Source organism: Trachurus trachurus (assembly GCF_905171665.1).
Source record: "Trachurus trachurus genome assembly, chromosome: 10".
NCBI lineage: Eukaryota > Metazoa > Chordata > Actinopteri > Carangiformes > Carangidae > Trachurus > Trachurus trachurus.
Window position 1 is genome coordinate 14,985,166 of NC_139894.1, and position 104,113 is coordinate 15,089,278.

General features: G+C 41.4%; 7 protein-coding genes across 10 annotated transcripts; 3 read left to right on the forward strand and 4 right to left on the reverse strand.

Annotated features, from left to right (window-relative positions):
* Window positions 1-2,966: 2,966 nt before the first annotated feature.
* Window positions 2,967-13,716, reverse strand: LOC310992982 (uncharacterized protein; the record flags this gene model as incomplete). Its single annotated transcript, XM_083981209.1, has 8 exons — window positions 2,967-3,757; window positions 4,456-4,597; window positions 5,338-5,969; window positions 10,004-10,145; window positions 10,693-10,869; window positions 11,698-11,886; window positions 12,255-12,434; window positions 13,621-13,716. The coding sequence occupies 8 exons, from the start codon at window positions 13,714-13,716 to the stop codon at window positions 2,967-2,969; spliced, it is 2,349 nt and encodes a 782-aa protein (XP_083837335.1).
* Window positions 13,717-14,596: 880 nt separating this feature from the next.
* On the reverse strand, window positions 14,597-22,491 carry taf7 (TAF7 RNA polymerase II, TATA box binding protein (TBP)-associated factor). Its single transcript, XM_083980599.1, has 12 exons — window positions 22,254-22,491; window positions 21,410-21,486; window positions 21,238-21,316; window positions 20,710-20,843; window positions 20,304-20,424; window positions 20,112-20,170; window positions 19,474-19,546; window positions 18,673-18,786; window positions 17,735-17,929; window positions 15,989-16,101; window positions 15,383-15,442; window positions 14,597-14,986 (listed from the first exon to the last, which is right to left on the reverse strand). The coding sequence occupies exons 1-12, from the start codon at window positions 22,270-22,272 to the stop codon at window positions 14,942-14,944; spliced, it is 1,089 nt and encodes a 362-aa protein (XP_083836725.1). The 5' UTR covers window positions 22,273-22,491; the 3' UTR covers window positions 14,597-14,941.
* Window positions 22,492-23,201: 710 nt separating this feature from the next.
* On the forward strand, window positions 23,202-34,636 carry slc9a6a (solute carrier family 9 member A6a). The gene is made up of 16 exons (XM_083980507.1): window positions 23,202-23,572; window positions 25,003-25,202; window positions 25,770-25,847; window positions 25,995-26,071; window positions 26,277-26,389; window positions 26,854-26,959; window positions 28,679-28,834; window positions 29,087-29,187; window positions 29,469-29,557; window positions 30,467-30,580; window positions 30,857-30,968; window positions 31,138-31,291; window positions 31,666-31,696; window positions 31,803-31,891; window positions 32,570-32,675; window positions 32,999-34,636. The coding sequence occupies exons 1-16, from the start codon at window positions 23,278-23,280 to the stop codon at window positions 33,266-33,268; spliced, it is 2,091 nt and encodes a 696-aa protein (XP_083836633.1). The 5' UTR covers window positions 23,202-23,277; the 3' UTR covers window positions 33,269-34,636.
* A 6,257-nt stretch (window positions 34,637-40,893) lies between these two features.
* fhl1a (four and a half LIM domains 1a) lies at window positions 40,894-53,873 on the forward strand. Of its 2 annotated transcripts, none has more exons than XM_083981344.1 (6): window positions 40,894-41,033; window positions 50,317-50,498; window positions 51,387-51,564; window positions 52,498-52,667; window positions 52,848-53,034; window positions 53,184-53,873. In XM_083981344.1, the coding sequence occupies exons 2-6, from the start codon at window positions 50,343-50,345 to the stop codon at window positions 53,336-53,338; spliced, it is 846 nt and encodes a 281-aa protein (XP_083837470.1). In that variant the 5' UTR covers window positions 40,894-41,033; window positions 50,317-50,342; the 3' UTR covers window positions 53,339-53,873. The 2 variants fall into 2 exon arrangements, with proteins under 2 accessions (XP_083837470.1, XP_083837469.1); XM_083981343.1 differs by lacking the exon at window positions 40,894-41,033 and adding an exon at window positions 47,472-47,580.
* A 105-nt stretch (window positions 53,874-53,978) lies between these two features.
* Window positions 53,979-80,266, reverse strand: map7d3 (MAP7 domain containing 3). Of its 3 annotated transcripts, XM_083980725.1 has the most exons (20): window positions 80,162-80,266; window positions 73,458-73,562; window positions 73,025-73,105; window positions 72,573-72,736; window positions 72,026-72,137; window positions 71,310-71,393; window positions 70,452-70,559; window positions 69,572-69,673; window positions 69,023-69,124; window positions 66,934-67,059; window positions 64,970-65,109; window positions 61,990-62,117; window positions 61,656-61,876; window positions 59,837-59,966; window positions 59,276-59,561; window positions 59,092-59,145; window positions 58,930-58,993; window positions 58,551-58,728; window positions 57,060-57,352; window positions 53,979-56,975 (listed from the first exon to the last, which is right to left on the reverse strand). In XM_083980725.1, the coding sequence occupies exons 1-20, from the start codon at window positions 80,205-80,207 to the stop codon at window positions 56,968-56,970; spliced, it is 2,532 nt and encodes an 843-aa protein (XP_083836851.1). In that variant the 5' UTR covers window positions 80,208-80,266; the 3' UTR covers window positions 53,979-56,967. The 3 variants fall into 3 exon arrangements, with proteins under 3 accessions (XP_083836851.1, XP_083836852.1, XP_083836853.1); XM_083980726.1 differs by lacking the exon at window positions 71,310-71,393 and having other exon boundaries at window positions 53,979-57,352; XM_083980727.1 differs by lacking the exon at window positions 66,934-67,059 and having other exon boundaries at window positions 53,979-57,352; window positions 64,970-65,085.
* A 1,734-nt stretch (window positions 80,267-82,000) lies between these two features.
* On the reverse strand, window positions 82,001-85,401 carry LOC310992983 (uncharacterized protein; the record flags this gene model as incomplete). Its single annotated transcript, XM_083981210.1, has 10 exons — window positions 82,001-82,284; window positions 82,412-82,451; window positions 83,000-83,144; window positions 83,220-83,367; window positions 83,476-83,586; window positions 83,679-83,729; window positions 83,849-83,964; window positions 84,037-84,215; window positions 84,330-84,428; window positions 85,339-85,401. 10 exons carry the CDS (start codon window positions 85,399-85,401, stop codon window positions 82,001-82,003), a joined length of 1,236 nt encoding a protein of 411 aa, XP_083837336.1.
* Window positions 85,402-87,738: 2,337 nt separating this feature from the next.
* adgrg4a (adhesion G protein-coupled receptor G4a) lies at window positions 87,739-97,389 on the forward strand (the record flags this gene model as incomplete). The annotated part of the gene is made up of 15 exons (XM_083981211.1): window positions 87,739-87,991; window positions 88,660-88,714; window positions 88,948-89,096; window positions 90,891-91,020; window positions 91,889-91,995; window positions 92,147-92,363; window positions 92,455-92,620; window positions 93,890-93,935; window positions 94,174-94,277; window positions 94,651-94,772; window positions 95,013-95,281; window positions 96,084-96,189; window positions 96,436-96,716; window positions 97,003-97,104; window positions 97,238-97,389. 15 exons carry the CDS (start codon window positions 87,739-87,741, stop codon window positions 97,387-97,389), a joined length of 2,259 nt encoding a protein of 752 aa, XP_083837337.1.
* Window positions 97,390-104,113: the final 6,724 nt, after the last annotated feature.

The window sequence follows — 104,113 nt, forward strand, 5'->3', positions numbered from 1 at the left end:
TAATCCTCTCAAACTGCTTGTCGCTCTCATTGCTCGCTCCCTCTATGCGAGCCCTCTATGCTCATGCGCGCGCACACATACACACACATCGTATGCTGCTACATCCATGCTTTCAATTTATAGTACACTTTCCCCTCATCATGAGCAAACGCTTCCCTGCATGCCCAATAATAGAAAGAAGAGCCATTTCTTCTCCTCGCGGGATTCAGACAAGCTCTCAGTTTTGAGCCAATTCGTACTGTCACTGAAATTTGGGTTTGTTAAGGAAATTCCTTCAGATAAACATCAGCATGCAGGTGTCTGCTCTGAGATCTTAACCTTCTCCTGTTGTGTGCAGAGAAAGAGAAGGAAAGAGCTTCAGGTATTGTTCTGCCAGGATGAATCTCTCTCTCTCTCTCTGTTTCTTGCTCCCTCTCTCTCAAGGCCAATTGCAGACACTACAGGGGGCTGCAAGGCACACCACCGTAGCACAATCCCACACTGACTTCATGCATAATAATCCCTCCCATCCATGTCAATGTATAAAGAACAGTAGCTATCGACTGTACATGCCTCATTTTCCCTCCCTAATGCCAACTTAATTGCTTTCAGATTTACAAAAAAAAGACCAATGCTTGAAATGGCTTTGCCCTCATCATATCAGGGTCATAGGGTGCGTTCTGTTCTAAACATAGCACAGTCATGTAATGCCTTAAATACAAACTGAATCCATATAAAACAAGAGTTAGTTTCTCTGGACTTTTTCTTTTCTTTTTATTATGTTTGTCTTTGTGTTTTTACATTCAGGGAAGGGAGGTTGTGTCAGGAGTGCACCAGTGTCTGTCAGTCCCTGGATAGGCCTGTGGTTGATTTCTAGTAACAGGGAAGCATAGAAAAGTGTGGATGGATTAAAACCAGTTAAATGGGGCTTTTGTAAGTGAAACCCATGATGCCCGGGGGGTTCTTGGAGGGACCAAAGATCTGAAAAACAAGAGGAAAGGTGGAAAAAAAACAAAAAACAGTTCATTTATCGCTCAAGGGCTGGTGAGAGAGATCCACTTTGATGTGCCTGCCACAGGAAAAAATCTCCACAAGCAGGACAAGAGGTTGCCTGAAACAAATAAGCTCTGGCTGGTTCTCGGCAACCGTATACCGCCGCATGCGCACGCAGAAAAGGCAGAGATACACACAGTCGAGATTTTATTCTAAACCTTAAAACGGCGCTCTGACCTCAACATATGTGCTGCGCTCGTGGGCCCCCACCCCCCCACCCCCACCACCTCTGCCCCCCAACCCCCGCAAGGCAAATAACCCTCGAATTTGACACTGTCCTCCTCAGCATTCACACTTGATGCTGTTGCTAGGGAACTGTCCCCAAGTAAGCAGTTCCACAGGTTTGGCGAGTCGGAAAGGTGACGTGCCGTTCATAATACAAATGCTAATAGCCTTAAGGGAAGCAAGAGAGAGCATCTTGTTTCCCAAATGCAGGTCTCCTCCTCTTCACCACTTCCACCTCCACCGAAGCCTGCCATTGTTTAGCTGCTGGAAATAGTCATTGTCATTCATTCGAATCCATCTCCGCACCAGCAGGGCTTAACAATTTGTTTTGTTAAAGCTCTCAAGAGTCAGAACAAAGAGCAGCAGCTCAGCTTGCAGAAGAGAAAAAAAAATCCTTGACAAGCTATTGTTTACTCATAGACATTTATTTATTGGTATTCACACATCTCATTACACATTGATGATCACCCAGTGTCCTCACACTCACGTCTCCCTACTTTTGTGTGTTGGTAGGCAAAATGATGTAACACTGACAGCGTGTGAAAAAAACGAGAGGGAGTATTTCCCACAGGGCTGTGTGTCAATATTTGTTGGTTTTATTTTTAGAGGAGGCAGAATGAGACAAACACACCACTAGGTGGTTTTAATGACAGCGAGTTGCATTGCTATTACCGTACAACACTTTGTCCCCCATGCTTCACTCTGCTGCTGCTGCTGCTGCGTCTAAACTGACTTTCATAGTCATCCAGCTGCATCTCAGTCTGACTGTGTGATCATGGGATCTGTGTACGAACTTGACACACACACACACACACATAGACACATACACACATAGCCTACACCGTGTTCCCTGTGGCGTGACTGAAGCTTTGTGATTGAAGAAAAAGGCTCTCCACAGAGGCACGAGTCACCCCAGAGGACACTGCTATCGTTCTCCACACTCCTGTAACGGCATGTAGTCAGCCAAGAAGCTAACAAGCCACATCATTACTCTTCTTGCCTTTACGTCCGACCCACCACTCTGTGTTTTTGCTATCATGCATCTGAGCTTCTAACAAGGACACGTGTGCTTGTATGTCACCTCCCACATGACAGGGCACTGAATCACCTAACCTCAAACAAGGAAATTGAGAACACTAACACGTATACATGTACACACACTCATACATTACTGGTGAACTGAGGTGTTATGTTGTTGTTTTTTTCTGTTAAAAAAAAATCACCATTAATATACCTCATTAATCATTTAAATATTTATTGTTTAATGGTTTTTGATTTTATGTTATTGTCCAGCACTCAAACACTTCTTGCTCTTTTCTCTGGAGTTTTTAATCTGTATAAAAAGTTTTCTGAAGAAAGGCTTTTTACTGTAATAACATGTGGGTTACTGGCTGCTTTCTACTCTTTGTGTACAGAAATAAAAACTTTGTATTTGGCAAACTCCCTGTCTGCCCGTGCTTCTTTTATGTGCTTGCAGTTTATCCCTCCGAGGATTGAATAATGAAACTTAACTCAGAACTGTGCCAAATACAGGCTGTTTACACGAGTTTTTTTCTTCTTGTGTTTATATTTGGATTTGTATGTGGCAGAATCAATATTTCCTGTTGAGAGTTGAGGCCTGGCTGTTTATCACGTTACTCTTTCTTACTTTTTCACCTTCTGCGTCCATTTTGGGTTTTTTTTTGTTGTTTTTTCACTCAGTTTTAGATCTATTCATCTCTCCACCCTTGCTCTTCCCCTGCGGCCTTTGGCTCTGCACAAGACAATTTCAGCCCACTGTTCTGTTCTGATTGAGTGCCACCATTTCCTGTCTTATCACTGGTGGCTTTGTTCCCTTGGCTTGTTTTGCTTGGGCCTGGTGCAGCACTTGATTGGCATTTGACCTTCTTCCTGCCCTTATCACACGCTGATCTCTTGCTCGCTACATTATCTTTGCCTGTGCTGGTGGGCACCAGATCACTATCTTTATCTGTTGCTCGATTATCTGGTGCACCCGGCCCGCACTCATGAACCACAACACTCTCTATATTTTCATTATCTAACCCCTCTTCACCCGCTCTCCCACTCTCTAGCTCTTTATTACTCTGCTCTGCCTTCACATCTGGACTTTTCGCCGTCTCTCCGTCATCCACTCCCTCTGTCTCAGGGGCAGGTTTCTCTGAGCTTTTCCTCTCTTCAGTCTTACTCTCTTCTGTCTTCTTATCTGCTTCAGCTTTTCCCTCTGTGGCTGTCTGTGTTCTGTGTGTCGTCTTCTTCTGTGCAGCTCCCTTGGTCTTGGTTCCATCGGGCCCCCACTTCTCCAGCGTTGTATCCCTATATGTTTTTTTCTGGCTGGAGTGCATGAGGCGGACACGCTCACCCAGCTTTTTCAGCTCCTGGCGGACGAAAGGTTTAAACTTTGGATCCAACTTCTCCACCAGCGCAAAGTCTCGCCGAGCCTTCTCTTCATTGCACAAAGCAGCATGTGCAAGTGCCCGCTGGTACACTGCTTTAAAGTTACCTATAGAGTACAAATGAAGACAGTAGAGGGCTATAAATGGGGAGACCCAAGACGCAACATGGGGTCAAGCAAGAATAACACTCGATAGCAACATAAGTAAAAGTTAAATTTAAAATGTAGGTAGAGGTAGGATGAAATATCTGCACTGAGCACCAGTGGTGAGACAGGACACAAAGTGCACAGGAAAGTTGGGAAACTGAAGCAAATGAAGGGAAAAGGAAAGCATAAGAACAACCATTTCACATCAGCCTCTACTATAAATAATTCAGTCATTGCAGAAACAAAAAGAAAACAGTGAATTCATTTTTGACTGTGATGTCCATGAGTGGGTGCCGGGGGAACGAAAGAGACTCAGCAATGTGGTTGTGAATGTTTGGTTTCTTTCCATGGTAAACACAGAGATCAAGGCTTTCTGCAGTGTGAAGGCAGACATTTGCTGAGGGCCAGGCATTTGTACCGGCAAGAGATCTTGATATTTTTTAAGCCAAAAAAATAAAGGTGAGTAAGGGAAAAAACTAAACCCAAGTATGTTTATATATATATATATATATATATATATATATATATATATATATATATATATATATATATATATATATATATATATACTTATATACTGATGTACATATTTCTATATCAAAATACGATTTTGTTTCACTCTCAACTTACAACTCCAGCTTCACATTTACATAAATTACCTTTGTGCTTCTTCAGCAGCTTGGTGGTGAGCTCCACCACTTTCTCGTACCGCTGCAGCTCCAACATGCACTGGCTGAGGTTCAGGGTCAGCGGAAGACAGACTTTCACCAGTGACTCCCAGTCGTCGCTCTGTTGATCCACCTGCCGAGTCCACAGAGAAGACGAGATGGGTGGGAGATGGTGGTGATGGATGGCAGAGGAAATATTGAAAAGATGAAACGAGTGTGTTTCTGTGAGGAGTATGTCAACAGAAAGGGGAGATGAAAAAATAAAGGGGCTGAGAGGGGGGCTGAGAGGAAATGTTGAAAAAGATTGTATCCTGACAAGCAGAGGAAGGGTTGGGGTAGAGGAATGTAACAACGGGGGGGGGGGGGGGGGGGGGGGGGGGGGGGATTGAAGATGGAAGAGGATTGTGTTGACAAGAAGTGGGAGTTTATTGTGTGTGAAAGGTGTGAAGGGGTTCGACAGGGAGGTGTGGCAGAAGAGAGGGAGTTTAAGAAAAGAGAAAAGAAGCCGAGGCGAGTGCTGTCACAGTGATATCTCTGTGGATAGCTCTTATTTTTAGCGCTCTTTCTCTGCTCTTCACTTTGCCAGCGTACCTACAATGCAACAGCTGCTCCTCAGTAAAATGGCAACAATGACAGATGATTACAGTTTGCGAGCAACAAATCCTTTTGTAAGTCTACTTTCTGGCGGGTCTGACCATTCATCACGCTGAATGCAGTCAACTGGTGGCTTTTAATATGGTGAGAATCAACCCTGCCGTCCATCTGGAGGGTTGTCATCACAACAAAAGCTTTTTTATATTACTCTTTTTCTTTTCTGAAAATGCCAGACTTTGTGCTGTCACTAAACTTCCACTTGAAAGCTGTTACATTTACCTTAGTTTGAAGGGTGTCCACGTACTCTATGGCCTCCTTAAACTTTGCAGAAGCCTCTTCAAAATGGTTTTCTTTAATGAGGAAGTTTCCTTCGTTCTGCAGCAACATGACCAGTCGTAACATCTGCTGCCAGTCCTTCTCCTCAGTTTTATGCAAAGCATCTGGATTAATCTCAGAGGAACTCGCTTCCTCTCTATTACCTGCTTCCTCAGCCGGTGTAACCTTTACTGGGTCTTCTTTATCTCCACCAAGTTCATCTTTGGATGGAAATCCTTCTTTACCCTTTTCTTCCCCTGCTTCATCTTTTCCCTCTCTGGTAACACTTTCATTATCTTTATCTTCTTCTTTTCCTTTGTCCTCTCTCTTTTCTTCCTCCTCCTCCTCCTCCTCATCGTCACATCCCTCTTCCACCTCCTCTTGTTTCTCATTGGTCTCCAGCATGTTCCAGTACTGCTCCTTCTCCTCCCAGTATTTGGCCTTCAGGCGATCAGACAGGTTCCTCAGCTCTCTCTGGACAAGGGAAGCCAGAGTGACGTCGAGGTTGACCACCATGTTGAAGTCTCTCCGGGCCTCCTTTTCATTCCACACGGCAGCGTGGGCCTTGGCTCTCTTGTAGTAGCCCTTCACGCAGTCTGAAGCAGAGAAAATCAACACAGAAATAAGAAAAAGGTATGAATAACAAGTCGCTGTTGTCTAAACTAGAGATATTCAATAATAAACCCACTCTGACTGCTGATACTGAGGTGGCAATTTGTCTGCATTTGTGACAGTGTGCAGTGCGTACTCTCACTATATGTGTGTTCCCCCCTGAGCGCTGCATCTTACTTTTCACAAGAGCCTCATATTGTAACAATGTATTGTAAAATGATCAATGTCATTTTGGGATATATGTGTCTTTGCTTTCTTAGCTGAGAGAATGGATACTACTGTTATGTCTCTTAAATATGAAGCTACAGTCGACTGCTGCTTAGCAAAATAACTAAATGTGTGCACCACCTTCAAAACACTGTAATAAACACATATTCTCTTGTTTAGTCCATTTGAGAGCTGAAGTGTACAAAAAGTGGTTTTTCCCCCGGTGTTTTGAAAAAAAATTTTTTCACTCAAAGTGTGACAAGCTGTTTCTCTCGTTTCTAGTCTCTCTGCCAAGTTAAGCCAACTGGCTGCTGGCTAATATCAAACAGACTGACAATATTCTCATCTAAACCCTGCATCAGAAAGTAAAAAATGAGAATTTCACCCCCCCAAAAATGACAAATTAATCATTTAAAACTCACAAATGGTCACAAACATATGCACACACTCATACACACACTCTGAAATGCCTCTGGTTCTGCAGAATCGGCCCATGTGTTTGGTTTAGATACCCACTAATAGTTCCATTTTTCTGTTCCTCTGCATTTAATTTCCCTCTACGCTAAATCTTCATTCAGCCAACATTTAAACAGATTTCTTTGTGGCCTCTGGCAAAAGCAGAGACACTGCTGCAGAGAGCCATCACTGGGCGCTTTTCTAACTGGGTTGAAGGGATGAAACAGTGGCAGAGAGCCTGACTTGAACTGATACAGACAACATAATAGCGATGACAAGGGAAACAACAACAGTGAAAAGAATAAGAGTCAAATAGAGAAGAAAAGGAGGCAAATGTGTGAAAAGAGGCAAAGAGAAGCTAAATTAACGGCTAGGAAAGAGCAATAACAAGATGTCGAAACGCTATAGACGGGAAGGTGGAGTGATGCTGATGTGAGATAAGCCTTATGAAGAGGGCTGCAGCTTTGCGACGGCAGCTGGAACTGGGCCAGTGGAGCTCAGAAAACTCCTGCCTTTTCACAATACCATGTCCCTCTCATGCTCACTCACAAGCTAGTTCACACCCTTCATCCTCCTGCCACACAAGCGTGAGCGCACACATCATGCAGACACACACACACTGACAACTGTACACACGCTCCTTCCTCCTGCCACACAAAGACAAATATAAAACTGTGGAAACAGACTGAGGGACAGAGAGTAAAATAGGGACTGCCTCAGTGGATCCTGTCTCTGGGTGAGGGGCATAATTCATAAGGCTCTGAAGTGGAGACTGTGCCAGTATGTGAGCTCCTCTAGGATTATATGAGTAGCCATGGGTATGACAGCACAATTCCCAGGGCTGCTCCAACCGTAAAACCTGCAGTAATGTCAGCCCAACCCTCCTACACACACTCTCTGAATACACAGCTACAACATGCAACAGCCGCTGCAATAAACCCAGCCCAGACACCAAACCCTGAAATATCTGCTCCATACAACATTTTGAAATAACAGTTTGTCACAGTGTTTATATCCAGGGAGAAACTGTGTACACACACCTTTATTTTATTCACTACTGAGCTGCATTTCTTGCACCTTATTCCTTCCAACAGTTCAATAAGGAAATGACTGCAACACTCACTCCTGTTACATACAACAAGAGCTTCGTAGCTTCATATTCAATAGACAGATGGACACATCTAATAGTATTAATCTACAGATACGACTTGGTTAGTTTGACCTTTATCTTATCTTGGCAAAAAAAAGCCTTAAACACTATGTGGCCGTGTCCAACCTCCTGTAGCTTTAGAGGTGTTGGTTATCAAATTCTTACATTTGGAAAGAGCTATCTTACTATCATGCAATCTATTTCCACTTGCAGTCTTTACGCTCAAGGTAAGTATCTCGGCTTTGCTTAATATTTAATGGACAGACTGCTGTGCTATGATCTACCTCTTGGCAAAGACATAAATAAGCATATTTCACAAAATGTCAAAATTTTCTCTTATCTAAATTACAGATGAAGATCTGTACTGTAGCTACATATAAACACAGCATTACAGCGAAGCTGCCCTTTATGATGATATGAAGGCACATTCTAGAGGATATTGCACTAATATTTGCTCCGCGTCTGTTTTTAGTCTTAAAGCTGAGTTTCATAAAGCATTTCTTATTGGGAAGCCAACCCTGTTCTTCAGATCATATGAGTGCAAGTGCCAGGGGTGGACTGGGACAAAAATTTGGCCCTGGACTTTTTGGTCCAGACCGGCCCACTATCTGCGATATTTTGCTCTTAATAACACCACTAACTAAACGATATACACAACAAAGTAGAGGAATAGTGTGGAATAAGTTAAGTTTGGACAATATAACATGCACATAATGAGTCTGCATGCAATCAGAACTTTGGCTAGTTGGCTAAAGTATGGAAAACAATAGTACAATTATCTGAAAAATGGACAAAGACTAATTTTTATCTTAGAACGACAGTACAGCTCAACATAATGTATAGACAATGAAGCATGACAAGAAATAGGCTACTTGTAATTTGTGTACTGCATCATGAGTAATATGTATGCAGAATGATGTTTTACTGTAACAGTAGTTAATCTGTGTTTTATTAATTTTAACTGTATAATGTTAAACTGTTGAAAGGACAATAAACCATAAACACTGACTGAAAAAATATGGAAAGCATAGCCTACATATTTGTTAAGTTGTTAGCTCAATGTCCTTCATGACCAAATGTGAGTGAGGGCACTTTAACACGGTTATCACTAACTCCTTCACATGGTGCAGAGTCTTCTCAACACTTATTTTTTCAGCCTCCCCCTGCACCATAAGGGCAGTGGTATTGGGAGCCTCACTGTCCTGAGACTCACGTGAAGGGCCGGATCGGTGCTTCTCGCCCTGGCCAGGCCAGGCGGCCCCTGCAGCAAACATCTGCGTAATTGTTGTACTTTTAGCAGTCTGTGCTGCTAGAGCGCCGCCTTTGCGGGGTTTTTTTTTAACTTTTCTTTTCCGTTTTCGTGCGCTGGTGTTGTTTTTTTCTCTCTCTCGCTCTCTCTCTCTCTCATCATGACTCCTCATCAATAAAAGGGATTGGACGAGGGGGGGTCTAGAACATGCGTGGGTGGGACTCCTGGGCCTCTGTAGCCTCTCATAGGGCCATTGGGCCAGGTAGACAAGCCACTAGGCCAATCGTCACGGCCGGGAGAGTTACAATAGCAGGCAAGGCGAGGCATGGCGAAAAAAAAAAGTTAAATAAATAAAAAACGGCCGCCTATCGGCCCATTAGTGACCGGCCCACCGGGAAAACTCCCGGTACTCTCTATGGCCAATCCACCCCTGGCAAGTGCAAACCTATAGGTATTATACATAACCATAACCTCTCTCTTTTTTTAGCAGACTTTAATTTTGATATGATTGATATTGTTTCAAAGACCTGCAAATATTTTAAATAGCAATGACGTACCATGTATATAAAGTTGTATAAGCACAGCAAACAAATACTATTTATGGCAAAATTGTGATTTTTCTCTTTCAGAATTTAGGCACAGCAACAGCTACAAAGATACAACATGTGAATACAGAGTATATTTGGTGGTTCAAATACCAAGTGGAAAATACAAGTGAATGGCATCCTGCACTGTTGAACTGAATCTGTTAACCTTGGTAGCTCCTGTGAAGCTGCTCAACTCAGGCATTTCAGAGACAGAGTGCTGCAAAGGAGGCTGAGTGACATTCAGAGAGAAACGTGCACTTTGTCAACTCTGCCTCGAAAATGTAAATTAAATGTAGCTCAGTGTCTAAAATGATGATTAATTAGTAAACAGAAGACGTCCTTATAATTCCATCCCAGCATGTCTTTTACCTTTGTGTTTGTCCAGCAGTTCGGTGGTGTGCTCTATGACCTCATAATACTCCTCCAGCTCCATCATACACTGGCAGTAGTTCAACTCCAGAGGGATAATCATTCGACCCAAGTTAATGTAGTCTATATCACCAGGCATTTCCTAAACAGACACATGCACAGATGGAGGAAGAAGGAGAACATGATCAGGGTTGTTGTGCTGCATGGCATTTCCTACACATATTTTAATCATTTATATGGAACCAACAGATTTAAATATTTTCACAAGGAAACAGCTGTTTGCACGAAGACCAACTGTCTGTAAGTTTTCAATACGGTATACTGTATATCTAAAGCTACCAAATCACTCTCATTTACAAAAGAATCCAGCATGCTTTCTTCATGAAAACATCTCACACACATCTTGTTCTCCCACAAGTATTGCTCCACCCCCCCCTCTCTCATCCTAGACAGTCCTTCACAGCTGTCTCTCTCCCCTCTTTCTTTTGCCATCCCTCCCACTCTATTGCCTGTAATCAAGGACATAGTGAAGCAGAGCAAAACAGGAGAACAGGGATCTCCCGCTGGAGAAGAGTTGCAGCTCCATGTCCCAAAAACCTATAATCCTGAGAAAATGTCAGAATCCACAAGCCTTCACATCAGTAATTTCCTCTTTCAATGCAATCGTTTTCGCCCCATCCTTCACTCACTCTCGACTGGACTGCTTTCAGCAGCAGGACGGCCTCTTTGTATTTGCTCGCGGCCTCTCTGAAATCTCTCCGCTTGACCAACTCATTGCCCTGCATGTGGAGAATTGGCACCGTCTTCATCTTCTCATCCTTTTCCATCATCCAGGACTCTCTGTGGTAGGTCATGGGGTCTCCAACCTGGAAGCAGCAGGGGCAGGGGGAGAGCATAACAGAAGAAGAAACATTTAAATGGAGGAAAAACTCCACTGAGCGAAACAGAGGTGAACACTAATGCAGTGGTGGGAATAGTATAGTTGTTGAAATACTGTACCTAAATACACCGTTGAAGTACTTTAAGTTTATCATTTCCGATGTACTGCACTTTGTATTTCAGTTCCACTACATTTATTTCATAGCTAAAGTTACTCTTTGTTTGATATAGATGATACATTAACGGCCCTGTACACTCATACAAAATATTATCTGGTGTACACAGAGTTTTAAAAAATCTAGGTGCTGCAGGGTTTAACACTCTTAAAGTTTATATATTATAATGAGTACTTCTACTTAATTATATTTTGCTGGTATAACTCCTGTGTTAGCTAACCAACTTAAATAAATTAATAATAATACAACTGAATACTTCAGCCACACTTGAGTAGTTGTCATCCTAAGCACAGAAGAATATTGTGAAACTATCTGAAACAGGGAGGATTGTTAATTTACTGCTGCTGCTGCTGAACCCCCTGCTGTGTTTCAGGCTTGTTCTGGATAGCATATTATTTCAAACCTGAATGTTTCAGGAAGAGGAAGAGACTTGAGTTTTGTCATTTCTGTCAGTGGATTGTAGAAAAATCATGTGAGGATGTGAAGGTTGGATAAATAGGTAAAAGAAAAAAAAATCTGTCAGGCTATGTTTACAGATGCTAAGATCTGATGACTGACAAAAAGAGATAAGACAGCTGATTCTTTCACACAGTCTTTTCCTTGTGTTATCCATTTTGACATACAGTATTTGGCTCTTACCTGCACCAGCTCCATGATAAATATAAGTGGTTGAGGAGTTCTCATTATCTCATCCAGCTCTGGGAAGCCAGTGGAGTGATAGTAGAACATGTTTCCCATGCCACATGTGTGTGTCTGGCCCTCAAGGGGGTCTTTCCCTTGAGCGATCAGCCTCATTCCCTTGGACACAATGGCATACAACCCTGTGTGCTGCAAAATGAACACATGCACAAGAACATAAACAAAAGGTCTGCAATAAGGCACAGAAGCACTTAGTCACGACAACCCCCTGGTGCTGCCAGCCTGTGCCAATCAGTCCTCCAAAAAATAGCAAGAAGTATCCTCAATTTTACTTGCAGATTACATTTTCCCCAGAAGAAAAAACACAAAAATTTGCACAAAAAGATTTCTCTGTTTGTGTTTATGATACTGAGCACGGAGGAGGCTACAGACGGTCGAATCATGGGCATCGTAATGAGGAGCAAGAGCTTCCCTCGCTCATGAACACTCATTAAGACCTTTGTCAGGGTGCTATTATCCAAGTGTGTGTATGAATGAAAGTCCGTAGTTCCACTCACAACAGCATCACACCAGAACTCAGCCACCTCTCCGACCCTCATGGATGTCAGCAGAGTCTCCCAGACTTCCATCTTGAACATCTTTCCGACAAAGATCTCAGCGGGCCTGCCGGCCAGTCGACTGTCATCGATGACCGTCCGCTCAAAGTTGTCCAACAGCGTCTGGAAGTGGAACACCAGCTTGGACCGGAGGAGGAGGGAGGGAGGGAGAGATGGAGGGAGTCAAGGGACAGGAAGATTTAGAGAGTGCAGATTAATGATTAATGATTTTGTTAAAAGTACATCAAAAATCTAATATAAAATACTTTCCAGGAAGTTCATGATTTATCTTCACATCTGTTCTTCCCTTTTATTGCCAATGTTTAGTTTCTCCACTGACAGTGAACTTGAAAAACCTTTTAACCACTGACTCAGAGATGATTTTAGTTAGTGGGTTTCTCAAAAATACAGCAATAGTATGTTTGACATATCATCCTCATTTCACTTCTAAAGTTATATACAGTGGAAATTTGTTGTAATATCAGTTATTTATGTATATTTCTGTGAATATGAGCACAATATATATATATATATATATATATATATTTTTTTTTTTTTTTTTGCGTTTTTTAAGATTCAGATGTGCATTATTTTCCTTTTCATTTTTATCTGAATGTTATTCCTATCTTTGTTTAATTATTATGCACAACATGGACTTCTGCACTGTAATCTGTCATGATGCATTTAAAGCCTAACACAGACATGCTGGTTGTCATCATGTGTTCTGTCTGTGAGCATGAAAAAAACGTACAAAGCCTCAACATCACCATGACAGTGGAATCGTATTGGCTCTGTGTAATCTTCTATTTATAGCTTAACATATTGTGTATAATGGTCATGATAACTGTGTGAGTCACCGGGAATCACCTCATCAGGGAGTTAACACGCACACATTGTGATATAGACACACAGGTAAATGGAAATTCATGCTGGCATCATCATGGAAAATGTTTGTCACTGTGTCCAGGCTCGGTGCCATATGGCTGGATGTGACTCGGAGGGAAAAAAGTTGGCTACTAGCAGATCAGTGGATGAACAGAAACACTGCCAGACACTGTGCCAAAAAACATGTTGCAATTTGGTTGACCAAATGTTTGCTCTGTGTGAAAGAGCCAGATACAGAATAAATTTCCTCACTTCATGAATAATTCAACAGAATCTAATTGAAGTGGGCAATGCAACACACAGCTAAAAAGTAGACATTTTGCTTAGGAACATTAATTACATCACAATAGTGATTATGCACAGAATTATCTATTCTCTTCCAACAAATTGGATTTAAATCTAGTTTTATTTAGGTCATCAGGTTTATAATGACTTTAACTACCTTGGTCCCAGTTTGGAAGTGTGGCATCGGCCCTCTGCCTCCAGCAAGAATCTTCTTCCTCACACCAGGATGGTTGATAAGGTACGTCGCCTCCATTGTCACTCTGCTTTGACCAGTACCAGACAGAAAAGTATATGTGTGTCGGAGATTTCTCTTTTTTTCCCCCTCTCCAAGTCTGTGTTCTTCTGGCTTTCTACTTAGCCTGTGGTGAATGTCTTGGCCGGTTAGCTGCTCTCTGACAGATGGCAGGATTAGGGAGGGTTTGGAGATGGCCACTTTAATCTGAGGAGCTAATCCGTCGCCTACCCCTGCCATTGGTGCGGCAATCCCTGCAGGAAGGAGCGGGACAGGCTGGGATGACCACGAGAAAGGTCCAGATCTCTCTCGAACAAGTAAAGATCATTCTGCAGGGAGAGTAATCTGCTGACGTAACAATGGTTTAGTGATGCAGATGTCTGGTTGTGGTGAGCAGCAGAGCAGCAGAGTGGACAGGAAGTAGCCTTTACATGGTCATTTACAGAGCAACTTCACACCTTTCTGTCTGTGCTTTGCTGCTCTCTTGGTGGAAAGTCTAAAAGCTTGCGCTTCATTTCACCTGTGACGTCCTGTAGTAGGTTACACACAGCACAGCAGGAAGATGAACAATTTAAGCACAACAGGTCTGCAAATATTTTCAGGTGTTGTTAAGTTACTCTTTGAAGTGAACAACACAAAAAAAGGTGTGAGGGTAGTACGTAGCCAGATTCCCTGTTTTATCAATAGATAAAATAATAGTTAATGTTGTATTCCTGTACAAGTATAATGGTCCCCATGTTAACCTATTCTTTTTGGCAGAAAGTGTTAATGCTTTTAAAGTTGGGAAACAGGAAACGTTGCAGTGATGTAGTGAAAACTTAAAGGAAGGTTCATCAAACTGCCCACATGTGTGAATAAGCGCCCAAATAACAAAGACAGTTGAGAGTTTTATGGCTCATGTGTATCACAGAAGTTTATTCTTGATTAAAGAAACAAAATACAAATGTTTATCTGAACTAAAACCAAAACAGACATGTAACGCACCCTGCTATCTCTTACAGCCACACACTTTTCATACGTTTTAAGGAACAGCAAAATCTGTCAGGCTAATAAAACTTACTGACTTTTAACAGAGAAACCAGTTTTATGTATGTGTACTGTATGACAATGACAAACTGAAAGGAATGACACAGCAAGTTGGCTAATAAAAACTCCCTCCTCCCTGGATGAAGACTCCTCTCCTCCTCTTCGTGGTGTGTGTGTGTATGCGTGTGGCCGAAGATGACGTGAGGCTGCCCCCTGGTGGTCACTTCTCTATCAGTGAGTCCAGCTGCTCCTGCAGTGAGGCCAGCTGTTGGAGCAGAAAATAGAAGGCGTGATTGATGCTTGACAGCCCCGGGGTGTAATTGGAAGGTAAGTGGATGATGATTAACATGTCTTTTCACATTAATTTGCTGCCTTCATTTGTCAATACAAACAACGACCCGAGACAGTGGGTGGGCTTCTGTGCCGCGGCTCCAAAAAGGACGTCGCTGGTGGGTGCTGACAAATTTCATTTCATTTGATTGAATTTGAACTTTGCTATTAAGCGAGAAGAGTGTCGGGCTTTAAAAGGACACCAAGCACGATGCCATCTGCGAACATGGTTTTTGACATTCACACAAGGTAAATACATGCAAAAGGGCTGAGAGCGGAGGGGAAGCTCACAGCGAGCGCTGATCCTTGGCTTTTACGAAAAGGTTCTCACCTGCTCCATCTCCCGCTCCTCCTGCTGAATAATCTCGTCCAACAAGGCCTGGAAACGGTTCTGGCGAGAGGAGAGAGAGAGAGACAAACAAGATTTGTTCCGAGTGGACATGCTGAGCCTCATTAAACTGTGATGGCTTTAAATATGTGCCTGCCTGCGCCGCTCATGTCACTCTCCTCTCTTGACGGAAAGGCCACTTGGAATGCCAGTCAGAGACAGCTGACCTTTTCCCTGCGACTGTGATAATAACCACTGGAGATGGGGCTTTGACGGTCCCAAAACACCGGGCAATGAGAGCTCCGAATGGCAATGTAAAAAGGGCTATGTCTGCTCATGTTTCACTCATTGTAAAGCCTCCGCTAAAGAGCGCTTGGCAGAACAATGAATTTTCATGCTTTTAAGACGACAAAAGAAGCTAAATAATGGCCTCTAACACTGTGTATAATCAGCTGTTTTTTTTCTGTATTCACATCACTGTTGAGAGAACTTATGCTGCATGATGACTTCTGCCTCCGAGCTCATCTGCATGTTCTTGTTAATGTTTCTGTACATGTAGACCTAGTTTCTGAATGAGTCGGGGGGGGAGTGCGTGTGTTCACAACTTACTTTGAGGGCCTGGTTTTCCACTTTCATGATCAGCTCCTCCTGCTGTTTCTTGCGGGCACGGGTATCTTGAAGCTTGGCCTTGACGCTGTTGATCTGCACCTGATACTCCATAACTACAGGGAACAGCATATGGTGCACATGACTAAGACTTTGACTGTCATAAAAAAATTAAAAACACTCAAAAAATAAGCCAGTTATGCTTCTGTATTCATGTGTAGTGAAGACTAAAAGAGACAGGAGGGAGAACATGTGGGATAATTTGAGGGTGACATTGCTTTCATAAAGCCAGGAGGACAAGTTATGCACCTTAGCTTGCTGAACCACAAGGATGCCACCATTTCAGTTTGACAAACTGCGGTTAATGGGAACAACAAATCCATTTAAAGGGACGTGAGCCAGCAGGCTGAGGCACTAAAAGACACAACTAAATCAGTCGGCTCTGGGGATCACAGAGGGCTCTCATTACATCCAGCCAAAGTGATAGCGTCTCGGAACAACCTGTGGCTCAATCACCATCTTCCATACTAATTGTAACCATCCTTTTGCTTCCCGCCCAACTGGCTCTCAATCATGTGACACAGCCCATCTAATATGCAAAAATCAAGCTGGTACGAGTCCCCGCAGACCTATTTATTACAACTCTGCGCCGCTGCCAGACACACACACGCGCAGCCAGACTCAGACACACAAGAATATGCTCTGGTGCACTGATGCAGAGGAAGCTGACCAATAAGGCTGCTGACTGACAGCTCCATGTATGTAGATAAGGAGGCATTGAGCCGTCAAGCTGGACAGCTGTCTGAGCCGCATGCTGAGCCACAACACCTGTCAGATTGGCTCGCTGAGGAGGGCTGTCAGTGTGTGCATCTCTGTGGGCAGGGGCACAGCGTGTGTATTTAAGTCAAAGTAGGGATACTCCTTTTTGAGTGTGTGTGATGTGTGACCTAGAAAACTCATCTCTGATTAAAATGTCCAGACACCTGGCTGAGGTTATTTTCGACCTCTCTGCTTTGACAAGTGTGAGTGGGATTTGATTTCTCCAAGACTGTTCTGAAATCATCATGCCAGGTTCTTGGCGATGACCACCACCACTGAAATATTTAAGACTGTTGGTATGCTGAATAAGTCGGCTAGAAGAAATCTGTGCTCACTCGGAGGTGTAAATGCAAGTTGCAAGCACAGCATGAATGATTGCATAATTCTAATGCTGCACTTACTTCACCCAGGTACACACACACACACACACATACACACACCCACACTTCCCAGCATGGTTTAAAATAAGTGCACATACTCACTTTTAGAGCATATAACATCTACCTGCCACCACAAGGACATACTGTACTTCTAATAGTTATTTGTCAAAGAGTTTCTAAATTTCTATTACAGAATTGACAATCGTTACAGACATGAAAAACTGGACTGAAAAATTTGCTATGGGGAGTAAAATACATTTTAAAACAACAAATACTAAAGTATGGCAGTATTAAACCACTGAACCGTTAAACCAAGCACTGATGACTCAGCTCAGTATGCTTCTATGAAATTGCTTGTTTTGTCCAATCAACAGGGCCAAATAGACAAAAACGAGAAAGACTTTTGGTTGGAAGTTTTCCATTATAAACGACACTAATCACGTAATCAGTATTTAAATTCAGTTATATGAAGATACATCATCTTCATATTTCCTGTCACCTATAAACAAAAAATGTTTGTATATATTTTCACATCTGTATATCCTCTCACCTATCTGGTTGTTTCTGTCGCTTTCATGCTGCGCAGAATCGGACTCGTTGAGTTTGTCGTGGAGCTGTCGGACCAGATCATCCTCCGTGTCCATGATATTCAGGTCCTCGTCCTCGTGCCGGTCCCCTTCGTCCTCCTCATCCTCACTGGAGCTGCTAATGTCGTTGAAGATCTCCCTCAGCTCATCACGCTGGACTGTCGGTGTGATATTGTTATTAACGTGGACATAAAGATGGAGAGAGAGACAGTGAGAATTTAGAGACAGGGACAAGAGTAAAGCAGAACAACAGAGGATTAAACCAGGCTAAGATTAAAGGGGAAGTTAGAGGCAAAAATACTTTCATGGCCAAAATGTATCTAATGCTTGGATGTCCTTCATTTCCATTTCCTACTACTATACAGGGGCAAAAGCTATCAAGAGTGACACAGGAGCGCAAGTTCAAAATGAAGACAGACAGCTCTGTTGGTGAGGGGAAGAAAATCACAACAGGAATTGAACACATAAGAACTGTCTGTGCCACTTCAAAGTAGCTGCATCACGGTTTAACACCACAACAATAACGGCCCTTTCAAAATGTCACTATACAGCTGCACCAAAAATGATGTTGCTTTGCAGATATTATAAATCAGCCAATATTAGCTTACAGTAGACATCATTTTTTAATCAATAAATTGCAAAAACATAAAATATTATGGTGTTTTCCCCACTTAATCAACATCTTTTCCACATTCCTAATACATCTTATAAAAATCAATTTGTATAAAAGGTGATCATAGAATGGACAGAATCTTTTCAATACAATTTTAATCTGGGTTTATGTCTTGAGTTTCTACGGACCATGTGTAATGCATATATGTTTTACTGCTTCAACTGAGTGAGGCACCAACATACTTGTAGCACTCACTATGATTTACTAATGAAAACGTGTTCGACTCACCAGAGGACCCATGACCCATCTTGTGTCCTGAGGTGCCCGGTGAGGAGTCCAGGTTGGCCAGAGAGCCGTGCTGATCTGTTTCCTTGGATTCATCTTCTGCTATTATTTCCCACCCTGAGCAACATGGGTTAAGGTCAAGAGGCACACACACACACACACATTTCTCTCAGCCTTCAGCTTCCTGAAGAAACTCACTTTCCACAAAGTCCTCTGTAAAATACACTTGAAGGGTAAAAACCCACATGACACTCCACAGGAACTGCCCGAACTCTGACATTCATCAGTGTGTCATGTGTATGTCTGCTGCTGCATGCAAACCCGATACTATAATTAGAATCTAGCTTCGCTGTGACCAACTAAGCAATGATAATGAACAGTCCATCTCAATTAACACACAGCAAGCAGCCACTCAGAGCCGCCCTGCTGTGCTCTTATTCTGTCAGGCAAGTTTAGAGTTTCATTAGATTCCTAATTGCCTCCTTGCAAAGTGCATCTCTCTCACAAAAGCACTCGACAGAGTCAAGTCAGGTAAGGGAGGCGGGAGTCGGGACGCCCGCTCGGCCATTAGATCAACCTGTTGGGGGCAATGGATGGAAACAGGGTTATTTTTGTTCTTAAAAAAAAGTCAAAAAGAGCAGGAACTATTCTGTGCTGCTTAAAAGTTAAAAGTCACGGCTCGGGGTTAGGTACACAATGACTTCCAGCTGATTGTACATTACACCATAGCCACTCCTTTTTCTGAAACAGTGGTATTTTTCCTTGTGCTGCAAGACAGACATGCAGAATATCTGTGGAGGATACGGACACTGACAGCTTCGGCATCTGTGCTCAGCAATCTCTTCACCTCCTTTTCCACATCAGGAGACTCAATGTACTGTGGGAGGGAGAGAGAGATATTGGGTTACATGTGGTGTGAGTGGCATCTCTGTCGTGCTCTTCCTGTCTCTCTCTCTCTCTCTCTCTCTCTCATACACACACACAGACACAACACAATGCATGCACAGTCGCACACACAGACACACAAAAGGTGGCAGCTGGCTGGATGCCAGGACGCACATTAGCGATTAGAGACAGAAGGGGCCAAATCGATATGGCTCGGCTCTGCACCTTCAGGAAGATTTATTCAAAAGACAAAGTAGAAGTGTAGTGCTCAAGCACACTCGCTTTCACTTTGATCAAAGCAATAGTTAAATTGCTTTTTTTTCTCATGCCTTTGGGGCAAACTGAGATGGAAAGGCTTTATTTATATGTAAATCTTAGTTTTCACTTTCACCAGTTTCTGCTTAATGAAATGTAAATGTCTTGTTGGAAGAGAGCCGCGGAAAGAGATGGATCAACAAGCGAGATGCTAAAGAGAAGGATGGGAAATGAGGGTGGGGGGAGGCCGGGGAGGGGTGGGGGTGGGAGGGACTCGAAGGAAAAATGGAAATGCCAAAAACCTTTTTTTTCGCAGTCTTCCGAAACCTTCTCTTGCGTGTGTTCTTCAGAGGGCAGGTGACTGGAGACCAAAACAACAGGGTTAGTGAAGCTCAACCGGCTGTAGAGGGCAAATCGTCCTTTGCCCTCCACGTTTTCAGCACAAACAGCACAAAACGCTGTGGATGTTTGTGTGTAGATGTTTGTCTACTCACTGCCGTGGTTCCAAACAAATTTCTTATCCTTGTCTTTGTCCTTCTTCTTGTTCTTAGGGTCAGTGCCAGTTGGCTCCTCTAAAGGAGGGTAAAGGTCTCCATCTAGTGTACAGACCAGCATCTAAACCATGAATCAAAAAATAAATTAATGACTTATTTCACTTTGCATTCTGCCGATTAATGTTGATGTACTGCTGTATTTTAACAAGCAAGAAAGTCTTTTTTAAGAATGTATGTGTGTTAAAAACAATATAAATTATATAACACGTCTTAAAGTTAATGTCTTTGTGTGCACAAAAAGCAAAAAGCACCCTAAAACTTGGACACCAACAAATGTATCGAGTGAAGAGGACTTCCTTCATTGCACAGCCTGAAAACATTTTTTTATGCCACTGCAGTGGTTTACCTGGCAGACATCAGCGGTTTTGTAAAATGTCTTCTTGTCCACTGTTTTCATAGACTCAATCATACAGGGCAGATCCACCAGTTTGCAGGCCAGAGGGACACGGTCTACTCTCACTATGCCATGACGACCATCAGCTAAAATAGTATGAAAGATATGATTGATTATAATGACATAATAAAAAATGATAATGAGACTTGTTTTTCAGACATGCATCAGTCAGAAGGATTATTTGGTGGTAAATAGGACACTATACAACACTTAAATTTCACTGTCAAGTTGACAGTTGTACTTTTTGTATATATATATATATATATATATATATATATATATATTACAACACAACATAAACTAGAAATCACAAAAATACCAGTTCCACCCCTAATGACAAAATGCAAAGACAAAAAATGGACTCACCATAGAAATATCTACACATCTCACACTCAAAGAAGATTAAAGTTCTAACAAATACAATCATTACAAAAACAAGTACACCAGACAAGTATCATGACTACTTTTAAACGAGCTTACGGTGCAACTCAATGGTGAGTCTATCCTTCATGTTCATACTGCTCGACTGGGCAATCCTTCTTACTGTTGAGGCATACTCCTGTAAAAGAAAAAAAGATGAATCCACATCAGTTTCAGCAAAAGATCACACGTGATTCCAACAGAGTGTGTTTCAGCATAATACAAGTCTCACCGATGGCAGCCTGAGGACAAACTGGCTCTCCAGCTCATAAGGTGCATCCTCCTTATTCTTGGAGCCGACCTTCCCAACTAGAATCATGAACCATGAACAAAGTGGTTAAAATGCATATGTGAAACTGCAATAAGCACAATTCACAATAAACAGACTGTGACTTATACTGTGCAGTTATTCGGTTCAATCTCTGATGCTTCTTCTAAGAGTTAAAGAGGATAGTTCACAATACTGAGTATACAACTTCTAGCCACCAAAACGAAATCACTAATACCAAAGTGCACAGACTAAGTTACATGATACTGAGAGCTGCAACTAAATAATGCAGGTAATAGGGCTGTTATCTCTTCACATACAACCTTTTACAGTCTATGCATACAACTCATATATCTTGACTTTACTCATGTGTCTCCTTTCTGTACATTAACCCATCATAATATACAACTTACAGCTTCTAGCTGCATGTTAAACTCGATTATGTGTTGTTCATTATCATAATCACATTTCTACGTGTTAAGAGCAACAAATGAATGCACCAATGACCTTTTAGGTGTTAGATACGATATAATCTACCGTAGTTTGAATAACGGTGACATAGAAGCTAATTTAGCAGGGTTATGGCGAACTGACGTTACAAACACTCCTGGAAAAAAACGGCTCACAGATTTTGAGTTGTACTTAGATACTGTGGTCCACGTCTTAATTCAACCATACTTGTTATTTGTATATATCGATTATAATACAAATGCATTAGCATTAGCAGTATGTTTACAAGCGAGAATGCTAACTAGCGATAGTTAGCTTAGCAGCTTGGTTGAATCAAAAGCAGAGGATTTTAACGTACCTTTCAGTTTAGATGTCATCTTCGTTTTTGTTGTTTGGATCGTGCAACTGTATATATGTGTGCGTGTGTGTGTTTAATTGGTTAAAAAAATAACACAGGCTTGCTAGAGCCGTAAGAAGATCCTGATTTAAAATATACACATCTCAGCTATCCAGAAAAAAACACAGCCATCAAGACTACCACCAGTGGTGCGACGTTCACGTTCTTCTCGGAAAATCAAATGTCTCACTTTACAACAACACATGCGCACACACTCGGTAATGTCTTCTTAAATAATAATATACATGTTATAGAATTATACAATTGTATATAGGAACAGAGGTTTTCGCATGCTGGCTTCATAGAACAAATACACACATTGCATCATCTGATATGAATTTATACCATGCAAAATAAAATTGTATTGAACGTCACATTACGTTTTGTACATTCTCTCGCGAGATTTGAAAAAAAAAAAAAAAAAGGTGACACATATCACCGATGTGTGAAATTTTCTAATTGTATTCTGTCCTCGCATGTTGTACCATTGCCATATGATATACAATATTGAAAGAGGAATTCACAGAAACAAAACAATTCCCTCAAAAACGACTGAATAATCATTCAATTGTGTTCTCCTGTTTTTTAATCTCACTTCCTGCTCAGGATGTCGAAAATGGCGATTTCACAATAAGAGCATGTGTTACAACTAGTATCATCACCTGTTAAAAGACTCCGCAAAACACGACTGAATATGTTTTTTCTGTTCATACAATGAGTATATAGATTAAACACAATAGGTTATGACAACATTTCTCGGGTAGGTTCGGTTGAAATTAACGACATATTGTTGCGGTGCTTTTACAATGAAATAAACACTGTATACTTTCTGGAAATTTTAGTTTTCACTTCCGGGCCGAAATCGATATCTCTGTTGCTGTCGTCTTTCAGCTGTCTACTCCCCCACCACTTCGTGAATAATATTAACACAAAGTTTGCTTTTATCCGCGACGACGTTAGCGCATTTGACCACGGACCAGGCGAAATGGTGTTTAAAGTGACTGTCAACGGGGCCTGGAGGGCGACGAGGACGCTTTGGCTGCTCCTGCTCGTGAGCCTGTCTGTGTGCATCTGTGTGTGCCGAGCATCCTCGTCTCGGGAGGAGGACAGTGCCATGGAGAACATCGTTACAGAGAAAAAGGCTGAGGAGAGCCACAGGCAGGACAGCGCGGACCTGCTCATCTTCATCCTGCTCCTCACCCTCACCATCCTGACCATCTGGTTGTTCAAACACCGGCGGTTCAGGTTTCTGCACGAAACTGGGCTGGCGATGATTTATGGTGAGAGAAAGAGAGGGAGAGGGACGTCATCATCAGTGCATTTACTCTCATTTTAGATTAGATTTGAAATGACTGCATTCATTACAAGGCTGGAAACGCATTTCAGTGCATTTTACACACTAGGCTTTGCCAGGAAGATGGTGCAAGGTAACAGGCTTAGTTATGATAACAACACCTCCTCTGCACTCTGCTTGGTCTTGAAAATGAGATCTAGGCAGCTGAGCATTGGAAGCCCCCCTGGAGAAAACAGCTGTACCATGTAAAAGCCAGTGCTTAATTTCACTTCTCCAAGCTCTGGGCTGCTGAAACCCAGGACTAATGTGCATGATATAGACATAATTTTGAGCAGGTTCCCTCCTACACTCAGACTGCAACAGAAACTACACCTGACAAGACAAACTCTACTTCACCAGTGGTGTAAAGTAACCATGCAAGTTCGTCTGTTTTAGTACATCATTGAGGTTATACCTTCCTGTAGTATTTTCATGTTCTGCTACTTCCTGCTTTTAGTTAAAAAACAAAAACAAATCATGTGTGTGATATGACAAATTGTTGCTGCACATTCAGCTTAATAGTACAACATATAGTCAAACAATGCATCTTGTTAGCATTTTCTGCAATATATACAACACATAGCCTAACACTGAGATGATTTGTGTGTTTTTTTCCTCTGCCAGGTGTGTTTACAACCATGTTATATTTTGTTCTAACAATGACAAGTTTCAGCAACTGCTCAACACACCCACTGTCTGCCCACAGAGGTGGTTTCACTTCTGTAGCCTGAGGGACTTTTTCACAGCAGACATTTAGATTTGTTGTAATAGGAGAAGAAGCACAGTTCCAGGTTATAATGATAATGGCCGTTTTCAGAGAAGTTCCAGTATTCACATATTCTGTGTGCTCACTCACCAACTTCTCTATAATACTTATGCAGAACCACAATTACTGAAATATGATTTTTTTTTTGTGCTTGATCAGTCTAAATCTCTCTTCTTAAAAAGATTGTGCACGTACAAATTGTGTTTGACTGATGTCTCTCTCACTGGTTTTGTTATGATAAACCTCTCAGGATGTCACTTTACGTGGTATCACTTCAACAACCATGTAATATTTGCTGACATCGTTTAATCCCCAGCATATAGCTCCATTCAGTTTCTTCCTGGCTACAGGGTAACTAGGAATGCCTGTGTGGAGGTTTTGACACACGTCTGACAGGGCATTTCATTCTGATGAGATGATTTCCCGACTTTAATTTCACAGCAAAATCTCAGAATGTGGCATTTGTTTTGGCTTTGTGAGGCTCACACAGGAACATTTCATAGCCCACACCTGCAGAATCATGACCACCTTCGCTCCTAACCGACTCTCCCCTCTGTCTCCTGTTTGTTTTGCTTTTTTAAAAAAAAATCTTTTCTCGTCACTTTTCCCAGGCTTACTTGTTGGTGTGGTCTTGCGCTACGGCATCCATGTTCCTCGTGACATTAGCAACGCCACAATGAGCTGCCACGTTAACGCCAGCCCCGCCACTCTACTGGTCAACGTCAGTGGCAAGTTCTACGAGTACACACTGAAAGGAGAGATCAGTGCCAACGAGGTGGACGACGTGCAAGACAACGAGATGCTGCGAAAGGTACATGCATCATCTGAATATACTGTGATGTTCCTATATACAGTATCTCTGTGGATTTCATGGTGCTTCTGTTCAGGTTTCTTTAAAATATTGAGCTGAAGTAATGATCATACAATTAAAGCATAATTAGCTTGATAATGAGTTCAGCATTTGATTTCTTTTGAAGCATGTGATAGGCTATTAAACAATTATAATTATTATATACTTGATTGGAAAAAAAAATAGCAATTTGAAAAACAAAAACAACCATTAAATATTTATCCAGAAAATCAACATCAGATTAACTGTTAATGAAGCTGTCCCCTTTTACCATCATGTCATTGTTCTGTTCAATCAACTTCCTGTTGGTTTGTCCTGAAGCTACTTCATGCTGTCCCAGATGTGTCATATAGGAGTGATTAATTAATTCATTAGAGATATCCAATAATGTAGTGACACATTAAAGCAGCTTTGTCTCTTGAAAGTATTTTTTATCTCATTCCTTATCACTGTGATCCAAAACTGTAATCTAACAGTATTGCATAAGAGCAGCGCATGATGCTTAGTGTGTGTGTGTGTGTGACTCAGGTGACCTTTGACCCCGAAGTGTTCTTCAATATTCTTCTGCCACCTATCATCTTCCACGCCGGCTACAGCTTGAAAAGGGTACAGTAATATTTTAGTATTTGAGCCTTTCTTTCTACTGCCTTGTAAAAATAGTCATCAGTGAAGCAATCATTACAAAGTGAATAATTTTAACACAAGCCGATGAGACAGTGTCCTCGACTGAAATACGACTGATTTGTCTTGCAGAGACACTTTTTCCGCAACATGGGATCCATCCTGGCTTACGCCTTCCTGGGGACAGTTATTTCCTGTTTCATTATCGGGTAAGAATATCAATTAGCCAAAAAGAAAACTTTAAGACAAACGTCCTTTCACATTTCACATGTGCAGCTCTCTTTCTGAGGCTTTCTTTTATGGCCGAGCAGAATTTATATATGTCAGTTATTTTGTCGTCAGAGTGTCCGTGATGCCGTTAAAGTCAATGTTGTTTATGATGATGTGCAAAACCACCTGCTGTTCCTCCGTCAGGTTGCTGATGTACGGCTGTGTGATGCTAATGAAGCAGGTGGGACAGCTGAATGGAGACTTCTTCTTCACTGACTGTCTGTTCTTTGGAGCCATTGTCTCTGCCACAGACCCCGGTGTGTTTGCTGATCCTCGGTCCTCAGAGTTTGTTTTCCTGCTCACGTGTTATGCTAATTCTGACTTTAATCTATGCTCAAAGAAACATTCATACAGAATAAGCTGAGCACAGTCAATTTTTCATGTGTGAAACTGTACACAGATGATACAAAGTGGTAAAAGCAGCGATGCAAATTGCACTTTGATTTGTGCAGACATTTTATTACCTTCCTCTTGTATTCTAATCTCCAAAATAGTACACTTTTATCATTAATATGCTCTTTATCAAGAAGGTTTATTTATGTAGATCCTGTCAGACATGAAATAGTGCCGAAAGTGCTGAAAACAGAAACAAAAGCAGTGTTTAGAAACACGGCTCTTGAAGCTCTCGACACCCACGACCGTCTCACTCGGTGACGTGTATCATGACCTGTGTCACTTGTAATATTGTGGAGGATTTATTGTGTTTCTCTTTGTTCCACAGTGACGGTCCTGGCTATCTTCAACGAGCTGCAGGTCGACGTGGATCTGTACGCCCTGCTGTTTGGAGAGAGCGTGCTCAACGACGCCGTGGCCGTGGTCCTGTCCTCGTAAGTCATGTGTCTGTTTCGCAGGCGAATCTGGAGTCTGCACTTTTCCAAACTGTCTTGAATGTGTCGCTGTTTGTTTGTTTGTTTTTTTCATTGATTGACTGGTGACCTTTAACTAACCTGATATAACCAACGAGGTGGTCCCTAAGATAACCCTTAGTATTTCTGCTGCTCTGTATGGAACTGTTATTATTTCCACAGAATTATAAATTATAATAGCAGGCACGGCGGAGGGGCCGGTCCCCATGGAGAGACTCCAACCAGCCCACTGAACGGGTGCACTAAGTAGAGCATGACATTGTGTGTCTTTGCTGTGCCTTGGGACCATCATGACAAATCACTGGCCATTTGTTTTTACACTCGGGCTTATCCGACACGAGATGCAGAGAATTTCATGGTTTATTCATGAGTTCTTGTTCCTCTTTTTTTTCTTCTTTTAACCATTTTTGATGTCCTGAGTCAGCTAAGAGGTCATTCCTATTATATTTGGAGATAATACAGAAGTCAAGGAGAGGTGACACAGCCAGGAGTCCTTATAGAAGAAATGCCTGGTGATTTGTTTTATGAGTGTGGGGGCCCGCAGCGGAGAGGGTAAATGAATCTGCTTTCAAACTTGGTTCAAGTAGTATTTGAAAGTATTATTTGGAAATGAGGTTTGTCACTTTAATTCCATTTCATCCCAAAACTGCCTCAAGAAAATAAAATGTGTGTAATTGCTTTCTCATGCTGATAACTACCGAGCTGTGATAACATCCCTTTAATCCCAGGCTCCAGTTTAAAAGACACTAAATTAATTTCTCAAGCTGTTTGACCCAAGTTTGATGAGAAGTACGGTCCCGTTCTTGTGAGTATGACTTTACCGGGATAGTTCAGTGTTGATGCGTAACCACCAGGTGACACAAAGCAGATGCATAAAGTGAGTGATTCACATCCTCTTTCATGAAATAACTTACTGTACTGTGTCTGGTTGCCGTGACACAGATACTGCGTCAATGAGTTTGTTGTTTTCACTGGTTACAGGATTTATTTTTTTTCCCTGTCCACATGATTTTTAAAGCAGAGTCTTTATTTGGACTAAATACTCATAGAGAACTGAAAAAGCTCTGTAGTCTTCTTTTCTACCTGTATTGGACACTACGTGGTTTTCTAACAGCAAAAATTTGAGTTTGGTGAAAACAAGGTGCCTCTTCCTCGTGATAGCAGCAGTAAAGTAAACAACAACTGCACCATTTAGTAGTTTTTAATTGTTGTTCCACCTTTGCTCAGGGTTTATTGGAACACAAAGTGAGTATAAAGGACACGTTGCATATCTGAAGTCTCACACATCACCTCAGTAGACTCCTGAGCAGGGCACTCTGTTGTTACCTGCGTATTAACACTGAACTATCCAAATAGTCTGACTCTCTTTTGTTCCAACCCTCTGACCCCTACTCTGCTTTTCTCTTTATCTCAAGTCTCCAAGTTGTGAGCGTTTTTCTTTTTCTGTGAAAGCCACTTTATCAGCAGAGGTGCACGTTCAAAATGATATCCTGTACAAAGAGACTGATAAAGACTGATTAAGAATACTTTATACTGTATGCAGGCTTCAACTTCATCTTTATAGGTTGTAAAATGATTTTATAAACCTTCTGTACTGTTTATTTGAATTAATTAATGACGTGATTAACACTTGTAGTAAGAGTAGGCGTTAAATGTTTTTTTTTCCTCATCTCACTCCAGGTCTATAGTAGCGTACCAGCCAGAAGGAGACAACACTCACACCTTCGAGGTCATGGCAATGCTGAAATCTTTTGGGATTTTTCTCGGAGTCTTCAGCGGCTCTTTTGCTCTCGGAGTGGCCACTGGAGTCGTCACTGCTCTCATATCCTTTCCATTGTGATTTTTATTGTGCATGTAAAAGTTTTTTTTTAATAGGATCTATCCAGCTTAAAAAGCGATATCATAGTTAAGTAGAGTGGTTAGAGAAAAAGTTAAAATGAGTAGGTGATTGGATTGGATCTAATTTAAAAAATCTATAACTTTAAAACGTTTCTTTCCGTGGATGTTATGGCTGAATGATGTGAATAGTTTTGCATAAAAGTCTGTGAGTGTCTCGTTGAGCTCCTTGACTGTCTGTCTGTACGTGACCAAGTTCACCAAGCTGAGGGATTTCCAGCTGCTGGAAACAGCTCTGTTCTTCCTCATGTCATGGAGCACCTTCCTGTTGGCTGAGGCCTGTGGCTTCACAGGTAACACACACACACACACAGTTATTTAAACTGCCATGGTACTGATGATGTTGTAGTGTAATCTTGTTGTGACAGTGCTATGGTGACCGTGATTAAACTGGAAGGACATGCGATCATTCCCACATTTCAACTAACAATAGCTCTGTAGTGTGCATGAGAGCAAAAAAGAAAAAAACAAACATATATATGTATATTGTGAATGCTTTATTAAAAGTAATCAGTGTTTACTGATCCTCTGACTTCCCTCTTTGCGTATTCCTGCCTTTCCTGATGTGTTGCAGGTGTGGTGGCAGTGCTGTTCTGTGGGATCACGCAGGCCCACTATACCTTCAACAACCTGTCCCCTGAGTCCCAGGACAGGACCAAACAGGTCAGACTGGACTTGAGTACACTTTTTATTCTTATTCAATGTGTTTCATTTCAAATATTGAGTCGTGTGTGTCTTTTCTATTTTAAAAGTTTTGAAACTGGCAAATAGTTAAAGCACAATGGAAACGTCAGTGTGTCAGTTTAGAAGGTATAATTTGGTATGACAGTAACTGGTTGGGTGACAAAGTACAGTAAGTATCAGTAGTTGTCATTCAGTCATTCACTCAGCCACATTCATTGTTTGGACTTTAGGTGAATGTTCACTGTACCTTCTTCATCATCCACCTTCTACCCTATAGTCTTAGGAGTAGGTTTGTTACCTTTTATTGTCAGTGCAAGCTGTTTTTAGAGCGGCGGAGCAGAGCCGTGACCTGCTCAGAGCTACGCTACGGAGGCTAATGGGATTTGTTTTCGAGGCAAATGCAGAGACTGCTTGCCGAAAAACTGCCCCCAACAGGAACGCGCATCAGCGGTTTTGCATGAATTTCCCTCTCAAACAACTCTGTCTCGTAACGTTCCGTTATTATCTCATAGCGTGGTGAATGTGCAGGTCACAACTTGTCCACCAGAGCTTTTTGGAGTTGTTGGATTGTGTATTTGATGAGTTTGATGAGGGAAACCAAGAAATCCCATTAGCATCCGTAGCTTAGCTCTGAGCAGCCTGCGGCTCCGCCGTTCTAAAAATAGCTTGCACCAACAATTAAAGGTAACGAACCTACTGCTATGACTATAGGGATTATGGCAATGGGCCAATTTGCCAAAATGTTGAACTATCCCTTTAAAATGAAATGTGTAATGTTGATATTTAATATTTTTAGTCAAAGTGGTGCAGGCCAAGTGTATTATTATGCCATTTCATTCGCCTGACTTTGTTTCCTCATAACTTGAATTTTCTGTTTTTTTCATGCAGCTGTTTGAACTGCTGAACTTCCTGGCTGAGAACTTCATTTTCTCCTACATGGGTCTGACCCTGTTCACCTTCCAGAACCACGTCTTTAATCCAATGTTCATCGTTGGAGCTTTTGTATCTTTCGCATATGAAACCAGCTTCAGCACATGATGCCAGGATGACCCACACAATGTGGCTGTTTTCACTCACATTTTAGTATCAGCATAAGGAAACATCATTATCATTTTCATTTTCAGTCATTTTCAGTTCCCACAGTCTGACAGCTTAACACCGTGATGCAAATGGAAATCAATTTAAAGGAGCAGCAAATCAGCTTGGCACAGAGTGAGGAGCGTTATAGCTCCCTAGTTTGTTTTGTGTTGTCCTCTCCTTAACCTCCTTCCCACCCAGCTGGCCGTGTTCCTGGGAAGAGCTGCTAACATCTACCCTCTCTCATTCCTTCTTAATCTGGGACGACGCAACAAGATCAGATCCAACTTTCAGCACATGATGATGTTTGCTGGTTAGTGGCACACAGACACGAGAAGATCATGTTGGATGCTCTTCTCCTTTTCTAGTTTCTTACAACACACTTTGAGAAGTTAAAAACCAACCTGCAGAGAGCCCCATAAATTGTCCAATACAGAAACTTGCTTGTATGTTTATATCACTGTTTGCATTCTGCTCTCTAGGACTTCGAGGTGCGATGACCTTCGCCCTGTCCATCAGGGACACAGCCACATACGCCCGTCAGATGATGTTCACCACCACTCTGCTCGTGGTCTTCTTCACTGTTTGGGTTTGTGGAGGCGGCACCACCCAGATGCTGTCCTGCCAGCGCATACGGTACAACTCTCCCCATCCATCTCTGGGTCAAACTGAATGTGGCGTTTGAGTTTGTTTTAACACTGCAGGGTCACATCAGGCCAGCTCAGATAAGAGAAGAAGATCAGCTCTTTTTTAATGCTCATCTCTGATTGTCCAGACTTAAAGGCTCCTGTTTCACTTATCTCCTATCAGGTTAAAACCCCAAGAATGATTCAATGCAACCTTTGACCTTCCTCTGGTTAATGCTTGAGTGTTTTAATATGCAAAGCACTCGTCTCTTTAAGGAACCATGCTGTTTAGGAACTTGTTAAACAAGGTCAACACGCTTCTCAACACGACTTTGCTCTGACTGTTGTTGAAACTATTTCCTTTTCTCCCTTGTTTTTTTACAGAGTGGGGGTGGACTCTGATCAAGATAACTCTGTGAGTGTCACTTACGAAACAGTCGTTACTATACTGTGACTGAGTATGACTACAATGTATATCGAAAAACATGATCTGTGTTTTTTTTTGTTTTTGTTTTTTACAGCAGTTGAGTATCGCTGAAGGATCAGAGAGAAGAAGCACCAAACAAGAAAGTGCCTGGCTTTTCAGAATTTGGTACACCTTTGACCACAAGTATCCTTTTCGTGACAAATGACTGTTTTTTAACGAAGTCATAAAAGTCAAGTAAATAACAAGATATTTTCATGTTTTTTTTATTTTTTTCTGTCCTTAAAAAGTTGTTTTTTGTCACTTTTTGTCACTTGAGTATCAGACACATAAATAGACAGACTTAAACACATAATTAACACAATAAGCACCATCAAATGTAATATAGAAATCATCGTTTATTCACAAAATACTACAGAAAGAAGGAAAAATAAGGTAAACTGACACTAAATCAAACCAGTGTAGAAACAACTTTCACAGCCTTTACAGCATGACTTCCTGTCAGCACCTTGAGATGACAATTTTATAGGAAGTTGATAAATTGTATTTACACAACCACAGGCCACCAGAAGAGCCAAGTGGAGACAACTGTAGTGCACAGTGTCAGACAGCAGAGGGAGTGCCATGTACAGGCTGGAAGACAGATTACGTCTTGTATTGGATGTGTAATATGAAGGCCATTATTTTCTGTGTAAATTGTTTGTAAAAAATCCGTTTAGATCAAATTTGAGTCTTCTAGTCTACTCTGCTGTCATTAGTAGTCAAACTACACAGCGTTATTGTGTGTTTGTTGTCTGTTTGCTGTGTCCAACCACTGTCTCAGTGCAGTAAGTAAATCGTCCTTGACTCGGCGCCCTCCTCCAGCTACCTGAAGCCCATCCTGACTCACAGTGGCCCCCCTCTCACGGCCACGCTGCCTCCCTGCTGCGGCCCTCTCGCCCGCTTCCTCACCAGCCCTCAGGCGTATGAGGTCAGACACTGGGTCATCACACAGGAGCTATTTCTGATTCTCAATCAAACACTTAACTGTTTTTAAGATTTTCTCCTGTGTTAACGGATGGAAAAAATAAGAGGCTCTGATTAATCATGAAGCGCAGAGCCTCGGCCTGAAAGCTTTTCTTTTTCAAGGCAGATGAGGAGAAGATAATAAGCAAAAGCTGGAAGTGACTGATCTTTTATTGGGGGAAAAGTTTCTTTTATTCAGTGGTTTCTGAGAAATAAAATCACATGTTCTTGTTTATCTTGGCGTCGGTGAAGTTCACGGCATATCTCACATCTCTCCTCTTCCCACAGAATGAATGCCAGTTGAAGGACGATGACTCTGACCTCATCCTGACGGACGGCGACATCAACCTAACCTACGGCGACATCACAGTCAGTACAGACGCCTCAGGAGCCCACACCAGTGGCGGCCCAGGCTTTGCCGGCGCCACGTCCGATGACTTGGACAGAGAGTTAACGTACGGAGATAATGAGCTGGTGATGAGGGGCACGCGCCTGGTGCTGCCCATGGACGACTCGGAGCCGCCCTTCACAGACCCTCACCACCGCCTGCGGATGTGAAGATAGTGTTTTCGGTGCAGACCCAGACAACCGTCCAACTCACACTGTCCCGAGCCATCGAGCAAAAGACCAGTACCTGTCTCTCCTCCTTTCATCCTTCCACTGACTTCTCTTTTGCTCTCGCACCTTTTCCTCATCTCTCTTGCTTTTTTTTCTCTCCACTTTTCTTCACAGCTTCATTCTCCCACAGGCAAATCACTGTCTCTACCTCATTCTGCTCGTTTCCACACCTTTCCGGCATCTGCCAAAACTGTAATATAGTCTTATTTATTTGCAAGGTTTTTTTTCTGTTTGAGCATTCATTTGAAAGTCGATTTCTCTTAGTTTGGCTTAAATTTGTGTGCCAGTCACCTTACTGTAGCATTGCACAGAGGTCTAGCAGCATGCGTTAGTGTGTAAATGCAAGTACCAAACCACTAGCTAATATGTCGATGTAGAGTATATCACTATAACTTTGATGTGCATGCTGAGGATGCTTGTTGTTTTCTTGTTTTCTTTGTGTGGGAGGTTGAGGGCTTTTGTGTTTTGGGTCTGACCTTGAATGTTGCTGCCTTCTCTCTGTGCACCAGAGACATGCTGACCCAGTGGACAACATTACTGTACATTTGGTTACAATCAAGTGCCTGGGAATTGTAGTTTTAAGCCTGTCGACCCATACTGGATGAGCTCTGGGAAGCAGAGCTGGTTGAGGATGGGCAGTCATGCAGTTGTAGTTTTCCTTTGTAAAAAAACAAATAAAACAAAGAAGAAAAAAAACCCAAAAAACAAAAAAACAGACACCTCTGTCCATAAGGTAGCAATATACTCAGCTGGGTGTTTGGGCAGTCGGTTTGTGCTATTCGCCTGTAAATAGTGTGTGACAATGTAATGCCACCGATGCGGTGTAGCCTGGCAGTGAAAGATGTGGATCTCTCCCAATGACCTTTGACTGTGACATAGAGAGGGACTTTACACCTTATTTTAGAAGCTGACGTCGCTCATGGCAGAATGAAGGGCTGTTGTTCCGAAAACGAGATCCAAATGAAGAAAGCTCAGTGCCATTTCTGTCCTGCATTTTGACATTTTGTGAAAACCAAATGCAGATGACCTTAAACGTGTTTTATATTCTCTCTTTCTTCTTTTTTTTTGTCACATTTTTCATACACATCTAGCTTTGCACACACATTTTCTATTACAATCGTTACATTGTGGTTGAGACTTTGAATTTTTCAATCCAATTTTTCATTAAAGGAACAAAAAACACATAGATACATGAATTTGACACTAAAATAACTTAGTACCGTGGTTTTGGTAAGCACACAAGGACTTTTGTGAGTAGACGTTTGGCAAACCAGAGAATTGATTATCTCTGTATCTTTAGAGCTGCAACCGGTGATAATTTTTCATTATTGATTAATCTCCCAGCTGTTTTTTATTTGTTGGGCTTATAAATGTCCATTAATAGTGAAGAATACTCCTCACTATTCCTCTGAGTTCAAGCTGACAAATTTAACCATCTTATATTTTCTTATCAAGAGTGAGTATCCAAAGTTACTCTGTTTATAAACATATATGACTAAAAGGAAAGAGAAAAAAAACAAATCTTTGTGTTTAAGAGGCTGGATGCAGTGAATTATTTGTGATATTTATGTTTGACACTGTGGCAGTTCATCAATAGGAGGATTGCCAGAATAGAACAACAATAGTTGATTATATGTTGGATGTTTTTCTCTGCTGTTCTTGAGGTTTGGTGGTTACACGGGATTTTCATAAAAGTACTAAATCCTGTAAAAAGGGTACTGATGGGTGGATGTGTCCCATTTTACTCATAGTGTTATTACACTCCATCGCACACTGTGTAGGCTGTTTTGCAGGGTGTACTAGAAGAATGGAGGGTTTTGTGATCTCCTTCTGGTACGGAGTTTAGCAGCTGTTAATGGGGGTTTAACAGGAAGCGATGATAGGACGTCACCGTGGCAACGTTGTGTTAATGTGGACAGAATCCAGGAAACACTTGGTGACGAACACAACGGTTTTGTGGTTTACCCTCCTGGTAAGCCCAAAGGAAAAAAAAAAAAAAAGAAACGGGTGTTTGCAAAATGTTTGTAAGAGGATGGAGTTGAAGAAAAGAGTGAGTGAGAGAAACAGATGATGAAAGAAAGAGAAATAAGGAGGATGAGGAAGGATAGTTAGGCCTTTGTTTGTGTGTGTGGGTTCGTACGTTGGGGATGATACAGAGGTGGAAGGAAGAGCAGGCTTTGAGATATCGCTTTTCCTTCCACAGTTATCTTCTGCTGTGCAGGAACTTCTTATTGAAAGTGTTGACTCTTTTTTTTTTTTTAATTCAGGCATGCCTCTTCACACCACATGCTCCAGGAAATGATTTATTCTTTCCACCATTTTATACTTTTTGTTTGTGTTATTGCTGAATTTTATTTTGTAGAGGGGAAACAATGAAGTAAAAAAAAAAACAACTAAATGATTTGCACTTGTCCTTTTGAGAATGTTTTGCTGTTTTATTGCTATGATGTTTGTTTTATCTAACCGCTGCTTTTTTTTATTGTTATTATCATTATTTACTTTATGTTTTGGAAGGTTGTGGAAAAAATGAGCAATGTCATGTCAATTTAATGAATGGTGAAGTAATATTTAGTAGACATTACGTTTGTTCATTGATGTTCCTTTGTAAAGAATAATTTCCACATTGCAGTGGCAGACCTTTCATACTGTCGTTCCATCTTAATACTTAACAGGTACTTAGTATGTATGTTTGCAACACCTTGCTGTTTAAATGCTGTTGCCATGTCTACTTCAGAGCATGAATCATTCATCCTCTACTGATGGTGGACTCTTTGGAAACAAAAAAGAAAATGAAAAATATATACAAGCAGAATTGTGTGCCACTGTTCTTCAAACCGACACATTAAAAAAAAGTGAAATCTACAAAGCTCCTATAGGTTTTGGTATTTGCCTACTGCTCTGCCAGTATGTTTCTCTCTCTGTTCTCTGAGTGGTGACTTGTGATCGGCCTTGTCCATTGGAAATCTTGTCTGAAGTAGCTGACCAAAGAGGCCTGCTGTGCTCTGTGTTTTCAGACGGTCCCCTCGCTCTTTATACTGCAAATTCTGTGTGTGCGTGTGAATGTACGTGTGTGTTAATGCCTGCAAGTGTATACGGATGTGTGTGTGTATGCAGGAGAACGAGGGAGACATTGCGTTCCCTCTTTTCCTCTATGTTGCAGGTACTGACTGTTTACATCTGTGTAAATATACTCTCACCTGTTCATGTGCGTGCAACGGTCAATAAATAGAAGCCTGTGCTTTTGATTAAAGCCCTCGCTGTAATGGCCTCCTCATTACCTGCCTTCCTTTTTTTTCAGATGTCTGATTTGGGTAAGAATGCAGCTGTCGAGCTTTGGAGATCATCCGTGAGAAATGTGAAATGAGATTAGTGCCAGAAGTGATTTGATTTGAGTTGCATAAATCTTAGAGGGGATTTTCTTATTATGCGAAGCACAGGTTTATAGCTGTGGAATATGACAGGTAGCCCAGGCCTACAAGCTCCTAAAACTCTTCAAATATTTCAGAGGAGCAAACTCAGCTGGGCTGGGTGGCCTTGATGTTGATCAGGATTAATCCCAAAAATAAAGCATGGTGATCCCTAACCTGGGAAATGCTGCTATATTTTTGTTCTTTCATGCCTCTAAACATTATTCAAAAGAAACAGCACACGAGGAGAACACACTGTCCAGCCAGGGCCGTTGCATAGGGGAGGAAGGTGATGCTGGAGGCCCACAGGCCAGAAGGAAACACAAAAACCCTCAGTAGCCTAATCTTTCTATGACTAAATTATCCTACATATAGCTAACCATGACTAATACTCAAACTAATGCTGCATAGGCACCAAAACAAAGCCACAAAATATACAATATTCATGAAATATGTTTTATTTTCCCAGCAATAATCCTCTGCATTCTCTTAAAAATGGTTTAGCAACAGCAGCCAGTAGTAGACAAGGAGTGCAGAATATAAGAGCTTCGGTGAGAGCAGAACCCCCAGCCTCTTTATCCAAAGTCAATAGCTTTACCCACTGACCTCTCTGGCCACCTGGGGTGAGCCCTCAGTTTCATCATATATTATCTTACACTACATGTGTCGCTTTAACTTGCTTCAAAGCTATGATACAGAACAAGGTCAGTCAGTCATAAGTGAAGCGTTCTGCTATTGGTTACAGCACCATCTATTCATCAACAAATCAAGTTCTTCTTCTGGAGATCTCGATAACCTGGCCAATATAGTTTGGAACTGGTTCTAGCTGGATTTTCCAGCAGGGTAGATCTGATCGACCGTCTGGCAATTGGAGGTGAAGGGCTATTACTAATGTTGATAGATTCTATCCAAGTTTAAAAAGACTGCAGGTTGTATTTATACTCCTGGTGCTTCCATCCTCCAAATGCAGGACTGCATTACAAAGTAAAAGATTTCCTCACAGAAATGTTGAGTGTGCCATTGGGGGCATTGACAATGTATGATCTCTATCAACATGGGATTGAATCCATGACCTTAAACTCAAGAGCTAAAGAGACACATTATCATCTCTCTCTCTCTCTCTGACCACTGACATGAGGGAACTATCAAACTGTCCGTGTGCATTTGTGTGAGTGAGTGGTGAGTCAGAGGAGTCCCTAATCATCACATTCAGCTTGATAGATCAATACAACCAGCTGGGTAGCTCAGTGGCTAATGCCAATGACTTTGGATTGGGAGGCTTGAGGTAGGTGTGTTCTTGTTTGATCAACAAGATCTGTTGAAGAAGAGCTTGAGTATTTGCTGTAATCACGATGAATTGTGATTTGTGTCGTTATTATTAAGTATTAGGTGTGATGTAAGATAATAGAATGTGGAGCTGAAGCCTCGACACATCCAGTGGGAGGCTGGCGATCAAATCCCACTGATTAATTTTTTTATTGCAGCCACCGGCCCCAGTCCCCCTCGGAGAGAACTTAGGCTGTGTAGTCTTGGGTTTGGCCCATGGGCATCTGTTATTACAGGGACATAACACAGTAATTACACAGGAATTGCTTAATACATGATTGGACATGATTAATATACTGATAATAATACTGGGTCCTGTGTTAAAAAATAAAATGCACTGTCCTTTACTGAATCAATACAGGGTGCTCACCCTACTGGTCAAAATACAGAAGATATCGGGGGTGTACCTTACGGCCCAGCCTGATATAACAATAGAAACAAGAAAACTAAAAGTTTCATGGGACATAGTGGAGAAGTATTACAGAATGTGGACAAGTTGTCTGTTACTGTCACTCACTGTCATCGTTGCCCTGGTTGAAATAAATAAAAAATGATAATACATAAAAGGGGGGCAGGGGCCCACTTCAGTATTTTTTTCAGGGGGCCCAAAATTCCTAGCCGCAGCCCTGACACTGTCCCACCTGTGGCACACATTGGCCTTGTTAGAGCTACTTTGGTCTGTGCTGGATTCACTCTTGTAACAACCTTGACGAATTATACATTGTTTGAAAGCTCCAAATCTTCTGGTTGTGTCTGAGTAAAGCATCTCGAGACCCCCACCTCGCTGCTGCAGCTGGTTCTCATTCTGTAGCAGGTTAGTCACTCCTTACCTTTTTGGTTGTTTCTAAGAGAAGATTACATATCTGAATGGTAAGCAGTTGACTCCATTTTCACCACAAGAATCTAATGAACAAAATGTAGCCAAGCTTTAGTCCAGTGACTGTGAAGAAGGAGAAAAAGAAAAGAAAACTTGTTTTGTTTGCTTTATTCCCGCATTGGTTGAGGCCAGAGTTATGACTGGAATCAAAGATGCTGAAGAACAGTTAAGTCTGGATAACATTCACGGACCAGAGGCCTAATATGTTGAGCTTTCTGTGGTTTGTGAGGCGAAAGAGGTTAAATTGTCATGGCTTCTTTTTTCTGCTATGTTTATTATCTGAAGCACCAAATGAGATACTCCGTACAATTCTCATCTTCTCATCTCTTCTGTTTTCCCACTATTTTGTCACTCAGTTTTACCAAAAATGAGTTTAAAAAGTCCTCTCACATCCTAAAAAACATTTTTAATATCGCAGATTTCACTCATGGTGTTAATGTGAACAGCCACACCCTGCACAGCCAAGACTGATGGCATTTTTTCTCCCGCAGCTCGATTTGTGCCAGATATCAGGTAACATGTTCCTAATATGGACACAACTCCCTCCAGTCTGCTCAAGAATGTCTGTATAGTGGAGCAACTGTCCAGGGAGGAAATAGTAGTTTTAAAGAGCCACTTAACTCTCTCTCTCTCTCTCTCTCTCTCTCTCTCTCTCTCTCTCTCTCTCTCTCTCTCTCTCTTAACCAAACTGTTTGCCTTCTAACTTGATTCCCAATAAGTCACCACAGTTAACAATGTTGTTGATAACGACAAATTCTTCAGTGATTACTTTTCCCGGTAATGAGATTTTGTGTATTCCAAATGCAATATTGATATTAAATCAAATAAAATGTGTCTAAACTCTTTTGTTACCAGACTATTTCAGTAACCAGTGACGGTACCTTGTTGCAGCCTCTGGTTCATTTGACTTCATCCCGTAACTGGCGTCATGTTTGTTTAGTGAAATGCTGCTTTTATAAAATGGAAACCTGCCTTTACTCTTGCAAATGTGCAGTAAAACATCTCCAGTCACGACCATTGGCTCTCATCAACACTGATCTCATGTAACAACAGAGACTTAGTGGTGGTGCTGATGTTTATACCAGATGTTTACACACACATACACACATACATGGATCCCATGTTTACAGCCATATAATGAGTTACCAGCTGAAATCCTACTTACAAGTAGATGCATGTGCTGATATACATTATTGTCAGTGCGTGTTGGCCTGATGTTTTAGTAACCCTGACACCTTAAACACAACAGTCATGACCTTACAACCATAAAATCCTCCCTCCCTTCCTTCCTCTTTCTTCTTCCTGCCTGCACTGTCAATGCGTCCCCACTCTCATCTAATATAGACTGAGAGTTATAGGTTTATTATCTGAGAATGGATAAACTTTGGATTTAGTGCAGACAATAAAGCAAATGGCCTCACTGTTTAGTCTCAGTGACACTCCTTATGTAATAAGAGATGGCATCTGTGTTATATAACAGGGCCAACTTTTGGGCATTTAATCATGCATTTGTAATTATAATGGATTAACTTGGAGCGTTAAGTTTACAAGCTGCACGTAGCCTATTTACTTTGGGTTAAGAATGAGTCATCTTGATGTAATTCCTCTATTCACTACCAAACAAGGAGATGAGTGAGGCTAATACAGAAGTTGGACAAAAAAAATGTGACAACTTAACAACAGCAGTCTTTATTTTGGAAAGGCAGAAACACACAAATAATTGCAGGAGAATTAAAAAAAAAAAAAAAAAAAAAAAAACAGTGCAGAACTTTCTCTACCTGCCTCACACACACAAAAAGGTCATTTTAAAGTCTCACAATGCCGAAAAGTTTGGGGCCAATGGGAGCTCCACTAGGAGAGCTTGTAAATTCCTAGTTGAGGTCATTGTTTATGAGCGTTTACAGAGGTTTGGCTCATGTCCTGTGTGTGTGTGGTTTTTTTTTCTTCTCTGCTCTCTCTGTCCTTTAAAGCTGTGGTGCCTCCTCAGATTTTACCTCTCGGCCAAACCCACCGGACGCACGCACGCACACACAGACGCACATACACACAGCTGCTGGTGTCGAGCGAGAGACGCTTCATCTGTTCGCTTTGAGAGGTGAGTCCAAACCGGAGTGGTGATCAACTCTCCTTAATGCAGGTGGATCTCTTCAGGTGACATTAGAAACAGGTATTATAACAGCGCGACAGAGAGGGTGAAGGCTGCTGCGTGGTTCACTTTAGAGCTGTAGATCAGCCAGATGCGCAATTGCAGCTGTTGTGTATCCGGAGTGAGATTGCCGATATGAGACAGTTACACACAAAGACTCAACTATCTAATTCACTAAAAACTAGCCTACTGAAATAAGTGCGACACATTTTTTAAGTGCACCTGAGCGCTCTGAGGCTGGACACTGGGCTACGCGCCGCGCATCAGGTGTCGCGCGTAATTTGGCACCGTATGTAGTGCTGTCTATCTGTCTTCACCTCTATTTTTGCCATCATATCTTCATGTGCTGTTGTTTCTCTTTGTTTCTCTTTGTTTCATTTGTTTGTGTTAAGCAGTTACCTTTCAACTTTAAAACTAAATGATTAACCTCACAATGTCTATTTCCATGACTTTATACATTGTACTCCGCTGGAAATGTTGCAAAAGTGATACACAAGGTACAACCTTCATTAGCATGCAACAAGTCCATAAAGTGAGTGAAAGTGAGATGTTTTGTCCCTGGAGTCCATGAAGATACATTACAGATGTATCATCACTTATATAATGAAGTTAAAGTTAGTTTAAGTAGTGTTTAAAAGATAATACATCAAAAATAATGATGTCATATAGAAATATAAATCTAAAGGTTTGAAGTATGACTTTGTGGTGCTGCTACTATTGCTTCAGTTCTTTCAACTCAACCAATAACTCATCCATTATGATCATAGTGCACTAGAGTCCTGAAATAAAATAAAATAAAAGCCTTCAATAAATCATCTATAGGTATATCTGCAGGAGGTCGGCTTTGTGTCGTCCCACTGTAATCTAAGCCAGTGCAATAGCTCTGTAATACTGAGGAAGAGTGTGATGTAAAGTTTCATGTGTCACTGTGACCTGATTTAACTCTATGGTCATGTGAGGACATCATCATACTGGAATGGGATTATACGCTGTTTACTTTTTTGTGAAAAGCTCTGGCTCAAAGGTAGTAGCTGCAAAACTGTTGCACCAGGTCTATTTATCTTACAGATGAAATGGGGTGTAATGATATTATTGTTCTGCAGTGATGCTTGAATCTGTATTAAGGACAACAGAGCCCATAGGTACCATGAGAAACTGTTAAAAACATGCGTCATTGTACCCTCTCCTCCCTTTGGGTTTGGGCGGCTGCCAAACCAAATGCATGATGTCATTAAAGAGACCTGGAGATTACGATTTCTTTCTCTGGCACACTGGACCTCCTTGTGGCTCCAGTATGACTTCACCATCCTTCAGAAGCCATAAAAACTTTGTACTTTTCTGAGACATAAATTAACCCACTTTCAACTTGAAAAGACTGCTCTCTCTCTAGTGCTTCATTTCCTTTCATGGGGCAATATATAAATCACTTTTAAAGCTATAATGAGCTTTTATTTTTAAATTCTGATGTTAAATCTGCACAAAGGGACTGTACAAATCCAACAGCACAGTTAGAGATGATTCATTCATAAAGCCCGGTATGCGGTGGTGTATAATTTATATCAACGCTCAATGAAGCTGTTGTACGCCAGTGTCTGTGAGGTCTCCTCTGCATCAGGCCCGCAGCAGGATATTTACCACGCTGAGGCGACTGGGAGCTTTTGTTGAGAGGAGCGTTTCATCATTTCTTTTATGCTTGCAAATGGAGCCAAGAGACAGTATGAGAGGGAGAGAGAGACCGACTTGATGAAACACATGAAACAGCACACTCACCAGCTCTGCTCAGACTCCTAAATAGGCAATGCTGCTTGTTTGTCTGTGTGGGCTGCAGCCAGCTAAGTGGTGGCAATATCCTCGCCAGTGAATATTGAGCCACTTGTCCTCGGCTGCTGTCCTGTCTCCTGTCTCCGCTCCACAGTCATGAAGCCTCGGCTGAAAAGCACATGGTTAATTTGTGTATAAAAGACATGAGGAAAGTGCCAGAGCCATAATAGTGAACAGTCTGTAAGAGAGGAAGCAAGTTCATGATTTCAGATTGTTAAATAAAAGCATTACTTTACTCTTTATTTCTATTTTATGTGCACCAGAGTATTAACAGCATTTTTTTTTTTTTACTCCTGGTGTCCTTTCAGTCTTCTGTGAGACTGACACAAAAGTATAATGTGTGTTAGAATACAGCCATTGACATGTCAAGGCACTTTATCTAAACTAGTCTTTGTGCAATTTACAATGGAAATATGAGAGATGGAGTGAAAGCCCCACATCAGCACTTCTAAGTCAGCTTTCTCTTAACAATGTACAAATAAAGTTATGTACAATACATAAAAAATTCGAATGTTTTCACCAATAGACAGACACATTATACAAATATTAAATATAAAAGTATGTATTATAAAAACTGTTATTTTATTAAGATATTTCTGGTCAAGGTTGAGCTAAATTCAACTACTTTACATGCAACACATGCGGCTCTAGAACAAATTCCTTCTTGGGGCCTATAACCTGTTTTGTGCACAATATCTCAGATCGTATGTGTCCTCTTATGTTCACCTTTGTTTCATGATAAAACTGCCCCAGCTCAGTCTAAGATGGAGGGAGAAGTGATAATGACGACATGTGTTAAGTAACTGAGACCATCTGCCGGTCCACAGTGAGAGGGTAAAGGCAATAAGATTTTGAAAAAGAAAAGAAAAAAAGGCAAAAACTTATGTCTTTTTGTTTTAAAATATATTTTTTTATGTACAAACAGAAATCGTAACTTCATCACACTGACTCCCTGAGGGGTGACTGATGCAAGTCTTGAGAAAAACCTCGTGTTGCAGAGACTGACGTGCACTGTCCGTGAACACTTTATGGCTTGTGTTGGTTTACGTGCATCACTGAAATATTGAGCCGATAGTCAAGCGCACAATTGCACAATTTCTTCTTCTCTGTAACATATTGCTCAGTGTTGAGGCTCGAGTCATGTGAGACCAGTGAGAGCTGGAGTGCTGCTGCCCTACAGAGAGGGCTTTATCTGAAAGTGTGCGTGTGTGTGTGTGTGTGTATGTGTGTGTTTGTGTGTTGGCAACCCTCCTATCGAAGTCGTATCCGTCCAACAGGGGAGTATTACTGTGTTGATAGAGCTCCACTCATGGCCTTTTGTCCACATTTGACCTCAGTGTGTCTGGGTCTTGGAGCCACACCCACGTTTCTCGGGCTGCTAACTGACCGTGTGCCTGTCTGTGGTGTAACACAGCTCTGTGTGTGTCTTGTTGCTGTGTTTTACTCTGTGTACATGGTGAGTCATTGTTTCCCTGACAGAGATAGTGTGGCTCAGTCTGCCACTGGTCTGTCTGCCCACTAACCGGATTTGGAGGGTGACTGAGACACATGGACATCGAGGACGAGGGGTCACACACACACACACACACACTGAGAGCCACAGTTGAGGAGCTACATGGAGCTTAGTTCCTAAAGTATTTGCTTTTATATACTCAGGAAGTACAGGTCAGATTTCCTGTTTCTATATACGCAGCCAAACCTCAAATCTAAGATGTAAAGAGGTGATAGATGACGGGCCTGCAGCCAGGAAGCAACACCTACCAAACAATTCACGACATGCATTGCTTTTCATGATAAGCCGAGTTTCAAAAGCAAGTGCGTGAGAGAGCGTGTTACTGTTTGTTTCCATGAACAGATTAAAAGCCTTGATGCTGGTTTTCTCTCAGAATAGCAAAATGGCAAAATAGTAACATCAGCAGCTACATAATAACCACTGATTAGCCTATTTTATTTGAAAAACAAAAACAAAAAAACAGTTCATACTTTTATTAGTTTTTCCAGATGACCAGGAGTTATTTTCGTTCTCTTAAATGCGTGGGCTTTGGACAAGGCAGGTGTAGGAGGTCAGCTCTGGATTCCAGCTTTATTGTCTGTCAGTCTCTAGTAGAGTTAACAAGATCACCAGATGAGACAGTGGATAATGCAGGACACAGTGAGAGGCCAGATGTACTTTATATTAGTGCTGCCTGCCAGAATATCAAAACAGGAAGACAGTGGATAAGCAAACATGACCTGCAGTTTATTTAAACAAGTGCTGGTTACAATAGTCTGGCAGACTTTTAATAAATATTCTTAAGTGGATAGATTGGTGTGCTTTTGTTTACCACTTCACTAAGATATTAGGATTTCATTGCCAAGTTTTTTCTTAGTTTTATAATTCTCATAACTCATACGTTTCAGGTACACAGATAACTGAGGGAATATAGCTTTTATTCCCATGTCATATACAGACAAGCATATAATTGTCAATGTTGTCAGTATCCACATCAATCCTACACTGTAGATGAACTGAGATGAGAGAGGAACAAACCCTAGAGCAGTTAAAGGGATAAATAGATTTTAAATCAAAGTGTCTGGTCAGCGATTAAAACATTAGGAACCAGAACAATCTAATTTAAATGAGTATGTAAAGACATTGTGAAGGAAGAACAAATATCCTGATGTAACACAGAGATGTTCATCTAATAGAAAGGTTTTTGTGGGTTGGGAGTTGTGGCACCTTCCTGCATCATTAATTAGTCTGAGTGGGTTCAGAGCAATTGGGTGATAGATTATAAAGAGGGAGAGATGTAATGTTGTGTTCGATGGTAATGGACCAAATCAAATTTGTAATTACTGCCAGATGCCATTTAAACAACTGAGCACAAACACACACACACACAAGAACAAGCACAAGCTAACTCACTGTACTGATTTGTTGGGCGTCTAATATAAGAAGAAGGGTATTTAATATAGTTAAAAAGATGAGTCTCTCCCTGAAAGTAAAGTATTGTTGTTTTAACTGAGGTTACTGAGTTCACAGTGAGTCTCACAAACTATTTATTCCCTGTCATGGTCCCTTGTTGTTGTTTTGAGTTTCCTCCCATTGACATAATGATCCTATATTTCTGTATTTATGTCCATCTTACTCTGAAGGCCAAAACCAGACAGAGTTATGGTATCTATAGTGCAACATTTGCTTTACTGTATAGATAATAATAACCAAGTCTAAAGCTCTATAATTGAAATAATGTGATGAAATGCTAAGTGAATCTGATGACTATGTATAATGTGGTGAGCATCACTCATGGTCACCACATTGCTTGTTAGCATTTAGCCCTTTGCTTTGATTTCATATGGTGCACAGTTTCATTGTTGTGGTTCACACTCACTACATTCACGACATCACTGTTGGCCACAGGAGCCAGACAGGCACAGTAAACAACCAGCTGGTGAACATATTGCAGCATTTAGCTGCTAAAGAACCAAATATTTCTCTGCAAAAGATGGTGGAGTCCAAAGACAGAGCTAAAAGAGGGAGATTGTTAAACTTACAATCCGTCAAGTGGCCAGAGGCACAACTCTAAAATTATGCTAATGCTGTAATGATGGTAAAATAGGCCATTCACCAAATCACCTCAACATGTAATCACAAGTGAATGTTGAATGTTGTGTTCACAGCTTGTTTTTGCTGCCCCCAGTGGCCTGATAAGTCTTTTAATGAGGTGTTAATGGCATTTAAAAAAATACCTGTGATTTTCAGTCAGATTTTAAAGCCCCAAAGACTCTGGTTCACATGACCTGTGAACAGCTAAGTTCAGGAATGTTTATCAGTAGCGATTTTGTATCCGAGTAGATTTCTGTCTTTGGGTGACAGCACTTTTTTTCACTGTTCGAGTCCTTTTTTTCTTTTCTTTTTCTTGCTGTTCTCTTTTTTTCTTATCAGGAATGCACTGAATGTTTCCTTGGGCCTTAAAAAGAAAATATTCTGTCTTAGAATAAACATCACCAAGTTAACAGAGAGGGGAAAAACAAGTACTACTCTGCAGTTTAGTTTTCAGCACACCACTGTCTGGAATATGTGTTGTACAGTTGTATATATGTATACACACACACACACACACACACACACACACACACACACACAGTAAGATATAAGAAGAAAAACAACACTCACGTAACACTCGACTGCTCTTTGTCTCTCCGCAGCTTCGCTCATTAACTTGCTCCTCTTGTGAGTCATCCTTTACAGTTGTGATGTTAAGTGATCCTACATGTCATCTGTACGTGTTGTGAACACTGTTACAAACAGGGCAGTGGGAGTATCTTTTATCTGTCATGGCCATGGCTCAAAATGTTCACACTGTGTTTTTTCTTTTTCTTTTTTTTACTTTCTGATGTTACAACAGAGGAATCCATTCTCACCTAATCTATTCCCTCAGCATCATAATCTCTTTCAACTGCTGTGTTCTCTAATGCATACCCTAAAAAGGACAGATGGGGCCGAAGGTTGGATTTGGGTGTGGGTTTGGGGGTGCGTGTGGGTCACAGAGGGGTATATACAGCCCCCCATAAGTTGGTGAAGGGCGTATGGTCTCTGGGTTTGGCCTTCTGTGGATGCTACTGTCTCCTCCTGTCCTTGAGTTGTCTTTCTCCTCCTGACTAGAAGCAAACATGACTTTCTACAAGCACTCAGGTAAAAAATAAGAACTTATTATCATTATTATTATTTTTTGTAACCATAAAAAAAAAAAAAAAAACATTTTCTTGGATTTAAATTCAATTTACAAAAGGATGTTTGACATATTGCCACTGTCTTTTATGAGCTTTGGAAAACAGCTGTTTTCACCTTTTTCAACAGTGCGCTTACAGAAAGTCCAGTGGATTTTAAATGGTTTATTTAGCTTGAGCAGCAGGAGGACTTTCTCTACCTAGAAAGGAAATGCTGCTTTCAGTTTATCTGGTTGTTTATAATGAACTCATGACTTCAGTGGTGCAAAGGTTTGTCAGTTCAAACACTTGCACAGGTTTTTTGAGATTTTGTTGATGTTTTATTGATCTTATCAGGGATTATTATTGGATTGCATTGGATCAAATTGAGTTTATATTGATACACTGCTTCAGATTTATTCTTTTTCATTTTGATCAAACTAAACCACCTTGTTATTTGTCAGATTAAGTTCATTTTAATGAGCAGATGAAGTTGAGGGTATATTTAAACCCAAACCTTTTACTCATTATTTAACTCAGGTTATGGGAAATTATATGGAAATGAGATGATAGTGATGGTAATAAAGCGGTGGCATAGTGGATCAGTGGTTTGCACTGTCACCTAAGGGCATTTCAGTTCTGCATTTTAACCTGGTGAAATCATGCTTCTTAATTGCCCATAGGTGTAAATGTGGGTGTAATTTTCCTGTTGTTATGTGCTCTGAGAGACAGGCAATCCTCCCTCAGCTGGGAGTGGCTGCAGGCCCTCAGTATAGCAGCTAATGGAGAGAGGGATGGTAGTAAAAGTAGCATCATGTGGTAGAAATCTGTGGGAGCTCGCCTCCTTTTCTCATCTCTTGATGCATGAAAGGGGGCAAAAGAACAGTCTGTCCGAGCCGAGGATTTGAACTGTACTCATTCCCCTTTTTCTGTGTAGTACCGTGAAAATGAGATGTGATTAGGTAAAAAAAAAAAAAAAAGGAAAAGACCAGATTTTGTAAGAGGATGTACTTTTAAGAGAACGTGCTGTAGGTACAGCACAAAAGGTTTTAGGAGTATAGATGTTGGCTGCTCTCTGGGTCATCCTGCCTATGATCCCCTCTATCCAGTCTCTGACTCACCTCTCAAACTGGTCTCACTCTGACCTTTTCATCTAAAGGACTGGTCCCTAAAGAGACCACAGTGCTGTACTCCTCTCCCTCCGCAGCCGAGTGTCAGTGCATACCACACCCGTTTGACCGGGAGCAGCTGTCACACTGTTGGTAACAAAAGATTAAAGTTCTGGACACATCTCAACTGGAACCACAATAACAGTCCCAGTAGTCATCACTCTGCATCCTTCTCCATTAGTCCCCTCTGGAAGGTCAATGCACTTTAAATACAGGTCTAAAATAGATCGCTGCTCACCAATGACTGTGTGTGTTTGTGTTGTGTGTGTGATTTGACATGACACACTGTGTGTCACAGTCGGTAAGTGGAGTTGGTAGGGGTGAGGTGGTGTGTGTCTTGGCTCAGTGTGGTCTTTATCCCTGCTGCACAGCTGCAGATAGTTCTCTCTTCCTCCCAAAGCCCTGCTCCCATCTCTCCATCCACAGACACACAGTGGGGGCTACATACCTCACTCTGGGGGGGCTCGTGTCTTTCCACACAAATAGCTACAGTCCCCTTTCATAAATATTTCCCTTGTTCCTATGGTTACTAGGACAAAATGCCATTCCACCCATTGTTTCCTCCATCGCTCGTGTTGTACTGACCGGATTAAAATGATATGTGCCACACTGAATAAATCACTTTTGCTCAAGTTCAAACAATGTTCAGCTGCTCATTCTGACATCCAAAGTGATGTAGATAAGGCTTAATATGTCCACACACTCCACCCTGCACACAGTTGTTCCAGGAAACGGCTCAGTCCACTCCCAGTGGACGCCGACGCCGCCTGTGATGGGAGAGCAGGAATGTTGATGAATGAAGAAGCAAAGGCAACTCCGTTTACAGTGAGAGAGCCAATAAAAAATCCTGCTCCGAATGTAGACAACAGAGGAGAGCGTGGGCCCAGACTCAGGTGGGGGGGGGGGAGGGTGGTTGGAGGTGTTCGAGGTGGGAGGTGAGGGGAATGAGCCAGACTATCTAAAAATATGAGCAAAGCTTTCCAGGGAGCACTTGATAAAAAAAGAGGCTTGTTTTTCTTTTTCTTCCTTTTTTTTTTTTTTTTTTTACATCACTCTCACTTCCCTCATCAGTTTGGTATGCTGCCGTTCGAGGTGCATCCCACTGCATCCTAGTGGGAAAACAGAAAAAGCATAAAACATGCTTCCTCCACGGCAGACTTTGTCCAGTTTCTACATACATTTGTTTTGCATTGTGAGGTCAGATGAGGACAGAGCAGCACCCGCCTCAGGCATCGTTCTGCTCTTCACCACTCTATCGTCATAAATGTGTGGGATTTGCTTCTGCACATCCTGAACTTTGTTCCTCGCTTCTTTTGTTCTATTTTTCCACCCCACACTGTAAAGCACTTTGACTCAACTATATTAAATTAAAGTGCTTAACCGTATAAATAAAATATATTATTTGTGGCTGAACTGACTTGAGTTGTTCACTAATACATTGGGTGTGTTATTAAAGGCAACACTGTCCCCATCTGGTGTCTGTTGGGAAAACCACCAGTCACAACGGGAGGACAGAAACTCTGTGGGTCTCACAGCCTCTGGTGTCTCCACAGGTCCCAGGAGTTACCTCACCTCCACCATGACCGACCGCTTCGACTGCTACTACTGCCGCGACAACCTGCAGGGGAAGAAGTATGTGAAGAAGGACGACAAACATGTGTGCACCAAGTGCTTTGAGAAGCTCTGTGCCAACACCTGTGCAGAGTGCAGGCGCCCCATTGGTGCTGATTCAAAGGTGAGTCGTTGAGGGCCAGGCCAGGTATGGTGAAACTGTACATTTCATTTCATTTTTGATTTATTCCATTCATGGTATACATTCTACACATGGTTGCACATATTTACATAATGTACAGATTGTCACCATGAATGAAAAGGAGCAGGATGAAGAAAACGTATAGTACCTGCCCCTCTCTGTTGTTATAATTACATTGGCTTACTTCAACACCAATATTATACTCTATTTCAAAATATTAAAGATGATGAACATAATAGTGACAAGAAAACAAACAAAATAGCAGTGGACACCACTCGTCTATCTATCTTTTCTTTTTTCCCTTCTTTTTCTCTTTCTCCTTCTTTTTTGTAGACGCTTATCTTTTCTTTTTTAAACATTTTCTTAAACTGAGACATACTTGCAAAATATGATCAAAAAGATACAATATAGATCCAAGACTTAAGTGTAATTCAACCACCAATCCCATGACAAAAGAAAATACTAATATGAATCTTAAGCTAACAAGAGAGTGACTGAAATAAATGAGTGAATCTACCTGGGTTTGTGTTCAGAGAGCTCTCAGTCTTCACCATCCTGTGCCTCTAAACCTCTCTCCCCACTCAGTCTCAGTCAGTTAAATGTGTGAAAAAGCTAGTTATTACTACAAATGAGGCTTAAATGCTTTGTGTGGCATTTCCACACAAACCCCTCCACCCCTAACTTCATGGCTCACCACATCCCAGCTCACTTCATCTCCACTGTAATAGCCACCACATGGGCTTGTTCTGTAGTCTGGCCCCTGAGTCTTCATCCGCACGAGGAGAAAACAAGCCTCCACTTTAATGAGGGTTTACACCAAGCACTCCTCTGCTGCTCACCCTGCACCTCCTGTGTCCCCCCTCCCCTCAGGAGCTGCACCATAAGAACCGCTACTGGCACGAGGACTGTTTCCGCTGCGCCAAGTGCTACAAGCCCCTGGCCAGTGAGCCGTTCAGTGCGAGAGATGATGGCAAGATTATGTGTGGCAAGTGCGGCTCCAGGGAAGATGGCAACCGGTGCCAGGGCTGCTACAAGGTGGTCATGCCAGGTGGGTTTGTTCTCAAGACCCTGAAAACCAGTTTTTCTCCACTGCTTTATTGCTGTAGGCCTATGAGAGCTAACAATTTCCTGCCAAAGTTTGAACAGAGATCGCTGTATTAATGTTTTCATCTGTGACCTTTTTACAGCTTTAAGTCGGAGCAAGCACAATGTCCCACACACATCATGTGTATGCCAATAGTTTTTTTTTTATTCAATCCAATCCTGATTTAAATTTGAAAATTGATAGCGATTTTGTTGCTTTTGTTGTCAGATAGTGCCCACGATTCAGAAGCACCCACATATTTTTGATGAGGCAGATTAGCTGAGTTTTAGAGCAGGATTTTATTAATAAATAATATATGTAAGTGTTTAAAGCTTTGTTGTTGATTCAGAAAACACTTTTTGCACTCATCAAGCTTCGATGTTCCATCTATTTTTTCTTGTAATGCCATTTTGCTTCACCTGACCTCTGATGCGACCTCCCTTTGGTATTGATTTTCTATATACAGCACTGTGTAATTTAATCAAGTGCTACATGAACGGAGGTTATTATTAGCAGCTCTGAGAATAGCCAGTTTCCTCATTTGTGCCACACAGGTCACTTGTTGTTACAGACTAATGATGTGGCAGCAAACCTTTCTAAAAACCCAAAGATTTTTATTTTAAATCCTTGTCAACATCTCAGTGGCACCAACAGGACAAGGATGCGCATTTGATGTACTGAAGGAATCATAAAATAGCCTGATCTTTAAAAATGTATCTATATTATCAACACAAAACTCCAAGGAAGAGGTGGATACAAAATAGATTGTGTTGGACGCCATAGCACTACCTTTGAATAAGCACAATGGAGTTAGAAACTACACTGTGTGTGACAAACTGAATAGTCTCTTAACTCTGAGTTGAACTGCTTGGCTTTATTTTGGGTTTTGTGCTTCAGGAGACAAGAACGTGGAGTACAAGAACAAGGTGTGGCACGAGGACTGCTTCACCTGCTTTGAATGCAAGCAGCCGATCCGCACGCAGAGTTTCCTGAACAAGGGTGACGACATCTACTGTGCTCCCTGCCATGACAAGAAGTTTGCCAAGAAATGCTTCCACTGCAAGCAGGTACAGGCACCGAGTCAACCTCTGTTTTGTGACAGGAAAAACATTCATCAGTTTAAGTTTGTTGCTGTGTGTTGGTGAGAAAGGGCTCATGCATCACCAGGTGACTTTACAGTGAGCGACCTTCCAGCTCTGTTGTGTTTAAGGGTAATGACCAAAGTGTGTCCCCGTCTCCACTCTAAGCCCATCACCTCTGGAGGGATCAGCTACCAGGACCAGCCATGGCACTCTGAGTGTTTCGTGTGCAAAACCTGCCGTAAATCTCTGGCGTCAGCTCGCTTCACCTCCTTTGAGAATGACGTTTACTGCGTGGACTGCTACAAGACAGATGTGGCCAAGAAGTGCAACGGCTGCAAGAACCCCATCACAGGTCAGCACACATGAACACAGAACAGTTAGAAAAATACTTCTGTAGTTTCTTTTCTTCTTCTGGGTGTGTCCTGCACAGCTGAATGAAGAATGACGACGTACCTTGTTCTAGACTGACATTTGTCCTCCTGTCTGTCTCCGTCTCTGCAGGGTTCGGCCATGGCACCAACGTGGTGAACTACGAGGGCTTCTCCTGGCACGAGTACTGCTTCAACTGCAAGAAGTGCAGCCTCTCTCTGGCCAACAAGCGCTTCGTCATCAATGCAGAACAGATCTACTGCCCCGACTGTGCTAAGAAGCTGTGAAGTGCATGATCATCAACAGTTTAAAGTGGAATTATACCAAAACTGGTTAGGTTACTTTGCAAAAATAACATATTATTGCATACATTTAAACAAACATTTGGGATTTTAAAGCCTAAAAAAATTTGCGGCCTTCAAATTAAGTTGCACGATTTTGGTGAAGCTTTTCTTTAAGAAGTTAACAGATTAGGAGTTCTTTCAACTTAATATGCACAAGCTTGAATCATTAATCTACATATACATAACTGCGACTTGTTTTAGTGTCAGGGTTTGGATACTAACATGACAACAGACTTTGTTGTGTGGGATGAGATTCATATTCTTAGTCTCCTTTTCAGTGCCTTACTGGAATCTTTCATGCATACCGCTGCTCATACATACCTGCTTTGATTAATAATCTGTGTAGTCTCTGAATGCCTGAATGGATTATGAGAGTTTTTGAAAATGGTTAGAGAGTGAAATTAAAATACAAATTAGGGTTTTTTGAGATTGATGCTGAAATACAAAGTGCTTGTGTATTGAAGACTTGATGAGTGAAGATCCGCGTGAAACAAGAATAAAAAAAGCCAAATGACGTCCGTTTGTTGTTTTTTTTTAATGGCAAGAATTTGGAAAGAAAGAAAAGAAAAACATGGCACAGGAATATTTTTGCAAGACTTTATTGTTTTAACAGTTTGTATCATCTCAGTACACTTTAGATATATTTACAGTACAAATTTGTGGTCAGGGCATTGTTAGGTTTGTAAATCTTCCAGAGAAATATTCATATTCACACTGTTGCCCTGGTTGGGTGGACTGATTGTCGAGGCTGAGGTAAAGACAAGCTTTCTTAGTTTGCTGTGATACGATAAAAATACTAAATCTCAATCTAAGGCACCGTTCTATCCTATTGTTATAGAGACAACAGTGAGGACTAAAGCAGTCGGTCCTGTACTCAAGCCCTCAAAGACGCAGCAGGAACCTGGAATAGATACAGTATCTCTTCAAGCAGCAGCTGCAACAGCCCCCCAACAGGTGTTACTCATGAGTGGAAAGAGTAGGAAAGGGTTTTGGGTGGAGTTTGGGTGTAGTAGGCAAGTTTTGGGTTAGGAATGAGATTTCAAAGGGAGCAAACCCACACATCTCTCCTATGGGTCTGTACAGTAAAGCAACTCCTCAGTAACCATTCTTTAAAAACGCAGCAAGTAATCTGAGACAGTGCAAAGAGTCTTATGTTCCTAGGTGAATAATGTATGAAAGCTAAAAGTGGGCAGCTTTGAGAGACATGGTAAATAATGAAGGACGGTTTATGGAGTCTGTTACATTCTTTGAGCTTATTAATCAAAGCTAAGACCTAAAAAGCCTCTAGTTTTTATGTACAAAGAGAATTTAGTTAGCCGGCAGAGAACAAGGCAAAAATGAAGGTCCCCAAACCTTGTGCTTAGACTATTCAAGCATCGAGAATTACAAGATTTAAACACAGTTTGTTAGAAAAAAAAATCCAGAACAGACAGAAAACATGTCTGCCCCATGTCAGACTTGGTTTGGTGGATATGCCCTGCCTTGTGCTACAGAAGAGAACGGCTGCAAAATGAGTCGATATGCGTATCAGGGCAACATCCTCGCGTCTTTTGACGTCATAGAAAATATGTTTTGATGACAATTAAATTCATTTTGAGGCACAGCCACGACTGTTTTCAAGGGTCAGACAACTTGCTGCGGGTTGTGAGAGCTCTAATCTCCGTCAAAAATGTCAACGTGTTTAGTTTGTGAGGCAACGTCAGGATCAAAAACAGGACTCGGGGATATAGGACTGAAAGCTCTCAAATATACACAGACCACATATACAGTGTCCTCGCTTAGACCTGCTGTGAAACACGGCCTCATGTAACTGTTGGCTCTCCAGGCTGCGCAGACCTCACCCGACTACCCTGTCACAGGGCACGTGTCAAGAAACAAAACCTTAAACTTATAGCACATACACATACACTGAGACTTCAATTATCCACATCCTGACACCACTCCCTCCTAAACATGGCTTCATTTGCCTAATACTGATTATATACACAATACAATAACACTTAAATATATGTAGAAATGTATTTTCATATATAAACAAAGAGCCCAATTTTATATTATATAAAAAAAAAACTGTTGAAATGCTTTTTGTCAGCAGCAGCTGGTGCGACTGGAATTTTAGAGGATGGTTTTGTGGGAAAGAAGTGGAGCTAAAGACCGAGCGACACCGGGCGGAGGGTCGGAGATGGAGATGTGTGTGTGTGTGTGTGGATGTGTTGGTAAAGTTCAAACCAGAAAATTGAGAACCTGATTTCTAGCTTCAGTACAGGTGATGTCTACTCTGAACATGACTGACATGTAAGAAGAGTCAAACATTCAAGTTCAGTTCAGTCACAAACACACGTGCCTTCACAGGCAGCTGTGGATCAAACTAAAGGACTTCACCTCTGTTAAGTTAGTGTGTCACAGTTACGGTTATTCAGACAGATGAGTGGAAAAAGATGCAGCTGATGGAGTCATCACTTCAGAGACTAGAACTCAAACTAAGATGTAAATTACAATGATGTTAGTAAACATATATTCTATATACATATGTAAAAAAAATAAAACCTAAACGGGCCACAAGCCCTAAATCAACAAACTGCTGAAACTTCACTGATGTGAAATCACTACAGCGTCGTCTTAAATCTCCACTCACTTGAGCTTTCAATGTAACAGTTGTGCTCATGAGTCCCTCTTGTGGCCAACGAAGGAAACACAGATGCAGGGAGAGGGGGGTTTGTGTGTTAGGCTTGAAAAAAGGGGGTGAATAAGGACAGAGATGTGTGAAGTGTAGCATGGACACAGAATCCACTCTTGACTGACAGCGCGCGATGGGACACTGTTAAACTGTGCGTGTATGAGCTTCAGCACAAATAATTCACTATATTCATGCTTAGTGATTAGAAGTTGGGGGGAAGAAAAAACATTGTAAGGCCATATTGCTGGATGCTGCAAAAAAACAGCCGGTCAAGTAAATTTAGATCAATCACATGCAGATCCTGGGGTGTCATCCCCCCTCAACCCCCGACACATCAGAATGTATTAACGCTTCTTCCTGTAACTCACGATATTTATCTCATGTTCAGTTCACACAACCTAACGTGCATGTGTCCTGGAATATTCTCACAGAAGAGAAAAAAAATTAACATATAATAATAATTACAATAACAAAGAAGCCAAAATTAATAAATTACAACAATGCACCCCTGACAAAGACAAAGCTCTTAAAAAACAATCAAAATCTGACACAACATAGAAAAAAAAAACATCTGGAGAAGAACTAAACACAAGAGGAAGAGGAAAAAGACCTGAAACAAGCACTTTGAAGGAATATATGGAATTTCCCTGAAGTATATTTTTTTCTTATTATATATTTTTAATATATTTGTTTCCTCATCATGTAGGGTGCAAATGTTGCACTTAGGTTGGTCTTTCCTCTTCACCTTGTGCTCCTCCTGCCGGAAGAGGAGGAGGACAAAGAGGAGGAAGCTGTTTGGAGCTAACAAAGGACTTTTTTTTTTCTTAAAGGAGCTCAGCTAGACAGGAACTTCAGGAGTGCAACAGTGAGAGGCTTTCCAGCAATGGCTGCAGCGTCAAATCTCTACAGAGACACAGGAGAGAGTAGTTTAAGTTTATCATGAAGCTACGCTTTCCCCAAGAAGCGGCTGCGTGTTTGACCCCTCACCTGAAAGGGCTTCTATGGGCTGATTAGAGGAATGCAGGGTGTTGACAGGGGTTCCCTTGTCCTCGAAGGCTACCCTGGTCCCATCTGAGCTCCCGTCACAGTTGATCAAGACCTGGTTACAGTCCTCTGCCTCCATGAGGGGCCGAGTCTTGGAGTGGACATTGAGGTCAATGAGTTCCTCGAAGCTCCACTGGTTGGATTTACCATTCAGGCCCGAGACCAAACCCACTTTGGCAGAGTCCTGCTCATTCAGGAACTCTGAGCCTTCCACCAGGTGGCCTTTCGGGGCTGGACTGGAGAGGGGAAGTGGGAGAGAAGTGTTTGTTACAAGAATGATCTGAAAGGCTGAAGACAGAATTCTCACAGCACCACTCAACTCTGAGCGAGAGCATGATGACAGAGGGAAATCCAGGCCAATAAAACATAAGCCTGGTGTTATTTTATATATTTCAGCGATCAAACAGATCCCACAGAAAGGTCAAAACCAACAATGAGTTAGTTCATCTCTCATTTACTTTCCCTTCCCGCTCTGTGGCACTAAGCCCCGAGCTAAATCATTTCTACTGGAGAAGAAAATCCTAAAATACAAGTCACAAGTGCAGTTTTTTGTTGTTTTTTTTAAAGCAATTTCTAGGGATACAACACTAGAAGTCCTGAGACTCAACTGTGACTTTGTGGGAATTTAATGTTCTCACCTCACATACGATGAAGAAAAGCAAAACACATGAGTCATAAAACATGTACGTATTCGAGTTGAGTGTGCACTACCTGCATAGGGTAACAAACAATGTACTTCTCATGTTTGAGTGTTAATTAAAACAAAAAAAATTTGCAGAGTCTGACCTGAATCTCAATTCCTGATTTGAGGACAGCCCTACAAATTTACAGGTAGCGCCGTCGTATTTCAACTAATGTTAAACCAAACATGTGAATGTTCTGGTGCTTTTTTGGAGAGTTACCACACAGCTGCTCATGTTTTGGTTTTGTTATTTACAAACCAACAGATTGTGGGCGTTTTGACGTGCATCAAAAAATCTCCTCTAATCCAAACAAATCAAGCAGGTTCCATATTCAAAAAATTCACACTGGCAAATTTCCAGCTGTTGACAATTCCAGTATTATCAACGGGATTCTGAAGCATCGAATTAAATGTCTGGTGGACATAGACAGCTGTGGACATGCAGTTGTTGTAATTATACTGTTTTTCATCCATTTGGAGCCTGCTCATAGCACCTATTCACAGTTGTTGCACTTGTGTAGATTTGCAGCAGACTGTAGCGCACACAGACATCTGCACAGAGCCTCGTGCACACCCTCCCCATCTGATGATCAGAAGTTACATCACTCAGACCCCAGCAGATCCTCACATGGTGGCGGGTGTGTAATGGAAAACAATAGCTTGAGCCTGTTGCTTTGGTTGTCTCAGGATCACACTTGACTTTAGTGTTTCTGTGTGAGTTTCACTGTCATGGTTTTTTTATGCACTCATACCTTACTGCCTGAGTCTCCTCCGTGCTTATGCCATTGTTATTCTCCTTGTCGTCAGTCTCTGGTTTTCCGTTGACGGCGTCAAGGGGCTCGTCTTCTTGTAGCTCCGGCTCACCAGAGGCCATATCGTCTGAGCCACACTCATCTCTGTCGGCCTCTGTAGTGATGTCATCTCCCTGGGCTACAAGAGTTGAGCAGATGGATTTGAATAAAACGTAGATAAATGTGTAAATGCACACAAACAAACAATTCATGTAAAGTACATTCAAACAAACACAAAAATGGGAAGCTGCTCTCTCACGAGACAAAACACCAAATTCAAAAACACAGTGACGCCACTTTGTTGTGCATTTTGAAGGGTGAAGGTAAAGGGAAGACTAACCGTTGGTTTCACAGCTCATCTCCCCACCATCTTCTCCATTCTCCGGTGATTTATCATCATCTCTCTGTACGAACACAGCAGGTACACTATTAACATGTGAACACACATCCAGTGCAGAGGATTTTCCCCACACACACAAGCTGAGTGTGAATGTGAGCTCACCTTTCCATCAGGTCCATCCCCTTTTCTAGTTCTTTTCATTATTTCTTCAATTCTCTGAAATGGGAAGAATATGCAACATTTCATGAATGATTTCTTACAGGGAAGCGTTAAAAATATGAAGCATTTGTTGTTTTACAGGAACAAACTAATTGAGCAGATTCTCTCCTTCCTCCTTGCATCTTACCTTCTTCCTCTCCATCCGTTCTTGCTGGTTCTGCTGCATGATGCGGTCCCTCTCCTGACGGACTCTTTCTGCCTCCTCCAAAGCTTTGGCCTCAGCCTCCTCTCGCTCCTTCTGCAGCTCGGCCTGTCTCACCGCCTCCTCTTCTGCCATTTTCACCCGCTCCTCCTCTGCCATGCGAGCCTCCTCTTCTTCTATGACCTTTCTCTCCTCTGCGAGCTTCTTCTCCTCCTCCACACGTATCAGCCGAGCCTCCTCCTCTAAACGCTTTTCTTCTTCCTTTCTCAGCCTGGATACAAACCAACAGCAAATGTTTGAAAAAAAAAAACGGCCTTTTAAAGGTACTGTGATTTCTGTAAGTGGACGTTCAGCGGCTGCTACACAACATAAACTTCATTCACTGTGCTCATTGTACTTTCAATGCCTATTTAACTTATTACAAGATTCAGTTTCACTTTACAACTATGGATCAGTCCTCCTGATAACATTTTCATAGCGACTTCCATGAGTCTTAAATTCTGCATTTTCCTTCGAATCAAAATGGCATTGGTTTAACGTCCTCACCTCTCCTCCTCCTCTCTCTGTACCCTGAGCTGCTCCTCTTTCTCCTTCTGCTCTCGCATCAGTCTGCGATTCTCTGCCAGGATCTTGGCCGCCTCAGCAGCCGAGTTGGTGCCTGTCGCGCCCTTAGAGTCTGACAGGTGGAAAGACAAATATAGAAGATGCATTTAGCACTTTATGTCACTCGTCACCCATTTCTCATTTTATCGCTAACGAATGACCAAAGCACATGAACATGACATCAGGATGACTGATGACAGAAGGCAGAGAGCTTGACTGCCGAGGGAGAGAGAAAGGCACCAGCAGAAAAAGATAAGAAAGTGGCCTGATTCTAAGTTGTATAACTTTCACATGACAATCTCTGCGTTCGTTGTTGTCCTCAGAGATTCTGCATCACTATCACAGCATTTATCCTTTTTTATAAGCAAATAACTAGGTCATAGAAGGCATAAACCGGTTTATACCAGTGCATGACAGTGCACTTAACTAAAACTGATTTTCAATTATTCGAGAAAATTATCATATCCTAAAATATATTGATTTGATATCCAATTACATTCACTATTATAAAGGATTATATCCACATCACCCATCCGACACTTGCAGATTACAATTTATGAGGTGCAGAAGAGCAATGTAATCAACATATTTGGAGTATGTACTGATAAAGTCAGACTTGAAAATGTATTACCGGTATTATTTGTGTCCTCTAAAAGAATTTTTGTTTTTGCACTATTTTAGAGAATCCTGGGCAATAGCCTTAGCCCTTTGATGTGAAGTATCAAACCATTACTAAGCAATTTCATCTTGCAGAGCATGATTCTGTCCATGAGGTGGCAGTAGAAACAACATCAGGTCTGTAACAGGATGTGACTCCAGCTGGGACTTAATAGGTCTCCTGCTCCTCTGAGATTTATTGCAAACTGAGCCTCTGCCACGTCACTTTGCTGGACACAAACACAGGCATGCACACGCGCACACGCGCACACACACACACACACACACACACACACACACACACACACACACACACACACACACACACACACACACACACACAATACGGTTTGGAGTCTGTCTATCAAAACACACAATAATACTCTCAAACTGAACAGATTGCTCCTCAAAGCAGGATTAATCTGTGATCAGAGGATGCATTTGTCATTTGCTAGTGGCTGCGTTAGCTTTCATCATGAAACATAATTAATATTGTTGAAAATATTTACAATAATTTAGCTTTACTGCAGTGTTACCAGAACTACCATTTTGTCTTCTGAGATGTATTAATGCACCAAATCCACCTCTGCGATATCTTTTGGATCCAAGGGCTCATGCAGTTTGATTTCCCCCCCCCCCAATCAGAAAATATATCATGTTGAATGAACAGGTGGATATTGCATAAGTGGAGCTTCTGTGTACTATTAGTTTTATTTACAACCAACTGCAGTACAGCCATAATAGTATGTAATAATTCATAAGAGGGGACTCAGTAAAATGCTAAAGAAAATGTTTTATTGTTGGACTTGTATGGTGATTTTAATTTGAGATGAAAAAAGATTTCCGATTGTCCTGCTGTGTTGCTGTGCTCCCAGAAACTGACAGCACGTCTGGATGCACTAGTGCAAACATCCTGGTTGCCAGAATAACACAGAATCACACTTGGCAAATATTGGTACTGACTAATTACAATCTGTCAGTTGACTGGTTGTTAAAGTCTGGCTTTTATAAGGAGTTATATTGCATGCGTTGTATAAATATGAAACAGTTTACATTCACACATTGATATTGATGGGTGGCTTTATTAAGACTGAGAATTGCTCACCATCTTTCTCTTTGGTCTTGCTGCTGTCAGAGGACTGTGGAGCCGTCGCCTGCACAGGACACAGTTCCTTGGACTTGGAGTCTCTCTTTCGCAAAGTAGGGGGCCCTGTTGGAGTGAGAGCTGGTTTCTGGATGGGTGGGGGTTTGGTTGATGCAGGCTGGGGGGATGGGGGACGCTGTTTCATCGCACCAGGTGAGGGTGGGCGTGTCCTGGAACCTTGCCTGTGACAATAAATTTGAGTTGAGTTGTGTCCTGTAATAATGGCCTTCATCCAATCTCTGTAAAAGAAGAAAAGTACAGCTAAATCACTAGAGCTGAAGGCTTGTAGTCTTACTTGGCTGTTCCTGGGGAGGGGGTCCTCTTTGGAGCTGGATTGGGGGCTGGGGATGGTGAACGGTTGCGTCCTAGGGGGGTGGATGGGGAGGCGGGACGTTGGCCTCCAGGCGTTAACTGCTTATCCTTCTGTAGTTCCACAGAAAAGGGACAGAGGTGGAAAAGGAATTTTACATTTCTGAAGTTAGATTTTAGAGCTCAAAAAGACCACCCATTAACACTTCTGTCTACTGCAAAATCACTCAATTTCAATATCCTTGCATAATAAGCAAAACAGTAAAATATGTGACTAGGTGGTATCGGTATGTGACTAGGTGGTATCGGTATCAGTCCACAACAGCAAGGACAACTTGTGTACTCATCACAGCTTAATGCAGATATTAAGCTATTAAATGGTCATTTTTCCTTCTCAGACTGTATCTTAGAAATTATTGTACAGGCTCCAACAAGTGAAGTATTCAATACTATGGAAGAAATAGGCAAAATAAAATTGATAAACATCATAAAAGGGAAATGTCATGTTATGCAACAGAATGATGGAATATTTTCTTATCACATTTATGATTTTCTGATCCAATGCTGTGTTTGGGAACCATTTTCTACACAAATTAACAATCTTTCACAAGTTCATAAAAAAAAAAAGAACTCAAAATCCTATAATATGAAGCAAACAACAACAAAAACCCACAAAAAAAGTAGAAAAAAACCCTCTATGTTAATGGTGGTCCTGGTTCTTTTCATTTCGGTAACATATCATATATTATATTCACAACGCTCGATTACAGGGGGACACGGGTCAGGTTTTAATTCATCTATTTTTAATGCTCATGTGCTATGTTTGGCACTGTAAACATGATGACAGCAGTGCAGAACAAGGTCACACATGTGACACTCAGACACAAATATACGAGCGCTGTCCCACTCCCACCCCAAACAGTGTGCACCCAATGCCAAGCAGGCAAACCTTATTAGATAGAAAGAAACAATGCATTTTCTGTATCTCCGTACGTAAGAAACTGTCTCATAACAAACCGTTTCATGGACAATGTCTCTCACCCCCTTTCTCTGGACACTCTCACTCTGGACAGCCTGAGGAGTGACCACAGCCGCAGACTGCTGCAGCCCAGATGCGCAAAGGAGCGCTACAGCAAGTCCACCCTGCCTGAGGCTATCAGACTCTATAACACGTGTAGCTTCTAGAACTGAGCACGGGAAATTATTGAACTGATCCAAATTTTATTGGGTGTTGTGTGTTTGGGGTACTTTTTTTATCTGTCTATAGTATTTATACATTGTGATTTGTTTTGTTTTTTCTGTGTGCTGCTGGGACAAACTAATCCGCCCCCCCCCCCCCCCCCCCCCCCCCCCCCCCCCCCCCCCCCCCCCCCCCCCCCCCCCCCCCCCCCCCCCCCAGGGATTAAGAAAGTTTAATCAATCAATTAGCTGTGGTCCCACTGCTTGATCAACAAGATAGATGGACAATAAATGAGTGACTGTTTCATAACCAGAAGTTCATTTCTTATTTGTGTCAATGTAGCACAATGGCAAAAACTGTAAATAGACAGAGTCATTGAATGACATGGGCTCAATGGGCTCATCGACTAATAGACCAAGTTACACCTGAGTCTCAGCAGGGCCAATAACATCAGACTGGTGCAGGCAGGAGGTTGGCTTTATGACAGACTGATCTCACTGGCAATGAATCAAGATGTGCGATTCACTGGCCACCACAAGATCCAGGGACGACCCCGACATCACTTTTTTGCACATTTCCCCTACACTTTTTGATTGTTGTGAAAATAAACATCTCCAGTATCATATAACTAAGTGGAAAGACACAGTTTAAGTCAAGTGTCATGCAGTGGCTGAGGGACAGTCATGAGGCACTTATCTCCACACCAATCTGCTCATGTGGAGGGGAGAAGAAAATGAGAAGGTGAGGAAAAGTCAAAGGCTTTTGACATTAGGGCCCCAGGTCAGGGTGGGGTCTGCTTTGCATGGGATGATCTGTCCATAATCAGGCCACTGTGAATCCCTTTGTCTCATGCTACGACAATGAGGGCCTTCACGGTCACAGAGGAGTGAGGAGGACAGAAAGAGCCAGGCACTACAGGCCACCACGTGAGAAAACCAGATCTCACAGCAGCACATGGGGCTAAAACTCTACCAGTGTATGAACAAGTTTAAATAATGTGGATTGTGTGAGTGACCAGCTAACGCCAACAGCTGGAGGAACAACATTTCCATTTGGTTAGCATCCTGCAGAGGTACTTTGACAGGCAAATGTAGCCGGATATGCACATATACTGTAAATCTGAGCCTTTGGTGCCATTAACATTTTCTCTGAGTGACGTCATTTCATTGTAAGAATGCACACATTTGTTGTCATCATCACTTCATCACAGTTTCTACTGAGACTCTGCAAAAGGGATTTCTCTCTTCCAGCGCTATCGACAATTAGTTTAATCACTTAAATGTTTTTTGTAGCCTGTTTGTGTTCTGCAAGTCAAATTCAAGACTTTCACATGGAAATTAAACCAAATATTGCCGGTAATTGATTGGCATAGCGTCATTTTACACAACACAGCAACAGCACAGCCCTGTGTTATTTTCCAGCAGCTATGTTGCAGGGCAAATATTCTCTACATTCAGCCATAAAATGAAACTTTTTTGATCATCGAGTCGGAGTCCTCACTATCCCAAAATGTTCAACATATCATAACATAACATAGGATATATCCATTATTACCCTGTAGTTTGAATATGGGTAGATACTATCTAAAGACCTGCATGCAGGTTACTCCATCAGTAAAAGCAACTACATTGAATGACATGGGGCTGTGAAATCTCAATCATCTTCAGTAGAAGCTTTCAACTCAGCCAGTCATTGATATTATGAATCTTTTGGGGGGTAAATCTATGACAGTTTGCTCTGTGGGCCAGTGGGGTCAGTAAAACACAAGTCAAGAGGTTTTTCTCACCATTGAAGGGTCGAGGGCTCCATCAGCTGAAACCGAGGTGGTCATGCCGCTCTTCTGTCGGTCAATGCTACGGCTCCGCACGGGTCCGCGCGGTGGGTGCAGGGGGCTGGCAGAGGCTGAGCGAGGACACAGGTGACACTCTGGTAAAGGACACAGTCATCGCAGGGCCAGGGGAGCACAACCAATGGGAGGCATGATAAGCGGCCAAGTTGGGCAGCAAAGCAGCAAAGAGCAAAAAAAAAAAAGAGAGAGAGAGAGAAGAATAAAGAGGGAAAGATGGAGAGGGGGAAAGGGAGAGCATGAGAGAGGGGAGGGGTGATGATGGTTGAAAGAAAAGCAGAAGAGTGTTTTCAGAAGGGGACAAGAGCACAAAAAAAGCGATTTGTTAGGTAGAGCACTTGGGGTGAGGCAACAGCTTGATTTCTCAGGGCTTGATTGGGCTGGAGATTACTGGAGACACGAGGAAGCAGACAGCAACAATGTCACAAAAGCCCCAGACACTCTACAGGTGCCAAAGCTGCTGAACACACCATACATGGACAAAACCTGAACAACAAGCACCACAGCACACCGGGCAAAACCTACCACCAATGCAATCCAACCAACACTGTCACTACACACACACACACACACACACACACACACACACACACACACACACACACACACACATAACACACAGATTTCATTAGTACACTAAGCACACAATCAGTGTTGACATTGTCCCTTGCTGTGTTCTGTTGCAGTAACTAGAAAAAACGAGTGATTTGCTGTCTTTGAGTCCTTCTCTTGAAAGAAACACTGTTGTCCCCGGGTTATGAGCTTGCTGCGTCAGATTGAGGGATTAGCCCTGATAATCCTGAGACCTGGAGAACTCTCCCTGCCACAGCCTGGCCACAAATGTGTTCTCTACTTCATTTTGACTGCATACTGAGCAGCAGCTATGGTGACTGTGAACTTTATCCTGCCATGAGCTACCATTGCTGCTGTCGCTGCTGCTAATGCGGATGTGTCATGTTTCTACTGTGGCTATACTTAGCTGGAGATCTGTAGCTGCTAATGGGTTTGCAATGGCCCAGTCAATAAATACAACAACCATTTGCAGCATCAGTGGTGTTCTTTAAATCCTTAAAAACAAAGTCAATACAAGAGAAAAATGCAATATTCATCTCTGTGCTTCAGGGGTTCATTAAGGGTATTTTATGCTGAGGATAAAACTATGTTCATCTTCAACAACCACTTTTCATTTTAGCATAATCAAAGACATGAAAGGCATTCAATGAGATATAAAATCTCTTCTGATCATATTGTCAAAACTAATTGTAAGCTCAAAATCTGGTGGCAGAACAGGGGTGTACTGATTTCCAGCCCATATAATCTATGAAAAATGCCAATAATTATCATTTCAGTGCCACATTATGCAGTCCCAGAAAGCCTGGTCTGACCATGACAGCACATGCAATAGCACAACAGTCTCAATCTGACGTAACAAGAACCAACAGGTAAGCAGCTTAGGGCAAATCTCCCAGCGTGGACCCTGAGGCTCCTCAGATGCAGAGAACTGCTCGCGCAGGTCTGCTCTGCTCAGCCCAGCTCAGCACACAACAGCCAATTGTGCCAGATCTGAGTGTGCATGTGAGCTGGACCCGTGTGTGCGTCTGTCAATATTTACTTAGTAACTATGCACCCTCACATGACTGTTCTTACTGCAAGTAATTACTGTACATACATAAACAGCTGATCATTACAATAGTTGCCTTTAAACACACAGGGAGCTGCAGCAAAGTCTCTAACCACACCGCGGCCAAGACGCCACCATTTGCTTTAGAAGGATCTGCAGCAGGGCACTGGGACGATACTGGGAGTGACTGGTTTTACTTTTTTGACTGATAAAATAAGCGTTAAGTGAGGATCTACGTCTAGCCATCCTTCCTCTCCGTCAGGGTCTCCTGTGTGGAGGTTACCTTGAGCATCTGTTCCTTCACCGGACAGGGCGGCGGCACTCTTGCTCCTAGCTAGTGAGGCCTGGGTGGGGGTGAGCAGGCGACTAAGGACCCCTCCATCCACAGTGCTGGCCGGTGGCTTGCGAGCTACACGGCCGAAAATTCACCCGAAAATAATAAGAGAAGAACAAAAAGGCCAAGAGGGAAAGAGTGGGCAAGAATGGGGGGACGAAGAGGCAAAACAAAGGGGGGGGGGGGGGGGGGGGGGGGGTGAGGAGGGTAACCATGTGATTTAACCAACATGAGAGAATCAACATGAAGAACCAAAGGTTATGTGTGTCTCAATAGTTTTACATGGGCTCCTTATCATTATATAATATAATAAAATAAAGATTGTCAGTAAAAGACAATAAGAGACAGGCACCATGGAAGAATACTGAGACAGACCAAACGCTGATTGTCTGGTAACTACCAAATCAATTCAAACAGTAGTCAAAGTAGAAAATGGGTTCAAATCAATGGTCCCTTGAGGCAGGGGAAGGTGTGCTGATGGTAAAAAAAAAAAAACGATTAGTAATCTTCAAAGACAGCTGAGGAATACTATTGAGGAGGAAGATGAGAAGTGAAAGAGACCAGAGACTAAAAGTGAAAGGGCAAGAGACTGTGACAAGACAAGAGCTCTTTAGCTTCTACTGCCCAAACTTTTTATGGCGAATAATATACAGAAGGTGGTCAATTTAAACCACCAAGTTAAAATGACATGGCCGACTGCAGCTCGTCTGGTCGTACAAAGGGCCAGTATTGAGCAAGTCAGCTTGTTAGAAAAGCACTATTGTGTGGCTTGATTTCGCAGCAGAAACAAAGAGCTCTTGCTTTCAGAAAATAAAAGAATTAACGATTCCCTATTAAGTCTGTTGTTACCTAAGATGCAAAGTACAAATTATTCCAAAAGAACAGTTTAAGTGATGCGGGTTGATCGTGCCACAAGTCCCTGAACGCTATATCTTCAAAAGGAGATTGCAGAGTCACACTTCCTTTTGGAGCCCCTTTACTGAGAGGACATCTGTTGTCGACAGACTTGCTTTTTTTTTTTTTTTTTTGTTAGCTGATGAGTGTTAGCCCCTGGAGCGTGGCAGCAAGGCTCACCACTCTGCACCCAAGTATCAAGCATTTAGGTTATTTAAGTTATTGTTATGAAGAGAAAAGTGTGTGTGGGATTATTTTTTAAATCATATTTTAACTGCAGATGCAAAGCTCCAAGTCAGTGTGAATGATGGACGCTGTGTTGTATTATTGCTTATGTTAATAACACAGAACATACATCTGTACAAGACAGAAACATTTTTTTTCACAACTCGTGGAGGCCGACACAACTAGAAGACAAACGAAAGCAATGGTGGTTAATGGGAGCACACAAACTGCAATAAGTCGCTGTGGTCATTTCTGTGCTCTGGGGTTGCTACAGTGGGATGGCACTGACACACACCACACTGAAGCACGAGGCCAGTGATTTAAATCCAGCCATGACGTCATCTGGAGAGGGGGGGGGGTAAAACAATCAACACTCTGTGGCAACAAAACAATACACTGTGTTAGTCCAGACAACATCACACAAACAAAATCATTCCTGAGTTGACACTTGAAAAGGAAACAATTAAAAAAAGGTTAATAGAAAAATCAACCAGTGAGAAACATGGCACGGCACAGGATCTGTTAGGGTGTGACAGCAGAAAGGTTAAGGCAGACATGGGGTGAGCGCAGTGTTCCCAGTTAAATCACAGACAGACATACGACAGAAGCTCAGCAGCTGCCCAAGAGGTGATTCAGTAGTCAGTGAGAGACTTTTGGGTGAAGGAGGTGAGGATGGACAGAGGTTAAAGCAACACAAGCTGGCTCCATGACACCAACTCGAGCCAAATGGAAATGTTATCCCCAAAACCTCTTAGTTTCAGACAATACTCTGACAGTATTGTTAAAAAGGAACTGAGTGGATTCATAATGAGTGAACCGCTGAGATCAGAGCCACATGCTTGTTATTTAAAGAGGGAGGCCTTAGCGATGCAGATAGGGGCATGAGAAAAAATGACTGCCGATTGTTCATGCTAGCCACCTTGATCATCCGTTGTCCCCTTATCAGGCTTGGCAGGGGGGGTCTGTGCTCTGCCCACACTTACTCGAGTGAGGGAGGAACTTCTCTTCTTCACAGAGTTGCCTACAGACATGAAAGTGGAGTTATAGCCAAGCAGGCGCTGAGAGGGAGTCAACAAAGAATCCCCCAAGAAAGTTTACACATCATGTGCACTTCATTTGGCTTTATGTGAGTCAGCAGGCTGGGGCTGACAGCAGCTGATGTCCCAGTTTCAGTGATGAAGGCTAAACACACAGACACAGTTGTAACTGTCTTATCTGATCATACTACCTGATGCTCCCTAAATCAGATTACTACAATATTAATAGTACAACAGGGAACCTGTAGCTGTGAGTGTTTAAACCATTAGCGTGTACAAAGTCAGCTTGTTGTGTGGTTGTCATAGCTGTAACAGAGCTGAATCTAATGGAAATATATTCCCTGTCATCTCTAGTGGTTTGGAAAATTGTGTATTGTACACCGTCTTAGTTATGAGTTATAGTGTGGGATGGAGAGGGGGAGCGTTTGCACCTGTCTGTTCCACCTGAAGCTTTTTGCCGTCTTCCTTACTGGCCTGAGCAGCATTGCCATTGCTAGGCAACCGGTTACAAGATGAACTCCTCGGCTTAACTCCTGAGGGACAATGATGAAACACCCAACGGTGAATTGACACAACAGTCTCTTGTGACTAGTACAAAAGTCTCTCTGACTTTTTAGCATGTCCTCATAGGCCTGGAAAAGGAGGCGTGGTGGCATAATTATTAATCAGCTTGAGAGGTAGGGAGAAATATTCTGAGAGGTAAAATGGCCCTTAGAAGCTGTGGAGAGATATGAATGAGCTGATTGTGTTGATTGTTTTCTACAGGAATCAATTACACTCAAATCAAATTATGCCATAGAGTATTTGAGACAGCCCATAGGACTACAAGAGTACTTTTATCAACAAATCACAATTTGATGCTTGGGACCCCTTGTGATTCAGAAATTTTGATTCAATGTATTTTTGCAGCGGTGCATTGTGAATGGATGCAACAGAATGGGGAAAAGGTGCTAATTCATCATTAGCTGGAACCAGAGACAGAGAGCTAAAGCATGTTACCAGTCTGTCTGTGCTCCAGTGAGCCTGTGTGAAAAATCCTGGACATGGAGAGGACAGAGGTCAGAGTTCACTCTAAGCTTAAGAGCTGGCAGAGAAAATGGGGTTGTTCTGGATTATCTACAGTTTTATCTCTTGGTAGATTTCAGTACATGAATTATCACAGAAAAACATTTACCTGGCTGATAAAAGACTGTCTGACAGGTCCTATGTTGATTAAGACGGCACTGGAATGCAGGGTGGGTGGGTGGGAGGGAAGTGGGGAGTGGGGAGTGGGAGACGGAGCAAGGGGAGAGGACGGTGGGGAAGACTTACTTTTGTCAGGAGATTTGACGAGGGTGGCAGAGGAAGAGGATAGGCGTTTGCTGATGCCAGCCTCGGACGGCTGTTTCAGGTTCATGGTGGATGTGGAACGCTTGTCCACTAAGAGGGAGGAGGAAAGACAGACAAGGGAGGCAGGGTTTACACTGGAGGCCAGCCAATAGGGGAGGGTTTTTGGGAGCACATGAGGGAGTACAAGGTACTGCAAGATCCTAATACCCCTAATATGCAATGGGTGATGCGTGCCTTCATGAACACACCCGAAAAGAAGCCATTGAAGAAGAAAAACCTCAGATATAATATCCCTATAATGTCCACATTAGTGATGCACGATTTCCAAAACACCATATTTATATTTCACTGTACATCCGATAGCAAATGTTATGTTAAACATGACAATGCACGCTTCCAACAAACCAGAACATAGTTGTTGTGGTTTCAGAGACAGGCATTGCGGTTAGTAAACAGTTGACACTAATGTGTGACCACTCCAAAGACGAGAGCATCAACATTACATAGAGAACCCGGGGATGATATTAGTCCCATTTGTTTCTGGCCCATCAGATTGGGCTCCCATGCAAAGTTGCACAAGTGACCTGGAAGTGCCCAAAAGTGTGAATGAGTGAAAACCTAAAAGCTACACTTCCAGCTAATCCACCACACATTCAAAACATACGCCTCCTACAAAAAAACTGTTAGTGAAAAACTGCCAGTTAGACCGCAGGTGAGGGTAGGTGGGGAGGGGGGGAGTTGTTGGTGGGAGGGTCGGTGGGTAACCATGCTGTCTGGAGCACCAGAGCCAGCCCATGCTGTGTGTCTACAATTGGTGAGCAAATGATCAACAAACAAAACCTTGTCGGCTCCTTGGTGGCTTTTCTGGCGAGGCAGGGGAGACAACTATAGTTACTGGAGACGAGGCGCTGGCATCAGAGTCTCCTGTGGGAAAAGACAGCTCTCAACGAGGAGCCATAAAATACAGGAGGAAGGGGCACATCCTTCATACAAGGAAAGAAAGATTAAAGTAAAACCAGGCCATCAGCCATCTTAATCTGAATATCAGCAAAATATCCAGTGTATTTTGAAGTTACTACTTTTGACTTTTTGAGGTGTCAATCGGAGCAATACTATACAAAAGAAGAGTTTGGGGTATTTATAATTTAAGTTTTTAAGTTAACAAGCATGAAAAAATTATGAAATATGCATCTATGCTTGACTGACATCTCACTATCAATTAACAAAACAAGCAATATAGCTGCAACTGATCATTTCTTGAATGCAATTTGAACTGAATGCAGAAAGCACAACTTAGATGTACTCTTATTTGTGTACATTGTTGTTGTTTTTTTGGTGTATAGTATTGTTTTGAATAACAGAAACATGGTGGCCTCTACACAACCACAACCACAACCTACTGAGAAACCTTGAACCTAAAGTCCACTAAATTGTCACATTTTTTTTAACAGGTAAGGCACTCTTTTTTATCCAAACTGGCACTTTGGCAAAGGGAATGGTGAAGGTCAAACTGAACAGAAAAGCACAAAGGAAAGAGGACGAACATGAAACTCTACCTGTTCGTCCATCTGAGTCTGTGGACAGTCCTCCCCAGGACCATCTTTTCTGCCTCTGCTCCACTCGCTGACTGCGCTCCAAAGTCCGTCGCATCACTGCCTCGTAGTGTTCCTGCAGCGCAGCAGAGACAGAGCAGGAGAAAAATGCCGGTCATTCAGAGCAGAATAACATTCATCAGTGAAGCGGAAGCTTTGGTGCATGTTTTCTTAAATGAATACTACTTCTGCTTTATGGTTTACAAATACGGTGTATATACACACTATTTATTTATCGCATCAGATATTACTCTGTACACAAAATCTCATTTGGCTGTATACTGAATATTGCATGGTAGAGATCCATAGCTACTACCTTAAACACTAAAGACTGTCACAGGATAATAACTGTGTTAGCCCAACAACACTGTTCTCTCTTTTGTAACTCTATAAATTAAACAAAGACCTGTGTCTATACAAATGCAATTCTTTTTGTCAAAGGAATCAAACCAATTGAGCAAAATAAGCTTTGCGGATCTCAAGACTCTATCTCCTCCTGTGGTGTAGCTACCTTTTCCTCTTCCTGTTTCTGCTTCCTCTTCTCCTCCACAGCATGTCGTTTCTGCTCCTCCTTTCTTCGCTGTTCCTCAACCTTTTTCTGACGCTCCTCCATCTGACGCTCCACTTGCATCTTGGATTTGCGCTCCCTCTCCATGATCTGAGACTCTTTCAAAGCTGTACGCACATCAACACGTAAAGCCACTTATAAGTGTGTCATCTTGTTATGAGTATGGACAATCTTAAAATAATAATCTCATTGGAAAGATCCTAGAAACACTAGCAAGGAATTAAAAATATATATGTATATAAAGCCTTGGTTGACATCAACCATATTTATCATCAGTTATCTTTGCTGCTAATAAGATAAACTGTTACTAAAATGTTAGTTTCTGTTGAATTTCACATCCAGTTAAAAAGGCTAGTGCTGTCTTTGACAAAAAAAAATAAGGACGACCCTCTTACCCTGTTGTCTCTCTGCCTCTTCTCGCCTCTCTTTAGCCACTCGCAGTCGGTCGTCTATTCTAAGTGAGGCACCGTCAATGACTACAAAAACATCCATGGGAATACGGCATGTGAATAAAAAGAAAAACACATGTAGCAAAGCATATACACAGACTAGTGATTACAATGAAGCATAGTGTTGCAAGAGCTTTGAATTAGACAGACAGATGTACGCATGTGACCCTCCTTAATGAGCTTTGTCAACTGTTAAAGTAATAAGATGACGACTAAGGTTTACCTGCAGTAAGCCACACTGAGAGGGTGGTGGAAGTGGATTGTGTTGCATCTAATTACTGATGATTACTATTGATGATTATGGAAGACAATAGAGTAGTGACAGAGCAGTATCTATGAAAACCAATCTGTCTCTGTGTCAAGGTGTGGTGTCATTTACCTGGCTTACACCCCTGAGGTTTAGCTGGTGGTGCGTTGGTTGTAGGGCCTGGACTATTTCCTGCCAGGCTACGCCGCTCCTCGGCTTGTGCCTGTGCAGCTGCAGCTGTATGTAGAAAAACACAGACACCCATCATTTTACCATCAGAGAACTGGAGTCATATATACAATGTCAGGTCTGACAAAGCAGGTGTATCACATTATATCACAGAGAAAGAATTTCTTTGGGTTGCTCAAAGCCAGGAGTTTAAAATCAGCTGTTTTCCTCTGTGCTTTGTTTGCTCTCCATATGAATGCTGGTTCTAGAGAGAGCCAGCAGATTTGAAGCCTCAGAACAATCCAGCTATTCAGCCATCAGACATAACCCCCTCGCTCATGGTCAACCCCGTAGCCTCCCGTCTGTGACAAGCTGCAAGGGATGGGCTGCTTTGAGAAACATGACTGGAATCAAACCCTTGTGAGCTTCCTGGTATGCAACTAATATGCCCAGGGGTGCACACAGCATAAAACAAAAATAAATAAAGAATTAATTAAATCTTTACAGGGCAAACATCCACACAGTCACTGCTGCACGGGTTTATCCACCTTGATAAACCAGAATATGCAAAAGCTAATGCATTAGTAATCCTTACAGCAAACTGACTCTTTGTGGATGTGATTTCTTGCAACACAGTGGGAAAACATGAATGTGCTTGCTTGCTAATAATTTTGTTTGGATACGCCACAGACTAGACTACTGAGCAGTTTTGGGTTAAGTCCAGTTGTAATCTTTAAAAGAACGTGATAGGAGCGCACACCAGAATTGAAGAGGAGCTGACAGCCGGAACAAAGACAGTGAAGGAAGAAAAAAGCAGTCGCTCAACTCATAGCCTTGATGTAGAAAAAAATATATATATAATTTATTTTAAAAAGGACCGACGTTTCGACCTCACACAGATCTTTCTCAGGGTGTATGTCCAGTTGTAAACACATTTTTAAAGGATAGTATTTACAACAACAAGACCACCACAGGGTCATCCGCACTTTCCTCAGCCACGAATATTCACAAATAAAAAAAAGCCATAGTGAGGAGATACAGGGGCAGGAAGGAAGGAAACATGATCAAGCTTTATGAGCCCCCAGTATCAGCTTTTTCTCTTGGCTCTTTCCTTCTGAGTCGGTGTGTATATTCAGCATTACAAAACTGCTGACAAAGAGACCAAACCATGGGCAGTCATGTGATATTCACGTTATTGATGGGCACTTTCTTCTATAGAAAGATATCTAAAATGCCTGGACTGTTCAGAAAGCTCTCTGATCTAAGATTTACATTTAATTCAAAAAAGTGACATTAAAGCTCTGACTGGACGTCAAAGGAAGTGATACCTTAAACCGTGTTGTCTTTGCATACTGGAAACATTCATGCTGTGCACACCACAGGCACCGACAAGCACCACCCTCTAGTCTACTAACTTGCTCTGGAAAGCAGAGAGTCCTGCTGCCTGTTTGAAGCGATGCTGATAACCTGAGAGGTGAGTTTTATTCCAACAGCTGACTGTTAAATATTGTTTGTGCACCTGAACCACAGGAAGATTTATGAGCGTAGACAAGAACAAGTACACAAAACAAAACAATGAATATGGAGCTTTCTGAACTGATTATGCAACTCACACAAAGAGTTTGGCAAAACAATCTGCCCCAAAAGAGCTGCAATAAACCATATATCAATAGGACCAGGAGCCGGAGAAAAGGGTAAAACATCGCCAGTCCGCTGATAATCAGTACTCTGTCTGCAGTGGACAGATAAAAGGTCAACGCAGCCTGCAGCCAATTCCCAGTAAAACTCTCCATTAACCAAGGTGGTTATTAGACCAAAAGGTTGGAGGAATGAATATAAGACACCTGTGATAAGACTAAACTACACAGGAGTAAATCATTCATTCATTTAATTATTAGTCAATCATCACTTCTGTGCCATGAGATTGTGGTAGAAATCCTGTAATGGGGGCGGTGCGTGGCGCAGTGGTTAAGGCGGACGCCCCATGTAGAGGCTACAGTCCTCGACGCAGGCGTCTCCGGTTCGAATCCCGCATCGGGCAGACCTTTCCTGCATGTCATTCCCCCTCTATCTGCCTCCCCCTTTCCTGTCTATCTCACTATGTGCTATCAAATAAAGGCAAAAACGCCAAAAAAATGTACTTAAAAAAAAAGAAATCCTGTAATGCCACATTCAACACACTGAACTCACGTCATACGAGAAAACTTGTCTCAGCCCAGAGTTATGCGTGTTGTCGACAGTGTAACACACTGTATGACAGCAGACAGTATAGGATAGCAGAGATTAGGGAACACCAGAGTAAAAGACAGATATTGGGCATGAATGAATCACGACTAAAAAAGTAAATCACATTCATCTCTCTGGAGGCAGGAGATAAAGGCAAAAAGGGGCTGGAAATAATATTCAGAGCACCCTGTGAAAAGGGGTAACTGTTGCTAAGTGGACCACAGAGCAGCTTGGGATGGATGAAGTGCTTCATAACCGTGCTGAGGGCTGCGTCAGGCAGCACATTGACTGTGAAATGAGATGATTCATAGCTTTAAAGACTGACTGATCAAACATGTCTCGGCTTACAAGAAACTATTAACATGAGGACTGTGTGTTTCATATACAGTACATCTACCAATGGTATAATTTCATCACAGTACCGCTAAGGAAATGCCTGAAATGAGAACCACTATAGTACGGCCTTCTCCTTCCGTGACATGACAAGCTTAAGACTTCAAGCTAACTCACATCTGCAAATTGCATTATGTGGTAATTATCGGGAAGTGAAGGCAAAGAGGCTGAGTAGGTAAACGCCGTTGAGATAAAACCATGCAGACTCTCTCAATAAAGGCAATTTTTCACCTGTAATATCCAGTTCAATAAACTTTTGTCACAGACACTGAGGCTGCAAATATTTTGCTGAACTGAACTGAACTGAGTGCAAAATAAGCTCAAGTCAGAAAAGGCACCTTGGAATGAAATGAACACTCTCAATAGTGTTGATTGATTAAAACGCTTTCATGGTGGTGATGCAAACAGACCATAAGAGAGCCAGGTGTGCTCACAGAAATGAAAAAGAGCCAATCACAGCGACTGTCTCGCGTCACTCCATCACTATGGAGATTTGCAAACATTAACATATATTATTGCTGCTGCATCGACAGACTCCAGTTCAACAGGGTACACACAGACACGACCACTAGTCGTTATGAACACTCATTACACACTCACTGACGGCACAATCTAATAAACTGGATAATCAATCGCTCCAGCATGGACAGTCGGGTTTGGTAAAAATGTGTTAATGAACCATGTAGGTAAAGTGCGACATAGTTGACGAATGTCTGTGATTCCTTTTCTTGGTCATTTTGTGGCATATATATTGAATAAAAACAATGTGCAGATATTGTAGTAGTTATCACAACACCATGCAGCATTTGAAAGGAGTAAGAAAAAACACTGGAGCCTCATTCTGACTGCAGCACATGCACAGTGTGAGGGCTGCAGGGTTATTATGGAAGCAGTAAAGACCACTACAGGGTCTGGTCTGGTGATGACCTGGCTCTGCAGCCCAGACAGAAAAAAACACTAAACAGGAAGCAGGCCAGTCTGCATTAGGTCATAACACTTCTATTTGAATGCTAACGCTGAACAAATGCTAGTTCCCCTAAATAGGCTAATAGGCTGGATCTTTATATTTACAGACTCTGACTTCCTTTATAGCAGAGGTAAGAGTTAAATCAGTGGGTCAGGTCCTTTTCCTGCCCCTACACTAAGTGCAGCCATTACTGTGCCCTGCAGCATGTCGTAATTAAGTAGCTTGTTGCACAGGAAGTCTGCCCTCTTATATGCTCCTACAATTAAGCAGTGGCGTACAGGGACTTTTCGTTCCAACAGGTGAATTCACTTGAGCCGCCCAATTTGTTCCTTTTCTTCGCTTTATTTTAATCCACATTAGACAGAGACAGACGTTATGGCTACTGTGGCTCAAGATAACGCACGCTCACAAACATGCACACTCACACACAACCACACTAGATCTTCTTCGGGATTATTCGAGGCCTGTTCATGCAAAGGTAAGCCCTGGCTATTTGCAGTACTTGCAGGATAATGATGACACATCCCAGGTTTGTAGGGAGTCTCCTCTTTCAGGTGGACTACATTCCCTGGCATTACAGGGATTTAATCATTTCCAAATCCATTACCAATACAGATCTTCAATCTATCATCTGTTTCCTTATGATAAAGCATCAGGGACTAAAACAAGTACTTACAGCACAGGTTCAGTTAGTTTTACTGCTTATTCTCTGCTGAGAAAATAAATGGTCAGCTGTCTGTATCAAAACAGAAGATCGTAATTCGACTAAATCAAGCTTTCACAATAATAATTTGGATTATAGGCCATAATGAACCACAACAAGTTAGAACCCAGAGTGTCAAACCCAACATCCTGTTTCAAGATTATATGACAGATAAATCAAGTAGCATGAGAAATCCAACCATAACACTATGCCCCACAGACTATGTGCTTCCCAGTATGATATACTGGGATATTGTCTGCAATGTGCCAGCACTGACAAGAGAAACCGACAAAGATCTGGACTATCTCTAACTGGTTTTAGAGGGAAATTTAGAAAAGAAATACAGTGACCGAAAAGAAACAAACACATCGATACATGTCAACTGAAGCCTTGTGAACAAGACTACCATGATGACACACTGACCATAGTTAAAGATTATACAAATAAACATGTTTTGCTATTCAAATCTTTGGTGTATTGTGCGTGCGTGCGTGTATGCATTCACTTACACTGTAACGCATTCGATCAGTCAATCTAAAAGAAAATTTGTGCTTGAGGAGGAAATCCAAGTGGACAGATCCAAGAACTCGCACACTGAAAATGAGGCTGGTCCATTTCCCTCTCTGGTTAAATCTGACCAGTTCAGAAATATTTCTCATGCTTTTAATTCTGTTGCAGCAGCAATTGCTGAGCCAGGATCAGGATAACCTTGCAGTGTGACTTGCAGCAGTGTGATCTCCCTTTATAATGGCAGGGTAGCTTTTCCCCTCGCTGACATTCTTGTGGAAATGACCATGCACACGAGATAGATTCCTGACATTATTGTATTATTGTCAGTCCTCTGCTCTGACTGAACCCTGAACATTTTTTTTTTTTTTTTGCTCAGGACATCCTTTTATTCCCCACAAAGCCAGGACTCCAACATCTCACATCACTTTAAAACTTGGTGGGTATTTTCATAAAACCACAGAAGTGGGTGGATGTAAATTCCAGATTGAGAATATTGAATGGAAAAGTGAGAGGAAACAGGAACAACAGCTAAATATGGTCCAGTTTTTGCCAGGAGTAAAACATGCCTACACCCACAGTGGGTATGCAGAAAACTCCCTCTTACCCTTAAAAAAAACGTCAAACCCAATATCGGCTGGACCCATAACAAACTATGCATTCATGCCTGCAGATGTAGACACAGTAAACATCCATGTAAGTCTGAAAAAGGCCAGCTGAGGCATGGAGGAGAAGAAGCAGTAATAGAGACTTCGCTGCAACAGTTGGCCTACATACTCACTTACTGACAATGTGGCTTTTGCTTAGCTGAACTGTGTGTGACACAAGGGCTGCCGGTCCAAACAAAACTCTCTTATCACTGCATCAAGACAGCCAGCCATGCAGACATATTCCTCCTATCAGACTTATCTGTCTGGCCAATCCGGCTGATCTATCTGAAATTCAGGTCAGACATTGTTAGAGTTACCCTCCCTGGAGAGAGAGCGGAGGGGGTTATGCCATATGTCAATAAATATGCATAATGGATATAGGGCAGAATGAAATACTGTGTGTACATGGTGGTTTTAAGAGCGAGGAGGTTTTCAAAAACTACTAATGTACCTTTGGCTGTAACCGGTTAACTGTGGTCAGAGGAAAGAAGCACTGTGGTTTCTATTGTGGGCATCAACCCACATCGCTGTCAACTTTAATACAAGAGACGTACACAACTTCCTGAACTCTCCCCTGATGGTCACAGCAGCAGATCACTTGTGACAATAATCCCCCGGTGATGAGCAACGTTGCTGCCGTCGTTTTTGTCACTTCACGAAGCAGTTAGCTTCGGTTAAACCAGACTGAGAGTTTGTCTGTCTTTCACCTTAACATTCACACACCAGCACCACATTAGACAACACCATTAAACTGCGATAAAAATACAGCTAAAGCAAAGCTAAACAGTGCTAACACCCCAGGGAAGTTAAGTCGTGAAATGTCAATCAACCGGCTTTCGGCGACAGAAAATAACGTTGCAACTTCAGCTAGCTAAGAGAAGCTACTTGGCTCTCAGTTAGTTTAACTAGTTCGTCTTTGCTTTAAACCGAAATGTAACAGCGTGAACCTGTCGGGTTTGATAAAGTCAATCAAAGTGGGTAACATTTAATCAGGAATTGCAAGTTTTTATCCGTGTCTATTGTCAGCAGACAACTAGACAGCGGTGCTAACGTTACTAGCCAGATGAGCTCGCCGCGCTATGAGACGTTCAAAGACCCCGGTTAGCAGCGGCAGTTGCCAGTTGCCAAAGCGCTAACTTGCAAACACTACTAACTGATAACTTCCCCTATCACACTCAACTGGGCCGACATAAAACCACGACTGCCGAGATTTCTTTCTTACCCATTTGGGCTCGTAAGCCTTTGAGAGTCGTTGTACCCTCCGCCATTTCTATGAAGTTTTCCTTCTGTGTTTTTTTTTTCTAAAGCTGGGGCGCGTAACGCATCGCAGCCGGTAGGACACGGACACCACGGGGACGTGGACACCAAAGAGGGAAGCTAAACCGCGATGGGTCACTCTGACTGGTTTTCGCGTCTCAAAGCGGAGAAGAGCAAAAACAGTCAAAGTGCTGCAGCTGTGAGATTTGACTTGAAAGAGTTGAGAGATACAATCAAAGGCGTAGGCTATATAACCTACATTAAAGGCCACACAATTCAAACCTAGAAGAAAGAGTAGCTATGTTGAATCAGTTTGGCACTTGAAACAACTTAAACGCAACATCTTTAAATCATTAAACACGGTTTTTGTTTTTATTTTTAATTAAAGAACTCAAGAGCCAAGATCAGATCATCAAATATGGCTTCTGACTTGTAGACTCTTCAGCATCCACTTTCAAGAACATTACATGGCACAAGAGACCAGTGGTGGGAGATAGCTATATTCTGATGTAGAAATATGGCACTATAATAATCCTGTTGGAAAAAGCCTACTCAAGTAAAAATAAATAAAATGAAATTTTAAAAAAGTGAGCTGCTGAAGATAGGCCTATAATTGAAACACTTTATAGAGGGACGCCTGATAAATCCAAGAGATCATCAGATGGTTAATGGGAAAGGAAGGACAAAACATTTTTTGAAACACAAATCTGTTGACAGTTTTTGGACTAGTTGGAAGCCAACATATTAAAAATAAATGTAAGTAGAAAGTAAAATATTCTATCTGATGTATAAGCTTTACTACAGTAGCTACAGAACTTGATTAAAATCGTTAGTTACTTTCCATAGCTCCAAATGACCTAAAAAAAAAAATACTGGGTAGTGATTCATCTGTTTAATACACGATCTCAGGGGGGTACTTCACAAATAGACACATTTGCCATGACAGCCAAGTGCGCCCCTTAGCGTTTAGGCAGTAGTTATTGCTTGTTACAGTAATGACTAAAAAGTTAATCCAACAGAGATGCTGAAAAAACAGCAGCATCTCTTCAACCTGAGAGCCAGTTAAGAAAACAGAAACAATACTTTCATAAAACAGTTATGTTCAGTTTAACAAACGCAATAGTTTAATGATAAAACATTTGAGATTCAGAGAATTTTCAGAGTTGAAGGGAAATAGATATAAAATCAAACTGTAACCTTCACTGAAATTATTTGATCACCATTTGCTTTAAATAAAAGTTTAAAAAGAGCTTGAAACCTTACCAGATTTAATGCGCTGAAGAAAGTGCAGAGCTGGAGATCAAGGAAAATGGTCAGTTGGCAAACTTCTTCCAGAGAGAGAATAACATTTTCTCAGAGCTAGATGTTCTTTTTCTTGCCATGAACACTGCATCCTCTGTCCTGGTCTGTCTCACATGCTTTAGCCAGAGGGCCTCTCATCTGTTCTACACGGTAAACAGGAAGTAACACCGCATGCTGGGTTCAGTTGCAATGACCTGGATATTGTGTTATTTAAGATTATAAGCACAAGTAATGTATTATTGTAACTGTACAATTTAATGTTTTCATCTATTAAACATATTGACCTATCCAGATAGAACTCGTAAAGTGAACAAATTGACAAAAAAGTGTTGGACAAGATCAGTCCTTCGGGTATTACCTTCCTGCCCCTTATTTCAACTCACGGTAACATCACATTTCACTCTCAATCAATTCAATTCAGCCATATTTGGTTAGAAACAGCTTTATCATGCAGAGTGGGTCAATATTACAGGATAACACTTGGAGTCATGGTAACACATCCTTAGGGTCTAAGTGGCCACTTGTTCACCGCAGCTCTGTGTATCCTGGCAACAACCTCTGGATCAGGCAAGAGCGCGGCAGCCTGGGCAAGCTGGGGCAGCAGTGTGTAGGTGGAGGTGCGCAGGTATTGAAAGAGGTCCTGAAAGCCTTGAAGATGGGCGAGGACCTGAGGCGGGACACCCAGAGACCGCCCCAGTCTCAGCAACATGTTCCTCTTGTCAGCAGAATCCAGCAGCAGCGACAAGTCCTGGACCGAGTCGTAGTCCAGCATCTCAATACTCTGACCTGGACAGAGTCAGTGGGAGCAACAGGAAGTTGAGCAATGAGTCCCAAACTCATTCATACAGGCATGAACCTGCTTGGAGGCTCACAGAACAAAATTATCTTACCCCCGTATACTGTATGAACTTACCCTGAGCCATCTCCCATATCGTCTGCAGTTTTTGCTCCATCTCATAATGACACATAAAAAAACAAGACAAGACAGTAAGAAATACTACTACCACTTCTAGATAATGAATTTATCAATTATTTTTTACAAATATATTTATTATCAATGTCAAAAATTTCAAATCTTTTCTTGTCGTACATTTTATGGTGTGACATAATGTGACATTATACGTGTTAGATCGTGTAACATTTTCACGCAATGGATTATGTTAAATATTCCTGCCTGTTCTGTTATTTCTAGTGAATCCATTGGTGTTGAGTTTAGTTGGTATTGTCTTTGTTTCTCTTTTCAGGAAAAGTATTGACAGTGAGGCCTGTGGATTTACTGCCACATTGTCACATTGTTACTGTGCTGTGCTTTTTATGTGGTTATTTTTCTTTGGTTACCACAATGAAATTTAGGGCATTTCCATTATATTGATAATACAGCTTAATTCTCAGTGGTAGATAATCAGAAAACTAAAAAGACCACACTGACAGTTTGAAACTACAGTAATGGCTATTTAGCAGAAATTACACTGAAACAAGCCAGCACTTTAAGATATACTACCTCCTCTGTGGTGTGGCAGCTTCTGTGCTGCTCCTCCTGTGTGACGTTCTCCGTCTTCTGACTGGAGGGCTTGATGTTGGTGGTGACATTAATCACAATAGAAGTGGGATGGACCTCATTCTCATGGTTCAATGGGTTTAGGCCTCTGGGAAGAGATGCAATTATTGAGATAGAAGTAACTTGAATGAGTAGTTAGTCAGTGTGCTGATTTGAAAAGCACCTCGAGGAATCTTCAGCCGCAGCAGCTGTCTGTGAAGGGGTCGGCTGTTCTGCCGTTGTCTCTGACTGGCTGGAAGAAGGTGTGTGCAGCTGAAGACCTGCTGCAGACAGCAGTCCCTCAGGTCCATGACAGTACTCTGAAATCTGCTCTGAGTATTGCAACAAGCGTACTCGGTGATTCACATTTAGCCAAACAAACAAAAGACAGACTGAGGGAGGAAGCTGCAGGGATATGAAACACTGTGTGTCAAACTCACTGTATCTCTCAGCAGTCAATAGTGAAGCCCAGAGCAGCAGAGCAAGGAGGAAGATTGAGAAAGCTGCTGCAGAACCAATCAGGACCATTGAAAAAGTTTTCTCTTTTAGTCCTTGATTAAACAAAAAAGTAAACTTTCAAGTGAAATTGAACATAAGAAATGATTTTTTTTAAAGGTCGATGAAAATCCATACAATTACTCACTCTTCTCTTTGAGTTCTTTTAAATTTCCGCTGGGCACAGTGACGGCTCTCTCTGTCGGAGAATGATACTTATAACATATCTGGAAAACTGCCACTCAATGAAACTAATTATACAACCTTATTAACACCTTTGTACTGTCATTTATCCATAGTTTTGTCTTTGAATCCTACCTGCTTTAAAGCCACGAGCTGAGAATAGCATACACTCTTTATGGATTGTGTCGTGGCGGTAACATGGCACACAGGGCAGCTCCACTTCCCCAGTCATGCTCCTGAGTTCATAATACCTGCACACACATTACCATTTACATAAAAACAAAATGATAGATGATCAGGTGGCTGTTTGGGCTGTAGCTCACCTTGGGATGCACTGCCCACATTGGGTATCACTGGTCGTTGAGCATGCCGTCTTCTCCAGGCGGTTCAGCAAATTGCACTGGGTGCATCTGATGCAGGGAGCCACACCTGTATCAGAGTTGAACTTTCCTTCCTCACACAAAGTGCAGATTCCTCCACTACCATCTCCAAAGCCACAGTCCTGAGAATGATGGACAAAACTGACTTAGAGCCGAGTGGCAAGACAAGCAAAGAAAGGAGAGTGAGAGGGGAAATTGGTGTTTCCAACGTCAGTGTAACATGTCTTATGTGTTACCTGTGAGAGCTGCTCTCCAGGCCCACACACAGTGCATGCAACACAGGTGCCATTAGGATGTAAGAACTCCGTTGGATCACAGCTTTGCTCAGATCGCACCTGAATACACAGAAGGAAATACATGCAGGGTTAGGGTAGGAAGAAAAATCCCTATTAAATCATTAGAAAAATCGTACTTAAGACCCATAATTAGCAAATACCATTGGATAATATTTTTTTTTATTTGTCACTGAGTTACAGAAAATCCTCTCTCATAAAAAGGTCAAACTGCATTAATTAAGTTTAAATCAGTTTGTTTGAGAATGTCAGCTGGGTTTCTGTAGTGTATGAAATAACAGGATGCAGGTTGCAGTACTGGGATTATAATATATCAAAAATAAAACCACAGATTCATACAAATTCATATGCATTGAAAAAAGATTTGAATATTCTCATAGCAATGGCAGACTTATTTCATAAACGTATTACATGTTGATGTTTGAATGTAAAATCAGAATCTGTAATGCACTAATTTCAGATATATGAAGCAAAGTAAACATTGGTTGTACAAAGTGCAATATTTCCCTCTGAAGTATAATGTGGCAGAAATGCAAACATTCAAGTCAAGTATACTTAAATGCAGTGAAAATACTTCACACCCCTGAAAATATTCATAATGTAAAAATAATAAAGTCTCTTATAGCAGATCAGACTTACCATCAACAGGGCGGCATAGAAACAAATCCCCACTGGTAAACTGTCCATTGTCCTCCTCTATGAACTGCCCACTTCCACAGTTGTTTCCTTGCAGGGAAATTGAAGACAATTTGAATTTTTAACAACGCTTAATCTGTATTAAATCGGTCTAACTTTAGACCCATAGATAGCCATACAGTACATATAGATAGCTGTCACCAAAACAATAGAGGCCAAAGTCTCGCAGAGCAATAAAAATCTACATGCCAATTTACAGCTGGCCCATATTAGCCATGCAATTCTCATAGACAAACCTGAAATTTGCAACTCCCACCTGTGGCAGTGTGGTTTCCCTCTCTTTCAGCTCCTGGGAGAGATCTTCGGGAATCCCCTTCATTCTACAGTACATCACATGTGACGCAAGAGAGGTCCCCTACCAGAATTTCCACCAATGGGACACTGAAGATGACGTTCTGGTTTCCCACCTGGGCATCTCACGTCGCACCTGGTCTTCTCACATTCCCTCCGGGGAACCCACTTGTCTGGCTTCTCAGCTGCTCAGACAGGGAGAGAAGGAGGAGGAGGAGGGATGGGAATTACAATTCATGAATGAGGCCCTTGTTGACCAAGGCCTTATTTCCAACAAAGTGACATTGTGTGTGTGCAGCCTGGGGTAAAATCTATAATACTATTACCAGTATTGTTTTATCCTCTGCTGGCTCCATTTAGAAGAGACAAGCTGAAGGTGATACTTACAGTATGTTGTGAATCTGAGTTAATTACACAGTTGCTGTATACTCTTTGACCACTTGGTGGTAGCATAGAGCTATGACACTGACAAAAAACTGTCATTTTACCACCCTGACAGGAAATTACAGGTATGGACTTGCCTACTTTCAGCTACAGAGCTGACAACAAGACAGACAACATGTCCATCATACATCACACTGAAAACCAATTAGATTTGTTTGGGTACACATCAGCAGAGAAGCAGAAGAAGTACAAGAATAGGTATTTTACAGAAAATTACCGTAAACAGTTTTCTTCTACAACCGTTATTTTTACAGAAAATTACCGTAAACAAATAACAGTTTTCTACTGTGAAATTTACAGTTGCCAAAACAGCATACCGTAATGTCTCATACATTGTGACCGTATTTTCTACGGTAAAATTCTGGCAACCACAGCTGCCAGTATTTTACCGTAAATTCTACGGAATTTTTTTTACAGTGTACCTCTGACTGTTTGCAGACAAATTACAACAACGTCAACATGACATATGAAGTAGACATACACATATAGCTACACACACTTGCTCATACACACCCATCTATAGTTAGTTTCAGCCTCCAAGAATTTGCAGTAAGCAATCACAGTCCATGTAGACTGCAAGCATGCCATCTTCTGCTCTTAGCTGCTGTACGTCATCAGTGTTCATTAGAATAATTTATTAGAAATATCCATCTTCCGGTAGACGGGATTCAAAATAAGGGAAGCTTATGTAACAACCCTAAATATAATGCTTGTTATGTACTACATCTGTGTCATCAACATCTCTACACCAACGAGGTTGTGCGTCACGGCAGACTATTTCTCAACACCCTCCAGTCAGTCATTAAACTTTAAGCCTTGTTAGGACACTGCTTTTGCATTAAAACTCTCTAAAATCCCCAACTCTGATACCAGATGTATGCAAACTGAGCACAGAGAACTGAAATGTGTCAGTAGGAGAATTTTGAGATCCACTTTTGCCGAGGTTTCACAGCGTGGTGGTTTTTAATATTGTCATGCTTGTTAGTTATGTTTATTGCCAGTGATTAATGAGTAACCCACACACCTAAAGGGAGAGGGCGTGGAGGTCTTCCTATACAGACATAAAAATGACACCACCCTGCACAATCACATCTCGGCCAGTTTCTCATTTTTCATAAAACAGCTTTTGGATTTGACCATTACAAAGAGAAGGGAGCATGGTAAGTCTTAGTTATTTACTTAGGCACACAGATGTAACCCATATATTGTATAATTTCTTCATCGTGAACCCATGTGAAAAACATTGTTTCAATTATTGTCACCTTTCCGCAGATTATACTACTTGACTGACAGTGAAAACCCTGCGTCTGAGTTGCCGCCATGAACAGGCTTTCTCCTCTGACCCTCTGTATACAGCTATCAGTGTGTCTTCTTGGTTCGAGTAAGATTTGATTTGATTGTTTTTACTTTTAACTGTTTATGTGACTTTTCAACCACTTACAATTTGAACTGAACAGAAAGAAAATGAGAATGACAAGTGTTAGATAGCATACAATACAGCTGTCAGGCTCTTTTTTGGAGTGAAAACGTCTTCTTGTGTGTCATTTCAGCTGCTTCTGATACCAGCCTGTGGGGTAAGAAAGTGCATTTCACTGGTCGTCGATGCTTGTGGCGGCTAAATCCAGATGCTGTGATACCAGCTCTTAAGGAGCTCAGTGTATGCATACTCCTTCGTCACAATGTTCTAACAGAGTGGACAGGATTTGCCTACAAAGCACCGGGAGGTAGAAACATAGAGTTGGGACTCGGGGGCACGCGCACACAACTGACTGTGTCGCTGTTTGGACAGCCACAGCATCTAAAGAGGGAACTAAAATCTAATCAGTGGTCTTCAGTCTGTTTCACCTGGTCGGGCCAAGCTCGGAGGCTGAGGACCTACATCAATGGATCCCTTCTGCAGGAGACTGCTTTGAATCCCAACATGCCCCACGAACTGGCCCCAGGAGGCACACTCACCCTGGGTGTTTCTCACTATGTAGACGCAAGTGGTGAAGTGCAGGCAGAAACTGGGAAAAGCTTCTTTGGTGAGATTGGTCTGTTCAGGATGTGGTCCAGAGAGTGGAGTGGTGAGGAGCTGAGCGGCCACAGCTGCGCCGACGGAGATGTGGTGAGCTGGGACCGGCAGCAGTGGATAGGCACCTGCCCTCTAAACCCTGACAACAGCCTACATTGTGGTAAATACAGAGTTTCCTCATATATCCACATAGCAAGTCCATCAACTGGAGGTGAGAGTTGAATGTGTTCCCAGATAACACACTTACTTTGCCATTCAGTAACTACCCTCTAGGTCAAAGAAAAGGCGAAGGAAACTGCTTCAAAAACCTGTTGATAGGCTTTTTCTTTGAAAAGAAAAAAATAACGTTGTGGGAATATATTATTTCTCTAGAAATATTGCATATTTTCTGTTTCTTTTGTTTTTTAGCGTGGTCACACTACAAAATCAAGATGTGGACATTCATAGTTGACTCTATGGAGCCTGGAAATTGTTCAGTCTCACTGGAGGGACTCACAAGAAACTGGGTATGAAAAATTAACTGAGTATGTCATTAAACGTTGGTAACTACTACCTTTTAATAGATTTGCCCTTCAAATGAATCAACCACTGTTGTCGTGTCTTATCAGCTGGAGAGTGTATTCCCTCACAACATTTATATCCACGACATCTCTGTGTCATCCCCAAGGTAACACAACTTTTAGTTGGCAGTGGTAGAGGAAGTACTAAGATTGTTTGCATGGGTAGAAGTTACAATGCAATATAGAAATATAACATTTCAAAATACAACTGCAATCTCAGTCAACACTCCTTGTACCGGTAATTCATGTTATCTGTGTTCCCATATAGCCGTACCTGCAATGTGGTTAATAATTCTGCTGGTCTACGTGTGCAACAAAGTCAGGTACAGCACTGTTAAGAGTCCTCAGTTTGATTGTCCATGTAAAGACACAGCATTTTTCCAATGGTTTAAGGTAAAGTGCAATCATCATAATCCTATGTTTTTTCAGGGATCAAAAAGATCATCAAACTCCTCATGTGACAAGTGGTAAGATATTTAAAGCTTAAAGCTTACGTAAACCCACAAGTGTAGTGTTTACATGTACATTGAACCTGTGTTTTGTGATTTACCACTAGTTTCAACTGTGAAGTCCATGTGAACGTGAATCCTGCTGCAAACGTTGAAGCAGTTCAGGCAAATATTACTGCAATGCTGAATCTGACCTTCTCCTACAACTTCCTCAACCTGACAGTTGACCCCAAAAGCGTCAGCATACTTCCTGTGGGTATGTATAATCTGTACAGCACATGTCAGTCCGTTTCTCACACACACATGTGAAACACATCCTCTGTCGTGATCAGGGTATTACCGGATCTGTCACAGATTAACCAAACATAATTTTTATGACCCTGATTATTGTATGTTCACAGCGCATGACATCGTGCCCTCTGAAGTTTATTTAAGCACATAATTGCTTAATATTGATTCAGCTTTACGGACACAAAGTGGACTCTGGGTTTGACTGAAAAACGTTGAGACCTGTTCATTAACAAATCCATTAAAGTGATTCAATTTAATTTTTGCATTGATGCACTAATGTAAACACTAAGTACAATACAGCCAGAGAGAGCGTTTCTGTTTCTAAAAATACACGACAAAAATCTGTGACTATCCATTATGAGAAAATCTGAATAATTATAAGTAATTTGATTTATGCTATTTTTTAAGTCTTTTAATGTTCTTGAATTAATGATTTAATCTGTTTCTTTCAGAGATGTTCACTGGTGTAACAGAAGTACCAGCAACTACTGTCAGCACTGGTGTTGTTACATCAGGTGAACATGCACAAAAGAATAAAACATCTCAATGTGAACTGTTTCATCCGCCATGATAATAGCATAATTTTATTTTTGCAATAATTTACAAAATTTACTTATAATAATAAATAATTTATTTAGTCAAGTCAGCAAAGATTTTCTTGTAAAGTGTGTTATTTCATTCACAGGAGCTGCTCCGACTCAAACTGCACCAACTCACCCCACTAACATGTCAACGACAGGAGAGCCTTTAGATCTCAATGAGACCTCCTGTGAGTTCACAAAACACCTGAGATTATCTTCTGAGTATGTCATCATTGTAACAAAAAAGATTGTTGCTCTGTTTTTTCAACCCTGCAGATGGACCAGATATATTCTTTAGAGTTAACGCAACCTTAAGTATGACCGGCAGCCCTACAAACCCAGAGAGTGCTATTGAGAAATGGGTAAGAGTCTCATACTACTGCACTTGAATAATTTTGTACTAAAAATGTGTGGACGCTGACTTGTCATGCTCTGGCATAAGGTGAGAGAAGCACTAGAGGTGAATGACACGCTTGTACTGAATCTCATCATAAAGGAAAACGTAGGCAGGTAGGTTGCATTGAATTACTGTAATTTCTTGTTGCTGACCTTGCATCCAGCTTTTTTCTATATTTGCCATATTACAGTAATTATCTGGTTCATTTATATTCATCTGTGATGCTTTGTAGGAACGTGGAGCAAAACAATGGACGAACAGTGAGTATTGTATATCCTTCAGATTAGTAGCACATTTTAGGTTTACACAGGAATAATGTCTCCTACTGCAACAGTTAATATTTACAGTTTATCATGTCCGTTGTTTCTTTTCTCTTAGACTTCCCCTGACCATCAACAACAGTAGGTGAAAAAGAAAATAATTATACTAAAAGGTTGTCGTACTGAGGGTTATGTAATACTGCATACAACCACATTTGCATTTCATTTCAAACCAGTCTTGTTGTTTCCCCTAACTGTGTGCTTGTGTGTGTGTGTGTGTGTGTCATCGACAGATATTACTGTAGCTTTCATATTCAGGAGTACACCATCAAGAGTGTTGCAGAAATGACGACTTTGATTGAAGCTGCACTGACATCAAAGTATGAAAATGGCTCCATTACTATTCAAGCGACAGATGTGGCGATCAAGCACATACGTAAGTACGATTCATTTCTAACACAAAGAAAAGGAAAAATTTAAGTTTAAGAGTAAGATGTAACAAGTTTTTTTTTCTTTTTCAGTGCCTGGAAATTGTATAGAAGAAACCCTTTCAACAATTTATGGCCAATTTACTTGGGTTGAGACATTTCCACAAGTCAATCAAAAAATGAGATGCATAAAGCCCAAATTCGAGCAAGCATCGAGGCTTTGGTAAGATGTTTTTTTTTTTACTCTGTGCATTTAGCATTAGACCAGATTTAATGGATATTTAATTGCCACATCTAAAATTATGACTTAAACACATGTCAGAAATCTTCTTTGTTAGCATTGCTTATCATGCCTCGTGCATATTAATAGAGTTTTCCATAACATCTTTCATATGATAATTACATTCCTTGATTCATAATTAAGACAGTGTAGTAATGCCCATGGCCTTGACACTGGTCTGAATGAGTCATCTGGCTTGATGTTCATCCTGGTGATGAAATAGAGGGGGAAAGTAGGGATATTTTTTGTGTATTGCTCTATTTACTTGTGATCTTGTTCATCTCTGTCAGAACAATCTGTTTCCATAGAGACAGCTCTCCAAGATGAGAAAATTTCCTCTCTTACAATGTCCTGTTCCATCCCGTCCTCCCACTGTGCACACAAGCCCTGACCAGACGCACGTAATGCTCATGGATCCCTGCCAGCCTGTAGCTCAGGCAAAAAAAAAAAATCAATTTCCTATAAGGGAATTATTAGTGTAACAAATGGCTTCAATCTTCCTAACAGCATTTGATATGAATATCACTCAAGGGGCAATGAATGAGTAATATGGGCAATAAGTTTTATGGTCTCATTGTGTAATCCAGGGAGGATGCTTATTAAGACAATCATCCACAGTTGACAGGTGTTTTCTTTTCTTTTTTACATTTTATACCACCCATGTTTAAAACTGGCAATGATCTCATAAGCCAAGGACGCAAGTTCGAGCAGTGTACTTAATAAAGGTTATTAAATTTAATCCATTTAATGGGAGTCAGTATCTATTGCCTGCCTCTTTTGTTTGTTCCCTCTAACTCTCTTCTCTTTTCAGTAAATTAAACATTGAAACTGACACGACCAGCTGGGCTGAGCCTGATATGAGAAACTGCAAGCAAGTGGTGACCATATCAAACATTGACAATATCACCGTCACTACTGGTAAGAGCATTGTCATTGATTATTTACCAGCGCTTATAATAACTTAATAAAGTGCTTTTCTCATTTAATATTCTTGTACCTAAATTAAACTTTTATATAAATCAATCTGGAACACACAACAAAAAGCTTTACAGATGTTATTGATTTCTAGGCAACGCAGCTGAGGTTGTGGACATACTTCAGGACCTGGTGGGTGTCCAGTTAGGCGACAACGAAGAGCTCACTTCCTCTGAACTGAATTCAGTGGTAGAGAAGCTCGGTGAAGTCGTCAATATCAGCCTTATCAATCCCGCTGTCGGGTCCAACATCGTCACTATGATCGGTGAAATCCTGCTTTCCAAAACTGACGTCACACCAGTCGCCAACACGTATGTTTAGAGGGAAGAGGGATTGCCTTAAACTCTTCTTTTCTCCTCTTATTGTCCTGTTAATCCATCTGACTTTTCTCCCTGGCAACAGTGTCCTTCGTCTGACAGATACAATGGGGGACAATATGGATTTCAGAGGTGAATCTGTAGCAATAAGAGCTCCCTCACTGGCACTCTCCATGATCAACGCAGATGCAGATGGATTCAGAGGCCTCACCTTTGGTGTGTCCTACACTTCATCTCTCCTGATTCCAAATGTAAGATGTTATGAATGTGATAACATGCTATTAATGAGGGCAGCAAATGTTACTAATCACTTCAGCTGTACATGTGAACTGAGATTTGGTGATGTCTATTGTCCGTACTTACAGAGAAATGTCCTTTTTGATGTTTTAACTCAGAATCTTGTTCCACTTGACTGTTTAGGGACGACTTGTGTTGCACCGAAGTCCTTGAAAGATAGAGAAGGGCAGGAAACTATGTTAATGAACAGGCGTCGCTTCAAGCATTCATGGTACATTAAGCTTCAATGAGGAAGCAAATGACAAAACTGGAAAGCCTGTTAGTCAACAAAAAGCATTTTACGCTCCCAGATTTAGATTAACATAGGACAAGAAGAATAGAATAGAATAGAATAGAATAGAATAGAATAGAATAGAATAGAATAGAATAGAATAGAAACTTTATTTGTCTGAAACCAAAGGGTAACAGAAATTTATCTTTGACAGGGCTCAACACATTGATACTTTAAAGAAAAGGACCAGCAGCAAATCATTATCGGGGCACTGAAACTCCTCTACTGTTGAGGGTTGTGATTGCAGTTGGAATGAATGACACATGCTATACTTCTAAACAGTAAATCCTATGTATGTAGGGTTAGTATCCCAATATACGTATCATCATCAGAACTGTTTTTTTGTTTTGTTTTACAGACTTTTGTAAACCCGAGCTTTGTGAATAAACCACTCCCAGACACAAACGCAACCATCTCTCTGCCCTCTGTGCTCAACAACTATTTCACAAGAAACACATCTCGTGTTCAGTTTCAGTTCTATGGGACAGACGACCTATTTCAGGTATCTGGTTTAACTCCTCCCTTGTTATTTTCTTGTTTTCAATCATGCATCATACTTTAAATTTCTTATTACTGTACGTAACTGCAGACACATGAGTGGTATTGGTCTTTTCACCTTTCTTTCAGCATGAAGTGAATAAGCATATTGTATTTTCTGTTACAACTATAACTGTACAGATCAAATGATAAATACGCTGATTATGACAAATCTGATGTTTGATGTTTACCAGGACATGGATATAACCAATGCAACAGAGAGCAACTGGACATTAAACTCCTATATAGTATCCGCCAGTATCAATAAAAGTCATGTCAGCCACCTGACGGATCGAGTGGTGGTGACCCTCAGTCATTTAACAGCCAAACAGGTGCCAGATTACTCTGTTGCTTTTCAATTCATTAGCAAGAAAAAAGGTTTTGAATATGTCACTCACGTTTTTTTCTTTTACAGCCAGAACACAAGGTACAATGTGTGTTTTGGGATTTCCAAAAGAACGGTGAGTAGAACATTATGTTAACAGTAGTATCTGAGTATTGTAGGAACCAGTGACATGAATCAGTGCAGATCTTTAACTTTGTAATCAAACATTGTGTATGTTTTTATTGGTGTGTGTGTGTGTGTGTGTGTGTGTGTGTGTGTGTGTGTGTGTGTGTGTGTGTGTGTGTGTGTGTGTGTGTGTGTGTGTGTGTGTGTGTGTGTGTGTGTGTGTGTGTGTGTGTTTGTTTGTGTGTCAGGTGGGCATGGTGGGTGGAACAGTGCAGGGTGTGAAACCCAGAGTCTTTCTTCTCATCAGACCAGCTGTCTCTGTAATCACCTCACACATTTCGCTGTGCTCCTGGTGAGTCATTGGTCAGCTTTTTATAAATTCAACCAGAGAGCAAACAACCTCCTCAGGCACCAACATAACATGCACAGTCTAGTCAGCTGGTGGTGACTGTTTTTTTTTTTTCTGCCATTGATGCTAGCTGTTAATGTTAAAGGGGCGATGTGGGATTTAAAAACATAAATGTGAAAACTGAATGAACATATTCTTTTCTTCCTTTTTTTTTAACGATCATTACATTTTTCATTGCTTGTACTTCTGCTTCCCAACACGTCTTTTTTGATATTACCACCAGGTGGTGCTAATAATGGAAATGTTAAAAACTAACAAACACTTGAATTGAATGCAGGTTTTGAAACCTTTCTCCTTCTGTTATATTGTATTTCAGGATGTGTCAAGAACCCCAATAAATAAGCGTGACAGTCAGATTCTGACTGTGATGACATACGTTGGTTGTGGTGTATCCTCCATCTTTCTGGGCATCACTCTACTCACCTACCTTGCTTTTGAGTAAGTCACATATAAACATTAATTTAGTGACTTATCATACTGAGTCAGAAATATAAATCCAACACAGGGTGTGTATTTCTTGTGGTACTCTTGTGCTCTGTATTTTTTAATGTCCATGACAAATTAACTGAATGGGGACAATAAAGAATATGTCTGTCTAAAATCATCATGACACTCACATATACATTTTTCATGTATCTGTCACTGAGTCTCTCAATCTTTATCTTGCGTGCACTTCAGGAAGCTGCGACGAGATTACCCATCTAAGATCCTCATCAACCTGTCTGCTTCCCTGCTGGGGTTGAACATGATCTTCCTTCTTGACGCCTGGCTCTCGTCCTTCTCCATCCACGGTCTGTGCATCGCCACTGCTGCAACGCTGCACTACTTCATGCTGGCTTCCTTCACCTGGATGGGCCTGGAGGCGGTTCACATGTACTTCGCCCTGGTCAAAGTCTTCAACACTTATGTTCCTTCCTACATCCTCAAGTTCTGCGCTATAGGATGGGGTAAGAGCAGGGGTGTTGCATAGGGGAGAAAGGTGATGACAATCCTAGGGGCCCACAGCCCAGTGGGGCCCACAAAAACCCCCAGTAGCCTAATCTTTTATGACTACATTAGTCTGCATATAACCATGGCTAATACTCAAACTAAATTAAGTCACAAAACATTGATTGATTGATTGATTGATTCCCTTTTAATGACCACACAGCCAGGCTGGTGGAATTTGCTTCCAGTACAGCTCATTGGTACAGGTTCCAAACATATAACATATAGACAAACATACAATTACAATTCATGTAGGGCCATGCTTGCTCCTCAGCGTACAAAATTCAAGATATTTATTGCGGTATGAATGAAACTGATTCTGAAGTGGGTTGTTTTGGAGGCAATTGCGAAATCTATGAAACACGGACGAAGAGTTAGAGTGAGATTATATAAAAAGTCTTGACAACTAGAGCTATTTTTTTCTATTTAAAGCAAACAAACGTAGTCAACGTAATCAAAATGTGGGACATTGTCTCATTATCCATGAAGTGGGGATGAAAATGCTGAAAATCCATGACCTTAAAATCAGGAATCACATATTGTACAGACAGAGCTAAACAGTCCCAGCCCGTAAGTGTACAAAGAAAATCAAAAAGCTGTGAAAACGAAGTCAAAGTCAAAATGTTGGTGACATCTTCTAAATGTGTTCAATGACAAAAACTGCAACAGACTGAAGAGAACACTTACAGAGAAATATATGTATATTATGCATTTTAGAAAGCTTTTAAAGAAAGAATTGTAATTTTTTTTTTGTTTTCACAGGTACTCCTCTGGTCATAATCAGTCTGGTGCTGGCTATAGATAAAGATGCCTATGGTAACATGGTGACAGAGGACGCTGCAGTCCCACTTCAATCCACTGACCAATTGTAAGAACAAGCACTAGGCTGTAGTAGGACATTTCTGTTTTGTAATCGTCATCATGTCTAACTTGTGTAGTTAAGAAAAGATGCGAGATTAGAACTTCTACATGTCTACCTGGGATATTGGGAAAATTTCTTGAATTCTTCTTCAAAAACATATCCAAAGATATATAATATAATAGGAAGAAATCTAGGTGATGGCATTCATCATAAATCCCAGTGTAAATTGCATGACTGTCTTCCTCCCTCCAGCTGTTGGCTGCAGAATGACGTCTTCTTCTACGTGACGGTGGTGGCATTTGTTCTTCTGATCCTGTTGTGCAACATCTCTGTGTTCATCGTGGTTCTGATTCAGATCCGACACATGGGGGCCAATAAGCCCTCAGCAAACAGTCGCAGCTCTCGGCAGGACTTCAGGGCAGTGGTCAGTCTCACTGTCCTGTTGGGCCTGACGTGGTCAATGGGGTTGTTTTCCTTTGGGCCAGGTAAAGTGGCCATGATGTACCTGTTCACCATCTTCAACACTCTTCAGGGTAAATATGAGCTGTAGTTGGTTTTAAATTGGTAGTCGTTAGAAAGGAGTGTAAAATATTAGACCTATTTGTATTCATGCATATAGTATTTATGTTGTCTTGGAAACATTTTTAGATAGATTGTTCGACTGAAGATTTTACTGTAATATGTTGTAATGAAACCATGACATAGGGACTATTAGGAGACATAAGAAAACAAAAAGCAATTACAGAAACATTGCTATTCTTATAAAAGAAGTGATTAAATGACTAAAGACAGACGACTATCTCTGCTTTTGTGTTCTAGGTTTGTTTGTCTTTTTATTCCACTGTTTGATGAAGGAAAATGTGAGGAAACAGTGGAGAATCCACTTGTGCTGTGGACGTTTCAGACTCAGTGATTACTCAGGTACCTGTTATAAAGCAAGGCAGCACTTATGGGCATACAGTATGACAGCATAATGGCCAGGCTGTGGAGAGAAGTACTCTCAACAGTGTACAGTTTAATCCATTGTTTTCTCTATTTTACCCCCTGTGTTCAGACTGGAGTCGCTCAGTAACCGTGGGCGGCCGTGGCAAAAAGAAAAATCTTGTTAACTCTGACTCACTGGCTTCTGGTGATACCTCCACCACCCGGAAGGTCTCTGACTCCTCTGCAGGATCAACACCGAAGCACCACCAGCAGGGGGCATGAGTGGGCTCTGTTGTACAGCTCTGCCTCTAAACAGCGACCCTGCACATCTGGGGCCCGAAGAAGATTACGTTTAAGGACCCCAACTTGCAGCGAAGAATATATAGAGCATGTTAACATCTGCAATTATAACCTTTTCATTTCTATCAACATGATGGACTACATGTCTTTTACAGATGATTAAACAAACTCACTTAAGTAAAGCTCACTAACTGCATTTGCCATTTGTTGCATGTAGTTTTTGTTTGTTTTTTCTAATTTTATTATTATCTCAATCATTACAACAAAATTATACATGGGGCCAGCTTGTTGTACATTAAGACATATTTTTACAATTCACAATAACTTACCAGCAACATTATCTGTTGTCCTCCGTATCGTCTCCATCTGCTGTGTGGGACAGTGGTGATACAACATGCACAGCATGTACTGTAGAGTAAATAAAACAAAATCAATAATTCAGCACTCTGCAAATGATGCAAGAGTTAACCACTCAGTCTTTGTTATGGATGATTTCTGTTGTATGACTGCATGGCTGTTGGGACAATAATTGAAATTATATGTATGGATATATTAAAGTAATTGCTAAATGGATATACAGTAGAAGTTATAAGAGCTTTCCATTTAAGCGCAATGGAAGAGAAACTAAATTTCATTTCATTTTTGATTTATTTCATTCATGGTATGTACATCATGAAAAGATGGTGAAACCTGAGGTATTTTTGTAAATTGTAAGACAGGATTCAGAGGTTCATTTTCTTATGAAACAAGAGTTGGTTATTTACTTCGAAATCACTTCCTAATACTACCCATAATCTCGAAAAACAAACAGAAACTGAAGCAGCTAAATGGAATTCAGCCATCATAAATTTTGAGAGCAGTGTTGTGTTTAATTGTCACACTGTTTCTCACCTGAAAAGAGCCTATGATCTTACAGTTCACTAGTAAACTAATCAGTAAAATGTTATTTTGCCCCCCCCCCCCCCCCCCCCCCCCCCCCAAATTACACATTACAATAAGTTTTTTATATAAAAAGAAAAAGAAAAAGGTTATCACAGGAAGCTAAGAAGACATCATTGGCCCTTTGTGCATCTTTCAAGTGCTCCAACCTAAATGTAAACGGTGAAAACCTGGTATGTTATCTATCCTATGTGTTATGTCATGCTATGAGGGTTTACTTTGAGCCTGTATTTCCATGAGTTTTTTGTTTTTTTTTAAGTTTGCATGAAATGAATTGGCCTCATACACTAACAAGTCACTTTAGAGCTGCTGGTAAACTTTTGAAAGAGGAATGCTTTAATAGGGTGTCATTCAGGTTCTGAGGAACTTGTTGGATGGCATTCTGCTCATAACTCTCTCTGTCCATCACACACCCTCCCCATCACATACATCAAGTAACTTTGGTTGTTCTGTGAGTGAAATGTTTTGTCTGCGCGGTAGAGGAAGAAAGGAAAGGCAACTGATGACGGTTCTTCAAATCTAATCGATTACTTTGATGTTAAACCTGTAACAACGTTGGATGCTGCTCAGCTATGATTTGATTAACCATTCAATGCAAAGACTTACTCACTGTTCATCCCTGGTCAATCATCAGGTCAGGTAAGGGAAGAAACTTACTTAAAATATGACTGCATACCCGAAACAATAATGGTGCAGCAATTTGTTTCTTTGTTCACAAGTCAGGTTAGAAGTTCTTTTAGGTTTAACATGATCTTTTTGTGTAACTACATGTCCTTTCCTCTATAGATTCAATGTAACACTCTGCCAAATAAACATTCTAAATGTATTTCAGCAACTCATTCAAATGTCCTCATATGTATGATTGTTATTTTAGGATGTTTAAATGTGTAACCAGATGTTTTCCACTGAGTAGATTCTTGTGCACTGTTAGTTTTAGATCTTACTAAAAAGCACAATTTCTGAGTCATAAGGTTTATCTAAGAGACTGAGAGATAACCAAACTAGGAGAAAACTAACTCGTAACTCTAGATTGTTTTGAGACTTGTTTTGTCTGTTTTCGGGCTCAGCTGACCCATGGAGGATAGAACAGAAAGTCCGAGAGCTGTGAAGGTGGAGGAACATTCTCGGTGCGTCATCTTGACTTATTTCCATGGGGATGCCGAGAACATGGTGGATGCTCACTTCACCAGAGCTCTTGGTAAAACCTGCAAAGCCAAGGCTCCAGTAGCAAAGGCAAAGAAACTCCAAAAATCTATCAAACTGGGTAAGCATATGAGTTCAACACTGTGTGACCTACCTGACAACAAACAAGACATTCAGTCTCAGTCAGCCTCACTGCTCGGCTTCTTTGTTTTTCTGCTGCAGAAAACAATGGCCCCTGTCAGGGTGTCGTTGTGGACTCCTATACAGAGCCACAGCCCCCTCCTCTACCAGGACGTCTCTTGAACTTCAGCCCTGTAGACAACAACACTCCTGGCTCATGGCACTCCTTCAGTGCCAGAGCAGCAGAGGGCCCAGCTCTACCAACCCTTGCATACGCCATACCCCAGGAGGGGTTGAGCATGACTGGACAGGAATATGCCACATCCCTGCTTAACCTGCTGCATAGCGACAGGGGTGAGATGGGACCCAGCATAGCGTCCAGCTCCAAGCCCGAACTGCTCTCCAGTTGGACAATGCCTCAGGGGTTTAGAGGGTCTGTGGATGATGCCGTAGGATTTGAGAATGGTAAGTCTGCAGCTGCAAGACAGCATCTTAAAAAAAAAAAAAAAAATCCAGTTGGTAAAATGAAAGTACCTAAACCTCAGATAACATTTGAGGATCATGAGTTGTATAAGAAAGCAACAAATAAAGTTGCACAAGTTGAACAGGAGTTTCCCTATACCTCTGAATCAATAAAGATATAAAATCTAAGGATTAGTTATAAGAAATAAGAAGGACACACAGCATCCCTTCATTCAGTTCATGTGAAGTGAAGAGGTTCAGGGTGTTTAATGTTTTCGTGAAAATATGTTAACAAAGTGCCAAGGGGGAACTCCTAATCAATTACTAAATGATGCAGAACCAATTTTACTTCCTTATTAAGAATGTGTCCTATATGTTATTAGTGTCCTTTTAAGGGATGTACAAGCATCTTTTTACTCAACTGACATGTAGCTACCGGTTGGGAAAACATTTCCAAATTTGCGTGTACAAGTGTAAAATGTAAATAGAATAGACAGTAAGCTCCTAACCTCCATGTTAGTTACCTTGGTAAACTGCTTGGAAATCAATGACACTTTGTCTCCTCTTTGTCAGAGCGGCGCCTGGACAAGAAGGACTTGTACTGGTACTGAAGAGACCACACTACGTACACAACCGATGTCGTACCCGCTGTTCTTTTGGTTAGCTCATTCTCTGTTCTATGACCTTAGTACATCAGCATGTACTCAGCTGGAACAGGCGCTCTGAAAGACTCTCTGACAAACCTGTTCTTCAACTCTGTCATTCCCCTCGTAGATCTACGAGCACTGTATTTCTTGTTGCTCCCTTTGCAGTTGAGTTGGATGTCGGGCATTTTCTAGTGTCTCTTTCAGGCACTTGTCTTAGTGGGCCCAAACTAATAAATAGACCAGTATTACATTATTACATTGTGAGCCTCTTGAGTGTATGAGCATTGATGATTTTATGTTAATATCTGTCCGTCTATATCATAGTTTTAGCTGTAAAAGGATAGTGATGTAATGTTAAAGACTTGTTTTCTGTAATCTTCAGTTTAACGTCATCTTTGAGAAGTGTTGTGTAGCCTACTTACAACAATGGAATCACTGAATAAATATCTGAGTAGACAATTCAATATGTGTACATAGTAAGATGTGAGAAATACATCTGGTGTAACAGAGAATCAACAAGACACAAAACAAACCACTCAAAGTAAAAAAAATAGCGACATCTATTGGCAGGATTGATGCTACAGCCACAATGATGTATGCAATTCTTATAAACAAAGACGTGAAGTACAGCATTTTGATGTTTTATTTAAAGTATATAACCAGTTTCTATAATATGTATTAAATCTAACTACTCAACTGTATGAAGTTGTTCAATTCTCAGTCTCTTTGCGCCCACCTACACAGTAGCACTTACATGTTACCCTATCAAAATGATGATCCAGTAAAATAAAATAAATCACTGACAGTGGATGTTCTGCATAATGAGTAATTGTACTTTTGATACTTGTAGTAAATTGTGTTGTTGATACTTCTATAGTTGTGAATGCAGGATTTTTACTTGTAATTTAATATTTTTAATAGTGTTTATTTTTCTTTTACTTAAGTAAAATGATATGTACATTTTATGTGATTTATCTTTACTTTTACTTACAGACATTGTGGAAATCGTACATGTTATACTGTAACTAGCTTTTCTCTGACTTAACTGACAGATAAAAGCTTGATGAAATTGCATTGGGAAATAAAAACCAGATGGGAAAATAACATTTTATTTTTTAATAAAACATGTCTGCAAATAAAATAGGAAGGATATTTCACAATATCAACAACAATATTAGTTATTTCCAGGTCTACATAATCCATGTCCTATTAATAATGATTGACAGTCACATTTGTCCTACACACTCTGACCCAGGTACAGGTATAAATGTGTGGTTATTGTCTAGTTGAACAGAGTTGAACTGCCGTGTGCAGGAAACTCACCAAAGGTACACAGAAAGTCGCTCTAATAATGAATTCTTGACATATCAGCAGAAAGTGTCAGGCTGACATGTGTTTCAAATCAATATAGAAACTTACATCATCATCACCAGCTCAAATTTTCTCAGCTCCATTCTTCTTGTGTTTTTACCATTTTACACATCCACATGACCTATTTTATTTAGTGACCTAGCCTACAGAAAGGCAGAAGTGCAAATGGCCTAATCAAAAGTGTGAAGACTGTGCTGTGGGCGTATTTAAGTTGATGTTTGTTCACACCTTGACATTGGTTTTGTCAATAACAGCTTTATCTTTGGCTTTGGCAGGAAAGTTTTGTTGAGGTTCCGCACCTAGATAAGACTTTTTTGAAAGGTGTTAACAACTGGACAGATGGAGGGCTGAAGTTTTTCTGACCTCAGAGAGATGGAAGTTGGGAATGAGGTACTGTAGGTTGAGGTACGTTGTGATGCAGTTAAGTCCAGTCTAGTAGCATACTGCTCATTTTAACATAATTACACCTTGTCGACAAGATTGATGGCTTTCAGCCGAGTGGTGCTTTGAAGTAGTTGCCCTAATTAGCACACTACTATATTGGCAGTGACAATAGTGTCAACAGGTGTAATGTTCACTCTTTTTACCACCTTGGTTTAATGTGTTAGCATTAGAAGTAGATAATCAGCAGACTCGGTGTGCTCAACTCCAAAGAAAAAGAAAAGTAAACCGGGTGCCAGTCCCAAAAAATCAGCAAAGTACAAAAAAGTTTACTTTTTGCATTATTAGAAGTAAACAAAGTATAACAGGTGATGCCGGTGGGAGTGGTATAGTTTTCTAAGTATTTAGACTATTGCATATGTATTCCAGATCTGCTCACCATGGATATCTTTATAAAACTTTGATCCAAGCAATAGTATTTGAGATGTTCCTATCATGGATCAACAGGGTGACATCTACCATTTTTAAAATACATGTGTTTAATTGGAGAGGTTTGCTTAATGCTTAATGGGTGAGCTCCCCACACAGTTTTTACCTAAAAAAAAACAAAAAAACAACACTTATCTTTGTTTTCATTTCTGTTCATGGTGACCCATGGATCATATGTGACGCAACAAGTTGATGAGTCTGATTAAGTGTCAACAACTTCAACTTCAACAACTTGTTATTTTTAATTGTAAGTTATGGATCTTGGTGACAATATCCACATCTAACCGCATAAACCAATCATGGACACAGATGGAGAAGAATTTGCCTCCGCATAAAGAGGGTGGATTATTGATGGTGTTGAGCTAATATTAGTTTCATCCCATCTGGCAGGCTACTGCGTAAACCATGGGGGTCTACTGGGCCCATGGACCCCAAGCCAGGCCACTAGTTGAATAGTGGGTTGGTTGAGTATATCTGCATCCAGGAGCCAAGCATCTCAGTCAGACTGAAGCGTGATGAAAATAGGACAATGCCAGAGCTTGTAATTATCTCAGCTATTGTCACTGGTTGAGATCTAACATAACACATTTGCTGGCAAGAACTATGTGCGAAAGCAAATACATATGATGCCTATACATATGGTCTCTATAGGCTCATCATTCATCTCCAGTTGGCAGTCAAATTGAATTAGCTATGAACAGTTCCTTTTTTGCTTTATGTTGACATGAATTCCTGCAATTTTTATTCTATGTTATCTCACAATTATGATGGTTTTCTGATAATTTGCATTATTGGGATTAAGAAGCATGCTGTGACATATTTTCATCCATGAGATAGTTAAACATAATTATGAGATAAGGGCTCTAGTTTAGTTTCTTTTGTGAATGGAACATGCTTTGTAAAAATGCCAAAAAGTGATGATATTATCCACAGTGACATTAATATTTCCTAGCATCTCAAACTGAAAGGGACAGGGAAGGAGGTTAAATCAGGTAGCACCTTACCCCTTCTCACATACCAGTTACTGATAAACAAATTAACCTTTTCTATGAGATCGTTTCTTGTATTCTTGTAATTATGAGATAGTCAGGGCTCCAATTTGGGTTTCTTTTGTGAAAGCATTGCATGGGGTTAATGTTTGTGCAGTAACTTGG

What these genes read in the sequence shown, in the direction of transcription:
- fhl1a (XM_083981343.1), top strand. Translation starts at nt 47,559, where the DNA reads ATGACTTTCTACAAGCACTCAG. An exon ending in CCATTGGTGCTGATTCAAAG is followed by an intron (nt 50,499 to 51,386) that starts GTGAGTCGTTGA and finishes CCCTCCCCTCAG; the next exon opens with GAGCTGCACCATAAGAACCG. An exon ending in AATGCTTCCACTGCAAGCAG is followed by an intron (nt 52,668 to 52,847) that starts GTACAGGCACCG and finishes CTCCACTCTAAG; the next exon opens with CCCATCACCTCTGGAGGGAT.
- taf7 (XM_083980599.1), bottom strand. An exon ending in TTGTCCTCAGGCTGCCATCG is followed by an intron (nt 21,317 to 21,409) that starts GTGAGACTTGTA and finishes TTTCTTTTACAG; the next exon opens with GAGTATGCCTCAACAGTAAG. An exon ending in ATTTGTTTGGAACCACGGCA is followed by an intron (nt 20,171 to 20,303) that starts GTGAGTAGACAA and finishes TTTGGTCTCCAG; the next exon opens with TCACCTGCCCTCTGAAGAAC.
- map7d3 (XM_083980725.1), bottom strand. Translation starts at nt 80,207, where the DNA reads ATGGCGGAGGGTACAACGACTCTCAAAGGCTTACGAGCCCAAATGG. An exon ending in AGGCTTACGAGCCCAAATGG is followed by an intron (nt 73,563 to 80,161) that starts GTAAGAAAGAAA and finishes TTCTACATACAG; the next exon opens with CTGCAGCTGCACAGGCACAA. An exon ending in GAGCCCTCGACCCTTCAATG is followed by an intron (nt 62,118 to 64,969) that starts GTGAGAAAAACC and finishes GTGGAACTACAG; the next exon opens with AAGGATAAGCAGTTAACGCC.
- slc9a6a (XM_083980507.1), top strand. Translation starts at nt 23,278, where the DNA reads ATGGTGTTTAAAGTGACTGTCAACGGGGCCTGGAGGGCGACGAGGACG. An exon ending in TGAGGCCTGTGGCTTCACAG is followed by an intron (nt 29,188 to 29,468) that starts GTAACACACACA and finishes GATGTGTTGCAG; the next exon opens with GTGTGGTGGCAGTGCTGTTC. An exon ending in CTGTCCTGCCAGCGCATACG is followed by an intron (nt 31,292 to 31,665) that starts GTACAACTCTCC and finishes GTTTTTTTACAG; the next exon opens with AGTGGGGGTGGACTCTGATC.